We start from the raw sequence: 142,515 nt of genomic DNA, 5'->3' as shown, positions 1-142,515 counted from the left end.
CTGGTGTCACTCACAAACAGTGGTGCAGGAGGGGACCTAACACTAGAGAAGAGCAAAATGGGGAAGGTCCTGGTCTTGGTTTTGCAACAATCTCCTCATTTCAGCTTCTATTTGGCAAAACGAACCCAAACCAAGGGTCGGGGGAGGAAGGTCAGATCAGGGTTTTATTTTCTCATAACCGCCCCGAGATCATAGAGAGGTGGAGGGGTGGTTCCGGCCCATCTCAGCCTGGCCTGAACACTGCACCATGGTCTGTACACACCCTGCCTAGGAGGAGCTGGCTGCAGGGGTATAAAACCACCAGTTAAAATCCCAGATCCCAACATGTGACACATTCTGCAGTGCTGGTGATCACAGCCCCACCTACAACACAGTCTGCTCCCTCCCTTCATGGAGAGGGGCAGAGCTTAACTGTGCATCCGGCTTCCACACACACTGCATCCCCAAGTATCAGCCAGGGTCAAACACCAATGGACACCGAGCAGAGTGTGGGGCTCTCGGTACAAAGGCACAGGACAGACAGAGGCTGGGCACCCTCCTGCTCCTTCTGTCACTGAATCATCAGCAACCATCCTGCAGCCTCCCGTCATTCTGGGGCATCTCCAGTCCTCAGGACGGGAACCATAAAACAGGTGTCCCATTTCCTGTTCTGCAGAGGATCACGGCTTTCACCTTGGCCCTGGAGACACCACCGGAGTCCCCATGCCCCCCGCACAGAGCCCTGAGCACCGCCTGGGTCAGGGAACCCCTTTTTATGAATCCTGAATAAACTTCAGAAGTATTAAGCACGGTCCTCTGGAGACAGGACAGAACTGGTTTTTCAGAGACATTCTGGGAAATTCAACTAATAGCCCTTTTTATTGGCCAGTCCCTGCTCCTTCCTGAAATCAGCACAGGGAAAGTCCATCACTTCTGCCTCTCCCCCCCACAAGAGGTACCACCAGCAGCAGCCACAAATGCCATTTGTGCTGCAGAGTCCTCCAGGGTCTCTGCTCCACAGCCTGCTTGTTGCTAAAACTCCTCTTCTGCATGGGCTGTGTCAGCCTCCCTTCAATAGCTTCTGGGGGGAGTCACATCACTCTCTGACTGGCCAACCTTAGAGCCCAAGTCAGTTAACCCCTGGCCTGTGATTGCTGCTGGGGTGTAACAACCACAGGGGAGGGGAGCAGATTCCAGGTGGTGACACTTCAGCCCATAACATCACTGGGCATTTAATAGCTGTCGCCTTTGACCACAGGCAGAATTGTTGCTGGCAGATCACTGCCTCCCATGACTGACACTGGAATCAGTGTTCTGCATCTTAAGATACTGATAAGTTACTAGAGATACAATGTCCGTTTCCCCCATCAGCCTTAACACTGTCCATTTCCCAGCCTGTTACCTAGGATTAACTGCACTGTCCTACATCGCTGGGGCATTGTGAGCTCACTTGAAAAGGGAACAGAATAGGGTTTGTGACCTGGGACAAGGTTTTCTTGCTTGTATTTCACTCTTGAAATAGCAGATTTTTCCTACCCTGGTTTTGGCAGAGCACTTTGGAGGACTGAAGAATCAGAGTGGGACAGTCTGTAGCCTCAAGAGGTATTTAGGCTCTGAACTCCTGTTGAAATCACTGGGAATTAGGAGTCTAAATATCTTGGTGGATCTGGTCCAGTGACCTCACAATAGACTGAGCACCAAGCTGCAAGTGGTCCAGTGCTCAAGTGAGGCAGGAGGGAACCCTGATCTCCAGTGGAGCTGGTCAAACTTTGTTCAAAAATTTTCTGATGAAAGTTACTTTGGAAACAATGTCAGTGAGGTGTTGCATTTTAAATGAATTGCAAGAACCAAACATTTCAATTTTTTGAAAACTGAAAAGTTTAGGGAATTTTTTTTAAAAATAAAAACTAAAGATTTCTCAGAAAGTCATTTGTTCCTTTAAAAGTTTGTGGAAAATATTTAACAGTTTCTGACCAGGTCTAGCCCAAAACGTCCCTGTACAATTTTCTTTCAGGCTGTCTGCACCAATAGATTCATAAACTCATAGACTTTAAGGTCAGAAGGGACCATTATGATCATCTAGTTTGACCTCCTGCACAAAGCAGGCCACAGAATCTCACCCACCCACTTCTATAACAAACCCCTAACCTATGTCTGAGTTATTGAAGTCTTCAAATTGTGGTTTGAAGACCTCAAGCTGCAGGGAATCCTCCAGCAAGTGACCCATGCCCCATGAAAGGAAGGCGAAAAACCTCCAGGGCCTCTGCCAATCTGCCCTGGAGGAAAATTCCTTCCCGACCCCAAATATGGCGATCAGTTAAACCCTGAGCATGTGGGCAAGGCTCATCCGCCAGCACCCAGGAAAGAATTCTCTGCAGTAACTCAGATCCCATCCCATCTAACATCCCATCACAGACCACTGGGCATACTTATCTGTTGATAATCAAAGATCAATTGCCAAAATTAATTGCCAAAATTAGGCTGTCCCATCATACCATCCCTTCCATAAACTTATCAAGCTTAGTCTTAAAGCCAGATATGTCTTTTGCCCCCACTACTCCCCTTGGAAGGCTGTTCCAGAACTTCACTCCTCTAATGGTTAGAAACCTTCATCTAATTTCAAGTCTAAACTTCCTAGTGTCCAGTTTATACCCATTTGTTCTTGTGTCCACATTGGTACTAAGTTTAAATAATTCCTCTCCCTCCCTACTATTAATCCCTCTGATATATTTATAAAGAGCCAGCATATCCCCCCTCAACCTTCTTTTGGTTAGGCTAAACAAGCCAAGCTCTTTGAGTCTCCTTTCATAAGACAGGTTTTCCATTCCTCGGATCATCCTAGTAGCCCGTCTCTGAACCTGTTCCAGTTTGAATTCATCTGTCTTAAACATGGGAGACCAGAACTGCACACAGTATTCCAGAAGAGGTCTCACCAGTGCCTTATATAATGGTACTAACACCTCCTTATCTTTGCTGGAAATACCTCGCCTGATGCATCCTAAAACCGCATTAGCTTTTTTAACGGCCATATCACATTGGAGGCTCATAGTCTTCCTGTGATCAACCAATACTCCGAGGTCCTTCTCCTCCTTTGTTACTTCCAACTGATGTGTCCCAATTTATAACTAAAATTCTTATTATTAATCCCTAAATGCATGACCTTGCACTTTTCACTATTAAATTTCATCCTATTACTATTACCCCAGTTTACAAGGTCATCCAGATCTTCCTGTATGATATCCCAGTCCTTCTCTGTGTTAGCAATACCTCCCAGATTTGTGTCATCCACAAACTTTATTAGCACATTCCCGCTTTTTGTGCCAAGGTCAGTAATAAAAAGGTTAAATAAGATTGGTCCCAAAACTGATCCCTGAGGAACTCCACTAGTAACCTCCTTCCGGCCTTACAGTTCACCCTTCAGTACGACCCGTTGTAGTCTCCCCTTTAACCAGATCCTTATCCACCTTTCAATTTTCATATTGATCCCCATCTTATCCAATTTAACTAATACTTCCCCATGTGGAACCGTGTCAAATGCCTTACTGAAATCGAGGTAAATTAGATCTACTGCATTTCCTTTGTCTAAATAATCTGTTACCTTCTCAAAGAAGGAGATCAGGTTGGTTTGGCATGATCTACCTTTTGTGAAACCATGTTGTAATTTGTCCCAATTACCATTGACCTCAATGTCCTTAACTACTTTCTCCTTCAACATTTTTTCCAAGACCTTACATACTACAGATGTCAAACTAACAGGCCTATAGTTACTCGGATCACTTTTTTCCCTTTCTTAAAAATAGGAACTATGTTAGCAATTCTCCAGTCGTACGGTACAAACCCTGAGTTTACCGATTCATTAAAAATTCTTGCTAATGGGCTTGCAATTTCATGTGCCAGTTCTTTAATATTCTTGGATGAAGATTATCTGGGCCCTCCGATTTTGTCCCATTAAGCTGTTCGAGTTTGGCTTCTACCTCAGATCCAGCCACTGTAACAGAATCTAACTTGCCCAGTTCAGGAGAGTTGTTGTAGCTGTGTTGGTCCCAGGAGGAGACAGACAAGATGCGTGAGGTAATCTCTTTTACTGGATCAAGTTCTGATGGTGGAAGAGACAAGCTTTGGAGCGTCTTGTGCCCTGAGGAGCTCTCTGGCTCTTGAAAGCCAGAAAAGTTGGTTCAGTACGAGATTACCTGCCTCACCCACCTTGTCTGTTTTATGAGTAAAAAGAACAGAAGTACTTGTGGCACCTTAGAGAGTAACAAATTTATTTGAGCATAAGCTTTCATGGGCTACAGCCCACTTCTTCGGATGCATCCCACGAAAGCTCATGCTTTCCAGAAAGCCTTTGACAAGGTCCCTCACCAAAGGCTCTTACGTAAATTAAGCTGTCATGGGATAAAAGGAAAGGTCCTTTCATGGATTGAGAACTGGTTAAAGGACAGGGAACAAAGGGTAGGAATTAATGGTAAATTCTCAGAATGGAGAGGGGTAACTAGTGGTGTTCCCCAAGGGTCAGTCCTAGGACCAATCCTATTCAATTTATTCATAAATGATCTGGAGAAAGGGGTAAACAGTGAGGTGGCAAAGTTTGCAGATGATAATAAACTACTCAAGATAGTTAAGACCAAAGCAGATTGTGAAGAACTTAAAAAAGATCTCACAAAACTAAGTGATTGGGCAACAAAATGGCAAATGAAATTTAATGTGGATAAATGTAAAGTAATGCACATTGGAAAAAATAACCCCAACTATACATACAACATGATGGGGGCTAATTTAGCTACAACGAGTCAGGAAAAAGATCTTGGAGTTATCGTGGATAGTTCTCTGAAGATGTCCACGCAGTGTGCAGAGGCGGTCAAAAAAGCAAACAGGATGTTAGGAATCATTAAAAAGGGGATAGAGAATAAGACTGAGAATATATATTGCCCTTATATAAATCCATGGTACGCCCACATCTCGAATACTGTGTACAGATGTGGTCTCCTCACCTCAAAAAAGATATTCTAGCACTAGAAAAGGTTCAGAAAAGAGCAACTAAAATGATTAGGGATTTAGAAAGGGTCCCATATGAGGAAAGATTAAAGAGGCTAGGACTCTTCAGTTTGGAAAAGAGGAGACTAAGGGGGGACATGATAGAGGTATACAAAATCATGAGTGATGTTGAGAAAGTGGATAAGGAAAAGTTATTTACTTATTCCCATAATACAAGAACTAGGGGTCACCAAATGAAATTAATAGGCAGCAGGTTTAAAACAAATAAAAGGAAGTTCTTCTTCACGCAGCGCACAGTCAACTTGTGGAACTCCTTACCTGAGGAGGTTGTGAAGGCTAGGACTATAACAATGTTTAAAAGGGGACTGGATAAATTCATGGTGGCTAAGTCCATAAATGGCTATTAGCCAGGATGGGTAAGAATGGTGTCCCTAGCCTCTGTTTGTCAGAGGATGGAGATGGATGGCAGGAGAGAGATCACTTGATCATTGCCTGTTAGGTTCACTCCCTCTGGGGCACCTGGCATTGGCCACTGTCGGTAGACAGATACTGGGCTAGATGGACCTTTGGTCTGACCCGGTACGGCCTTTCTTATGTTCTTATGTTCTTATGCTCAAATAAATGTATTAGTCTCTAAGGTGCCACAAGTATTCCTGTACTTTTTGCAGATACAGACTAACACGATTGCTGCTCTGAAACCTGTTTTACGAGTGTCAGTCACCAGGGCACTGGAACTCTGGAGCTGGTAGCAGAGCTCCCAGCTCCCAGCCCAGGCAATGGGTGAGCCTGGCAGGCTGAACCGCAGATGTTACGTGGCTCATCGCCACCATCCACTGGTGAAGAGCGGAAAGAGCAGCCAACTGCTGCTCCACCAGCTGTTTACCCAATACTCCATAGACAGAAACTGCTCAGAGAAGGAACTCTGCTGCCCTCTGTCATCAAACAGGGGAAGTACAGCTAGAGAACTCAGTGCCTAAGCCAGGGGTAGGCAACCTATGGCACGGGTGCCGAAGGCAGCACACAAGCTTATTTTCAGTGGCACTCATGCTGCTTGGATCCTGGCCACTGGTCCAGAGGGCTGTGCATTTTATTTAATTTTAAATGAAGCTTCTTAAACATTTTACAAACCTTATTTACTTTACATACAACAATAGTTCAGTTATATATTATAGACTTATAGAAAGAGACCTTCTAAGAATGTTAAAATGTATGACTGGCACACGAAACCTTAAATGAGAGTGACTAAATGAAGACTTGTCACAGCACTTCTGAGAGGTTGCTTAAGCTTTCTACCTGAAACCCTCCATGACATTTTGGGTCCTCACCAGGACTATACACGAGCCCCAAGTTGGTCAGTGTAGTGAGGCGGCTGGCTCCCAGCCGCACCTGAGAGGGCCGAGCCAGAACAGCCGCCGAAGTGGGTGGAGCCACCGCCGCCTGTCTCCGCCCCCGGAAGTCAAGGGGCGGGACAGGAAGTCTAAAAGCCCGGCCCCAGCGCTCAGTTGACCGCTGGCCGCTGGAGAGGACAGACGCTGGGGCCCGAGCTCCCGCTGGGCCGAGCCTTCCCCGAGCCCGGTACCCTGAGGAGGACTGGCCGCCTTCCCCGAGCCTGGTACCCCGAGGAGGACTGGCCGAGCCTTCCCCGAGCCCGGTACCCTGAGGAGACGGGCCGAGCCTTCCCCGAGCCCGGTACCCCGAGGAGACGGGCCGAGCCTGCCCCGAGCCCGGTACCCTGAGGAGCAGCCCAACCTACCCAGTGCTCAGTACCCTGAGGAGCCCATGGTGTGGGACGCGGCAGAGGACGCTGAGGATGTACAGGTACCAATGGAGGGGGAGATTGGAAGTGGCCCGGAGGTAGCCGAACCCAGTCTGGCTGCAGCCGACCCCGAGCCAATGTCAGCGTGTTGTGGCCAGGATCCCCACTGACACAGCAGCAGACTGACTGCCGCTGTTAGGGCCCCGGGCTGGGACACAGTGGAGTGGGTGGGCCTGGGTCCCCCCCTGCCACCCCACTCACGGGTGGCATCTCCCCTCGCCCCGACGCTCAGGCGTAGGAGCCTGGACTTACCTTAGTGAACTGCTTGCTGCCCTGCCCTGACCCAGGGCCTGGACTTATATACTGTTTGTTTGCTCAGCCCCTGCCTGAGGGTCTGAGCCCAGAACTACTGCTGGTTGCCCCGGCCTGGCCTAGGGTTTGGGCTTAAATTACTGAACTGTTTACTCAGCCCCTGCCTGCGGGTCTGAGCCCTAAACTGTCGCTTGTTGCCCCCTGTAGTGAGGCGGCCTGGCTCCCAGCCGCACCTGAGAGAGCCGAGCCCCCACACCGGACCCTTACAGTCAGATAATGGACTGAACAGAGAGAACAAGACTGAGGGGAACAAGGCTCCTACCTGGTGGCAAGAACTCTGCTCAGGGGTCCTGTCACCCTCTCCACAGAGGGCTTTGCAAAGAGGGGGCACGGAGGAGACTTCCCGGCAAGAGGCAGCATTGAGGGGGATCTTGGCTGAAGCTGCAGTGGAGGGAAGTGAACTCTGGTGAGGGGCCCCGACACAGCACCCGTACAGCTGAGATCACTATAGCGGGGATAGGTGGGGGAGGGGCTCACAAGAATTGACAAGATCCTTCCCTGAGGGAAGCCTGGAAGCTGGAAGTTTCTGCTTTGGTTCTCCCCAAACTGAACTTCCTTGAAATCCCTCTCCAGTCTCCAAGGTGCCACAAGTGCTTCTGTTCTCTCCAGGGAAGTTCTCACGTGCAAGGGCCATGCAGCCAAGATCACAGCTTGACCAGCCACTGAAGATCCTGAAGGCAGCTCGGTGGGTCACTGCTCTTCCCAGCAGGGTCTCCATCTATTGTAAAGAAGCCCCACCCCATGTCCATCTGCCCATTCGTGAGGGCATTTGATGTGAAAATGGGCTCATAGCACAGTGAGGTCCCAGCACAAGTGAACCCTGCTAAGAACACTCCCACCAGCCCCACGCCCTGTCACAGGAGCGGAAAGCCGTGTACTTAGGGGGCACAGAGGGGGCATTAGTATTAGCCCCATTTTACAGATGGGAGAATCTGAGACACAGAAAGGAGAAGTGACTTGCCCAAAGCCACAGGGAGTCTAGCAGAGAGCCAGGAACGGGATCCTGGAGTCCTAACCAATAGAGAGTCCTGCCTCCCTTGATGCTTGTGTTCCTTATGCTGACGTCAGTCACCGGTTGAGACCTGGATTTCAGAGGGGACCCTCCTGCCCCAGAGCTACCATGTCCCAAGAAATAATGACTCAGTCCTGTGATGGCAGCAGCTTGTCCCCCAATATTGCATCACAGGAGATACAGCAGGGGAATGACAGCAACACAGTCTGGTCCCAGGGAGAAGCAGCAATGGTGAGTCTGAGAAACCCAGGTTAGTTACACTCAGAAACCGCATTGGCATGTGCAGGGGCAGGCGTGTGGGGAGAAAAGCAAAGGAGGAGCCACCATGGGGAATGGGAAGAAGTTCTGTGAGCAGGACAGCCACCTCCTGGCCTTTGTTCCACAGCCCTAGGATTTACTTTGGCCCAGTTGGTGACTTCACTGCAATTTCACTTCTGAAACAGACAGCACTGAACACTGCCACTGCCACCACAGTGCCACCAATGGCACCTGGTCACAGTTCTCCCAGGAGCCTTCAACAATCCCAGCCTACGGTTCTAGCCTTTGTGGTGTCAGAAAAAGCCCTTCCTACTGCAGAGCTGTCATCCTGAGCCTGCAGGCAGGCAGAAACAATAGCTCAGAGATGTGAACTGCTCAGTGCATCTTAACAGAAGTGTTAATTCTGTACCATATTGTGAATGTCTACATTAACTATTTCACTGCTGAGCATTTTAACAGCCAACCAGTGTGTTAATCTCACAAATGGGAACTAGTGAGAATTCCCCAGTTTTCATTTGCATTTTTAATACTAAACTGTGCTGGACAATCAATTAAAAATTGAGAAACAGCATAAAAACAGTAAAATGCAACAGCACAAGGGATACTGTACTGATCTTATTAATCATTGACATAATTAAAAGGAATCCCCTGTTAAAACAGCCATAGCTACTGCAAGCTCCTCAGCTTGCAGCATTTCAAAGCTCACTCCCATTTCCCCTTCAAAACATTTCACACAGAACATTGCTTGTTTGAAAAAGTTTCCATTTTTGTCAGAGTGTCCATTTAAAAATGTGTCAAACAGAAAGAACAAACAGTTTTCAACAGAGTTTTTTGTTTTTGGAAAAACTCCCAGCATCACCAGTGACTGCCTGGTGGGCCAGGGTGACTTTGACCACCACAGGATTTATTTACCGGGCGGGGGGGGGGGGGGCGGCAGAGGGAAGAGAGTGGCACGGAGGCCAGAGAATGTAGCAATTCATTTAGACAGGATTGCAGTAGTATTTATCTTCTCATCATCATCACCCCCCACTTATTGTTCCATTTCCCCACGAGTTCACCAAGCTTCCCCAACATCAGTATGTTCTTTTCGAAGGGGTGACTTGGCCAGACACTGATCTGATGCTGTCTTTAGTACAGCCCTTGCCACTCTGCTAGAACCATCTGTAGCCCTTTAGCACAGATGCCCTTTAGATGGTCGGGCTCAACGGGTAGTGATCAATGGTTCCATGTCTAGTTGGCAGCCGGTATCAAGTGGAGTGCCCCAAGGGTCGGTGCTGGGGCCGGTTTTGTTCAATATCTTCATTAACGATCTGGAGGATGGTGTGGACTGCACCCTTAGCAAGTTTGCAGATGACACTAAACTGGGAGGAGTGGTTGATACGCTGGAGGGTAGGGATAGGTTACAGAGGGACCTAGACAAATTAGAGGATTGGGCCAAAAGAAATATGATGAGGTTCAACAAGGACAAGTGCAGAGTCCTGCACTTAGGATGGAAGAATCCCATGCACTGCTACAGACTAGGGACCGAATGGCTGGGCAGCAGTTCTGCAGAAAAGGACCTAGGGGTTACGGTGGACGAAAAGCTGAATCTGAGTCAACAGTGTGCCCTTGTTGCCAAGAAGGCTAATGGCATTTTGGGTTGTATAAGTAGGGGCATTTCCAGCAGATCGAGGGATGTGATCATTCCCCTCTATTCAGCACTGGTGAGGCCTCATTTGGAGTACTGTGTCCAGTTTTGGGCCCCACACTACAAGAAGGATGTGGATAAATTGGAGAGAGTCCAGCGGAGGGCAACAAAAATGATTAGGGGGCTGGAGCACATGACTTATGAGGAGAGGCTGAGGGAACTGGGATTGTTTAGTCTGCAGAAGAGAAGAATGAGGGGGGATTTGATAGCTGCTTTCAACTACCTGAAAGGGGGTTCCAAAGAGGATGGATCTAGACTGTTCTCAGTGGTAGAAGATGACAGAACAAGGAGCAATGGTCTCAAGTTGCAGAGGGGGAGGTTTAGGTTGGACATTAGGAAAAACTTTTTCACTAGTAGGGTGGTGAAGAACTGGAATGGGTTACCTAGGGAAGTGGTGGAATCTCCTTCCTTAGAAGTTTTTAAGGTCAGGCTTGACAAAGCCCTGGCTGGGATGATTTAGTTGGGTTTGGTCCTGCTTTGAGCAGGGAGTTGGACTAGATGACCTCCTGAGGTCCCTTCCAACCCTGAGATTCTATGATTCTATGATATGGCTTTTGCTTCCAGCAGTGGAGTGAGCTGGGTCTGACATAGGCCCCAGACCTCTCCCTCCACCAGCAGCCTCTGAGAAAGTTGGTGGTTAATTGGAGCCACAGGACTATGCCCTACTTCTCATGTTCGGGGGTAGTCTATTGTCTACAGCTGCTGGGGTTGTTCGTGGGTTTGTTGCTGCCTTGCACTCAGGATAGCTCACTCGGTCACATCCAGCCAACTCTCCACAGGGGTCCTGCTGCGATATTGAGGTCAAGCCCACTGTCGAATATAGAACGCCTTGTTTATAGCCAATGGGAACATGACAGGGAAGGGAGAATCTGGTCAGGAAGACAATGGTGAATTGGTGACACAGAAACAACTAGGAGAAGAATGGGTAGAGCCTGCCTGTGAACCTTTATGGGAACAGGCAGGGAACATTACTGATCCATAACCTGATTAGGTGTGGTTGATTGTTATTTTAATGTATAGAAAACCAGCATCTGATCCACAGCTGCATCTGCACGGCCTCACCCAGCCCCCGGGCTGAGGAGATGATCAGCCATCCCGGTGAGGCGCATGATGGCTGATCCGAGCATGGGTGCAGACATGCGCAGAGCAGCTCAGGGGCTGTCAAACAGGACGTTTCAGATGCAGACAAGGCTTAGGTTAGCTCCATCCTTACATGGCACAGTCAATCCCTGAGCTCTGTCTACACGGAGAGGTCACAGCAATTCACCCGCCATGGGCGGCCACTGGTGCACTCCAGCTCACTGGAGTCAGTCGTCGTAGCACCTGACTAACGTGGAAATCCCCAGGGCAGACACAGCCTCGGGGCCTGGAGCTGCAAAGCGCCCCCCAGCTGGAAAGCAAAGCATTGCGCTTTCCCAGTGGAGCTGGGCCGGCACAGGACAGATTAAGGCAGGATCTGGGGGACCAGAGCACAGCAGTACAAAGTGGGCAGGGCAGGGCATCATTGACTCTATCTGAGAAAGACGGGGGGAGGAAGGTCAACAAATCTCTCAGAGCAGGGAGACAATGGAGGAAATGAGTCCATTAGGGGAGACAGGGGAGGGAAGGGAGAAGCGGTGGTGCACAGGGGTGAGGTGCATGGGAGTGATGGGGTCTAAGGGGAGCTAAGGTGTGGCAGAGCTGAGGGAGGGTACACCCGGCAAAGGCAGGTCTATCTGATTGGGGATTCCATACTGAGAAGGTTGGACAGGCCTGTGACCAGGGCCGATCCGGAGAACAGAAGGGTGTGCTGTCTACCGGGCGCTAAAATACAGGATGTGGACCTGCAGTTGAAAAGGATCCTAAAAGGAGCAGGTAAGAACCTGTTGATCATCCTTCATGTAGGAACGAATGACACGGCTAGATTCTCACTGGAGAGAATCAAGGGAGACTATGCCAGGCTGGGTAAGACGCTCAAGGAAATTGAGGCTCAGGTGATCTTCAGTGGGATCCTACCTGTCCCTAGGGAAGGGCGACAAAGGGGTGACAGGATTGTGATGATAAATAGTTGGCTCAGGGAGTGGTGCTATAAGGAGGGCTTTGGGATGTATGGGCACTGGGAGGCTTTCGGGGACAGAGAACTGTTCTCACGGGATGGGCTCCACCTGAGTAGGGAAGGAAATAGACTTCTAGGAGGGAGGCTGGCTCATCTGATCAAAAGAGCTTTAAACTAGACATTGGGGGGAGATGGCTGGGAGATGTCCAGGCACTCTCCATGCCAAATTTAAACATTGAGAGGGAGGACAACAGGATAAGAACGGATATAGCCAGAGGGAGGGGTTTGGACGTAAGGAAGAGGTGGGGGATGGATACTAGACCAATAGGTCATACTGGTGGTACTGTGTCCCTACCAAATTGGGTAACAAAGGTGAGAGAAGCCAAACAGCAAAAATTAGGATGTTTGTTCACCAATGCGAGAAGCCTAGGTAACAAAATGGAGGAATTGGAGCTCCTGGTCCGAGAATTGAAACCGGATATCGTAGGAATAACCGAAACATGGTGGAACGGTAGTCATGACTGGAGTACAGGTATGGAAGGGTATGTGCTGTTTAGGAAAGACCGAAACAAAGGTAAAAGTGGGGGAGTAGCATTGTATGTCAATAATGAGGTAAACTGTAATGAAATAACTAGTACTGGAATGGATAATACGGAGTCTGTTAGGGCAATGGTCACATTAGGGAAGAAAACTACTAGAGCCTCCCCTGGAATAGTGATTGGGGTGTGCTATAGACTGCCGGGATCTAGCCTGGATATGGATAGAGAACTCTTTAATGTTTTTAAGGAGGTAAATACTAATAGGAACTGTATGATCATGGGAGACTTTAACTTCCCGGATATAGATTGGGGAACAAATGCTAGTAATAATAATAGGGCTCAGCTTTTCCTAGACGTGATAGCTGATGAATTCCTTCATCAAGTAGTAGCTGAACTGACGAGGGGGGATGCCATTTTAGATTTGGTTTTGGTGAGTAGTGAGGACCTTGTTGAGGAAATGGTTGTAGGGGACAACCTTGGCTCGAGTGATCATGAGCTAATTCAGTTCAAAATAAATGGAAGGATAAACAAAATTGCATCTGAGACTAAGGTTTACGATTTCAAAAGGGCTAACTTTACTAAATTAAGGCGACTAGTTAGGGAAGTGGATTGGACTAACATATTTAGGGATCTAAAGGCGGAAGACACCTGGGATTATTTCAGGTTGAAGTTGAAGGAGCTGTCAGAGGCCTGTATCCCGAGAAAGGGAAAACGGTCCTTAGGTAGCAGTTTTAGACCGAGCTGGATGAGCAAGTGTCTCAGAGGAGTGATTAAGAAAAAACAGAAAGCGTACAAGGAGTGGAAGATGGGAGGGATCAGCAAAGAAACCTACCTTATTGAGGTCAGAGGGTGTAGGGATGCAGTGAGAAAGCCCAAAAGCCGGGTAGAGATGGACCTTGCGAAGGGAATTAAAACCAACAGTAAAAGGTTTTTTAGCCATATAAATAGGAAGAAAACCAAGAAAGAAGAAGTGGGACCGCTTAAAACTATAAACGGAGTGGAGATTAAGGATAAGCTAGGCATGGCACAATATCTAAACGAATATTTTGCCTCGGTCTTTAATGAGGCAAATGAAGGGCTTAGGAATAGTGGCAGAGTGACTGATGGGAATGAAGTGCGGGGTTGGAAATTACAGTATCCGAGGTAGAAGCCAAACTTGAACAGCTTAACGGTAGTAAATCAGGCGGCCAGGATAATCTTCATCCTAGAATATTAAAGGAATTGGCGAGTGAAATTGCAAGCCTGTTAGCGATAATTTTTAACGAATCTCTAAACTCGGGGGTTGTACCGTTTGACTGGAGATTAGCTAATATAGTTCCTATTTTCAAGAAGGGGAAAAAAAGTGACCCAGGTAACTACAGGCCTGTTAGTTTAACATCTGTAGTATGTAAAGTCATGAAAAAAATATTAGAGAGAGTAGTTACGGACCTTGAGGTCAATGGCAATTGGGACAAATTACAACATGGTTTTACGAAAGGTAGATCGTGCCAAACCAACCTGATCTTCTTCTTTGAGAAAGTAACAGATTTTTTAGACAAGGGAAATGCGGTGGATCTGATATATCTTGATTTCAGTAAGGCGTTTGATACGGTACCGCATGAAGAATTACTGGTTAAATTGGAAAAGATGGGGATCAAAATGAAAATCCAGAGGTGGATAAGGAACTGGTTAAAGGGGAGACTGCAGCGGGTCGTATTGAAAAGTGATCTGTCGGGTTGGAGGGAGGTTACCAGTGGAGTTCCTCAAGGTTCGGTTTTGGGTCCGATCTTATTCAATCTATTTATCGCTGACCTTGGAACCAAAAGTAGGAGTGGGGTGATAAAGTTTGCAGATGACACGAAGTTGGGAGGTATTGTCAATTCGGAGAAGGATCGGGATATCCTCCAGGGAGATTTGGATGACCTTGTAAACTGGAGTATTAGTAATAGGGTGAAATTCAATAGTGAGAAGTGTAAGGTTATGCATTTAGGGATGACTAACAGGAATTTTAGTTATAAGCTGGGGACGCACCAGTTGGAAGTAACGGAAGAGGAGAAGGACCTCGGAGTCCTGGTTGATCGCAGGATGACTATGAGACGGCAATGTGATGTGGCTGTTAAAAAAGCTAATGCGGTCTTGGGATGCATTAGGCAAGGTATTTCTAGTAGAGATAAGGAGGTGCTAGTCCCGTTATACAAGGCGTTGGTGAGACCTCATTTGGAGTACTGTGTGCAGTTTTGGTCTCCCATGTTTAAGAAGGATGAATTCAAACTAGAATGGGTACAAAGAAGGGCCACTAGAATGATCCGAGGAATGGAAAGCCTGTCGTATGAAAGGAGACTTGAGGAGCTCGGTTTGTTTTCCTTAACCAAAAGAAGGTTGAGAGGAGATATGATTGCTCTCTTTAAATATATCAGAGGGATAAATACCAGGGAGGGAGAGGAATTATTTCAGCTCAGTACTAATGTGGACACGAGAACAAATGGATATAAATTGGCAGTCAGGAAGTTTAGACTTGAAATTAGACGAAGGTTTCTAACCATCAGGGGAGTGAAATTCTGGAACAGCCTACCGAGGGAAACAGTGGGGGTGAAGGACCTCTCTGGCTTTAAGATTAAGCTTGATAAGTTTATGGAGGGAATGGTTTGATAGGATAACGTGACTTAGTCAATAGGTCAATAACGTGCGACCACTGGTAATTAGTACTGAGGGTCAATGTTCCAAGGCAGTGAAATCAACTTTTAGCTGGAGGAATATTTTGGTATCAGAACCCAAACATTGCTTTTACTTCCAGAACACAGTCTCATGCCTCTTGAGGTTTCCACTTTATATTTCACTATTGTGTGGTGGTTAATCAGTTCCCTTCCCACCACATATACAATCACAGAACCACAGAATATCAGGGTTGGAAGGGACCTCAAGAGGTCACCTACTCCACCCCCTGCTCAAAGCAGGACCAACCCCAGCTAAATCATCCCAGCCAGGGCTTTGTCAAGCCTGACCTTAAAAACCTCTAGGAATGGAGATTCTACCATCTCCCTAGGTAACCCATTCCAGTGCTTCACCACCCTCCTAGTTGTCTGTTACAGCTCCAGTTTGTTTCTTAAAGCTGTCCCCTTACTCCATTTTGTTCTTGTTCTCCTCTGTGGCCGCCCCCCCCCGGCTGTTAAGTTGTTTACCAGGGCCTCTGCCCTTCTCTAAGGGAGGGCCCCTTAAGTTGTCTAACCAGAGCCATTGCCCTTCTCAAAGGAATGGCCACTTATGCTAAGTGGGACCACTGCCCTGTTCAAAGGGTTAGTCCTGTTATCACCTTGTTAAAACCTGGGCTTGGTGTAGGGTGGCCACTGTCCAGAGCTGCAAGACCTATTGTGTTTTTAAGATCCTGGGCATGAGTCATACCTCTGGGCTCAGGGCTACTCCAGACATGCCTCTGTGGCTACCTGCAGTTTTTCCCTGCCTGCTCTCCTCCCTGTGAGAAGGGGAACCAATCAGAGTTACTGGTGGGAAGCTGCCAGGGTTTGCCTTTAAAAACAGACATTTTTTGAACAGACTTCAGAAAGGTTCTTGCATTGCTGCCTGGTTTGATCAACCAGGGGTTCTGGGGGTCCTTTCTCCACTCTCGTTTTATTTTTGAGCATACCCCCGTTTTTGAACCCCCCCCCCCCCACGAAGAACGAATTGCTGCCTGAGAGATCTCCTGATTATCAAGACTGTACCGAGCCTTCTGATGTGCTTGCTGTTTCTGCCTCTGCTGCTGCCTTGGGGGATGGTAAGAATCCCTCTGTGAAACTTTCTATACTTTTATTTTATTATTTTAGCTGCTGGCTCTGTCTCCCCAGCACACAGACTCAAGCTAAACCTTGGTCTGTGTTTTAAAACCTCTCTCTCAAACCCCGTGGCACTCTGCCACTAAAAGTAAGTTGGTGCTGCTGCTAAGCTCTGCTCCTGTGGGCTTTGCCGTGGACTCACGGTTTTCAGCTGTATCCACTGCTGCAGTCACACACCCCCCTCTTTGGAGCTGTGTCCTGGACACACACCACTCAGCCCTCTGGAACTATCCTTAGCATAAGGTGCACCCATTAAGTTAAGTTTAGCATTATACTTTGTAAGTTAGGCTTAGAGAATTGTTGCATTGTGTTTTAATTTGTGTAGTCTTGGTTAAGTTAGCTCATAGATAAGATTTTGCTGTGTTCTGTATAATTGTAATTGTCTGTCTTCCCACTGCAAACCCCCCCCCCAGCTTCTCTGTGTCTTTCTACCTTGTTACACTCTCTCTGCTGCTTAAGCTTGCAGCCTGTTTGTTCTGTCTCACTAAATTAAATCTCTAGCATAAAACCCCATTGGTTACTTTCTTCCTCTCTGATACCCCTCACATTCTACATTTACACCACTGTGACACATTTTTACCTAAAATTGTTTGTTATTTAACACATTTTATCCATAACTGTTAGTTGGTTATATGCTGCTGTGACACACCTTTTTACATAGAAATCGCTAGCTACCTGTTACATTTATACCTCAGTGTTAACTGATTACCCACTGTATTGTATCCTACTGTGTTGTACCCCACTATTGAAACCCCCTTACTGTTCACCAAAAGAAACCCTTCCCCAATTGTCTACCTTAACAACCCCCATACCCCTCACTATTGAATTTTCCCTGTTTTTGCATTTGCTTAATAAAGTTTATTTTGCACCCCACCCGTGTGGTAATTGCTCCCCAAGATCCCATATACCTGCTAGCAGGGACACTAGTGAAATATGTGATTGGGCAAGGCCAGATGGCTACAGTAAAGTAGTGAGGAACAGGTATGTTAGCCCCAGGCTAAACAAATCCCTGGTACCATGGTAACCAAATGGCAGTTGCTCCAGGCTAATCAAGACACCTGGGGCCAATTAAGATCCTTCTAGAAGGCAGTGGAGATAGCTACATTGATTAGGACACCTGAAGCCAATCAAGGACTGGCTGGAACTAGTTAAAAGCCTCCCAGTTAGTCAGTGAGGGGTGGGTGTCAGGAGCTATAGAAGGGAGCTGTGCTGGTGGAGGAATGAAGCAGCACAAAGCCATATCAGGTGTAAGGAAGGAGGCCTTGAGGTAATGGTGAAGGAGATATTGAGTGGGGGCTGCTGTGGGGAAGTGGCCCAGGGAATTGTGCATGTTCTATTTCCAAAAAGTCAGCTACCATAGCTACTAATTTTAGGGTCTCTGGGCTGGAGCCCAGAGTAGAGGGCGGGCCTGGGCTCCCCCCTCCCTGATTAACCATGTAGACTGGGAGACAACAGAGACACTGCGAGGGAGGGTTGCTTCTCCTCACCTCCATTGTTGGCTTGTGATGAAAATGGCTCAGTAAGCTGTGACCCTCACTTCTAGAGAGAGAAGGGCTACGTGGAGGATCACAGGGAGCCTCTGAGCCTAGCAAAAATCCACCAGGAAATGCAGGACCCACAGAGACAAGGACAGAACTTTGTCACAAATAGTTTTTCCTAATATCCAACCTAGACCTTTCCCACTCCAACTTGAGACCATTGCTCCTTGTTCTGTCATCTGCCACTGCTGAGAACAGCCGAGCTCCATCCTCCTTGGAACCCTCCTTCAGGTCGTTGATAAACAGAGGATATCAGCGCCGAAATGATCCTATATGGATGTGACAGTTTCATTTCACTGGCCATTCAGAGAACTATGTATACATAGGCTCAAGGATTGTAAGCCCAAATTTAGGGCTATTGAAATGTAGGGGATTGTGATGTTCCCCTGGTGTTATCCAGACCGGTGATCTGCTAGGTCACTCCAATCCTTGACTCTGGGAGCCAGCCTGGCTCTGCTGTGAGAACCCCCACTCCTGGGCTGTTCACACACAGCCTCTGGCATGCAAGCTGCTCCTTGGATTGTGCAACCGAATGACACTAGCCAATGTCTCTGGTATCAGACACAAACCTAGGAACCTCCCTCTTGCAGTGTCCAGTTTGCAAGCCTATAAGAGTTTGTCAATTTAACAAAGAAATTTATATGTATCAGGCTTGTTATCCCAAGGGGAGTCTCTGACACTCTTCAAACCGAACACACTGCTTCAGGTAGAACAAACAAACAGATTGATTAACTACAAAGATCGATTTTAAGTGATTATAAGTCAGCAGAACAAGTCAGATTTGGTCAAATGAAATAAAAGCAAAACTCATTCTAAGCTGATCTTAGCACTTTCAGGCCCCTTACAAACTTAGACGCTTCTCACCACAGGCCGGCTGGTTGCTCTTCAGGTACTTGGTGCGGTGTCTGTAGATGTAGGTGGAAGAGAAAGGAAGAGCCTGGCAAACGTCTCTTCCTTTATCATGTCCTTTCCTCCCTCTTGGCTTTGCCTTCCCCCCACCCCCTTCAGAGTCAGGTGAGCATTACTGAGTCTCTCCAAGCAAGGTTGAGCAATTCCCCAGGTGTGGCCTCATGTAGGTGAATCATTGCATAGTAGTTCCCTTGCTGGACAATGGCTGTTAATGGGTTGTTTGACACCCCACCTGGGCATTGGTTGCCTTCCTTTGGAGCTAATATCTGGCTGGTTCCCCAACTTACAGCATGTTTTGGTGACAACCATACTACACAATTCTCATAACTTCATATGCATTAATGATCTACATATATGGACAGAGAAATGACTTTCAGCAGATCATTACCTTTATAAAGGTAATAATTAGAGATATGCCAATCTCCTAGTACTGGAAGGGACCTTGAAAGGTCATCGAGTCCAGCCCCCTGCCTTCACTAGGAGAACCAATTTTTGCCCGAGATCCCTAAGTGGCCCTCTCAAGGATTAAACTCACAACCCTGGGTTTAACAGCCCGATGCTCAAACCACTGAGCTATCCCTTCCTCTTACAAGCTATGCTTTAGACGTAAGACCACAATTATATGAAAATGAGGAATATAGGGGACAGAGCACGCTCCCCCAAGGTATAGAATGTCACAGGGGTCATTCTTTAGTACCGGTCTGAATGGTCATTACAGGAGCTCACACACACGTGCATTCAACCACCCAGAAGAAGGCCCACATCTGTGCAGTTATGGACATAGGCCTAATCCAGCTCTGCTCTGAGCTGGCACAGCTCCCCTGGTGTCATATTGCAGCACACTCACATCTGGATAGACGCATGCTGGGTTCTGCTCCAGGGTCTGCCCCTAACCTGCTGTCTGACCTCGATTTCCCTGCCCATAGAATGTGGGTGATGCTCACCTACCTCCGCAGTCAGCGCTGACGGGAGGGAGGCACAGACCTGCAAGCCATGATTAGTAGTGCAGGCTGATGTCAGATGTCAGCATTTCCGTTTGAGATCCCTCGTCCCTCCCACAACATGTGTCTGTCCTGAGCTGCACAAGCCAGGGAGGGTGGAGAATGACCCTGGAAAGGGCAGAGTCCTTTCACTCCCTAACACTGAAAGACGTGCTGCACCAGGGAACAGCAAGGTACATGCCACAGGACATTACCCCATCGGCCGCAGGATTCCTGCAGCTCCTTCTCACTGCCCTGGCCAGGGGGCTGTGGCCCCACACCTTGCCCAGCTGGAAATCTGGAGTGCAGCTGTCGCCAGAGGTGACCTTCCCAACACATAGTGGCCAGTTCTGTGCATTGCACTGAGGAACGGAGGGAGTTAGATTATTCCAACGTCAACGAGTTTCAGCTCTTCCCCAAAGGGCAAAAGTGATGGGAGAACACAGGGCCCAGGGAAAGGCTGCCCCGGCTCCTGTCTTCTGTGGTGTAGCCCATAGGATTATTTTGCTACCTGTTATATCCTATTAATCCAGCCAGCCGTGTCAAATAATATGTTTCTCTTTCTGAATTAATCAATTTCATTCTTATATTTTATAAGTATTAATTCCTTTGAAATTAAGGATGTGTTGAGGCAGATGATATGTGTTTCCTCATAATTATACATAGAATAAGTTTTGCTGAAATGCAAGAAGCCTACCGGCCTGTAAGATCCAGTAAGATCTGCTATAGAGCAAAAAGTATAATCAGCTAAGAGTATGTCAGCATAACAGCTGGTAATCTTTGGCACAGATAAGAATGGTCCCTGAACTTTGGGGAACCAAAAGGAGGAACTATACACATCACTGAACAGGTTTATCCGGCATTTACAACCGGTTGGTAACCGCAGGATACACCACAACTCGGAGGTCACCAGGAGAGCCTAGGTTGGCAGTTTTTGAGCAGGAGGTGGGACTAATGACCTCCTGAGGTCCCTTCCGACCATGATATTCTATGATTCTATGATTGATTCTACATCATATTCACACTTATAAAAATATTTTTATAAAGCATATGGAGTGCAACATCACGGGAATTTCAGGAATGGTTTGGCCTACAGCTGCCATTATCCATCTGTCCAAAGTAGCGATGACCCTTGGGGTCAGGAAGCTGATCAGTCTCACCCCCATGTCTTTGGACAGACAAGCAGTGAACGGGTTTTGGAGGGAGCTTGTCTGTTGAGACCAGTTCTAGATGTTCCTGCTGGGAGGGCTTCTGGAATGAGGGCTACCCTGGGAACCAGAGCAGGAGAGAGTAACCCTGAAGTGCTGCTTGACCATGTACCAGGCCTGTATCCCTTTATCCGATGAAGGGAGGGACTCATCTCCTTGGTGTCCTGTCCCAAGAGCAGCTTTCCAAAAGGGGTTCCACCTGCGCAGAGGCCATCAGATTGTTGGTGATCGCTCAGTGCTTAAGGACTTTGCAAGAGCTCTGCTCTATTCTGTGTCCAGCTCCAACTGCCTGTGCCTAAGAACAAGAGCTGCACAGGGTCCTGCCCAGACTGGGACACTCAGCCCTTGACAGGACAATCAGTGTGACGCTCTGCCTTCCAGGACTGGCTACCACTGGAATATGCTTTATGCAAAAGGTCTCTTGTAAGGTACCATTACAAAGCTTATAATCTACTGAGTGTGTTCGTCCTATTTGTATGAATGTATCATTCTTGTATCTGAAACTAGGAATATAAAATATCACTCTGTGGTCCTATTGTAATTATGCAAAGTGGGGGCCATTAATGGTGGTTTAGAATCTTGACAGCTCCCATTGACTAGGACAATTGACTGTAAATGGCTCTGTTTACCTGCAAGCCTCCACTGTCTATGTCCCGGCCAGCCCTGGAAGAATGGAGGGGGTCTCACAGGACATGTGAACATGTCACATGATACTGGAATCCATCTTAAACCTGGTGCTTTTCCATTTAGACGGAGGGGTGGGGACTCAGAGAAAGACAAAGGATTTCTGCCTTGTGCCAAAGCTATAAAAGGGGGTGGAACAGAACAAAGGGGTCCGAGTCATGTGGAATCCCCTGATTTTCACCTAAAATGCCTGCTGGAGCTAACGAGGATTGTACTAGGAAGAAGTCTAGTCTGTGAAAAGAACAGGAGCACTTGTGGCACCTTAGAGACTAACCAATTTATTTGAGCATAAGCTTTCATGGGCTACAGCCCACTTCATCGGATGCATAGACTGGAACATATAGTGAGGAGACATATATACATACAGAGAGCATGAAAAGGTGGGAGGTGCCCTACCAAGTCTAAGAGGCTAATTAATTAAGATGACAATAGCTAGCGTGTCTGGCTCAACAAGCCAGGGTTCTGGAGTCCCACGCCGGCAGGGAAAATGGACTCAGAGGTAAATTCAGTGACAATCCCAAGGAGTCTCTGTGACCGAACCCGTCACAATCCCCTCCCACAGATTTCTACCTTCCCTCTCCACAACCAGCGTCTTCCAGGTGGCCTAGTCCTTGGCTAAACCAAACAGCCTGGGCCTAGGACTATTGCTGGGGATGTTGTAGACACAGGTTTGAATTGCTGCTTTGGTCAGGGCCAGGGCCTGGGCTAGTGGCTATTCTGGGGTGAGTATCTCTCCAGCTGAGGCTGTTCCACTTTGCATACAAAGCTTGACTAGTCACTGGGTAAAGGGAGCAACAATGACTCTCCAGCCCACTGCTTAGGGCCCTCACCTGGGAGGCAGGAGACCCCACTTCCAGAGCTTATTCCAGAGTTGCAGTTTGAACCTGGGTCTCTGATATCACAGAGCAGCACTCCTGAACCCTGGGCTAAAGGTTACAAGGTGGATGCTGCCTCCTCGGCCAGTCTCTGACTCTAGCCCCTCAAAAATCCTAAAAAATTAAACGTGTTGGGTCAAAATGGAGTTTTTTGATTTGCCACAAATTCTGGATTCGTTCTACCAAACCTTCCCCGCCCCCCTCCTGGAACGGCTGCCAAACTGAAAAGTCAGTTATTCGCCCGGCTCCACCTATGACACCTAACGGGAGGCACTTAAAGGCGAATCTCCTCCACGCTGCCTATTGACAGCTTCCTGGAACCCAGCAGCCGTGCAGAATGTAACTCCTGGAAGTTAACCCTGACGCTGGCTGCTTTCTCCAAATCTCCACTTTACCCCCTTCCTCCAGCGTCCCCTGCTACGTGGTGGCTACCGCTCCATCACACACAATACCAGAGCTGGGAGCACTTTCTGCCTTCTGCACCTTCCTACACTGTTGCCAGACTTCAGCCTCCCCAGAGACAATCGCTCCCCCAAACCAGGGATGTCTTTAATAGTTCTTGCTCCAGATCTAACCAGCCTATTACCTACATTCTTCAAAAGGAAAGTGTATTGACACACACTAGCCCAATCTTCCCGAGAGCTCGATTCCATGCGAAAGGGCTGAGATTCTGCAGTGCAGCAATGTCACTCTTCTTAAGTTGTGTTGGCATTTGCAGGTTGGAACTATTCTGATTTACAGCTTTGAATGGAGCTGGTATTCTCAATGCTTTGCACTCTGTAACTGCAGGCTTTGCATGTCCCGGGGATTCTCCTTCTGTACCTTGTTTACAGAGAATAACAAACGCTATTTGTCCCTAGCCTCTGTTTGCCAGAAGCTAGGAATGGGCGACGGGGGATGGATCACTTGATGATTCCCTGTTCTGTTCATTCCCTCTGGGGCACCTGGCCTTGGCCACTGTTGGAAGACAGGACACTGGGCTAGCTGGACAATTGGTCTGAGCCAGTCTGGCCGTTCTTAGGTTTTTATTATAAAACTCAATCTATGGCAGGTGCATTTGTCTCCCCTCCCCTCCGTGCTCCTAGGCCTCTCTCACCAGTGACACTTCTAGCAGCACAACCTACTCGTGCCCAGTCGCTCTCTCCTTTGACTGCCCTGAGCCAAGCACTATTTACACTATTTACCTCATTTATTGGGAGTCAGAGAGTCTGATGTGTGGAAACTTCTTTCAGGTACAGCCCAGACTGTGTGATCGTCAGCTTTGTTTTCTCTGACTCACAGAAAACTCCCAGAACAACTGCCAAGTTGGCTTTGCTGCCTGACAAGCAACACTTGCATTTCTTTCCTTCTTTCAACCCCACACGCCATGTGTATTTGATGCCACCAAATTACTGGGCATTAACACAGCCTCTCAGGACAGCCCCGTTGGTGTATATTTACTCCACTCAAAGGTACAATTCTACCCCAAACATTTTGCAAATGGAAGATGGTTAGAGTCTGGCACACAAATCTAGGTTTGATTTACATTGGCCAAGTGGCTCATAGGTTTTACTGGTCTGCACTGCAGGTTCCTCCTTCTGTCTGGTATTCATCCTTCTGGAGCCAAAGGCAATTCTTTGGAATCAGAACTGTGTGTAGCTAAGGGTGTTTTCATTTTGCTTTTGGATGGAAGTGGGCAGAGTAATTCCTGGGGAAAAACATCCCTCCAGGACTATTTCACCTGGAAGCAGGACAGAACAAAAGACTCCAACAGAGCACAGAGCAATCCTAGATGAGACAGAGACAATGGGACCTACTTGTGAAGGTTTAATGAGAGAGAAGAGAGGAAGTTGGAAAACTTGGGGAAATGTATTCACTGTCCTACCATGAACCCTTCATTCTAATGGCTGTGGGAAGCAGGGCCGGCTCCAGGTTTTCTGCCGCCCCAAGCAGGAAAAAAAAAAAAAGCCGATCGGTGGCACTTCGGCAGGAGCTCAAAGAGGAAGAGATTGACTGAGGGACCTGCCGCCGAATTCCTGCCGAAGACCCCAGACGTGCAACCCCAATAGCGAACTCAGTGCTGCCCCCTTGTATTGGCCATCCCAAGCACCTGCTTCCTTAGCTGGTGCCTGGAGCCGGCCCTGGTGGGAAGGGGGAGAAAAGGACACCCACGTATCCCATTCCTCACAAGTACAAGCCGATAGTTATCCAACCCATCCTTAAAATGAACACCCTGTAATTAGCCCAATACCAGACGGTGCGTTCCATTCTGGGAGAGTAAGACGTGCGTCTGACCAAGTGGGGATTCACCCACGAAAGCTCATGCTCCAATACGTCTGTTAGTCTATAAGGTGCCACAGGACTCTGCTGCTTTTACAGATCCAGACTAACACGGCTCCCCCTCTGATACTTGACCCCATTCTGGCAGAGAGCTCTGTTAAGTCAGCATCTGACTAGGCTCCAGTCTCCTAGAGTAATAACACCTGGTTCCTATACAGTGTTTTCCATCAGAAGATCTCCAGGTGCTGTGCAAAGGAGCTCAGTGTCCTTATTCCCATTTCACAGATTCAGCAACTGAAGCACAGGGAGAGGAAGAGGCTGTTGGAGGGCTTTCCCTTCCCCCTCTCCCTGGGTTCCAGCTGTTAGAGCACTTTCCCTTCCCCCTCTCCCTGGGTTCCAGCTGTTAGAGCACTTTCCCTTCACCCTCTCCCCGGGTTCTTGTCACACAGACAAGCAGAAGACCAGAAGGCAGAAGAGCTGGCAACGTGATGTTTATTGGGGTTAGTTCCAAGCAAACATATCCAGAGCTCTACACGCCGGCAGAGTCTGTTCCCCAGTGCTCTGCTCCCAGCTCTGACGCCGCAGAGCGTTCACCCCGCATCCCCCTTTCCGGCCCCGACGTCGCAGAGCGTTCACCCCACAACCCCCTTCCCGGCTCCGACACCGCAAAACATTCACCCCGCGCCCCCCTTCCCGGCCCCGACGCCGCAGAACCTTGCCTGTGCCCCCGTTCCCCATTCCCATTTCCCACCTCCTCCTCCTTAGCAGGCCCAAATATACCCGGGTCTTAGTCCCACCTGTTTTGTATCCCATGGTGGGGGGTGTGCGGAGGGGGTTGTGTGCTGGCCAAGGCCAGGAATTTTGGCCTTTTAGTGTTTCTTATGCCTCCCACCCCCATCTCCCCTTACCCCTCCTAACTGGTTGCTTGACCTTGGCTTCAGAAAGGAGCCAGGCAGCCTTCCAGTGTCTGCTCAGACGTTACACTCCCACCATGCCCATAACACTTTAGCGCCATCTCTTATCGTTTCCCATTGCACTAAAAGCCTCACCTGGTTGTGGGAAATGCAGCACACAGTGTCTCTGTTCATTGTTCTTAACACCTAGTAGGATAAGAGCATCAAAAAGTCAAACCCAAACTTCTATCTCAGGCTGACAAACAAGCCTATGTACTAAGAGGGACTTGCCCAAGGTCCCCCTGCAGCCTAGCCCAGGTCCCCTGAGTCCAGTCCTATGCTCTGTCCACTAGACCAGCTCAGCCATATTCCATTTGGTCCATTCGGTGGAAGGTATCGCAGCCAGTGCGCCAGGGACAGCTGCTGTGGGGCTGCTTGAGCATTTCTATCTAGCCCCACTGTGCTCTGGCCTGGTGCTTTCTCTCACTCCCGCCTTCTGGGATGATGCTTTTTAGCCGTCAACAAGACTGAAAAGGCTGGGTCCCAGTGCCAAAAGTGACTGAGACACTGGGAGCCTGGGTCTGCCCTGCGTCCCCACGGACAGCAGTGACGAAGGTGCTAAGTCACTCGGGTGAGCCGGGCACAGTCCTTCCTCTGGCAGCGTTCGGCAGAACGGGGCTGGATCACCGTGATCCTGGCTGGGGCGGGTGGGCCCAGGGGCGGCCTGCACTCTGAAGGGATTTGAGAGATGCGATTTTGGGGGCCAAGAGGCTACGTCACCCCATCTCACGGTGTCACTTAGTCTAGTCTAGTCTAGGCAGGTTCTTATCCTGCCCTCAGCTCTGAAGCATCCATGCAGCGTCCATCTGGGAATTAAGGACTGGGAGTGACATCCGCCATGTGGTGTTTGGTCTCTCTTGGGGCAAAAGCATGTGCGGTGGTATCTGGTTTTGGTAAGGTTTTATACATAGATATTCACACACGCTGCTCTGTGTTTCCAGTAGAGAAGGCAGGTCCGACGCAGGCTCCTGGTCCATGGAGCAGGAAGGGGGAGGTTTGGGATGGGTCTGAGTTTGTGGGGGAGCTCGTCCCACTGTCTGGGGCCAGCCGCCAAGTAAGTTCTGTCTCCTGCACAGCTGAGCTTTACCCTGCTGATAGAGAGTCCACTGGGCCAGAGGAGCGGAGCTGTCACCCACGGCCTCATCCCTGGGCCCAGGCCACGGAGCACCTTGAGGATAAGGGCCAAGCTTCCACCCAGCCTGTCCCACTGGCTGGACCTGGGGGTCCTAGCCATGGATCCTCCCACTCTCTGGCCTAATGACTCTTCAAGCTGTGACTCGGTGTGGGGGGAGGAACAGGGAAGGGATGCAGTGAGGTTCTGCACGCTGAGAAGGAAGTGCTGCAAGACACAGCCAAGCAGAGGGACGGATTAAGTCGTCTCTGGTCCAGAGATTGAGTGAGAGGAGAGGAGAGTGGAGGCTGGCAGCTCGCACTGGAGATGGTAGGTCTAGCACCTTCTTCTACCCGGGGACGTGGCTGGCTTCACCTGCGCAGTGTTTAGGGAGGAGTGAGGCAGGCAGAGGAGCTGCTGCTCACAAGGGAGAGCTACAAGCTGGCTCCTTAGCAACAACCCCACCCTCCGCACCAGACACCTCTGAGTGTGGGGACAGGGGACAGTGCCAGGAACAGAGACCCCAAATGGCCCCCAGAGCAGGACCCTGCACGGGCAACAGGGACAATGCCCTGAAAGTGCCCCACAGACCCCCACAGAAGGAAACTCCAGGTGGTGAGGGGGGGTTGAGTTCTGTCCTGTGCTCAACTGACCAAGATTAATTGAAATGAGACCACCCAGCTTCAACCAGCAGAGCCCCACTGCCCAGCCCTGAGCTGTCAGGGGACCCCCCCCACTGCCCAGCCCAGAGCTGTTGGGGAGCCCCCCCCACTGCCCAGCCCTGAGCTGAGGCGAGCCCCCTCATGCACCCACACCCAGCCCTGAGCTGCCCAGGGAAAAACCCCCACCACACTGCCCAGCACTGAATGGCCAAGGAGAACCTCCCCGTTCCCCAGCCCTAAGGGGTCAGGGAGAGAACCCCTCCCCTCCCCCCAGCCCAGCCCTGAGCGGATAAGGGGAGCCCCCACTCCCACTGCTGTGCAATTGGGCTTTCACCCAGTCACCTGGGCTGGGAGGCTCTCTCTCCCCCAGGCACCCATGAATATCCCCTGCACATCAGCTCCAGAGCCTGACCTGGGAAGCAGAGCTAAAGGTTAAAAACTGCATGGGGGGGGGCTCTTCCCCGCTTTCCCCTTCCTTTCTGCCGTCCCTCCAGAGCTCCTACATTAATGGCTTTACTGAATGCTGCCAATGGCTCCCTGGGCCCCCCAATTCCAGCCAGGTGGCTGGGACAGCCGGGCTTTGTGGGGTCACTGGGAAGAGAAGAGCAGCAACCCCAGCATGAGGACTGGTTGGGAAAGTGGAGATGGGCTACCAGAGATGGCCTCATTCAAAGCCTCCCTGCCAGCCAAAAAACAGCATGGAGCCTCTCCGGCCTGGGAAGCCAGCCAGCCACCCCCGGGAAGCTGAGACCCGGCTGAGAGGAGCAGCCAGCACTGCAGCCCTTGCCACACCACCACCCTAGCGTAACCGGTTCAGAGCCCCCCTCCGTTCCCCCAGATCTCTGGGCAAGGCGGGGCTCAGCCCCTGTTGGGAAGATGCCAGAGGGTTCTGCACTGTGTTTTACACCCACGCGCTGCGTCTCACAGCCCCGGTTCACAGAGCTCACGCTATGGCCCTACACACAGCTGGGTAGACATTTGGGCTGCTGCTGGATCCTGCCCTCTGAAGCCCAGAGAGAGGAGGGTCCTGCTGGCGCAGCTTGCAGCATTTCAGGTTTAGACCCATGGATGGTTCCCATTCTTTCTAATTCTAATATAACTCTATTACACCTGTATATTGCTCCGATTGACTGAGATGCTCAGCTGTTTATCTGATTTATGGACAAAAACTGCCTCCATCCTCTGAGCTGAACTCATGGCCCTGACCAACAACAAATCACACTCATACTCACGTTCTCCAGGACACTCATTAATGACCTGTTGTGGAGAAGATGTTGCTAAACTGAATCACTTGCCTAAAATTCCAACTGTTCCTTCTTCCCCTGCGGAGGCTGGCAGCTCTTGCCCTCTGAGATTCTGCATTTTATCTGCATTATAAATAGGAACTACTCAGAGATAGTGTCTGTGTCAGCCGGGTGTGTCCAACAGTGTCTGGTTCAGCTCAGTGTGTGCAATATGCCTGGCCCTGCCTGCTGGGAAGCACAGAGGGGTTTATGGACATGTTTTTCTGACCCCCAGGGCAGCGCCGGAGGACTCTGCTCCAGTCCAAGGGCTTGGGGATGTGGCTGGAATGGCGCCCGACTCCTGTGCTTTGCCGCCATTAGCTGGGGTAAGCCTTCCTGCAGCTCTGGTGGCCTGCCGCTGACCCTGCCAGGGGAGAATTCACAGACTATCCCTGGGAAAGCCCTGGGAGGGGAGTGGTGTTGTGGCACCATCAGTCACTCCTGGTCTGCCCAGGGACATTTCACTGCCAGGCCCATTGAAACAGAATTCCCACCTGGGGGTGATTATTTAGGGACCTAAATCCTATTCCTCCTAATCCCTTCTCTTGGCTTTTGGCCCCTCCTATATCCCCCAAACCAGTGGAGTCCCTAGCAAGTACCTGAGAAACAGCCCCCTGAGGCGGAGGGAGCCAGGCACTTCCACCCTAGTTACAATGGAGAGGCCTTCACATGGGCCTGCTCGGCTTCCCAAGGCCGCTCCCGGTTCCCCAGCCGGCCAGGGGCCGATGAACTCCTCTGCACAGGCATGGTCCAGGCCAGGTCTCTCCTCTGCAAGTGCCTCCCTGGGCCTGCTGACTGCACTGGGAATGTCTGTACCCCATTTCCAGCACCAGCAGCAGTGCAAGTGTTGGTGCAGACAGAGTGCAGGGGGTTGGCACCTGTCGTGGATTAGAGGGTCTGGGCCATGCCCCGGCCTTTAAACCAGGCCCTGGGAGTAACCCCTTTGGTGTGCCAGACTTACGCCACGTGACTCTATTACTGCAGGCCTGGGCCTTCGGACTCCAGCACCTGTTTCCCGCTGCGGCTCTCTGCAGCGACTCCAGCCCAGATCAGGCACCTGAGAGAGCCTGTCCCCTCTTAGGGAGCAATGCACTCAGCAGATTCAAAACTAGGTAGCTTTGAGTTGTTACCTGGAATCCAGCATCAGTATGTCCTTGGCAGCATGAGACAGCCAAGCTTCCGAGTCCATATCAGTAGGATCCATGGCTTTGCCATGCCCTGATTCTCTGGGGTCCTTCTTCACTCCCTCTGACTGTGACTGTGTGAGTCCATCTGCTCATCTCAGCAACCTTAGCAGACAGCTGCTTGCCACCTCATCCCTTCATCTCCACCTACGGCCTTTTCACTCTGATTCCCTGCAGAGGGTTGGAGGAAGTTAAGCATTAATGGCCCAGTCCTTGGCTCTTCCATTATCAATGCAGGGTCTCCAATTCCTGTGTGTAGATTCCAGCCAGTTCTTGCTAAGCTGTCTGGTTTACGCCCAGTGGGTAACACTACAAAGTGGAGACATATCCCGAGGTTTATAACAATTGTACAAAAACTCCCCACATTCCTCACAGCACCTCTCAGAAATCCTGCTCGACACTGTGACTGTACAATGGTCTCCTTCCAAGTAGCCCTTCCAGTCATGCCATCTCCGGCTGACACCCAGAGCCCAGTTCAGGTAGGAGCTCCCTGGTGCACAAGGTGATTGCTCCATACCTGGCCAGCCTGTGCTTGGAAAGCCTGGATATCACATCTCCTCCAAGAACAGGTTGCTACCCGTCTCTCCTGTGTGGATCCTCCTCTACCTGTTGCAGAGAGAGGAGAGCCCTCCCACACTCAGCTCTGCTCTCTGGGGGGTGGACAGGGAAGAGAGTTATCCTTTGCTGAGTGGAGACATTCAGACCAGAAATCAAAGCCTAAAGCCGGTTTAATTTTTGCAGTTCACCTGTTACCAGTTTTCAATCCCTGTAGTTCTTATTTCACTGAACTCTGCTAGTTAGATAGAGACTCTCAGCAGGAGATTTGTAATGTCAGGTCCAAGAATAACACATATAGGCCATTAGAACTGGACTGGCCTCTTATAGGCAGGCTGGTAGCACTGCCTAGCATTACGGCTGTCAATGCTTCCATTATAAGACCCTGTTTTCAGTTGCTTATAACTTTGCCAGGCTTGAACCATGTGGATGGACATTTTTCCACCCGCGTTGTCTGCCCCAAGCCGAACTTTCTGGAAAATTTCAACCAAAACAGTTCAGCCATGTCCAAAAAGATGTTGTTTTGTTCATGTTCAAAAAATCGGGTGAGCTTTTCTTTAAAAAGCTCTGGTGCCCCCACTTTGGAGCAGGAACTTGAAATGCGGCAGGGAGCAGGCGATTGTGTCAGGGAGATGCCTGTGAAAATCAGACCAAAATTCGGCCAAGTTATAAGCCTTTGAAAAACTGCAGTTTGTACTTGCTCGGTCGAGACTTTGATTTTAGCAGCCACATTCCCTGAAGAGCCCATCTATATTATTGGTCAGGCTCCAGCTTGGGGCTGGGCAGGATGTTCCCTGTAATTGCAGCTCTGGGCTGAGCCAGGCGCTGGAAGGGAGAGGAGAGAGGCTGTCTCTGCTGGGCTCTCAATGCTGCCCTCCGAGCTCAGGCTGCGCGGAGCAGGAAGCTGCCTTGTTTGAAGGCAGAGGGACAAGAGCCAGCCCTGCCGTGGGTGGGGATGGCAGAGGGTGTAGATTAGGAAAAGGAGTCCAGGGGGAAGACTGGGACTGGGATCCAGGGGAGTCTGGGACTGGCTGGGCAGGGAGACTGGGACTGGGATCTGGGGGAGGGAAATGTGGGGAGTGGGAGCAGGTAGGCTGGGGGAGAGTGAGGTTGGATGAGGATCTTGGGGGGGGGACTGGGACGGAGAACCAGGAGGGCAGGAGGAAGGAGGGGAGGGGGAGGGGAGACAGCTCTGCCAAGGAGCTGATGTGCAGGGGGAATGGCTGGGCAAGGACACTGGGAGAAGGGGGCCGGAGATGTCTGCTAAGACTGGATGACAAACCCAGGGAGGGAGAGTGGCCCTGTGAGCCAACAGGGATATAGATATAGAGCCAGGATGGGGTGCGGGGGAGGCGGGGACTGGCTGGGCAGGGAGCCTGGGGACAAGGAGCTTGGAGGCTGGGGGAAACAGAGACTGGCCAGGAGAGGAGAGTGGGACCGGGTGTGGAGGGATGCCTGGGGTAGGACAGGGAATCCAATCCAGAGAGGTGAGACTAGGACTTGCTGGACAATGAGACTGGTACTGAGATGAGGAGCCAGGCCTGGGGAAGAGACAGGCCTGCGACAGGGGCAGGTTAGGGGGACAGGGCGGAAGGGGCCTTGCTTAGGAGGCAGAGGCAGAAGAGTCGGTGGCCACTAGAGAACACTCCCCTCCAGAGCCTGGAATGGAACCCACAGTTCCTGAGGTCTCTGCTGTCAGCAAATATCTGTGAAATCCCCTGGCAAAATGTGTGTCTCATATCCCAATAGTGCTGGCCCATACGGAGCATGACAACCTGCTACTGCCATAGGCGGCAGGTTTGTATAATTTTTGGTGGGGCCCAAAATGGTGGTGCCCCCCCGCTCCTGCCCTGTAAGCTGATATAAAATGAAGCTACAACGCGTCAGTGCCACAAGATTACAAGGGTCAGTTAAAAGTGGAAAGTCAGAAGCAGCACTTGCCTACTTCAATATACATTTTACCATCACTGTATAAAAATGGTTCCCAATTGTCGATGCAATCTGATTAATGTAAGATCACATTACAATTAAATATTTCAATTCTCAGTCATTTTAAGACTTTGCCACACACTAGTTTGTCTGTACACCAGTTTCAGACAATCCTTTATAGCAATTTTACTCCAGGTCCTATGTGAAACCAATCAATCACTTCCTCCTCTCACCCGCATCGTTTTGTTTTAAGCTGTAATCAAAAGTGGCTTCATCTGCTTTAAAAGTCACAGAGCAGCAGCCACAAGTCTGCAGGTCTTAGGGATATTGTCCTGGTCAACTCAGTCAAAATTAATTACAGCCTAGATGGGATTATGGTGAGGGGGCACGGCACGGCCCCCTCCACTCCCCTCCCCCTCCTGAGGTGCTACAGCACCAGCAGCTTGCACTGCTGTTATGCTGTAGCCCTTAGGCGGCAGCAGCAGCAGCAGCAGCAGCAGCAAGGGAGAGAGACGCGCGCTGCGCGCTCTTTACGTTCAGGCAGGGAAGCTCCGGGCAGGGCCGGTGTGACGTTATTAATATAAATGGGAACCATATAGAACATGGGTTGCAACCAAGGTCCTGTGGTGGCACCAAATCCTAAGTAAAGGGGGTCATATAAGGTGTCTAAGACCAGGTTCTGGGTTGCTGGTTATGATTATGCTGTCTGTATGTCTGTGTATCATTTTGTAGTGTAAGTATAAGTATTGGCTCTATACTGTCTATATTTTGTATTATGCTCTGCCTCTGGGAAGTGTCCCAGACAAAGCTGATGTTAGCCCGGCATAGCTGGCTTGATGGCCCATTAAAGGGCCATCAGCTACACAATTGACCCATGGAGAGAAGGCAGACACGCCTTGTGACTCAGCAAAGTATGCAGAAACTTGTCCATGTGACTGCAAACTCCATTTTATTTTTGCTGTAAGTTTCCACCGTGAGGACAAAGGGATTCTTACACCTGGAAAAGTCTATATAAGGCTGATGCATCATCTCCATCTTGTCTTCAATCCTGCTTCTGACCTCTGGAGGGACTTTGCTACAACCTGAAGCTTTACACAAGGGACTGAACGACCCATCCCGGTGGGGGATGTATTCCAGAGACTCAATTTGAACCTGCAGTTTACTCCATCACTGCTGCAAGCCTGAACTAAGAACTTTGCCATTACTGTATGTAATTGATTCCATTTAACCAATTCTACCTCTCATCTCTACCTTTTTCCCTTTGTAAATAAACCTTTAGATTTTAGATTCTAAAGGATTGGCAACAGCGTGATTTGTGGGTAAGATCTGATGTGTATATTGACCTGGGTCTGGGGCTTGGTCCTTTGGGATTGAGAGAACCTTTTTCTTTTATTGGGGTGTTGGTTTTCATAACCATTCATCCCCAGGACGAGTGCACTGGTGGTGATGCTGGGAGACTGGAGTGTCTAAGGAAATTGCTTGCGTGACTTGTGGTTAGCCAGTGGGGTGAGACCAAAGTCCTTTTTGTCTGGCTGGTTTGGTTTGCCTTAGAGGTGGAAAAACCCCAGCCTAGGGCTGTGACTGCCCTGTTTGAGCAATTGGTCCTGATTTGGCACTCTCAGTTGGGTCCCGCCAGAATCGCTCCGTCACAGTGGCGTAGTCGTGCTTGGATCCACAGGACCAGGTCAATTAAGCTTTGGGTCAGAACCCCACGCTATCCAAATTTTAACTTTGGGATTGAGAGTTTGGTTGGTTAAAGGTCAGTGACCATGAGACAGAAAGCATCAGGAAAAGCAAGGAAACTGCAAGCCTTGAGAGACAGCCTGCAGTTTGATTATGAGCAAGAACTGGCAGAAATTCGAATGGAGAAAGAGGCTGATGAGAGAAAGAAAGAAGTTGCTAAGAGAGAAGAAAAAGCTCGTAAGAGGCGGCTGGAGCTGCTGGCTGCTGAGGAGAAAACTCGACAGATGCAACAGGAGACAGCTAGACTCCAAATCCAAGTCAAAAAAGCAATGGAAGAACAGCAGAGACTGTATCCTCTTGAAAGTCCAGTTGGTAACAATGTTGGTATGTTGTATAACTCTGAGCAGTTGTCTGGGGGTAACCAAATGTACCCCAACAATGCCACCTTTTATGTCAATACTGTTACTGTGTGTTCAGTAGGGGGTGGCCCCATAAATTGGGCCAGTGCTATGGATGGGAGTGGTAATGGAAAATTCATAGAGTGTGTAAAAGTCAATGGTAAAAGCTGTTTAGGGCAAATTATGGCTTCTAACATCACTCTTGTTAAAGCAGATCTGGTCAAAGAGGAAGATTATTTACCAAATCAGAGTGTGAATGTTGTGATCCTCTGTGAGTTTACTGTCCGTGTGCCTTTAGCCAGAATCCACCTTGAGTGGAATGGGGCTCAGCATGAAGTGATAGCTGGCGTCAGGAAGTTATTGCCTAAAGATCTTTTAATTGGGGAAAATGTTAAAGCTTTGTTCAGTCCAGGTAGCCAGTCACAGGAGAGGAATAATCTTAAACCTGTGTCTATTGTGAGCAATGATTTGCCTGAGAAGGGTTGCTCCAAATGTTTGTCTGTGCAAAAAAGCAGTGTGTCTGGGAATGAAGTTTCTGAATGTCTGTCTGATGTCTCAGAAGGAAATCTGGAGTTAGATCAAGAGCAGAAAGATCTCATTGGTGAGGAAAAGGTTTCTCAGGAGCAGATTAAAGTAAATGGTCAGGTTAAAGCCCTAACTGAGGAAGGAGAGGGTAAATTTGTAATGGGTAATGGATTGGTGGCTAGTGCAGCTTGTAGAAGTAAACCTGAAATGGGTAACTGTGATTTGCTAAAAGTAGCTCAGTGTAGTGAAAAGAGCAGCAGCTTATCTGTTGGGAGAGGCAATGTGCCTGGTAGGGAAAGTTTGGAGGAGCCTAGGCAGCCTTGTGAGCTGAGGGCTTTGTCTAATCAGCAGTTTGGGAAGGGAGGGATAGTGGAAGATGAGTGTCCATATCCCTTACCTGTTTCCTGTGTGGAGAAATGTGACAGTGAAGGGAATGTGCCTGTCTCGGTCAGGGGTATTGACTTGCCTATGAAGGGAGCTACCTCGGTCTCCAAGCAGTTGTCTGTGAACAGCCCTGTGTGCTGGGACAAGGGAAGTAAAATCCCAAGCTGTGTGTCTGGTAAAGGAGAATGTGTCTCCGGCTCTTCTGTGTCTGTGGAGCAGACAGAAGGTGCCTGTCAGCCTGTGATGGTTGAGGGTGATTCAGTTGTCTCGGAGTTGGTTGTAAATACAGCTAAAGCCCAGGAAGGGAATAGTCCTGAGTTTGTGTCTGCTGGGGAGAATGGCACTGTGACTAGGTTGCATCCAGTTAGTGTCATAGCAAGGTCCCAAAGACCAGACAGTTCTGGTGCTTGTAGTTTGCCAGTTGCTAATGTGTGGTTGGAAAAGGGTGCAGCAACTCTGTCTGATCAGGGTGATACCCTAGCCAGGGCACAAGGAGAGCATGAAGGTGATTTAAGTGTGTTACCTACTGACAGTTTGACAACTTGTAGCAAGAAGGAAAAGATTCCTAAACTTGTTCATGGCCAAGGGAAGGAGACTGCTTCTGACCTGTTATCTAGAAAGTCTGTAGGTTTGCCTAAAAGGGGATTGTGTAAAGATCTGCCTGTTGGGCCTGAAGTGAGTCTAAATGTAAGTGAGACCCAGAAAGCGGCTGTGGTTGCTCAGGGAAGTGTTCCTGTAGAGCAAGCCCTAGGTGGAGAGGGGAAGGACAGAATTTCTGTGAGGGGTGGATTGCTGCTTAGAGAAGCTCCTAGGGAAAGGAATCCTCATGGTAGCCTGGGCAAGCAGTTTACTGCAACTGAAGGGTGTAAAAGTGATTTACTCAAGGAAGTTTCAGTTCCTAACAGCCAGAAATTTTCTGTTGTGAATGGATCCACTGACTTTCCTTTTGAGAGATCCAGTGTGGGCAGCTTTGAAAAGGTCTCAGGTGGAGTAGAAGCTGTTAAGGAAGTTGAGCAGCCCTATAACCACCTGGCTGTGTGTAGCCAGCTTGTTGGGGAGACAATGGTGTTGGGACAGGAATGTCTCCATGCTGAATCTGTAAGTGAGCAGTCTGTGCTTCAGGGTCTGAGGACAGATTCAGTTACTGGTGTTTCAGAGCAGAACAGTTTTAGGGCTGAATGCTTGAGGAGGCAGGGGAGAGCAAGCCAGCTCTCACCCTCAGACTCTTTGGATTTGTGTGGTATCTCTGTAAGACAAAGTCCAGCCTTGGAATCCATAGCAGCTAAGAAGTTAAAAGCTAGTGTCTGTGTTGATGCGAATTACTTGGCTGGCAGGGAGAAGAAAGACTTGCTAATAGCTGTTAGCACAGAGGGCCCACCCCATCAGCCAGTGATCTCTGTTAAGCAAGAGAAATCAGGGTTTAATCCTGAAGGACAAGAAGGAAAGAGAAGACTGAATTTTGCAAAGGGAACCCACAGGTTAACCCTAAAAGGCCCAAACTCCAATGGTATTGAGCCAAGGGTGTGGCATGACAAACATGTTTGTAGATGGACACTTGCAATCAATTTGTTGTTATTGCTAATGCTAACTGTAACAATGTATAATGTGCCTAATCTTTTGGAAAATCCCTTAAACATGTTGAAAGGAATACATAAAAACACACTTTATGTTAAAGGGCCTTGCTATACTGATGTTTCACAGTTAATGCCTGTAAACAGTGTTGGAACTTTTCACAGGGGAAAATACATTCCAGACCTGATGGGCTGTATGAAAGGGGAAACTGAGGCACACCACCATATTGCTTTCATGGCTAAATGCCAAGAGTCCTGTACTATGAACAACATCAATATCTACATTGGTTTAATGTTAATTGGGTTCAAAACATTGGCCAAAGCTGGTATGGATAAAGTAGCTGTTTTCTTTAGCTCGTGGCAAGGTCACATGAAACATACAGGAACCATGCTGCAAAAGCTAACCAAGTTATACCGTAAGTTTGTAAAGAGATTCATTCATGTTATTGAACATGACTTTGATAAACCATTTCGGTTATACACTGGTATGGCCTCTAGCCCAACACTAGCTGTAGTGAGACAAACCCAAGGAAAGGGGGCTCTTGGGATGCAGTCAGCGATGTTTTGTCATCCCTTCCTGCATCAATTTTGCGTTGGGGGTGTGATGTTATTGATATAAATGGGAACCATATAGAACATGGGTTGCAACCAAGGTCCTGTGGTGGCACCAAATCCTAAGTAAAGGGGGTCATATAAGGTGTCTAAGACCAGGTTCTGGGTTGCTGGTTATGATTATGCTGTCTGTATGTCTGTGTATCATTTTGTAGTGTAAGTATAAGTATTGGCTCTATACTGTCTATATTTTGTATTATGCTCTGCCTCTGGGAAGTGTCCCAGACAAAGCTGATGTTAGCCCGGCATAGCTGGCTTGATGGCCCATTAAAGGGCCATCAGCTACACAATTGACCCATGGAGAGAAGGCAGACACGCCTTGTGACTCAGCAAAGTATGCAGAAACTTGTCCATGTGACTGCAAACTCCATTTTATTTTTGCTGTAAGTTTCCACCGTGAGGACAAAGGGATTCTTACACCTGGAAAAGTCTATATAAGGCTGATGCATCATCTCCATCTTGTCTTCAATCCTGCTTCTGACCTCTGGAGGGACTTTGCTACAACCTGAAGCTTTACACAAGGGACTGAACGACCCATCCCGGTGGGGGATGTATTCCAGAGACTCAATTTGAACCTGCAGTTTACTCCATCACTGCTGCAAGCCTGAACTAAGAACTTTGCCATTACTGTATGTAATTGATTCCATTTAACCAATTCTACCTCTCATCTCTACCTTTTTCCCTTTGTAAATAAACCTTTAGATTTTAGATTCTAAAGGATTGGCAACAGCGTGATTTGTGGGTAAGATCTGATGTGTATATTGACCTGGGTCTGGGGCTTGGTCCTTTGGGATTGAGAGAACCTTTTTCTTTTATTGGGGTGTTGGTTTTCATAACCATTCATCCCCAGGACGAGTGCACTGGTGGTGATGCTGGGAGACTGGAGTGTCTAAGGAAATTGCTTGCGTGACTTGTGGTTAGCCAGTGGGGTGAGACCAAAGTCCTTTTTGTCTGGCTGGTTTGGTTTGCCTTAGAGGTGGAAAAACCCCAGCCTAGGGCTGTGACTGCCCTGTTTGAGCAATTGGTCCTGATTTGGCACTCTCAGTTGGGTCCCGCCAGAATCGCTCCGTCACAGCCGGCTCTAGGTTTTTTGCTGCCCCAAGCAAAAAAAAATTTGGCTGCCCCCCTTCCCAGCCCTGGGCTCCCCCCTGCACTCCCCTGCTGCCCCAGTCCTGGGCTCTCCCCCCACTGACCCACACCCCCTGCCGCCCCAGCGCTGGGCTTCCCCCTTTCCTCCCCACCAGTGCCCTCCCCCAACCCTGCTGCTGCCCCAGCCCTGGGCTCCCCCCACCAGTGCCCCCCCCCACACCTCCTGCTGCCCCAGCCCTGGGTCACTGGTAACTCGCTCCCAGGGCGGGTCATTCAGCAGGAATTTTGGATGTGCACAAAACACAGAGAGGATTGGTTCCCATATGGTTACAGAGCTGCAGTAAAGTGGAACAATTTTCAGCTTGTGTGATTGGAAGATATCTGGATGCATATTATAAGACTGTCCTCCATAAATGAGGAAAAGTTGAGGTGCCTTTATTATTCTTTTGTTTCACTCTTTCTTTCTATGGGGAATTTGCCAATGCAATATCACTGTCTTCCTTTCAAACAAACAAAAAGGCAATGGCTGTTGAAAATAGCAATTCCAGTGCTAATAAGCATTTCTTGCTCAATTTTATCCTACTTTTTCTACAGCAAGTTACAGTGGATCAGTATATTTGATTTGGGAGAAATGAAGTAAAAGCTGCCCAAACCAAGCTTGAGCACTCCTGAATTTTGAGGTGTTCAAATCTGGAAGGCAGGTGCTGGGGGTGGGAGAGGGCTGTGGGCTCCATGGGGGAGCATGGCAGCAACTGTCTGGAGCTGCACAGAGCCAGACACGCTGGTCTGAGTGGCACAGTAAGCGGTTTGGGGGTTGGAGAAGGGGTAGGGGGTTCCGGGGGGCAGTCAAGGGACAAGGAGCAGGGGGGTTGGATGGGGCAGAGGTTCGGAGGGGCAGTCAGGGGACAGGCAGCAATTGGATAGGCATGGGAGTCCAGGGGGTTTATCAGAGGACAGGTAGGGGATGGGGTCCTGGGGGGAAGTTGGGTGGGGTCTCAGAAGGGGGCAGTTGGGGACAAGGAGAAGGGAGGCTTAGATAGGGCCATAGGGGCTGGGGTCCCAAGGGGCAGTTGTCTCGGGAGGGGGGGTAATCGGGGGACAAGGACCAGTGGTGCTTAGATAGGGGGTGGGGGTCCTGGGAGGCAGTTGGGGCAGGGGTCTGGGGAGGGGGCAATCAGCGGCCAGGGGCCGGGAGTCAGAGGACTCTGGGCTGCTGGCAGCCGCAGGGAGCCCAGAGCCCTTTAAATCCCAGCCGCCGCCACGGCTGGGATTCAAAGGGCTCTGGGCTCTCTGCCCCTGCTGGCAGCCCAGAGCCCTCTGACTCCAGGCCGCGGCTGGTATTTAAAGGGCTCTGGGCTCCCCGCGGTTGCAGGCAGCCCAGAGCCCTCTGATTCCCAGCCGCGGCTGAGATTTAAAGGGCTCTGGGCTCCCCACCACAGCGGGCAGCGCAGAGCCCTCTGACTCCCGGTTGCGGCTGGGATTTAAAAGGCTCTGGGCTCCCCGCGGTTGCAGGCAGCCCAGAGCACTCTGACTCCCCTGCGCTCCAAGCAGGGGAGAAACCTAGCTCCAAATATTGGTGGAGCAGAGCCCCTGATTTTGAATATTCCTGGGGCTTTAGCCCCAGGAGCCCATATAAGTTGGCACCCATGGCTGCTGCTATTGGTTCCTCCATTAGCTCAAGTGGCAGAGGTCTGTGCACTGGATCTCAGGATTTTAATCCTGCTGATGATCCATATTGGTGTCACTATGGTGCCACTTGATCGATCTTACAGTTTGCTTTTTAAAAAACCTAGGACGTTACAGACACACACACAGACACTCACAAAGAAACCTACTTTAAAAGAACATCGTTAACGTTTCAAAGTTAAGCACTGATACCATAGGAAATGTCAGATCCCTTCCCTCCCTGAGTGCGCAGGATGGACCTATGCTAGGGAATGAATCCAGGTTGTACAGTGAAAAAAGCTGTTGTCTGTAGGAGCCCTGCCCCACCTGTTGCAGGAGCTGGAAGGTGTGATGAATGAGGCAGGGGGTTGCAAGAAGAGAAAGGAGGGTTTCAAGAGTAAGGCTGTTGACTGCTGCCCTGGAGAATTGGATTCTATCCCTGCCTCTGCCCCAGAGTTCCCATGTGATGCTGGGCAAGTCACTAAATCAAACTTTTCCCAAGTGGCCACTGAATGTGTCTCCTCACTTTCTGGGCGCTCAAATTGATACCCTGGGGTCTGATTTGCAGAAGTGCTGAGACTCACAGCTGCAACTAAAGTCAATGGGAACAGTGCTCTCAACATAGCACTTTACAATGCTAAATACTCCAGAAAATCCGGTCCGAGGGGGTCTCAAATGCAGAGCCCTCTGCAGAGACACAATGTATATACGCGGATGCGGATATCTGTGGATATAACGCAGACATCCACGGATTTGCAGGGCTCTAGTGACAGTGAGTGAGACCCGCAGGGCCATGGCCAACGACTGGGCCAGGAACCGCAGCGGCGAAAGAAGCAGCATGTCGGGCTGCCACTGGCAGGAGCCAGCGCCCAGCCCAGGCAGCTCCTCCGGCATGGCTGTACCTCCTCCAGCCCTGCCCACCGGGGCGGGCACTAGGCTGACTGGCAGCTGTCTCTGGTCACACTAGTGTGTGCAAGCAGCGTCTCCTGACCGGGAGCCTGTCTTGCTCGTTGTCACTAGAGCCCTGCAAGTCTGCGGTATCTGCTTTAGATCCATGGATACCCGCATCTGTGGATATAACTGAGTATCCGCGCAGGGCTCTTCTCAAACGGGACACCCCAAAATTACTTTCAGCCTTAATCTCTCTGGTCCAGCTCCTCAAAGGTATTTAGGCACCTAACTTGCAATAAAGTCAATGGCGGTTAGGTGCCTAAATACCTTTGAGACCCAGTGCCTCTATGCCTCTGTTCCCATCTGTGAAATGGGGATAATACCACCCTCTCATCTCCCAGGGCTGTTGTGAGAAAAAACTCATTAATGTTTGTGAGGCACTCAGATACTGGCATGATGAGCGCTATAGAAAAGCCTTTGAGGAAATGAATAATTCTGTCTTCAGAGCAGGGTTTGTATCGTGTGCAGTAAATAAGGCTGGGGCGGGAGGGAGGGGTGGTCACACATTGACCAGTGAGGAGAAAACACACAGTTGAATAGCTCCTCATTCAGTGAGCACCGTCCATCCTCCGCACCGAGTGAGGCAGAGGACCCATGGGAAAATAGTACATTCTCATGCCATTAAAGACCACGCCATCGTGCACACGCACAAGGGGGCTGAACTCAGTTACATGGGCAACCGTAATTGTGGCATTTCCTAACGTTTGAGCGCTTGACTTTTCAACCTAAATAATGTTCTTTTACTGCAGTTCTTTTGTGTGTGATATAAGATCCCGTCTGGTGTCACCCATCGAGAGTCAGCCCATAGCTCTGTCACTGACTGTCACACAAGTGTGCCTGTTTTTACCCTTTCCAACAGTGCTCGTGACTCAGATGGAAGTGGGAGCCTGGACCTACCATTATGGTGACAAATCTGATTACTCCTGGGAGCTGGCCAGAAACTTTTGCAGGTCATTCTACACCGACCTCGTGGCAATCCAGAACCAGGGGGAAATTGCTTATCTCAACAGTATCTTACCCTACTCTAGAACATACTACTGGATTGGGCTACGAAGGATAAACAATGTCTGGACATGGGTTGGTACCAACAAGGCCCTGACGAAGGAGGCTGAGAACTGGGCTAACAGGGAACCCAACAATAAAGGGAGGAACCAAGACTGTGTGGAGATTTACATAAAGAGAGACCGTGATGCTGGAAGGTGGAACGATGAGCACTGCCAAAAGAAAAAGAAGGCTCTGTGTTACCAAGGTAACCACCCCACCACTGCCATTCTCTATGGAAGTGTGGGTCTGTCTAACACGTGTAGGGCTGGGGAGAGTTGCTGGATTGACAGCTCTGGAGAAGTAAGTCCCTAATTGTCCATAGAAGAGTGTCGATGGGCTGGCCGCCTCCCATGCCGCCTCGTGGTCTGAGGTTGCTCCGCAAGCCACTCTCACCTCACCCAGCTGGAGTCTTTCCTTACTGCCTGGAGTCTGTTCTCCCTGGCTCTCAGCCTTCTTCAGCCCTCTGGCTCGGGCTTCCTTCCAGGCCCAAACCCTGCCGGCCGGTGAAGGGTTTCCTGCAGAAGCCTCCTGGCTTGTGTCTCCCTGAGCACCCCCTTCTCTGACGCTTCCTGCCCCTTGTCCAGGGACATCAGCTGACCCCTGCTCAGCTGTGCCTACCTGCTAACTAGGGCTGGCTGGCCCCAGACCGCTAGCTCTTAAAGGGCCAGACGCACGGTTACAAAGAGGTACGGTCTGCGCAGAGGAACTTCACCCACCCACCCAGCTAGAGAACCTCAACCCTGATCTGCAGGGTCAGTCCCACCGAGTCCTGACTTCTCTACGGAGACAGCCACCAAGGGCCTGGTTAGTGCTAGCTGGTGTTAGGCATTAGGGATATTGTCCCGTGGCCGGCAGCTCAGGCCTGCACCTGCTTTGCATGTTAGCTGTTGGGTGCAACACCTGTGCCTGGGAGCACTCACTGCTCTCTGTGCCTCGCTGGCTCCTTTGGCTGGGGAGTTAAAGTCCTGCCTTCCACGTTCTCCCTCACAAATGGGCCGCGCAGACCGGAGCTGAACCTGGGCTCTGAATGAGTCTTGCTTTGATCCCTACATTCGTCTCATCACAAAGTCCCGTTGTAAATTGACATGCCAGGCGCTTGGCCCCAGGCGCACCTGTTCTGAGCCCTTGGGAGATGCAGTGGAGTCTCTTTGCGAAAGAGTTACTACCCTCCTCGGAGTGCAATCAGTGCTGGGGGGAGGGCAGGGAGGTCAAAGCACAGCCTGATCGCCAAACGTGGCACGTGCTGCCCTCTGATCAATGCCTGGGTGTGTCCCCTGCAGGCCCAGCATGCAACGCTCCATCTCAATCCAGAGGGCAGCCAACCCGTCCAGCTCAGCGCTGTCCATGGGCAATGCCTATGGGTGCAAGAGCCATGTGACAATCTGTGCAAAGCAGCCACTGCCTCCAAGCTTCCGGCAAGGTGCCAATGCCACCTGGCTGGGCAAAGCTTGGGTGCCCTGGCTGTTATCTAGCCCCCCGCCCCCAAGTGCTCTTGCAGGGCCTGAGCCAAGGCCTTTGAGAGCAGGGTTTTCCCCCAGGACTTTACCAGGCTGTGAAAGAATCCCGCAGTGAAGAAATGCAGCAGGGATGGAGTGCAGGGTCCAGGCAGTGGGGCGGGTTCTGACTGGGCTCTAAGGAGCTGTTAGGGTGGATCCTAACCCAGCTGTATCTCTGCAGCGTCTTGCCAGCGTTCCTCCTGCAGCCAGCGCGGCGAGTGCGTGGAGACCATCGGGAACTACACCTGTGATTGCTACCCTGGCTTCTCCGGGCCGGAGTGTGAACACGGTGAGGGCAGTCGAACAGGGACACTGGGGGGAGCCCCGCCGCAGGGCCTGCTACAGTCACTGCATTTACTTTCTGGAGGGTCTCCCCAGAGACGTCCTCTGGGGCGACGGCCTGGGCACCCCTCAGTGCTGCTCCTCGATTCACCAAAGAGGAGGGCTAGCCCGGCTGGAGGAGGGGCCTTTGCCGTGGCTCCCTGGCCAAGGAGGCAGAGTGGGGTGGGGGTGTAGCCTCCCAAGCGCCCGCCCGCCCTGCGGCTCTAGCACGCCCGCCCCAGCCCAGCCCAGGCAGTTTGCCTCCCTTAGGGGTAAGGCTGCCCCCCATCCCCTGTCAGCTGGAGCTGCCCAAGCAGCACAGACAGTCGCCTCTCCCTTAGGGCTGAGCAGGGTGCTTGACAAAACATGGGCATCCCTCTAGTTTAGCCCCTGAAGAGTCTAAGCCAAACCCACAACGGGTTGAGCAGAGTCAGGATGAAGTTGTTGGCTCAGTAATAGGTTATTATTTTAGCGTTTGCTTTGCAATAGCGCTTAGAGGCCTCAACCACCGTGTCGGGCCCACTGCGCCAGGCCCTGTCCACTAGAGCTGGTGGTTTCAGCTTGTGAGATGTTTCTTTATTTCAGAACTGGCTTCATTCCAAACCCAGACGGATAAGGACTGCACCAGGGCCAGGGACCCGAGGGCTTCCAGAGTCCCAGAGGCCAGTTACCAGCTGCTTGCGCAGGAGCAGAGCAGCCTGGGGAGTCACTGGCCCGGCCTCTAGGAGCCCTGGGATCTCCAGCCCGGGGCAGTCTGCATGGCGGAGTGATCCCAGAGCTGCACCCCTGGGAGCTGGTCCTGGATCTTCCAGACTTTCAGCTCCATGGCAGGGACACTGAAAGCGCCGGGAGCCCTGGCTCGGACAGGGAGCCTAGCAGACAGCAAGAGCCCCTAGAGACCTGGCTCTGCCCCGAGACTCGACTCCCGACTCCCGGAGCTGGGGCTCCTGGGACATAAGAACATAAGAACGGCCGCACTGGGTCAGACCAAGGGTCCATCTAGCCCAGTATCCTGTCTTCTGACAGTGGCCAATGCCAGGTGCCCCAGAGGGAATGAACAGAACAGGCAATCATCCAGTGATCCATCCCAAGTCACCCATTCCCAGCTTCTGGCATCCCCATCCCCGCCCATCCTGGCTAATAGCCATTGATGGACCCATCCTCCAGGCACTTATCTAGTTCTTTTTTGAACCCTGTGGCTCTTGGAACACCAGCAGAAACCTGTGTGTGTTTTGATGAAAGTGGAGTGAAATCTGTAGTCGATTTGGTGAATCAGTTCTCTTCAGCGCATTGGCATTTTCAGTCTAAGCTCAGTTTTGCAATCAGCTCTACTGTACATGGACGTAGTGACAGAGCCCTGGTGCCAAAGAATTTACACTCTAAACAGAAAAGACAGACAAAAGGGGGGAGAACGGGCAGAATTGGCCACCCTCTCTGTTGCCCTGCACTGGGCTGGTGGAGGGAAATAGGTCTCAAGAAGGTTTTGAATGTGAGGAATTTGGCAGGCATGTCAGGTGTACACAAGGTTCGGGTAAGAAGTCACATTGTTGGAGGGTTTTTTTTGCCTTCCTCTGCAGCGTGGGGCACGGGTCACTTGCTGGAGGATTCTCTGCACCTTGAGGTCTTTAAACCACAGTTTGAGGCCTTCAGTAACTCAGATATAGGTCAGGGGTTTGTTACAGGAGTGGGTGGGTGAGATTCTGTGGCCTGGGTTGTGCAGGAGGTCAGACTAGAGACAGACAATCATAATGGTCCCTTCTGACCTTAAAGTCTATGAGACTGGAGAGATTCATTTTGTACATCTGCCCTAGTCTGGTGGCACATGGAACTGTTTCTCAATGAAGGTGCCATCATCTGTGTTTCTCATTCTGCAGAAATTACCGACCTGATGGTGAATCAAACCCCAGCCAGTGTCAGTGATTTGGAAGGCTCAGAACTTACCATGAATTGTACATACAAGACAGTCAATAACCACAGCACCATGTATGTGCGATGGTATAACTATGGGACCGAGGGACTAAAGCAAGAGCTGGTGAAGGAGAGTGAGGTGATCACAGCCCTGCATTTGGCCAATGGGTTTGCCTCTCTCACTTTGAAGAACACGAATTCATCTAATACAGGAACCTACGTGTGTGAGGTGGGGATCACAGCAAGGAACCTCTCTGTGTCAGGAGCTGGAACCCAGGTGACCATCAGTAAGTATCAGCAGCCCCATACGTGCTTCCTACTATGAGATCCAGATACTATCAGCTTCCTACAGAGCGATGAGCTGAGAGCAGTGCTTAGTCTGTGCCAGGCTTGGCAATCCATAGCCCCGGCAGGGCCGCCCAGAAGGGGGGGGAAAGGGGGCAATTTGCCCTGGGCCCCGGGCTCCGCAGGGGCCCCCAAGAGAACAGCTGAGGCTCCCACCTCCGCCCCTCTCCTGGAGCCCTAGCGCATCAAGCGGTGTCCTCAGACAGCGCCGCAGCGTGTCTCCGCCGGGGCCCCTGAGCCCCGCCCCGCTCAGAGCCGCGTGGTGAGGGGGCGGGACTGGGAGGCTCCGGGCTGAGCTCAGCTGACTCTGCCGCAGGAGTAGGGAATCCTTAGCAGAGCAAGACACTAGAGACCTTGCCAGAGCCCTTACCGAGAGCAACGCTTCCCTAACTGACCCCATCTATGGTTTCCACCCTAGACTCACAAAACCTCTCCCAATTCCCCTCATCCCAAGGGGAAATGGCTTCATTAACCCTGCAGCTGGCAATCCACAGGATAAACGGGATTCCATACCTAGCCTAGGGGGATGGATCTGTTACTGGGCAGGGACTGGCTCAGTAGGGGAGGAAGGAAACCAGAACCCCTACAAGGTTTGTATCTCTTAACATAACAATAGAATAACAGGAGGATTCTGAATGTACAAATTGCCTAAAGCTCCTTGCCAGTGGTTGCCATTACAAAATCAGCATTTACCCCAGTCAGCACACAGCAGTGTTGAGATGCCAACTGCTTCCTCATGCTTGGAACTGGCACCAGATTGCAGCACTAACTAGAACCTTCAGCTCCTCCACAAAACAGTAATTCTATTGACAACTGCTGAACATCTGTATTTACACAAGCATCAGGTTCAGCTGTGTGTGTCAGTTAAATGCATTAAAAATCCCCACTCTAAATGCTCCACTGCACACACACTTCCCCCTCTTGGGAGAGGATGAGAGAGAGAATGGACCACACCTGGCAGGTGTTAGTCACTTGTTTTGATGCATGGCTGGAAGCTGCTCAAGCCCGGATTTTTAAAGGTATTTACACATTGCAGTGCTGAATGGAGCAAAGACTACGTGATTTAGCAGCCTACATTTCATTTTCAAAAGTGATTTAGTGCCTCATTGACTGCCAATGAGAGAGGCTCCTAAGTCACATAGGCCTGCTAGTGCTGAGTGGAGCAATGGTTAAATACCTTTGCAAATCTGGGCCTCAGATACTATGATGATCAGGGGCAGTAAAAGAACCGATGTAGAAAAGAGGAACAGATTCTCCGGTGCACTGAGTGTGGCTCCAGATGCCTTATGCTCTGCCCTGCCCAGTCTTTGGGGGCTGGGCATAACATAGAGCAGCTTACAGGAATCCTTGCCAGTGATTGTCTCTGGTTCTGTCTCTCAGGCAGTGCTTAATCTGTAGTGAAAGAGTTGCCAGGGCTCAAGCAGTTTTTTTTTTTACATTCATAACTGGTGCAGCAAGCCCAGGAGGGCCGGGGCTCAGGGCCGCCCAGAGGATTCCAGGGGCCCGGGGTCTTCGGCGGCAGGGGGCCCTTCCGTTCCTGGACCCGCCGCCGAAGTGCCCCGAAGACCCGCGGCGGGAGCCCCCTGCTGCCGAATTACCACCGAAGCGGGACCCGCCGCTGAAGCGCAGCCCGGTCTTCGGCGGTAATTCAGCGGACGGGGGCCCCCACTGCGGGTCTTCGGGGCACTTCGGCGGCGGGTCCCAGAACGGAAGCTCCACGCCGAGCGGAGGCAGCTGAGCTCAGCCTGGAGCTCATGGCCCCGCCCCCTCCCCACGCGGCTCTGAGCGGGGCGGGGCTCAGGCCCTGCCGGGGGTCACGCTGCGGCTGTTCAGCGAGGCGCTGAGGCTCCGGGTGAGGAGGGAGCCGGGGGTAAGAGGCAGGGGCTGGGGGGGTTGGCTAAGGGGCAGGGAGTCCTGGGGACAGTCAGGGCACAGAGAGGGGGCGGAGGTTGGGGGAGCGGTCAGGGGGCAGGGAATGGGGGGTTTGGATTGTGGGTGTTCGGGGGGTGGATAGGGTCAGGGACGCCCAGAGGGGGCGGGGCAAGCGGGCGCAGGAGCTTCTTTGTGCCCGGTCTTCGCCAGCGGGGGGTCCTTCCGCCCCAGAGTGGAAGGACCCCCCACTGGCGAATTACCACCAAAGCGGGACCCGCCGCCGATGTGCAGCTCGGTCTTCGGCAGTAATTTGGCGGCGGGGGGCCCTTCCATTCTGGGACCCGCCGCCGAAGTGCCCCGAAGACCCGCGTTGGGGGCCCCCCTCCGCTGAATTACCGCCGAAGACCGGGCTGCGCTTCAGCGGCGGGTCCCGCTTCGGTGGTAATTCGGCGGCAGGGGGCTCCCGCCGCGGGTCTTCGGGGCACTTCGGCGGCGGGTCCAGGAACAGAAGGGCCCCCCGCCGCCGAAGACCCCGGGCCCCCGGAATCCTCTGGGCGGCCCTGAGCCCCGGCCCTCCTGGGCTTGCTGCACCAGTTATGAATGTAAAAAAAAAAACTGCTTGAGCCCTGGCAACTCTTTCACTACAGATTAAGCACTGCCTGAGAGACAGAACCAGAGACAATCACTGGCAAGGATTCCTGTAAGCTGCTCTATGTTATGCCCAGCCCCCAAAGACTGGGCAGGGCAGAGCATAAGGCATCTGGAGCAACACTCGGTGCACCGGAGAATCTGTTCCTCTTTTCTACATCGGTTCTTTTACTGCCCCTGATCATCATAGTATCTGAGGCCCAGATTTGCAAAGGTATTTAACCATTGCTCCACTCAGCACTAGCAGGCCTATGTGACTTAGGAGCCTCTCTCATTGGCAGTCAATGGGGCACTAAATCACTTTTGAAAATGAAATGTAGGCTGCTAAATCACGTAGACTTTGCTCCACTCATCACTGCAATGTGTAAATACCTTTAAAAATCCGGGCTTGAGCAGCTTCCAGCCATGCATCAAAACAAGTGACTAACACCTGCCAGGTGTGGTCCATTCTCTCTCTCATCCTCTCCCAAGAGGGGGAAGTGTGTGTGCAGTGGAGCATTTAGAGTGGGGTTTTTAATGCATTTAACTGACACACACAGCTGAACCTGATGCTTGTGTAAATACAGATGTTCAGCAGTTGTCAATAGAATTACTGTTTTGTGGAGGAGCTGAAGGTTCTAGTTAGTGCTGCAATCTGGTGCCAGTTCCAAGCATGAGGAAGCAGTTGGCATCTCAACACTGCTGTGTGCTGACTGGGGTAAATGCTGATTTTGTAATGGCAACCACTGGCAAGGAGCTTTAGGCAATTTGTACATTCAGAATCCTCCTGTTATTCTATTGTTATGTTAAGAGATACAAACCTTGTAGGGGTTCTGGTTTCCTTCCTCCCCTACTGAGCCAGTCCCTGCCCAGTAACAGATCCATCCCCCTAGGCTAGGTATGGAATCCCGTTTATCCTGTGGATTGCCAGCTGCAGGGTTAATGAAGCCATTTCCCCTTGGGATGAGGGGAATTGGGAGAGGTTTTGTGAGTCTAGGGTGGAAACCATAGATGGGGTCAGTTAGGGAAGCGTTGCTCTCGGTAAGGGCTCTGGCCAGGTCTCTAGTGTCTTGCTCTGCTAAGGATTCCCTACTCCTGCGGCAGAGTCAGCGGGCTGGTTGGCCTCATGGGAAGGTTCCCCTAGGCAGAGGGCTGAACCCAGCCCGATGACCCCACAGCTCCCAGCAGCTGGCATAGGAAGAGGAACCTGCTGGCAAAAAGGGAGGCCAAGGAAACTGCCTGTGATACAGAAGGGGATGGGAAATTAAGGGAGGGGGAGAGAAATAGCTTTTATATCCTTAAACTGTCTCTGCCATCCCTTTATTAATCCATCAGCCTCTGTCCTTCCTTTAGAGGCAAATCTGCCCCTCTCTCTGTCCCTGCATCCCACACTGACAGGTTTTTCTTGATTTCAGATAAAGGGACTATGATGGGTTGGGTCACAGAAACTCCCTCAAGACTGTCACTAGATGTGCTGGGATACCACTGAGAAGAACCCCCCCCCCCCCGCCAGAAAAGGCTTCTCTCCACTCCCGTCTTGCTGAGCTGGAAGCACCAATCGGCTCCAGCACAGACCAAGAGGTTGGGCCACGCCCCCCCTGCAGTTCACAGACACTAAGATTCACTTAGCCCAGGGGTTCTCAGTAAACAGGGACTTTCCCAGCACCCAGTATTCAGTCTTTCTGGGAGCCTAAACCCCGAATAAATCTGTCTTACTCTGTATAAAGCTTATACAGGGTAAACTCATACATTGCCTGCCCTCTATAACACTGATATAGACATAGGCACAGCTGTTTGCTCCCCCAGTATTAATTACTTACTCTGGGTTAATTAATAAACAAAAGTGATTTTATTAAGTGTAAAAAGTAGGATTTAAGTGGTTTCAAGTAATAACAGACAGAACAAAGTATGTCACCAAGTAAAATAAAGCAAAACACGCAAGTCTCAGCCTAATACAGTAGGAAACTGAATACAGGTAAATCTCACCCTCAGAGATGTCCTAATAAGCTTCTTTCACAGACTAGACTCCTTCCTAGTCTGGGCCCAATACCTTTCAAACCAACACCGTGGCTTATGGCCTGGGTCCAGCAATCACTCACACCCCCGCAGTTACAGTCCTTTGTTCCAGATTCTTTCAGGCATCTCTTTGGCGCGGAGAGGCCATCTCTTGAGCCAGCTGAAGACCAAATGGAAGGGCTTCCAGGGCCTTTTATATTATCTCTCTTGTGGGCGAAAACCCCTTTGTTCTCCTGTGCAAAATCACAGCATCAAGACCGAGTTTGTAGCCCCCTGGGCAAGTCACATGTCCATGAATGATTCCGCTTTTTGCAGGCTGTTTACATCATACTTTGAACATTCCCAGGAAAGCTCAGATGTGGATTGGTGTCTCCCAAAGTCCATTGTCAGTTAAGTCTTCCTTAACTGGGCACTCACTCAGAATAGTTCTTTCTCAAGAAGCTGATCAAATGCTTCACTGATGCTACTTAGAAGAAAACACATGGAGATACAAGTACATAGCCAATATTCATAACTTCAAATACAAAAATGATACACACATACAGACAGCATAATCATAACCAGTAAGTTACAGCCTTCCTATAGACACCTTACTTGACCTCCTATGTACAAGATTTGGTGCAACTATAGGACCTCGGTTGCAACAATGATCTATACGGACACAGCTCTTGTCAATAATGTCCCAGGGAGCAATGCCTCCCATGTTGTTTTTGTCATCCGGATGGTTCCCGGGGCCCTTGTTATAATCTTGGCTGTGATTATTATTACAGAGTGCGTGATTTCAGAAAAGAGGGGTGAGTGAAATGTCTGCAGTGCAGTCACTGTGCAGAGTCAGCCACAGAGCGTTAGTTACACACGAGGTCCTTCTGCCTTTTCTTTCTGAGCAACTTCCCAGTCCCAGTGCGTTGAAATCAAAAAGTTGTTTCAGACCCGGCTGGGACTGTTTGTTCTAGTTTTGGACTTGGACTGTGGGGACTGGGACTGTTTCAGACCTGGCTGGGATTGTTGTTCTTGGTCTGTCTGTTCTAGTTTGTGTCGAATATTAAATCAGTGTATCTCAGAATTAGAAGCATGGAGTTTAGGTCTCCTTCTTGTAAATGTTCCTGAAGGCCTTTACCTCTCAGGTCTCTCTTTCACAGCACCGATGAGGTTTTCCTATCGCTGCATCTGTCCAACGTGCCCTGTTTATTGCTGGCCGGCTGGCATGCACGGAGCTAGTGCAACCACTTGGGAAAATGTGATGCGTGTCCTGCAGGCATATTCTTCAGGTTCTAACTTACCAAGTCTGATTTTTTTCCACAGCTCCTGTCAATCGGACAATATGGTGATCAGCTGTTACAGCGTACACCTGGAGATGGAGCTCTCAAACACCTGTTACCCCAGCATTCCCCACAAACACCGTGCTGACCATCTTGCCTGCCAGATTCTGCAACTGCAAATAAACCTTGAACTGAATGGAAGGGAGGGGAGGGGATACTGGATAACTGGAAGGGAGTTCACGGGTGTTCAGAATAAAAAGACTCCTCTCTGACACCCTGCTTTGAGGCAGCAGAACCTGGTGATCGCTGATGGCTTAGGCAGTCTCAGTGGCATCTGAGCCATAGGAAAATATGAGATGAACATTTATGTTACCTAAAGATTCCCCGTTGTACTACCTAGCAATCACTTTAGAGCAGGGGAGCGGAAATTATGGTCCGTGGGCCAGATCTGGCCGGCGGGATTGCCAGCCTGATCGCACAGCAGGGCTAAGGCAGGCTGTCTACCTGCCCTCGCCCCGCACCGTTCCCGGAAGCAGCTGGCACCACTTTGCTGCAGCCCGTGGGGGGTGGGGGGCAGAGGGCTCCATGCGCTGCCCTCACCTGCGGACACCGCCCCCCCTGCAGCTCCCATTGACTGGGACGGGGAACCATGGCCAGTGGGAGCTTCGTGGGTCATACCCACAGGTGAGGGCAGCACGTGGCGGAGTCACCTGCCCCACCCCACCCCCAGGAGCCGCTGCCGGACATGCTGGCTGCTTCTGGGAGCAGCACGGGGCCAGGGCAGGCAGGGAGCCTGCTTCAGCCCCGCTGCGCACTGCTGCCACCCCGGAGCCACTCGAGGTAAGTGGCACCGGGCCAGAGCCCACACCACAAACCCCTCCTGCACTCTGCACCCAGCCCCCGGCTTTGAGCCCCCTTCTGAACCCCAATCCCCACCCATGAGCCCCCTCCTGCACCCAACCCCCCTGCTCTGTGTCTCCCCTGCACCCCTCCTGCACTCCAACCCCTTTCCCTGAGCCCCTTCCTGCAAACCACACCCGCACTCCCTCCCCTACCCCAGCCCCATGCTCCAGCCCTACCTTCGTGGCCCTGCAATTCCCCCACCTAGCTGTGGCCCTCGCCTGCCCCTGCTTTAGCGGCTCATGGAACCCTTGAAGTGAAGATGCTCAGAACAGGGGCCAAAAACTCTCTTCCCTATAATTGGTTCAGCTGCTTGTCGGTCAAAGAGGCAATGGAAATATCTGCTGGGAATTGCTGTTCCGTGGGTTCAGACGGCCCCCTTGCTGAAGTCAACTAGTGTACAGTTAAGCACATGCTTAAGGGTTTGCAGGATTGAAGCCTCTATAAAGGACCATGTTTTTATAACTGGCTTTTCTTTTAATTGTTTTAAACATGCTGCTCTCTGATAGTTAGATTGTCTTACACCCGAGGTTAAGGCTATGCACTTACCAAGTGTTTTAATACAATTCTCATAACTCTGGCTATTCTTGATGTCCCTATAAATACCTGCATCCGATGAAGTAGGCTGTAGCCCACGAAAGCTTATGCTCAAATAAATTTGTTCATCTCTAAGGAGCCAAAAGTACCCCTGTTCTTTCTGCGGATACAGACTAACACGGCTGCTACTCTGAAATGTATAAATATGCACTCCTTTTTTGACTCTTCCTATGCTCTTGCCTGCACTGATTGAGTGGAGGTAATCCTGATTGGGTGGAGGTAATCCTCACAGAGAGGAGGAAGGTATAAATATATAAGACAATGGCTTCCCTAGGTCGTGTCCTCCCCATCTCAACACATGGTGGCAAGAGTGTGTGAAAGACAAAGAACCAACATTGAAGCGTAAGTGTGTGTGTGGGTGTGTAGAGGGGTGCGGAATGGGAGGTCTTGGCCGGAAAGCCTTCCAGTCAGTATGGCCTGCAGAAAGTTTTTGGGCAGAGAGATACCTTTTTGCTTTCAAATCTTATTCAGCTTGGTAAAGTTTAGGAGTTAGGATACAATCACAACCTTATCTTTTCTTTTCTAACCAGTGCTGACTTTTATGCCAATTTCACTTAAAATCTCTCTCTGGTTAATAAGCTTGTTTCATTGTTCTTCTAAACCAGGACGCTTTTGGCTGGAGTATTCGGGGGATCTGTACTCACGTTAAAGGCTGGGGCATGTTCATCACCCCTTGGTGGAACGACGGATGTTTAATGAGTTGACACCCTTCGGGGGTGTTGGGGTCCTGAACCGTACACGATGCACAGCTCTGGGGTGCAAGGCTGGGACTGAGGGAAATGCGGGTGCCGCCCTGTGTCTATTCATGACTAGCTGGGTGTAGCATTCGTGAATTCAGCTGGGCCTGACTTTGGATGCAGGTGGCTGAGAGTGAACCGAGCCTGGAGGGGTTCACTGTTCACTAGCAAAGCGCTGTCAAAGATCTCCAGGCTAGTGAGCGAAGGGGACACAGCGGTTCTACAGTCCAGCTTGGGCCCTAGGGCAGTGGTTCTCAAACTAGAGCCGCCGCTTGTTCAGGGAAAGCCCCTGGTGGGCCGGGCAGGTTTGTTTACCTGCTGCATCCACAGGTTCGGCCGATGGCGGCTCCCACTGGCCGCGGTTCACCCCTCCTGGCCAATGGGGGCTGCGGGAAGCAGCGTGGGCCGAGGGACGTGCTGGCCGCCCTTTCTGCAGAGTTCAAATTTTCCTTGAGTTTAAATTGAGTCATTTTTATTTTTTTTTCCTTTTATCCTCCCCTTCCTTTCTCCATTCTTCCCTCTTCCTTTCTGGAGTTTGTTCATGCAACAGTCATCCCCTATCTATGTAAACACCAATGCACCCTATTATCAATTATTTCTTCATCTTCAACCTAGTTCTTCTCTCTCCCCTTTCACCTCTGTCCCTTTATGCATCCAGTCTCTCTACCCCGCTCCACACACACACACACACTCTTCCATGGGGAGAACCCAGTTGAGGGTTTGGAAGGACTGGCCGCTACCAGCACCCAAGACTGAAGGTGGGATGACCTCTGGTAAACTACTTAGCATGGGGGTTGGTTCCTTTAGTGTTGTTAATGTTTTCTTTGTAATGCTTATAGGCACTTGCTTGGAAAGAGCTGTTTGGTAACTTGTAAGTGCAGGCACTACCCTGGGCATAGCTTAGTGAGAGAAAGGAGGCTGGGTTGTGGAGAATATCAAAATGTACATCAGGGGGCTTTGCAGTCATAACATGCCAGTCAAGGAGGAGTGTCTGTGAGGGGAAGACAGTCTCTTCCCAACAGTGGTGATGGCTGGGAGCTTGGAGCTTGGAGCCTAAAGCAGGTGAACCAGGGAAGGGGGAAACTGCCCTGGCACGTTCTCCTTGTGCTTTGCACAAGCACAGGACCAGATCCTTAATCTTCAAGGTTACTATGGTTATGACGGGGGCTCTGTTTCTTGGCCCAGAGCCAAGTGTGGGGGTTCAGGGTGCTGTTTAGTGGCCTGTGATATCCAGAAGGTCAGATTAGATTATCTGTGGTCCCTTCTGGCCTTCAGTTCTAGGACTACAGCTCTACATACGAGAATAAGTGTACACAGTGCTACCTATTTGACTCGATTGTTCTAACAGGTCCAGGGTGTAGGGTGGTAACTAAGCACGTGAGAGGGGCAATACACAACTTGTTTGTACGAGGGTATAAAAGAGGGGTCATAGAAGGTACATCTGGCCAAGGGGGAGTCCCACTGCTGACCGAGCTGGTGTCTATGCAGAGTCTATGGGGTGCTAGTACAAGTGCTTTGTCAACAACAAACCTGGCCAAGCGCCTTTGCCACCGAATGAGTCTTTTGTCTTTTGGGCAGTTTGACTGAGGTCTGCTGGGGCAGCTACCTGGCCAGAGCCAGGACAACGTATGGGCCCACACAGCCAATGACAGGTGTCCTTTTATCAGGGCCCCCAGGGATCATGAAAGGGTGGAGTGATGGTTCTGGTATCTCCTATCTCCAGCTAACACTGAAATCCCTGCCTGGACTCCCCTGCACAGGAGGCGCTGGCTGTCAGTCCCTGGGTGGGTCTGCAGCAATCAGCCTAGACCACAAGATGGAGGACAGCAAGGTGCCATGAAATGCAGCCAACAGGGTTAGTCCTGAGAGGGGCTGAGCACTTGCAGCTCTCACTGGTTTCAGAGGGAGATGCAGGAGCTCAGCACTGCTCAGAATTGGTCCATTGTAATGGAAGTGGAACATTCCACCGTAGGGATGGTAACCTAGAAAAACAGAGGTGGGGACAGGCAGTGGGAACTAGGGATGTAACTAGGGGCCGCAGCATTTCACACCAGGCTGTCGCCCAGAGCACATGGCTGCTGCCTGTGGGTCTGAGTACAGGGACCAGAGTGATGGAGCAGGGCCTTCTGGGACCAATTTGCTTCCATTGCTAAAGAAGGGAACGTGCGACACCGAAGGATGAAGGAAAGTATTCTTGTAAGGAGGAAGGAAACAAGGCAGGGACAAGGCTGGGCGGGGGAGGGAGGAGGTACTGATAAGGGAGGAGGGGGGGAAATGGAAGAAGTTAGTGAGAAAGAAGAACCAGGGAACTGAGGAAGGTACAGAGAAGAAAGAGGGACGGGTAATGGGTGAGGGGAGAGACATGGAAAAGGAGTTGGCAAAGAGGCTAGAAGAGAAGAGAAAGGAGAAACATGGAAGAAGTGGATGGGGGTAAGAATCTGGACCGAGTTCTTTAGCATCAGGTAGAATCCCGATTGCCTTTGTCAGGATGTAACTACTAGGGGTTAACAATGCAGGTATTTCTACAATTTAAAAAAGAAAGGGTAGAAGTGACCATAGCTGAGAGCTGGCATCAGCTTGGTTCTTACCTTTCAAGAGATTACATTGCAATTGGTCCTATTTCTGTTGATTTGAGCACTGCAGCTTGTCTGTCAGAAGTTCATATTGTACCATTTAAGTACGAAGAATGCACCTTCTCCTAGCAATGGAGTGGAAATTAACCAATCTGAGCGTTTTCAGGTGAAGGAAGTGAATCTATCCTTTGATGTCAAAGGCCAGAAGTAGTTTCAGAAGAATAAAGCAAGATACATAACCAAAGCTTCTGAGGTTACAGAAGTATTGACTTGTTCCAATCTAGAATAAGGAAACCACTTATACCTACTAGATTTTTAGCAGTACAGCTGATTGTATGGAGAGAAAGAGAGAAACCAATCCAGCAATTCATCACGCAGAAGGTGTGCATTTATACTACCTGTTACAAAATGAATCCAATGACAATTCATTTACATTTGCTGCCTGACAAAAATATGGTCTGTCAAACATTGATCTTTGCAGGAGGTCATATTTCGAGATGCAAGGATGACACATGGCTGTCGTTTACAGGAAGGAATTAGCGGATCCATCCTTTTAAGGAGGTAAGAAATACAATACACCATTCCCATAATAGTCAATGGTTCTGGTCATCCTTTCAGGTGGAAGGAAGGTAACGGAGGAAATTTTCATCTCTCTAAAGAGCATGAGAAGATGCTGTACTGAATAAAGCACTAAAAATGGGAGCTACCTGTTTAGATGAAAGGAAAGTAGTTGGAAATTCTAACCAAAGATGATGATCTTTGTTCCTTTTTCCTTCCCAGAGAAGGCCATTGGTTGTTCCTACAAGGATGTAACAGGGAAGTTATTTCAAAGAACAAGTGCAACTAACCAGAGTGTGAAGATGAACATTGAGCCTGCTCTTCCATTTGCAGAGAGGAGTTGTCCAGCTGATTCTATTTGTGCCTAATTGATCATTGTTGCTTATTTTTCAGATGTCAAGAACTAAGTGGAACTGATCATTTCTATCAAGAGGTAAGGAAGGCACCTCCTCATAGCACGGGGGCAGGAATTAAAGGCTCTGTTTCTATTTTCAGGGGAAATGAAGGTCTTACCATTCAAGGGAGGATGATAAGAGGCTGCTGAATTGAAGAAAAAAAGACAGGTAAGGATCCCTGGCCAGAGGAAAGAAAAGCATCTTTTACTTTTACTTCTAGTTCAGAAAAAGGCAAGCAGCCATTTATATGCTTCAGGTTTTAACCAGTGTAGCTGGCTGTACCGCTAAGAATCAAAGCCTTGCGGTGGAACATGATTGACAAGGAGGTGAGCACTGAAAGGTTTCTAGAAGCCTAATGATCTGGATGCTAAGGAACCTTCTCCATTGATGACTCTTCATAGCTGCTAGTGAGTAATAATAAATAAATCTGTCAAACACTGATTTCAGGTTTTGCTCTGAGATATGAACAGACCAGGTGGCCATTCCTACCAGGGAGAAGTGAGGCTCAGTGGCGTGGCTGTCCCGGGCAAGGAGGTAGGAAATACCAGTCTCCAAACATCCATGTGTACATGAAGTGGTGTGGATTTTGCTTTCAGGGAGAAAAACTGTGGATGACCTTACTTGTCATGGGGAGAGTGTCAAAAGCAGACTCGGGACAAATCTGAATCAAGTCAGCAGATCATCAGACATGGAGGTAAGCATTTAAGTTTCCCTGGTTGACAAATGAATCTGAGGCTAAAGCAACACTGGCAGACCAAATAAATAGGTCACGTTGCATCTCCAGATGGAAGGAGACCAGAGGGCTGTTGTGTTCTAGAAGGAATTAATGCAAATCCAACTAGCTGAACCAGGCATGTCAGTTGGTAAAGAAATGCACTTTTTCCCCCTCTTAACATTCAAGTGGCTATGAATAGATTCTCATACTTTCAGATGAGAGAAATGCAGCCGATTTGAACGTTGAGGGTGTGAAAACTTCAGGAAGTTGCTAGAAGATCTGGGATATCTACAGAAAGAAAACAAGCAAAACTCATCACTGCTACCAAGAGGTAAGGAACTCACCTTAGTACGGAGAAATTGATGGATCTGGTTTCCTTTCAGGTGAAAGAAATGCAGCTTGTCCGTGAGAAGTAGGAACAGTTTCTCTTGCTATCAAGAGGTAAGGAATGCACCTTCTCCTAGCAATGGAGTGGAAACTAACCAATCTGAGTGTACTTTCAGGTGAAGGAAGTGAATCTATCCTTTGCTGTCAAAGGCTACAAGCAGTTTCATAAGAGTAAAGCAAGATACATAACCAAAGCTTCTGAGGTTACAGAAGTATTGACTTGTTCCAATCAAGAATAAGAAAACCACTTATACCTACTAGATTTTTAGCAGTACAGCCGATTGTATGGAGAGAAAGAGAGAAACCAATCCAGCAATACATCAAGCAGTAGGTGTGCATTTCTACTCCCTATTACAAAATGAATCCAATGACAATTCATTTACATTTGCTGCCTGACAAAAATATGGTCTGTCAAACATTGATCTTTGCAGGAGGTCATATTTCGAGATGCAAGGATGACACATGGCTGTAGTTTATAGGAAGGAATTAGCGGATCCATCCTTTTAAGGAGAAAAGAAAAACAATACACCATTCCCATAATAGTCAATGGTTCTGGTCATCCTTTCAGGTGGAAGGAAGGTAATGGAGGAAATTTTCATCTCTCTAAAGAGCATGAGAAGTTGCTGTACTGAATAAAGCACTAAAAATGGGAGCTACCTGTTCAGATGAAAGGAAAGTAGTTGGTAATTCTAACCAAAGATGATGATCTTTGTTCCTTTTTCCCTCCCAGAGAAGGCCATTGGTTGTTCCTACAAGGATGTAACAGGGAAGTTATTTCAAAGAACAAGTGCAACTAACCAGAGTGTGAAGATGAGCATTGAGCCTGCTCTTCCATTTGCAGAGAGGAATTGTCCAGCTGATTCTATTTGTGCCTAATTGATCATTGTTGCTTATTTTTCAGATGTCAAGAACTAAGTGGAACTGATCATTTCTATCAAGAGGTAAGGAACGCACCTCCTCACAGCACAGGGGCAGGAATTAAAGGCTCTGTTTCTATTTTCAGGTGAAATGAAGGTCTTACCATTCAAGGGAGGATGATAAGAGGCTGGTGAATTGAAGAAAAAAAGACAGGTAAGGATCCCTGGCCAGAGGAAAGAAAAGCATCTTTTACTTTTACTTCCAGTTCAGAAAAAGGCAAGCAGCCATTTATACGCTTCAGGTTTTACCCAGTGTCGCTGGCTGTACCGCTAAGAATCAAAGCCTTGCGGTGGAACATGACTGACAAGTAGGTGAGCACTGAAAGGTCTCTAGGAGCCCAATGATCTGGATGCTAAGGAACCTTCTCCATTGATGACTCTTCATAGCTGGTAATGAGTAATAATAAATAAATCTGTCAAACACTGATTTCAGGTTTTGCTCTGAGATATGAACAGACCAGGTGGCCATTCCTACCAGGGAGAAGTGAGGCTCAGTGGCATGGCTGTCCCGGGCAAGGAGGTAAGAAATACCAGTCTCCAAACATCCATGTGTCCATGAAGTGGTGTGGATTTTGCTTTCAGGGAGAAGAACTGTGGATGACCTTACTTGTCATGGGGAGAGTGTCAAAAGCAGACTCAGGGCAAAGCAACATGGACTTGCCAGCTGCTTAATCCATTGAGGACTCCAGTGACAAGAAGCTGTTATTTTAAGGGGAAAATACACACACAAAAAAGCCACTTCAAATATTTCAGCTAGTCGCAAATCTGAATCAAGTCAGCAGACCATCAGACATGGAGGTAAGCATTTAAGTTTCCCTGGTTGACAAATGATTCTGAGGCTAAAGCAACACTTGCAGACCAAATAAATAGGTCACGTTGCATCTCCAGATGGAAGGAGACCAGAGGGCTGTTGTTTTCTAGAAGGAATTAATGCAAATCCAACTAGCTGAACCAGGCATGTCAGTTGGTAAAGAAATGCACTTTTTCCCCCCTCTTAACATTCAAGTGGCAATGAATAGATTCTCATACTTTCAGATGAGAGAAATGCAGCCGATTTGAATGCTGAGGGTGTGAAAACTTCAGGAAGTTGCTAGAAGATCTGGGATATCTACAGAAAGGAAACAAGCAAAACTCATCACTGCTACCAAGAGGTAAGGAACTCACCTTAGAATGGAGAAATTGATGGATCTGGTTTCCTTTCAGGTGAAAGAAATGCAGCTTGTCCGTGAGAAGTAGGAACAGTTTCTCTTGCTATCAAGAGGTAAGGAATGCACCTTCTCCTAGCAATGGAGTGGAAACTAACCAATCTGAGTGTACTTTCAGGTGAAGGAAGTGAATCTAGCCTTTGCTGTCAAAGGCTACAAGCAGTTTCATAAGAGTAAAGCAAGATACATAACCAAAGCTTCTGAGGTTACAGAAGTATTGACTTGTTCCAATCAAGAATAAGAAAACCACTTATACCTACTAGATTTTTAACAATACAGCCGATTGTATGGAGAGAAAGAGAGAAACCAATCCAGCAATTCATCACGCAGAAGGTGTGCATTTCTACTCCCTGTTACAAAATGAATCCAATGACAATTCATTTACATTTGCTGCCTGACAAAAATATGGTCTGTCAAACACTGATCTTTGCAGGAGGTCATATTTCGAGATGCAAGGATGACACATGGCTGTCGTTTACAGGAAGGAATTAGCGGATCCATCCTTTTAAGGAGGTAAGAAATACAATACACCATTCCCATAATAGTCAATGGTTCTGGTCATCCTTTCAGGTGGAAGGAAGGTAACGGAGGAAATTTTCATCTCTCTAAAGAGCATGAGAAGTTGCTGTACTGAATAAAGCACTAAAAATGGGAGCTACCTGTTCAGATGAAAGGAAAGTAGTTGGTAATTCTAACCAGAGATGATGATCTTTGTTCCTTTTTCCTTCCCAGAGAAGGCCATTGGTTGTTCCTACAAGGATGTAACAGGGAAGTTATTTCAAAGATCAAGTGCAACTAACCAGAGTGTGAAGATGAGCATTGAGCCTGCTCTTCCATTTGCAGAGAGGAGTTGTCCAGCTGATTCTATTTGTGCCTAATTGATCATTGTTGCTTATTTTTCAGATGTCAAGAACTAAGTGGAACTGATCATTTCTATCAAGAGGTAAGGAACGCACCTCCTCACAGCACGGGGGCAGGACTTAAAGGCTCTGTTTCTATTTTCAGGGGAAATGAAGGTCTTACCATTCAAGGGAGGATGATAAGAGGCTGCTGAATTGAAGGAAAAAAGACAGGTAAGGATCCCTGGCCAGAGGAAAGAAAAGCATCTTTTACTTTTACTTCTAGTTCAGAAAAAGGCAAGCAGCCATTTATACGCTTCAGGTTTTAACGAGTGTCGCTGGAAATGAATAGATCCTCATACTTTCAGATGAGAGAAATGCAGCTGATATGAATATTGAGGGTTTGAAAAGTTCAGGAAGTTGTTAGAAGATCTGGGATATCTACAGAAAGGAAACAAGCTAAACTCATCACTGCTACCAAGAGGTAAGGAACTCGCCTCATAATGGAGAAATTAATGGATATGGTTTCCCTTCAGGTGAAAGAAATGCAGCTGATCTGATCTCCTGGGGATTGTGGATTATAACTAGTCATATTACTGAAGAACAAACAAATGTATGTTGCCAGACCTGCAAAAAGTTGCCTTCCTTGTCTAGAATGGGAAAACAATCCTTTATCACCATCAAGTTTCAAACCCAGAATTCAGCAGACCACCACTGACAAGGAGGTGAACCTTTAAGATTCTCTTATTGCCAAATGTAACAGATCATGAAGCATCGTGTACATTTGTGGCCCTGTAAAACTGATCATAAGCAAACAAGTTACCTGTCAAATGCTGATCCCTACAGCCGCAGCTGTGCTTTCCAGGAACTCGTTTATGAAGCTGATTTGTCTTTTCAGGAGAAGAGTTACAGATGCTCAGGATTTGAGTACAAATTAATAGGAATGGAGCTGAACAGATCCAACACTTGAAAGGACGATTGGATCTTGTAAGGGACGAAACCATGAAAAAGACCCTTCATTCAGTAAAGCAGCAGAATTGGTTCTGAGGAGAGGTAAGAAACATTTGGAAAGTCTAACAAATGACAGGTTTCAGAATGGTAGCTCCCTTTTAGGGACATGGGTATTTGGACAATAAAACTAAGACAAGGGGCCAGATCCTCCCCTGGTGTAAATGAGCATGGCTCCATGCCAGACACTAGAAATACATAGATTTACAGCAGCTGAGGATCTGACCCAAGCCTTTAACTGTGACATGGGTTTCAGCAAAGTGCTTGGAGAGTTTACTCTGACTCCAGGCCTGCAGCTGTGGTGCAAAGCGTGGTGGATCTGAGCATTCATTGCACAGTGGGTGAGGAAATTCCAGTTACTTCTGATTTATAGAGTGTCCCATCCACAGACACAATGATCGCAGAGGCAATGGTGCCTGGTACAGAATCAGGGGTTGGGGTAGGAGAGTGGAACATGCAGGAGACACGCAGGAGCCCAGCTTCTGCACTGTGCAGCCAAGGCGCCAGTTTGGGTTCTTCTTTTAACACCTATTTGTGTAGCTGTTGAAGCCATGTGTACTTCATAGGATCAGCTCAAATGATAGGACCCATATTCATTTAGCACAAACATTTAGAAAGAGGGAGGAGAGAGAGAGAGAGAGATGAACAGTAGAAATAAAGCGTTCCTTAGTCTTGTTCACTCTTTTGTTGCTGCTAAAACCCCTGGGGAAGGGAAACCCTTCTGTTCCTCATGCTAAGAGGGAGGAGGGGTCTAGGAATAAACCTAGAGAAGGATTGTTAAGGGAGGGGAGGAGAGAAGTGGAAGGAATTAATTAAAAGAAACACCAGGGAACTGAGAAAGGGAAAGAGAAATAAAAGGGAAGACGCATGGAAGAGGAGAAGGAGAAAAGTGTCAGGGCAGAAGAGAAGGTGAAGATAAAAAAAAAGAGTGGAGAAAGACAAGAAGAGAAAGAAGGAGCACAGAAGAGGGGGTTGAGCATTTTGGGATTCAGCCCTGGCTGATGCTAAGGAAATCAGCTGATTGTCCTTGTTAAGATATGAACTAAGCAACCAGTTAGGACTATTAGGAGCTGAAAATGAGGATGCAATCCAGTCAAGCCAAGCCACAGCATTCTTAGCAACGATGTTCAAAGCACGAAGACCTCCAGGAAGTTGAGTCATTTTGCAGTCCTCTACAATACGTGTCATGGTTTGAGGCTGCCCAAACTGACATAGGGACTGTCTCTAAAAAGCCACCAAAATTCCACTGCAACACAAATTCCATGTCTGGTATGAAACCAGTTCAGAAGGCTCCATTGCCTTCCTGGTAAATCAAACCCATGTTGATGTTGAGTGGGGTCTAAGACAAGAGAATTATTTGTCACTTTCTCTGCGGATCATGAAGCATGTCATGCATCCTCTACCGTAAATCCCTCTCCCGGTAAACTTATCCACAATGGGTGACGTGAGGGCAGACGACCATCTGGTGGATTAAACAAGCCTTTAATTAATGGTAGATGTGGCATATCAAGCAATTTCATCACAAGCTTTGCTGTGCTTTCCTATCTGGGAACACTGGACGGAGTAATACTGCAGAGAACCGGTACCCATGGCAGAGGAATAGATTTAAGTGTGCCTGACATAATGCACATGGTGGAATTAAGTTGTACATCAGTCATGTTTGTGTGAGATGAGCGAGCCCACACTGGAGCTCAATACTCCGCTGCTGAGTAACAGGGTGCCAAGGCTGAAGTGAATAATGTTTGGGTGTCGGCGCCCCCTGTTGTTCTGACCAGTTTTCCAAGCAGGTTCTTCCATGTTTTGACCTTAATCATTGTCTTTGTAAGATGATCACGGTGTATGAGAGTTCTGTCGAATGTGACACCTAGATAGACAGGGTGTGGATCTTGCTTTATTCGTTGACCATTGAGAACTATGGTCAGCTTTCTGCCCACTTGTGCATGATGTAAGTGGAAGACACTCGACGCAGTCCTACTTCCATTTGGTATCAGGCACCACTGATGACAATAATTGGCCATAGCCGCCATGTTTGTGTTCTGAACACTCTCAAGTATGTCAAAGGTGTGTGACTGAGTGCTGAGGCATATGTTGTCCGCATAGACAAACTTGCGAGATCCAGCTTATGGTAGGTCATTCGAATATAAGTTGAACAGTGTTGGAGATAAAACTGATCCTTGAGGGAGGCTGATGTGTGCACATTTCCAAAAGAAATGGTGTGACTGGCCATAGCTGAGAGCTCTCTCTTTGCAAGGGATTACTTTGCAACTGATCATATTTCTTTTTTTTCCTGATTTGACCATTGCAGTGTATTGTTTATCTGAAGCTCACAAAGAGATTTGACGCAGTTAAGAAAATATGAATGGAACTGATCATATCCACCGAGAGGGGATGGATGCACCTTCTCCTAGCACAGGAGTGGAAATCAGTGAATCTGTTTCTACTTTCAGGTGAAAGAAAGGCAGTGCTTACCAGTCAAGGGAGAAAGATTCCAAGACATGGCTGAATTTAAGAATGCAGTCAGGTAGGAAATGATAAGTGCAGATGCAAGAAAAGCATCTTATGACTCCAGTTTGGGAAAAAGCCAATTCTGCATCATTTATTAAACAATGTAGCTGGTTGCACCTCTGAAAATCACAGCCAGGCAATGGAAGATCACTGACAAGGAGGTGAGCAGAGAAGAGCATGTGGAAGGCAAATGAAGCACATTTTGACTGATGGCTCTGCATAGCTAGAAAGACAAATAAAAATTCTCTGAAACATTGATGTTTGCAGGTGATCATCACTGAAGATGTGAGGAGACCAGGTGACCACCCATGCCAGGAGGAAATGAGTGAAAGCGACTGTCCTGGGGAAGAGGTAAGAAATGCCCAAGCTCAGAGCACCCACGTGGACATTAATGGACCTTATTAACTTGCAGGTAGAAGAACCGCTGCTGCTTCACTTGTCAAGGGAAGAATGTGAGAAGCAGGTGCAGACTTTGCTAACGCAATGTGCCTGGCCACCTGCTGAATCCACAGAGGGGACAGAAGAGCATTCTGCAGCTATAGTCCTGGGAATGGAGAGCAGCCCCCTGAGACAGTGCAGCCAGTTGCACTTTCCAGCTGTAAACATCCCTGCAGATCATGGGCCAAGGAGGTGAGTTTCAAGTTTCTCTTATTACCAAATGAATCTTGCGCCAAAGCAGCAGTTGCAAACCCAGTCAGGAATAAATACCAAGTATTGATCATTCCAGCAGCAGATCGTACCTCTCCTGATAGGATAGCAGAGGCTGTGGTGCTCTAGAAGGAATTAATGAAGCTGATATGTCCATGTCGATAGGTGAGAAACACCATTTCTGTACCAGTCAAGTGGAAATGAATGGATCCTCTCCTACCTTCAGATGGGAGAGGCGCATCTGAACACTGAGGATATAAAAAACTTGAGGAAGCTCCTAGAAGAGCTGTGATGGTTCTTATTGAAAGGAAAAACGTGAAATTAATCACTGCTGCCAAGAGGTAAAGAACTCACCTTCTCTTGACTTTCAAGGTTAAGTTCCGGGATCTAGTTATTCTTTCATATGAAAGAAATGAAATTCATCTTGCATGCCAGGAGAGAAATACTGCGCGAGCAACCTGACTGGCCAGGTGAGTGACCCGTTGCAAAGTGAAGAAAGCATTTTTCATTGTAGATAAGGAATAGTTCAGGAACCTATGAAATCTGTTTGGAAGATTGCAGGTGAATGTACCTCTGGTCAACTCCCCACAGCCTCGGTGAATATTTCTATATTGGTTATTTGCCAAGGGAATAAGGTTGGGGAAAGCACCATAAAAATGTAGGACACCCCAAGATTGATTATAAGTAATGCTGTGTCAAAAATTGATTGTTACAGCTGATGACACATCCCAAGATACGTGAAGAGTTGAGGACCATAGCAAACAGGGATTCCTTTTTATCAGGAGGTAAGGAATATACAGTACCTGCTTATAGCATCCCAGTGCAAATCAAAGACTTTGTTTTTTCTTTCGGAGCCTATGATATATGTCAAGAGGGGAATGCTGCCAACTAATTGAGAACAAAGCAATGTATGCAGCCAGAGCTGCTGACATGTAAGAGAAGCATCCTGTGAGTCTATTCATGGAAAAGGAGAGTAGCCACTTATCCCCAGGAAGTGTTAAACAATGCAGCTGGTTGCATCTCTCCAAACAGCCACACTCAGACCGTTCCCGGCACGGAGGTGAGCATCTAAGGTTCCATTTTGCCACCTAAATTAAATGAAAAATGATCATTTCAGTGAAGAGCCCACCAGAGACACCAAACAAATCTGTCAGATATTGATCGTTACAGCACATCGCATTTCTCCAGATGTCAGGAGAGCAGGGGGCTGTGCTTTTCAAGAAGCAATTAGGGAAGCTGATCATCCCCTTTCGTGAGGTGAGAAATACACATTCTCAGAGAGTTCAAGTGACAATAATGGATCTGGTCAGTCTTTCAGGTGGAAGAAATGCAGCTGAGCTGATCTTCCCAGACAGGAAGGCTTGGAAGTTGCAATCATGATAGCGATCCATTTTTGTTGACCAAAGAAAAAATGGAACTGGGTGCTGGCTACAGGTCGGTAACATTGGTATTTAGACATCTCAGTAAATAAGAGGCAACTGACCACAGTTGAGAGGTGAGCATTTGAACTGCTCTTCCCAGAGATTAGCTGTGCTACTGATTATATTTGTGCAGAATTGTTCATTGCACTTTCTTGTCCTTTAGAAGTGCAGGAAGAAGATTCATGAAGTGGATCATTCCTGTGACGAGGTAAGACATGCTCCATCTCATGGTAATAATCTAGAAGTCAGTGATTCTGGGTACATTTTCAGATTCTTCAGCCATTCAGAGGGGAATACGACAAAATCGATGACTGCCATTCTTGCGGAGATGTAAGGAAAGCCCCCCAAACCTGAAAATACCTTGTAATAATAAAGTATCTTTCAAATTCTGATCATTACAGCTGACTGGGCTTCAAGCTGTGGGAACAGTAGGAAGATTTATGCCAGGAAGATATACAAAAGGTAATTGTTCCTGTTGAGAGGTAAGAAATGCCTTGCAGCGTTCCTTTGGAAATAAATGGATGAGACTATACTTTCAGGTACCAGAAATGCAGCTGATCTTCCCTTTGGAGAGAAGAAATCTACAAGCAGTTGACAAACTGCACAGCTCAGCAAACTTCTGAAAAGAAATCAACTCAGTGACCGGATGGGGAGTAAGGAGAAATGGGACTTTCACCTGTAGTACAATGAAGCTAGTGGTGGATATGAAGAGAAGGGTTCTAGGATTAGCTGTTAGTGGATGAGTAATTGAGCTGTTTGTAATTTTCCAGATGATAGTGGCCCAGCTGGCCATGAAAAGTAAGAAAATGCTCCTGTTTTTACACTCTGGGTGCTGAACTATGCAGTTGGGTCTAACTCTGTCAGGTTATGGATCAGGGAAAACTGGCTGTTTTAACGGGGAAGCACTGTAGCTGTCTCTGTTAGTTAGGTTCACAGTGCATCTGCTTCTGCTGTGAATGGGGTTGAAACCCACCTGGCAAGAGAGACACAAAGGAGCTGGTTGTGAATAGAGAGAGAGGAACTGGAAGGAGAAGTTAGTGCAGGGGACGAGGAAAGCAGTGTAAGAGGTTGTGTCTGTCCGGACTGATCAGTGGAGCTGGTTGTGACTGTCACAGGTCAGCACTATCTGGTTGTGTCTGTGTGTTAATGAAGGGGCTGATTGATACCTGTCTATGGAGGAAGAGCCTGTTGGACCCACCAAGGATAAAGCCGTGCAGCTGGTCAGAGCAGCCAGTAGGGAAACGATGCTGCTGCTGGCAGAACTGGTGAAGAAATAGCATTCACCTTGACAGGGCTGTTGGGGGATTCAAATTCGGATCTGTTCACCTGCTGGGGAAGGAGAGCAGCTGGTTCTGTCTGCCAGGATGGAAGCAAGGAAGTGAGTTGTACCTTCTCAGAGGAAAGCACTGGAGACTGGCAAATAGTGGGACACAGACTGTACCTCAGGGTGTGACTGGGGCAGGATGTGTAACCATAGCGACCAGTGGGTCCTTTCCAACCCTGGTCCTTGCTCGCATGCACAGGGTCAAACTGATCACCATGGTTGGGGTCAGGAAGGAATTTTCCTCCAAGGCAGAATGGCCAGAGACCCTGGAGTTTTTTCGCCTTCCTCTGGGGCATCAAGCAGGGACCAGCCCTTAGGGCCATTTAGAAACAGACAATAAAAAACAATAGAAAGTGAAATCTGTCACCTTTCATCATTGACTCTGTGCTTCTTTAAAAAACAGCTGTTCTCCCCTCCCCCGTACACATGACCCTTCCCCATGAGCAGTGTGTCACCCTTCCCCTCCTGCAATCATTGCAGCTCTCCCCACTTGTTTCCCTTGGTTTCTCTCCCTGTATTTATTCTATTTCCTCTTCCATACCCCCTTTCCTGGGGCTATTTCCATCAGATCTTTTCTTGTTTTTGTGTTTTTCTTTTTCCTGCTGTCTTTTCTATCTTTTCTCTCCATTTACTTCCTGCAATGGGGCAGACAAGGCCAGAGGCCCCCTACTGGAGGCTTCAGGGTCCTACCACATCCATCCCAGGAAAGGAGCAGTGGAGCTAAGTCTTCTGAGCAGCCTAGAGAGACTTTACAGGATGCAGCCAATCAGGGAAAGGCTGCAGAAGGCAGCCAATCAGGGCTCAGGAGGGCCATATAAAAGGAGTTTCAGCTGCACAGTCTGTTCCTTGCAGCAGCTAGAGGAGTGTAGAGGGGCTCTTGGCTGGCTAAAGGGAATGGCTGCACCATGGACAACTCAGTGCTGGTTGGCAGTGAGGAAGAGCTATGGGGTCTGAATGTAGAAAAGCCCTGAGGTAAGGGTGAAGTATTGGTGAAGGCTGGGGCTGTGGGGAAGTGGCCCAGGGAAGTATCTGTGATGTGTGGCTGCTGTTCTTATGATCCCTGGGCTGGGACCTGGAGTAGTGGGTGGGCCTGGGACCCTCCCCTCCCATAGGCCACTGGAGAAGGGGGCTTACAGTTGAACTGTGATTGACACACACACTGACACACACCCCCGAAGGGGAACAGAACTGCTAAGAGTCCCAGCTGGGGCTAGAAGAGACCCAGTGGGTGAAAATGATTCCCTCCAGGGAGGGAGGACTTCCTGGGGGTGTGGCCTGATACTATTTGAAACCCGCAGACACACTTGACCAGGGGGTGCTCATGAGAGGTGGGTGCCCCCCTGTTATACTTTCCCTTCCCTCTTTCCCTTACTGGTCTCTGGTTGCCTCCCCTTCTGGCCCAAAGCTTCCCAATCTCCTGCCCTGCTCCCTGGCTGTTTCTAATCAGCTCCAGGTGGTAACAAAGAAGCAAAGTCTGATTCAGATACTGTAGGAAGGAGTCTTCTAAAAACATCAGCACAAACCTAGTTTTGAGAACTTCTTTACAAAGTATCACTGGTTCTCAGCATCAGCTAGTGCTAAAAGGCACTAAAGCTCATTAAAGGGGTTGGACAAATATTTTCCGTCAACGTTTTTTGGATCAAAAACTAGAGGTTTTTAAAAAGCAGAAAAAAATCTTGGACAATGTCTGCTTTCCTTCAAAATTTGTTGTGGTTTTTTTAAATGAAAAGCTGAAACTAGTCTGCCAAAACCTGAATATGGTTTGGGGTTTCAGAAGCATGTGGCCAAATATTTGCTGCTTACTGTGTTTGTTTAAAGAAACAATAAAAAAAATTCTGCTTAAAAAAATCCAAAACTTTTGAACCACCTCAGCTTGCGACCAAACGCCTGAGCCCATCCAGTCAGATTTTTCCAGGTTTCTGATACTCTGCTGGCTTCCTTGACTCATATCTGTCTCCATAACTTTGGGTTCATTTAGGTTAGAACATAAGAACAGCCGTACTGGGTCAAACCAAAGGTCCATCCAGCCCAGTATCCTGTCTACCAACAATGGCCAATGCCAGGTGCCCCAGAGGGAGTGAACCTAACAGGTAATGATCAAGTGATCTCTCTCCTGCCATCCATCTCCACCCTCTGACAAACAGAGGCTAGGGACACCATTCCTTACCCATCCTGGCTAATAGACATTAATGGACTTAACCTCCATGCATTTATCTGTTTCCTGGAGAATGGCTCCATGGGGTCCCTCACAAACTGGAGACGGTTACTGTGGGTTTGTCTTTAGTATAGCTTATGCACATACTCCACGAACCAAGCATTTGAGCTTGTTCCAGAATCTGGGATGAGCCTATATTGTGAAAACTGAAATGCTCAAAATAGCACATGCATGTGAATGGACACAGGGTGCTAAAATTAAATTAACCCAGGGGTTCTCAAACTGGGGGTCGGGACCCCTCAGGGGGTCAGGAAGTTATTACTGGGGGTTGCAAGCTGTCAGCCTCCACCTCAAACCTCACTTTGCCTCCAGCATTTATAATAGTGTTAAATTAAAAACAGATTTTATATATTTATAAGGGGGGGGGGGTCGCACTCAGGCTAGCTATGTGAAAGGGGTCACTGGTACAAAAGTTTGAGAACCACTGAATTAACCCCTCTGAAGCCTCAGGGAATGCAGGGGATGGGGGTCTCCCTTGGTAGGGTTGGGAAGGAGGTAGGTGGTGTAGGATATTGCTCTATGTGATTCCTCTTCCAGTGGCTAATATTAAATGAAGCCTACCCTCCCCTGACATGAATCTCCCTATGGCTCTGAAATTAAATACAGACTATAATCTGACATTTGAGAAGTGAAAGGGATGGGAGCCCTAATGGAAAAGCCTCAAACTGCTGAATGAGCTTTAGGGTAGGGAAGGCTGTGCCTCCCAAACAGCCTGGCTCTGCCCCCTGACTGCCCGCCCCCCTCAGAAACCCCGACCCATCCTGCTCCTTGTCCCCCCCAACCACCACCCCGGGACCCCACCCCTGCTCCCTGTCCCCTGACTGCCCTGACCTCTATCCACCCCCCCGCTGAGTCCTGACAGACCCCCACAATGCCCACGATCCAACCCCCCATTCCCTGTCCCCAGGACTGCATGCCCTTTATCCAACCCCCCCAGCCCCTTACCCCTGGCTCCCCCCATACCTATGGAGCTTCAGCGCACCGCATCCAGGAGCGTCCCTGAACAGCTGTAGCGTGGCTCCGGCGGGGCCTGAGCTCCTCCCCGCTCAGAGCCGCGTGGTGGTCAGGGGGCGGGGCTGTGAGCTCCAGGCCGAGTGGGGGGAGCTCAGGCCCCACTGGAGCTCGCAGCCCTGCCCCCTTACCACACAGCTTTGAGCGGGGAGGAGCTCAGGCCCCGCCGGAGCCACGCTACAGCTGTTCAGGGATGGTCCTGGATGCACTGAGGCTCCGGGAGAGGGGTGGAAGTGGGGTCAGACTGGGGAGGGAGCCTCAGCTGTTCTCGTGGGGGCCCCTGTAGAGCCTGGGGCCTGGAGCAAATTGCCCTACATGCCCCCCTCCCCCCGGGCAGCCCTGGGCAGATGTCATCCTTTGCCTCCCTGCTGTGCCAAGATGCATCCAAATATGGCATCCCTGATCTCCCTTGCATGCTGGGAACCAGGGCCAGTGTGCACATGGGTGGGATCCGGCTGTCTGTACAGAGTTTATAAGCCTGACTTGTCCAGAGCCACTTTACCCTCACAAATGTTGTGGAGCGAGTGCCAGGCAAAGTTCCAACTGCCTTCAGTGAGATCAAGATTTCACCCATTATGCATCCAGGTCTGAGGCTTGGAGGGACAGGAGAAAGATCTATAATTCCAGGGTGTTTGCTCAGATAGTTGAATCCATTTACCGTAGTGCCCAAAACTCCAGGAGTCAGTTTCCCCTGCCCCTGAGCTCTGCTTTTGTTCCATCTCCTTTTGGGCCGTCGTCGGTACACGAACGGGAGACTGACAAGTAGCAGCAGCTGCTCAGGCCTGGTCTACACTACGCATTTATACTGAATTTAGCAGCGTTAAACCGAATTAACCCTGCACCCGTCCACACAACAAAGCCCTTTATATCGATATAAAGGGCTCTTAAAACTGATTTCTATACTCCTCCCCGACAAGGGGAGTAGCACTGAAATCGGTATTGCCATGTCGGATTAGGGTTAGTCTGGCCGCAATTCGACGGTATTGGCCTCCAGGCAGTATCCCACAGTGCACCATTGTGACTGCTCTGGAAAGCAATCTGAACTCGGATGCACTGGCCAGGTAGACAGGAAAAGCCCCGCGAACTTTGGAATTTCATTTCCTGTTTGCCCAGCATGGAGCTCTGATCAGCACGGGTGGTGATGCAGTCCCAAATCCAAAAAGAGCCCCAGCATGGACTGTACGGGAGATACTGGATCTGATCGCTGTATGGGGAGGCAAATCTGTTCTATTAGAACTCTGTTACAGAAGAGAAATGCCAAAGCATTTGAAAAAATCTCCAGACACGGCAGGGACTCAGCACAGTGCTGCGTGACAAGCATAACGGAAAGCCAAAGAATCAAATGGACGCTCACGGAGGGAGGGAGGGGGGACTGAGGACTCCAGCTTTCCCACAGTCTCCGAAAAGCATTTGCATTCTTGGCTGAGCTCCCAATGCCTGATGAGTCAAAAACATTGTCCCAGGTGGTTCAGGGTATATGTTGTCAATGTACCCCCTCCCTCCCATCTTCCCCCCATGAAAGAAAAGGGAAAAAAATACTTTCTCGCCTTTTTTCAATGTCACCCTATGTCTACTGCATGCTGCTGGCAGACGGGGTGCTGCAGCGCTGAACAGCAGCACCCCTTCCCCTTCTTTTTCTGATGGCAGACTGTACAAAAGGCTTGAAAACAGTCCTCATCATCCCGTGAGTGCTCCTGGCTGGCCTCAGTGAGGTCGGCCGGGGGCGCCTGGGCAAAAATGGGAATGGCTCCCGGTCATTCCCAGCAGACAGTGCAAAAGGATTGAAATCCATCCTCATCATAGCAGCTGGAGGCTGAGCTCCATCAGCCTGCCCCGCTTTCGTGTCTAATGAAAGATTCTGTACTGCCTGGACTATCATAGCAGCGGGAGGCTGCCTCCCCCTCATTTTATCTCACTAAAAAGTCAGTTTCTTATTCCTGCATTCTTTATTACTTCATCACACAAATGTGGGGACACTGCCACGGTAGCCCAGGAAGGGTGGGGGAGGAGGGAAGCAACGGGGGGGGGGGGTTGTTGCAGGGGCACCCCCTAGAATGGCATGCAGCTCATCATTTCTGCGGGCTCTCTGGGGCTCTGACACGGAGCGGCTGTGCTCTCTGGTTCTTTAGTACACTTGCCCCATATTCTAGGCAGGAGTGATTCTATTTTTAGACAAAACATAAAGAAGGCAATGACCTGGGGAGTCATTCCCATTTTTGTCCATGCGCCCCCGGCCAGCCTCAGCGAGGCCAGCCAGGAGCACCCATGATAGCAGCAGACGGTACAAAGGAACTGATAACTGTCATCACCAATTGCAGACGGTGCTATAGCTGGTAACCATCTCTGCTACCTTGCAAAGGCAAATGAATGCTGCTGTGTAGCAGTGCAGTACCGCGTCTGTCAGCAGCATCCAGTACACATACGGTGACAGTGACAAAAGGCTAAACAGGCTCCATGGTTGCTATGGCGTCTGCCAGGGCAATCCAGGGAAAAAGGGCGCGAAATGATTGTCTGCCATTGCTTTCACGGAGGAAGGATTGAGTGACGACATTTACCAAGAATCACCCGCGACACTGTTTTGGGATCTCAACCCAGAATTCCAATGGGCGGGGGAGACTGCGGGAGCTATGGGATAGCTATGGGATAGCTACCCGCAGTGCAACGCTCCGGAAATCGACACCAGCCTCGGTACATGGACGCACACCACCGAATTACTGTGCTTAGTGTGGCCGCGTGCACTCGACTTTATACAATCTGTTTTACAAAACCAGTTTCTGTAAAATCGGAATAATCCCATAGTGTCTAATTAGCCCGCTCAGAGGGTATGTCTACATCGCCCTAAAGTCTATATCTAAGCTTCAGCCCTGGCTGCATCTTCACTCGGAGCATCACCTCTGAGTCAGTTTTGTCCGTCCATCAGCAGCTGCTCCTGCCCCCCTACTCTGCTCTTCCAGCTCCTGGCATCAACTGCCGCTGCAGGGTCCTAGCACCCCCCAACCGCTGGTGCCAGGGCAGGCTGACCCAGGCTGATCCAGACCTTCTGCCTCAGACGGACCCTTCCCTTTTCCGGCGGGACCCTCCACCAGCACAAGGCCCCCCACCTGCAGTCACCGCTCCTGCCCCACGCTGGGAAAGGGACAGCCCCCTCCCCCACCCCCAGTGAGGCTACAGTGAGGGGCAGCAGCAGGGGAGGAGGCACACACATGATGGCAGCCCCCCACACACCCACCACAGGGGATTCGAGGGGGCTTCCTTGACCTGAGAGGGGCCCTAGGAACACGTGCAGTGACAGTGGTGCGAGGTGAGTGTCCTCCTCTCTTTCCCCTGCTGGGGGCAGCCTGCCTGCTCCCCAAACTCACCCCCCTACCCCACCCCTCTACCCCAGCCCTGAGCCCCCTCCTGCACCATGAACCCCTCATCCCCAGCCCCACCCCAGAGCCCTCACATTTTTACACTATATAATCAGCTTACAAGGCAGGAGTGTGTGCAGGGGGGACCCGTTCTGGGCACCACCAAAAATTACAAACCTGCCACCCCTGGTGCCAACTTGCCCTAGGCATTTTCAAAACATGGTCCTGGGGGGGTGGATCCCGCTGAAGTCCCCTCTGAGGCCTGTATCCTCATCCTCCTACTCCCAATAGATTACTGCTTGAACGAAGCCTTTAGGGGAAAGTCACAAACATTTCTTCTTTTTACTTCTACTACTGTATTTGCTGATCAGAACATTAACCCAATAGGGTTTTTTTAATGTTTATTTGCATGCAGGAAATATTAGCAATTTAGCACTCAGAGCCCGTTGACGTCTGTTCTCTAACAAAGAAAAGTGCAATTGAACAAATAACGTCAATCAAGTTTCATAAAATTGCTGGATAAGGAACAAAATGGCTCCACGGTCACAGCCTAAGCTATGTCGGTAAGAGAGAGAATGCGAATGGCCAACCAGCCTTAATTACAGCGGTAATATCACTGCACCAGTGTCACTGCAAAGCAGAACCTGCGCCAGACGGACAAAGCCTGCTCTCAAGCATTCAGGCCCAGAGCCTCACAGGTTGTAGGTGCCTAACTCCCATTGATTTCTCTGGGCATTAGGTGCCTAAATACCTTTGAGGATCTGTGCTTAATGCCCTCCCGGTGCAGGGCGCTGCACGTGTAACGGGACAGGAGAACTTGAGCCTGCCTTACTGCAAGAGCTGCTCTGCAGCCGTCGAGTTCCTCCTACCCAGCTACAGCAGCAAGTTGTACACTTAGCTACGTGCTCTCCTTTCACCGGAGTGCTACACAAACATGATGTCTCTGCCCACACGCGTACGCAGCGTTGCTGTAGCCATGTGGGTCCCAGGATATCAGCGAGACAAGGCGGGCGAGGTCTTATCTTTTATTGGACTAAATTCTGTTGGTGAGAGACAAGCCTTAGAACTACACAGAGCTCCGCTTCAGCGCGTGTTCCGGGGGAACCGTCCCGCTCTCTCAGCAGTCGAAGTTGGTCCAATAAAAGACAATTGACTGGTCCCTTAGAATCTGTGCTAACTGCTCCTGCTAAACTATCAGTTTGATCCTGTATTTCGCTGTGGCACTCACAGTACCTTGCCCAGACCTGAGGAAGAGCTCGGTGCAGCTGGAAAGCTCGTCTCTCTCACCAGCAGAAGTTGGTCCATATACGACCTCGCCCACCGGTACGTGGACAAGCAGACAGTCAATGCAAAGAGCACCGCCTCCTGGCACACTCGTTTAGGATCAATACTACACACACTTCAATAAAGGTGTTTGTTCTTCACTGGCAATGAGTGCTGAGTCCAGCTCTGAACAGTCTCTGCCTCTTTAACGTGCTGTGGAATGAGGATGTTCTCAGATGTGACTATCTGCCCACACACTGCTCCATTTATACCCTGTGAACAGCAGGGGTGCTGGGACTAGGGGCGCAGGGGGCATGGCAGCACCCCCTGGCTTGAAGTGGTTTCCATCACAAATGGGGTTTACAGTTTTGTTCAATGGCTTTCAGCCTCCCCCCCACTAGACAAATTGTTCTGATGTCACTGATGACGTATGGGGGGTGGCATATGGGGTCACATGCCACCCAGATTAGCTGCTTGGTTGTACTGAGCATGCTCAGTAACATCTGCTGAAGCCACTGCCCTCACTCTCTCTCTCTTTCTCCCCCCCCCCATCCCACTGTCAGCAGTTCCAGGTCATTTCAGCGATGACGAGCGTTGATATTTGTGTAAATGTTGTCGTCATCTGTCTCTATTGGTCGTATCTTCTCTTCCGTGTAAACCTCTTCCTCCGCTTGTGTGTCTCTTTCGTGGAAGTTAAAGTTAACGTAAGTCGCATCATCAGCTGGTGGAGGAGAAGACTGCAAAGCAAGAGGAAAATAAGTGAAGACCTCTAAAGTTCATGGAACAAATGCTGCATTCTCCAGTATTTTGAGGCTTCTGGAGCTCATAAGATTCCCCCTTGCCTTGAACCTCCCAATCCCACTGCCTAGAACCAATGCTGCATTTTCTATTATCACTGAAGATCCTGTGCAATCACTAATTTATGTCCTCTTTATCTTTGCTCTAAGGCTAATTAATTCTTGATTCCCCTCTAACTTTTTAAATGTCGTACCACCCCGATCCTATTCAGGAACTAGTGCTGCATTTTCTGTTACTCTGAAGTTCTTGGAGCTGCAGTCTGTAAAAGGAGAACTGATTTCTTTATTACCTGGAGTTGATGCTCAACACCCAGTTCCCCTACGCTCGAGAGAAAAATTAAATGAGGCTCTTATGATAAGCTCTCCAACTCACCATCTCCATCTGATTCATCTCTGCCTCTGACCTGCTTTGAAGTGGTTCTGGAAAAAAAATGAAGTTGTGGCTAAGCTGGTTATTCTCTGACCTTTGGGTCACTTAAATGAAGGAGTTAGTTGTCAGTCTAGTTAGTTCATAGTGGAGCAGTATCTACATCCCACACGTTCCCACCTGAGCAGTTGCCAATAATTGGCGGCTTTGTTGGCAATCCAGCCAAGGTGGAATAGACGTGGAGACTGAATACACCTTTCATACCTTGAGGTGCTTCCTCAGGTCAGGGAGGAGACATGGAATAGTCCTATCATTGCTCAGGTGGTATCTGTGCTTTAGTATGAGACTTCAGTAACTAAGGCTGCCAGTTCACCATCACTGCTGTACGTTCACTGGCAAAAACTCCCTGAATTACTCTTTATTCGGCTAAAGGAAGGACACAAAGAAGAATCTATCGGCATCCTATGAGCTCTCCTCCTACAGAAATTGCTTACACTTATTGTCCAAGTAAATCTTACCTTTGGAGCACTGTCTGCATCTCCACAAAAGGATACCGAGCACCAGAAAGAAGAGAAGTGTCCCAGCCACAGCCCCAGGAACAATGTAAGAGCTCATTAGCTTTTGGTCATGTGCTGTTGAAAGAAACATTAATTCACTGCTGTCCTACTAGACAGGGGCTACCGAGGCAGGGCAAGTTGAGTTATTGCACCTCTATCACCACTAGTTCTAGGGAAAGACAACATAGTTTGGGTCATGCATTACCACCTCTGCAGGAGTCCTACTGGATAGGGACAGGGGAAGATGCTGTGAGCGAGGTCACTAGATCACCACCACTCAAGGAATCCTGCAGCAGAACAGCTGACGGAGAAACAGCAAACTGGAGCCTGGTCTACACTAGGCGTTTAAACCGGTTTTAGGAGCGCAAAACCGATTTAACGCCACAACCGTCCACACTAGGAGACACCATATATCGATTTTAATGGCTCTTTAAACCGGTTTCTGTACTCCTCCCTAACGAGAGGAGTAACACTAGTATCGGTATTAAAATATCGGATTAGGGTTAGTGTGGACGCTGATCGACGGCATTGGCCTCCGGGAGCTATCCCACAGTGCACCAGTGACCGCTCTGGACAGCATTCTGAACTCGGATGCACTGGCCAGGTAGACAGGAAAAGCCCCGCGAACTTTTGAAATTCATTTCCTGCTTCCCCAGCGTGGAGATCTCATCTCATCAGCACAGTTAACAATGCAGTCTCCTGAGAATCGTAAAAGAGCCCCAGCATGGACTGCACGGGAGGTACTGGATCTGATCGCTATCTGGGGAGAGGATTCAGTGCTAACAGAACTGCGTTCCAAAAGACGAAATGAAAAAGTATTTGAAAGAATTTCTAAGGCTATGACGGATAAAGGCCACAGCCGGGACTCAGTGCAGTGCAGAGTGAAAGTTAAGGAGCTCAGACAAGGCTACCAGAAAACCAAAGAAGCAAACGGAAGGTCCGGGGCAGGTCGAAAAACATGCCGCTTCTATGCTGAGCTGCATGCAATTTTAGGGGGCTGCGCCACAAGTACCCCACCCCTGATCGTGGATTCCAAGGTGGGGGTTGTAATCTCTTCCATGGCTGAGGATTATGCAGACGGGGAAGATGAAGATGAAGAAGAGGAGGAAGACCTAACAGAGAGCACACAGCACTCCGTGAGCCCCAGCAGCCAGGAGCTTTTTATCACCCTGACGGAATTACCGTCCTCCCAGCCCTCACAAGCGGAATTACCGTCCTCCCAGCCCTCACAAGCCACTATCCCAGACAATGACGCCATGGAAGGGAGCTCTGGTGAGTGTACCTTTGCAAATAGCAAACATTGTTTTTTTAACCAAGCCTTTTTTAATGATTGATTTGCCCTGAGGACTTGGGATGCATTCGCAGACAGTATAGTTACTTAGAAAAGTTTGTTAACATGTCCGGGGATTGAGAGGAAATCCTCCAGGGACATCTCGATGAAGCGCTCCTGTAGGTACTCCAGAAGCCTTTGCAGAAGGTTTCTGGGCAAGGCAGCCTTGTTCCGCCCACCGTGGTAGGACACTTTACCACGCCATGCATGTAGCAAGTAATCAGGTATCATTGCATGGCAAAGCATAGCAGCGTATGGTCCCGGTGACTGCTGGCATTCAAGAAGCATCCGTTCTTTATCTTGTTCTGTTATCCTCAGCAAAGTGATATCGTTCAGGATAACCTGTTTAAAAATCAGGAATTTAAGTAAGGGGGGTGGCCATTTTTCTACTGTGTTCGTGGAATGCATCAGCTTAAAAAAAAAACTTTCCTGCACGTAGCGAAGCGGGGGGAGGGGAAGAGTGAAATGCCGATGATCTTTTCTGTGTTTGGTCACCGGCGATCTTCCCCAAGGTACCAGACACGCAGGGGGTGGGGGGTGGGAAGGGTGTTGATTAGCAGGGAGCTAGCGTGGTATTAGCCATGCGTTGGGGGGAGGGGTAAATCACTGCAGAAACCGAAAGACAGTGGCTTACCATGGCCGCATGCAAGCTGAATTCTGATGCCTGGACCTGTGTCTGAGAGATGTGTAACTGCAGAGCTGCAGGCACTCACTATTAAGATGAAAAATGCGACCTTGTAGGGAAATCACATGTGCTAGGTGAATACTGCTTTTCACTGTGAAAGAGTATAACCATTGTTCTGTAAAATGTATCTTTCTAAATATTTATCTCCCTCATGCAGCTGCAAATTTTTCAACCATCCCTCCTCCATCCCAAAGGCTAGCATAGATAAGGCGGAGGAAAAAGAAGACGCGAGATGAGATGTTCTCAGATATTATGGAAGTTACACGCAATGAAAGAGCTCATCTGAATGAGTGGAAGGACGTGGTTTCAAATTACAGGAAAGAGGCCAGTGAACGTGAGGACAGGAGGGATGAACGTGAGGACAGGAGGGACAACTGAGATGAGAGGTGGCGGCAGGAAGACCGGCAGGAAAATCAGCGGTGGCGGCAGGAAGATCAGCGGTGGTGGGATGCAACTCTGGGGCTGCTGCGTGATCAAACTGACATGCTCCGGCGTCTTGTGGAGCTTCAGGAACGGCAGCAGGATCACAGAGTGCCGCTGCAGCCCCTGTATAACCACCCTCATCCCTCACCATGTTCCACATCCTCCTCACCCAGACGTGTAAGAACGCGTGGGGGGAGGCTCCGTGCACCCGCCCACTCCACCCCCGTGGACAGCCCAACCAGAAGGCTGTCGTTACTGTGAATTTTTTTTAATGGCCTTCTCCATCCCTCCTATCCTCCTCCCAAACCACACCCTTACTTCTCTATCTCTTTTTATAATGAATCAATAAAGAATTCATGCTTTTTAAATGAGAGTGACTTTATTTGCATAAGTAAGCTGTACTCGAAGGGGGAGGGGGAGTTGCTTACAGGGACTGAGTCAATCAAGGGGGTTGGGTGTTCATCAACAAACACAGCAGTCACACTGTACCCTGGCCATTGATGAAGCTCGTTTTCAAAGCTTCTCTGATGCGCACCGCTTCCTGGTGTGCTCTTCTAATCTCCCTGGTGTCTGGCTGTGCGTAATCAGCGGCCAGGTGATTTGCCTCAGCCTCCCACCCCGCCATAAAGGTCTCCCCCTTACTCTCACAGAGATTGTGGAGAATACAGCAAGCAGTAATAACATAGGGGACATTGGTTTGGCTGAGGTCTGAGCGAGTCAGTAATGTCCGCCAGCGCGCCTTTAAACGGCCAAATGCACATTCCACCACCATTCTGCACTTGCTCAGCCTGTAATTGAACAGATCCTGACCACTGTCCAGGCTGCCTGTGTATGGCTTCATGAGCCATGGCATCAAGGGGTAGGCTGGGTCCCCCAGGATAACGACAGGCATTTCAACATCCCCAACTGTTATTTTCTGGTCTGGGAAGTAATTTCCTTGCTGCAGCCGTTTAAACAGAGTAGTGCTTCTGAAGACGCGAGCGTCATGAATCCTCCCTGGCCATCCCACGTGGATGTTTGTGAAACGTCCCTTGTGATCTACCAGTGCTTGCAGCACCATTGAAAAGTACCCCTTCCGGTTTACGTACTGGGTGCCCTGGCGCTGCGGTGCCAAGATAGGGATATGGGTTCCATCTATCGCCCCACCACAGTTAGGGAATCCCATTGCAGCAAAGCCATCCACTATGGACTGCACGTTTCCCAGAGTCACAACCTTTCGTACAAGCAGCTTAGTGATTGCTTTGGCTACTTGCATCACAGCAGCCCCCACAGTAGATTTTCCAACTCCAAATTGATTCCCGACTGACCGGTAGCTGTCTGGCGTTGCAAGCTTCCTCAGGGCTATCGCCACTCGCTTCTCTACTGTGAGGGCTGCTCTCATCTTGGTATTATGGCGTTTCAGGGCAGGGGCAAGCAAGTCACAAAGTTCCATGAAAGTGCCCTTACGCATGCGAAAGTTTCGCAGCCACTGGGAATCGTCCCACACCTGCAACACAATGCGGTCCCACCAGTCAGTGCTTGTTTCCCGGGCCCAAAATCGGCGTTCAATGGATAGAATCTGCCCCATTACCATCAGGATCTCCAAAGCGCAGGGGCCCGTGGTTTGAGAGAATTCTGTGTCTACGTCCTCATCACTGTCATCGCCGCGCTGCCGTATCCGCCGCCTCCTCGCCTCGGATTGAAGGTCCTGGTTCACCATAGACTGCACGAGAGTGCGCGAGGTGTTTAAAACATTCACGATTGCGGTATGGAGCTGAGCAGGGTCCATGCTTGCTGTGCTATGGCGTCTGCACAGTTCACCAAGCAAAAAAAGGCACGAAACGGTTGTCTGCTGCTCAGGGAGGGAGGGGGTGAGGTTGTGCCCAGAACCACACGCGACAATGATTTTTGCCCCATCAGGCACTGGGATCTCAACCCGGAAATGCCAAGGGGCGGGGGAGGCTGCGGGAACTATGGGATAGCTACGGGATAGCTACCCACAGTGCAACGCTCCAGAAATCGACGCTAGCCTCGGACCATGGACGCACACTACCGATTTAAAGTGTTTAGTGTGGCCGCGCGCACTCGATTTTATAAAATCTGTTTTACAAAACCGGTTTATGCAAATTCGGAATAGTCCCGTAGTGTAGACGTACCCTGGGTCGCTGCTCCACCACTACTGGAAGAATAACCGACACCAACCTGGTGGATTCATTTGTCAGAAGATGGTATTTGCAATGGGCTAATCAGTTAGTATCTAGTAAGGACTAGCTTACACCCTCACCCAGAATCAAACTGGAACCTGTGCTGAGGTTCAAAAAGATTTCCCTCATTTAAAAAAAAGACAGTATTCTACAGTTACGGTCCCAAACACTGCAGCTTACAATAGTGGTGCTGCCGTGAGTGGGTTGTTAGGGCTGTCATCTAGACACGACTTGGTTTTGTCCAAGACTGAAAGCAGAATCAGCAATATACCGAGAGGCATTTCCACCCCGCTCAAAACTGGGAAATACTGGAAATCTTCTTATGAGAGAGCCTGTCATGGTGAAACTGACTGTTCAATAGGGGTGAGAAGAGCTTCTGAACCTGGAGCTGCTTCTCCAAACCGCTGAACCCTTTGTGAGTCACCCATCGCCAAGCCGCTCAGAGAATTCTGGTGGGCAGCAATGCTGTGCTGCTGAGCGAGGGACATCAGGAAAAGGGGAGAGGGTTGCAAATACTTTGATGACCCCCCCCCCCCCCAAAAAAAGATGGTCAGGATCTGGAAAGCCACCAGGAATCACTGACTTCTCACTGCAAATCTCTCCATAACATTCCCTTCTCCTTCTGTTTGCCAGCAACTCCTGTGCCATCAATATCACCCCATGTAAAGTATTAGCATCTGCTCTTCCTTTCCTAGTCCTTATTCTTCCCTAGGAAATACAGTGAAGATCTGAGAGGACAATGCTGCTATTTACCATGGATGGTCACTCTGGTTCCATTTCCACTGCCATTTTTACCAAAGTCACATCTGTAAATGGCTGGTGACTGGGGAGGTATTAAAATAAACGTCCCCCCCTCCAGTATTGTGTTCTTTTCCCAGCCTGGCCATTTAACATCCCCTGCTTCTCAGAGGTTAAAGTGATGCTTTCACTTAGTTCCATTCTTAGCTTTATGATGCCTGGCAAGGCCAGTAAACCATCCCCCCAGCCTCCCGAATGTTCACTCTGGAGAAGTTGCCTCCTGCAATATGGATCCTTATGTGAACTGGATCTGACATAAGAAGCAGCCCCAGGTTTCACCCATCCACAAATCAGACAGGAATTCATGTCTAACTACCCTGCTATCTCTCACAGATTCCAGGCATGCAGGCAGGCTTTGAACGTACCAATGGGTGTGCGTGCAACATGGGCAAGCAAACGTTTAGAGACTAATTTGAGGCCATGTGAAACATTTGGCTGTAAAGAATCTAAAATTGAAACATTGTTCCCCTTTAATACCAGCCTACACGGTTCTATCTTGCAAGGAGTTTAGTGCTTCTGGGCAGGCGTGGAGCACCCTCAGCTCCCATTGAAGGTGGAACTGACGACACTCAACACCTTCCAGGAGACGTGAGCTCTTGTTCTCACTCACTCACCCCCATTTCCCCAAGAAGATCAGGTAGGAAATTCTGGCACTTACTCTCGATGGTCACTTGGGTTCCTGTTCCATTCCCAGAGAGGTTCCTTGCTGTGATCCCCACCTCACACATGTAGGTTCCTGTATTAGATAAATCCACATTTTTCAAAGTCAGAGAGGCAAACCCATTGTCCAAATGCAGGGTTGTGATCACCTCACTCTCCTTCACCAGCTCTTTCTTTAGTCCCTCAGTCCCATAGTTATACCCTCGCACATACATGGGGCTGTGGTTATTGACTGTCTTGAATGTACAGTTAATGGCAATAAATCACTGACACTGGTTGGGGTTTGATTCACCATCAGGTCGGTAATTTCTGCAGAAAGAGAAACACAGATGATGGCACCTTCATTGAGAAACAGTTCCATGTGCCAGCAGACAAGGGCAGATGTACAAAATGAATCTCTCCAGTCCTGCTGTTTAGTTTCCCCTGCTTGTTAAGAGGTTAAACTGATGTTCTTTCGTTTGGCCCCATATCGAGCTGTATTGTGAATGTCAAGTCTTTTCTGCTCTGTTTAGTGAGCAGGTAACCCCAGAAGCTTCAGTCTAGACAAACCCCCTCCAGCAATGTGACTTCTTACCTGAACCTTGTGTACTCCTGACACGTCTGCCAAATTCCTCACATTCAAAACCTCCTTGAGACCTATTTCCCTCCACCAGCCTAACGCAGGGCAAGAGAGAGGGTGGCCAATTCTCCGTTACAGAAAAATGGAATTCATTGAAGGACGTGAAATGGGCAGTTCGGAGAAGTGATGCACTTTTGCTGGCAATGGCAGGGGAGTGAGGATCGGGGTGCAACCGTTACTCTGGGCAGGGCTGTGCTTACAGCGTAGCGAGAGAGTGTCAGCAAGTCTTTAGCACTGGTTTTACTGGTGGAAACTTCAGCAGCTCCAGGGCCAGGAGGCAGCTGAGCAGGGGGTTTGTGGATCTTCCTGGCACCCAGATGTTGGATTGAAGGGCCTAAATCCCTGTGTGGATTTAGTTCTTTAATCTCTCTGTGTCTCACTTCCCAATCTACTGTTAGTACGTCTGCCTGTTCTCCCCACTTTTGTCTGCCTTGTCTGTTTAGACGAGTGTAAATTCTTTGGCTCAGGGGCTCTTTCACTATGTCCATGTACAGTAGAGCTGATTGCAAATGTTCTGGCAAAACTTACCTTAGACTGAGAATGCCAATGCACTGAAGAGAATTAATTCACCAAATCTACTACAGATTTGACTCCACATTTGTGGATTTCCACCCCAACTTCGACAATCACCACCCAGCCATTAAACTCTCTGTGGAACACTCCCACACTAGCATCAACTTCCTGGACACCACCATCAGCTTCAACAATGGAACCCTACAGACAACCCTAGACAAGAAACCCACAGATCACCACACCTCATGTCATAAACCCAGTAACCACCCCAAACAACCAAAAAAATCTGTAATCTACAGCTCAGCACTCATATAGCACAGAATATGTTCCTAGGAGAAAGTCTGGGATACACACCTTAATGCACTCAAAACGGCAATCAATGCACTTAATGCACTCAAAACCGCAGTGCAGGGTAAAAGTAAAGGAGCTGCGGAGTGTCTATTGCAAAGCACGCGAGGGAAACCGCAGATCCGGCAGTGCCCCCACGACCTGCCGGTTTTACAAGGAGCTGGATGCGATTTATGGGGGTGACCCCTCTGTAAATCCAAGGACCACGATGGACAGTTCAGAGCCGGTAGAGGAGGGGGAGGGGGAGGGGGAGGGGGAGGGGGAGGCAGACAGTGAGGCTACTGTGGTGGGGGAAGCCAGCCCGGAGGAGGCATGCAGTCAGGAGCTCTCCTCAAGCCAGGAGGAAGCTAGCCAGTCGCAGCCCCTGGAACTTGGTGCAGAAGAATCACAGGAGCAGGTCCCAGGTAAGCAGCTTTTATTGCAATGCAAAGGTTTTGGGAGAGTAGGGGGGATGGTATGGCTGCATGCCTGCATGCCTAGACATGGAATATCCCATTGATGTGGTCTATCACGTCAAAGTAATCTGCCTCTGTAATCTCTTCAAAAGTTTCTGCAAGAGCATAGGCAATTCGCGTGACCAAGTTTAAAGGGAGAGCCATTGTGGTCCCTGTCCCATTCAGGCTAACGCGTCCGTGCCACTGTTCCAGGAGGGGTGGGGGAACCATGCTTGCACAGAGGCACGCTGCATAAGGACCCGGGCGGAATCCGCATTGTTGTAGGAGACCCTCCCTTGCTTCTTTGGTAACCCGCAGAAGGGAGATATCTTCCAGTATTAACTCCTGTGGGAAATGGAGGGAGTGTTTCAGTGCTGGTTTCCCCAACTGCATAGCGCGGCAGGCAGGAACCCCAGGAACCCCAGGGTTAACAAAGCCCCGAAACAGGCAGCCTAGCCATGAAGCAAGAAGCACCCTGCTCGAGCAGACCGCGGAAGGAAACCCCAGGGTTAATTCCTGAGGGAGATGGAGGTGCTGCGTTTAACAAAGCACCAGCACCCTGCTCGAGCACACCGCGGAAGGAAACCCCAGGGTTAATTCCTGAGGGAGATGGAGGTGCTGCATTTAACAAAGCACCAGCACCCTGCTCGAGCACACCGCGGAAGGAAACCCCAGGGTTAATTCCTGAGGGAGATGGAGGTGGTGCATTTAACAAAGCACCAGCACCCTGCTCGAGCACACCGCGGAAGGAAACCCCAGGGTTAATTCCTGAGGGAGATGGAGGTGCTGCGTTTAACAAAGCACCAGCACCCTGCTCGAGCACACCACGGAAGGAAACCCCGGGGTTAATTCCTGAGGGAGATGGAGGTGGTGCATTTAACAAAGCACCAGCACCCTGCTCGAGCACACCGCGGAAGGAAACCCCAGGGTTAATTACCATTACCATTTCTGGGAGGCTGTGAATTCTCTAGCAGTTGCTGAAATGTGTGAGGAATGCTTGTGAGACTTTAAAATAACTTCAGATTATACACAATGGAAGCTCTCTTAAAATGTATCATTTGCTGTATTTTCACAGTGACCTTGAGTAGTCCTGGGCCAGTCTTATCAGTGACTGAAAGAAAGCTGCAAAACCTGAGGAGGAAACCGAACAAGAGCAAAGAAGAACTGGTGAAGGCAGTTATGAACCAGTGTGCAACAGAGAATAAAAATGCGCAGGAATGGAGAGAAAAGATGCATCACTGGAGGCAAACAGAAAGCAGGAGAAAGGCGTTGACGCTGAAGAAAACCACGAGGCAGCTTATAAACCTCATTGCGCGCCAAACAGACTGTATGCAGTCAATGGTAGCAATGCAGGCAGAGCACTACCGTGCCAAACCCCCACCCTCCCAAACCTCTTTCCCCTATGCACCAATGTCAGCTCCAAGTCCCGTTCCCCAGCATCCAGGTTCTTACCTACACCATCACCAGCTGCCCCCGACACCTGTACGGTCACCTATGAGCCCAGAGAACTACGACCCTTACCCTCTGCACTCAACCCCCATCACCATGCAACAGTACAATCCTGAGGTGCACAGCACTCCTGGCAGTACATATGAAAAACTATGAATGTACAGTTCAACAACCAACCCCCCTGCCCGTGTACTTCCTTTTTTTAAAATAAATGATTTCTTTGATTTTGAATCAGTTTTTATTATTGCATAAAGTGAAAGATAACAAACCCCAATGAAAACACAGGTAACAAACATCAAGGAAAACACAGGCACTTAAAAGCACTGTAACCAGTGCACGTCACTCCTGGTCAAGGCAAAAAAACATTACTGTTGGCTTTCAGCCTCAAATTTCTCCCTCAAGGCATCCCTAATCCTTGTTGCCCTGTGGTGGGCGTCTCTAGTAGCCCTGCTGTCTGGCTGTGCAAATTCAGCCTCCAGGACTTGCACCTCGTTGGTCCATGCCTGGCTGAATGCTTCACCCTTCCCTTCACAAATATTATGGAGGGTACAGCACGCGGATATAACCGTAGGGATGCTGCTTTCCCCCAAGTCTAGCTTCCCATATAGACATCTCCAGCGAGCTTTTAAACGGCCAAAAGCACACTCCACAGTCATTCGGCACCGGCTCAGCCTGTAGTTGAAACGGTCCTGGCTCCTGTTCAGCTTCCCTGTATATGGTTTCATGAGCCAAGGCATTAATGGGTAAGCGGGGTCCCCAAGGATCACAATGGGCATTTCAACGTCCCTTACTGTGATCTTTCGGTCTGGGAAAAATGTACCTTCCTGCATCTTCCTGAACAGGCCACTGTTCCGAAAGATGCGTGCATCATGCACTTTTCCAGGCCAGCCTGTGTAAATATCAATGAAACGCCCACGGTGATCCACAAGCGCCTGGAGAACCATAGAGAAATACCCCTTGCGATTAATGTACTCGTAGGCTAGGTGGGGTGGTGCCAGAATAGGAATATGCGTCCCATCTATTGCCCCTCCACAGTTAGGGAAACCCATTTCTGAAAAGCCATCCACAATGTCCTGCACGTTCCCCACAGTCATGGTTCTCCTCAGCAGGATGCGATTAATGGCCCTGCAAACTTGCATCAACACGATTCCAACGGTCGACTTTCCCACCCCAAACTGGTTCCCGACCGACCGGTAGCTGTCTGGAGTTGCCAGCTTCCACATTGCAATAGCCACCCGCTTTTCCACCATCAGGGCAGCTCTCAATCTTGTGTCCTTGCGCCGCAGGGTGGGGGCGAGCTCAGCACACAGTCCCATGAAAGTGGCTTTTCTCATACGAAAGTTCTGCAGACACTGCTCGTCATCCCAGACTTCCATGACAATGTGATCCCACCACTCACTGCTTGTCTCACGAGCCCAAAAGCGGCGTTCCACGGTGCTGAGCATTTCCGTTACCGCCACAAGCAATTTCATGTCACCCGATTTAGGAAAATCGATATCATCATCGGACTCCTCACTGTCACTTTGGAGCTGAAGGAGGAATAGCTCAACTGCCAAACATGATGTGCTGGCGACAGTCAGCAGCAAATTCCTCAGCAGCTCAGGCTCCATTTCACAGCGTGCTGAACTCACAATGGCAAGAAACGTGGACGGCGAAACTGAGACTGCTGGGAAGTGAAGCGATGCACCACGGGGCGTTGGAACAGGAAGCGGAATGACCCACACACTTCCTTCCCCTTCCCACAATACTCAGCGCCAAAACGGCGCCAAAACGGGATGAGGTGCTCTGTGGGATAGCTGCCCACAATGCACCTCTCAGTACAGCGCTGGAAATGCTGCCAATGTGGCCACACTGCAGCGCTGGTAGCTGTCAGTGTGGCCACACTGCAGCGCTGGCCCTGCACAGCTGGATGACCAGCGCTGCAAACTACCAGCGCTGCAAACCGTAAGTGTAGCCATAGCCTCAGTGTAACAAACTACGTCGCTCAAACATGTGGATTTTTCACACCCCTGAGCAACGTAGTTATGGCAACATAGGTCTGTAGTGTAGACCAGACCTAAGTTTCCAGGAGCTGAAGAAGAGCTCTGTGGAAGCTTGAAAGCTTGTCTCTCTCTCTCTCTCCAACAGAAGTTGATATCATAGATTGAAGATATTCCCTCACCCACCTGCTCTCTCAAGTTGCATATAAGGGCTCATAGGCTTAGCCAATCAGAAACCTCCCCTCATCTCAAAAGTTTTTGAATATCTGGGGCTTGACCCTGCATTCCTTGTGCAGCCAAACCCCCCACAAAAATCAGTGCAATGCAGGATCAGGACCATTGTACGCACCACAGAATGTCCTCCAATTTTGCCCACAGCTCTGCCCTTTACATTTTGTGCTGCTCCATCTCCCCCAGCACCACCTGCCCCAGCTCCCTGGAACCAGGCCAGTGTCCTGAGTTCCCCCGAAGGGTTTTGTAGAACAGAGAAGGAAATGCTGGTATTTACCATTGATGGTCACTTGGGTTCCAGTCCCAGGATATGTCCCATCTTTGCTCCCAACCCCACATACGTAGGTTCCAGAATCAGTGACGTCGGCTTTCTTCACAGTGAGGGAAAGAGACCTCTTTTCTGTATCTGCTGATAATATGATTCGATCTGTTCCATTGTTCACCTTGGCTGTTACATTGTTTCTAGTTTTATTCCATTCAGCAAACCACTTGATTGAATTATTGCTTGTGTTGAATGTACACTCGATGGTGAACTCTGACCCTTCTATTGCACAGATAGAGTGGGGTCTCTGATTCACCAAAAAGACAGCAGCAGTATTTTCTGCGGCTCCTGAAACACAAATTCAGTGTCATTATTTGAAATTATTGCAACAGGAGGAAGAATGAAATCAAACAAAATTGTTTGCAAATGATCCAGTGCAGAATGTTTCCATTTCTCTACAAGGAAGCCAAGTGCATGAGCAGAAACTCTCTGCTGAAGGTCACGGCATGAAGTTCAGAGTGATGAGTGGGGAGGGCCCAGACCGGGCAGTTTGCACAGGTCCTGCTGGCACTGTTAGCCGGCCTGCCCCACTGGCTCCAGCCTGCCGTACGGGCTCCATGGGGCCTCTCCCTAAGTGCCAGCGAGAGAGCACTGGGTGGCTCCTAGGGGGCTAGAGAGAAGCCCAGATGCAGGGAATTGGGCCTGCAGGCCCCATGGTGGAGTGTCTGCTCCAGGGAGGCAAATCTCAACAGCAATGGGCCAACCAAAGACTTGGGGGGAGGGTTCAAAGAAGGGAGATAGAGATGGGAGACAGGAGACAAAAGGAAGATGGAGTGGGGAGAAGACTGAGGGAAAGAGAGATCTGGGAGTGGAAAAGAGAGGATGGGAGAGAGAAAGCGACTGTGTGCAAAGCAGGGGAGAGGGATAGAAAGATGTAGGGGCCTAAGGAAGGGGAAGTAAAATAGACAAGAAAATGTGAGGAAAGTACAAGATGGAAGGAAAAGACAATGATCATCGTTGTTGTTATTTATACTTATTCCCATTGCACCTAGAGTCCTCAGCCACTAGTCCAGCCCCGTGTGTTAGGCCCGGTACGTACTGTCAGAGCCAGTCCCTGCCCTGAGGAGCTCACTGGCTCAGAGTGGGAAAAGAAGAAGAGATGCTGTAGAGGGGGAGTTTCCTTATTCCCTAGGCACAGGGGACCCACCAGTCTATTCTCAGTAGGGGGCCTGAGATGGGCCAGACAGAAAATTGTGGGGCTGAGCCCCCCATTGCCACAAGGCTCCACTCCTTTTTGTAGCCCCTCTCCATGGCCAAGTCGGAGGCCGGTACTGGGCAGTGAAGATGTTGGCTGCTGACAGCCAGTAAGAGCTGCCCTGGCAGGGGAACCTGGCTCCAGGGCCGGCAGATCCCTCAGGGAGCAGCAACCACAGGGGTGGGGCCCAGGAGCCTGGGCTGGAGTGGGTCAGTCTGGGCTGCTGTGGGGAGCCCTGGATCTACCACCTGCCCTGGGTGCTGCGCCCTGGCGTGTGGGGATAGGGATCAGGGGCTCTTCTCAGGCACCCCAGTCCTCTGCCCAGGTGTATTTCTCCACTGCTGCTGGAGCTGGGCACCCAGTCAGCAGACTCTACTCTCCACTCTGCCTTCAGAGCTGGGCAGCTGGAGAGTGGCAGCTGCTACAACAGGGCTAAGGCAAATTTTGGGGTGGTTATAGCCCCTGCAAGCGCTGCCCCCGCCTGTGCACTAGACCACACTGCCTGCCCCCGATATTATTATTATTTATTATTAAGCAGTGCTGCTAACAAGCACAACACTCTACAGAAAAAATAGCAGGAAGATGTATTTCTGTCTTACAGAGCTGATGAAATACCTTCTATTCCATCAGTAACTAGGCAGGATGTAAACTAGCAATGTTTCGGGTAAACTTTTTTTTAATTCCGCGGGACTGGATAACTTGCACCCAAGAACATTAAAAGAATTGTCTGAGGAGCCTGCAGAACCATTTTGTTTTTAACAACTCTTGGTACAATGGGGATGTTCCAGAGAACAGGAACAAAAGCTAATGTTGTGTCAGTATTTTAAAAGGGTAAACGGGGTGACCTGGAAAACTATCAGCTGGTTAGTCTGATTTTAATCCCAGACAAACAAACCTGATATATTTTTTGATGATGAATTTGGTTGATGAAGGTAACTATCGACACGATACACTTAGGGCTTGTACACACTACCACTTATATTGGTATAACTTATGTTGCTCGAGGTGACTAAGCCACCCCCTGGAGCGATGCAAGTTACACCGACCTAAGCACCGATGTGGACAGCGCTATGTCGGGGGAAGAGCTTCTCGCACAGACACAGCTGCTGCGTCTCATGGAGGTGTATTTATTGTGCCAATGGGAGAGCGCTCTCCCGTCGGCATAGAGCATTTTCACCACACACGCTACACTGGTGCAGCAACGTCTAGTGTAGACTAACCCTTAGACTTCTCTAACACCTCTGATATTCTGATTTTGTATGGTGCTGTTTTTTAATCAACACAGAATATAGACTTGTAGGACTGGAAAGGACCTAGTCCAGTCCCCTGCACTCATGGCAGGGCTAAGTACATCTGTATTGAGTGGTATAGAATCATCGAAGCGTAGGGCTGGAAGGGACTTCAATAGAATAGGTCACCTACTCCAGTGCTCTGCCCTCAAGGCAGGACTAAGTAATAACCAGACCAGCCCTGGCAGGTGCTTGTCCAACCTGCTCTTAAAAATCTCCAGTGATGGAGATTCCACAACCTCCCTAGGCAATTTATTCCAGTGCTTAACCACCCTGACAGTTAGGAACTTTTTCCTAATATCCAACCTAAACCGCCCTTGCCGCAATTTAAGCCCATAGCTTCTTGTTCTATCCTTAGAGGTTAAGGAGAACAATTTTTCTCCCTCCTCCTTGTAACAATCTTGTATGTACTTGAAAACTGTTATGTGTCTCCCCTCAGTCTTCTCTTGTCCAAACTAAACAAACCCAATATTTTTCAATCTTCCCTCATAGGTCATGTTTTCTAGACCTTTACTCATTTTTTGTTGCTCTTCTCTGGACTTTCTTCAATTTGTTCACATCTTTCCTGAAATGTGGCACCCAGAACTGGACACAATGTTCCAGTTGAGGCCTAATCAGCTCGGAGTAGAGCAGAAGAATGACTTCTCGTGTCTTGCTTACAACACTCCTGATAATACATCCTGGAATATTTGCGCTTTTTTTTTTTGCAACAGTGTTACACTGTTGACTCAAATTTAGTTTGTAATCCACAATGCCCCCAGATCCCTTTCTGCAGTGCTCCTTCCTAGGCAGTCATTTCCCATTTTGTTTGTGTGCAACTGATTGTTTCTTCCTACATGTTCTTGCTGAATTTCATCCTGGTTTCTCCAGTTTGTCCACATCAGTTTGAATTTTGATCCTATTCTCCAAAGCATGTGCAACCCCTCCGAGCTTGGTATCATCTGCAAACTGTATAAGTGTACTCTCTATGCCATTATTTAAATCATTGTTGAACAGAACTGATTCCTGTGGGACCCCACTCGATATGGTCTTGCACCTTGACTATGAACAACTGATAATAACTACTCTCTGGGAATCTTGCATCCGACGAAGTGGGTATTCACCCACATAAGCTCATGCTCCAATGCGTCTGTTAGTCTATCAGGTGCCACAGGACTCTTTGCTGCTTTTACAGGTCCAGACTAACACGGCTACCCCTCTGATACTCTCTCGGAACGGTTTTCCAATCAGTGATGCAACCTAGTAGCTTCATCTAGGTTGTATTTTCCTGGTTTGTTTATGAGAAGGTCATGTGAGACAATATCAAAAGCCTTACTAAAGTCCAGATATTCCACATCTACTGCTTCTCCCCTATTCACAAGTCTTGCTAACCTGTCAAAAAAGCTATTAGGTTGGTTTGACATGATTTGTTCTTGACAATTCCACGCTGACTGTTACTTATCACCTTATTATCTTCTAGGTATTTGCAAATTGATTGCTTAATTATTTGCTTTATTATCTTTCTGGGAACTGAAGTTAAGCTGACTGGCCTGTAATTCCATGAGTTGTCCTTATTTCCCTTTTTATAGATGGGCACTAGATTTGCTCTTTTCCAGTCCTCTGGAATCTCTCCCCTCTTCCATGACTTTTTGAAGAGAATCGCCAATGGCTCAGCTACCTCCCCAGTCAGGTCCTTGAGTATTCTAGGATGTATTTCATCAGACCCTGGTGACTTGGAGACATCTAATTTTTCTAAGTAATTTTTAACTTGTTCTTTCCCTATTTTAGTCTCAGATCCTTCCTCATTTTCACGGGCATTCACTTTGTGAGACGTAAAATCACTACTAACCTTTTTGGTGAAAACTGAAACAAAAAAGTCGTTTAGCACTTCTGCCATTTCCACACTTTTTCTGTTACTGTTCCTTCCCCCCCCCCCCTCGCCCCATTGAATAACGGGCCTACCCTGTCCTTGGTCATCTTCATGCTTCTAATGTGATTTAGCTCAAAGAAGTTCTGGGCATGATGCAGGAATTACTAAGCGAGATTCTGTGTCCTGTGTTATGCAGAAGGTCAGTGTAGATGTTCATAATGATCCCTGCCAGGCCTTAAAATCTAAGAAAGCCAGAAACACAGGCCATTATTCTGCTGCACCTTGTGCAGTCAATTATACTGTGCAAAGTGTGTGTAAAATAAAGCAATTCTGCTTTCTTTCCTTTGCACAGGTGCAAGTGATGACACAAGATGCGGGCGGAGGAGGGAAGGGGCGGTCAAGTGCACAGTCTTAAAGAGAGACCATCCATTTTCTCTAGCATGTTAGACTCAAGGGTCTTTTCTCCTTCCATTACCAGCCTCAGCTTCTACAGGGAATCAGATGTCAAGTCCACTAAGAGACTATAAGTCATATCCAAAATATCTAGAGTTCAGAGTTTGCCTGCCATCCCTATATTCTCGAGAGATTCACTGCACAACTGTCCTCCTGCTCTGCAGATTCAGCTGTCCAGTCTTCCCTCTGAACCAGAGATACAGACTGTTTACTCAAAGAATCAACATGGAGACAGTCCTGTCCCAACACCATTGTCTCCCCAACAAGCTGGTTAAGCTTATAGGGCTGTTTAAACTCCCTAACAATTTTTATTCCATCTGAAATCTCCTCAAAGCTCCCCACCATGGATTTTTTCAAAGCAAATTCAGTGGATTCATCTTCATTTGAAACACTTTGGCCACTAGGCACCAACACACTTTCCTCAGAAGAGAGACTGTTTATTATTAACAATGGCCCATTAACAGTCCATGGAAACAATTCCTTTTTCCCCCTACTGGGCACAGCTACTGGCTTTTTACAGACTTCAAAGACTTGTTCTGTCTGCTCTACAAACAGAAAAGAGCTGGAGAAACAGTCCCCTTTAACAGACAAACGGCTTGGGATAGCCTTTCCCTTGTCCCAGCACACATGGCTGTTCAGGGACCATTGCTTGGAGATTGGGGTAGCTCCCTTCATAGGCAAGTCATTACCCTTAACATACACAGGATCATTTCCTTAACTGTCACAGTTCTCCACACTGGTAACAGGTAAGGTGTAGGGATACTCACATTCCACTAACCTGGCCTTCCCAGACTGTCCAGTTAGACAGAGTCCCAACTGGAACCTTTAGGCCCGACTGGGAGCCAAATTGATAATAGTCAGAGCAGGGACACCTACAGTTAAGGATGCCGAAAGGTTTCCATTCTAACCCTTGGCTTTTCAGTTGCTCAGAATTTTCCAAAATTTTTGCTTATTGGGCTATTGCTTATCTGTGCAAAGGGGAAATTTGGGGGAAAGATTAAGCCAAAACTAAGTTTTGATGATGAGAAATGTGAAGAAACACACTTTTCCCAGCATAAAACAAAAATTCAGTGCAATGTTTTCTTTGAAAACCCTGAAGCCAAAACACTTTGGGATAAACTGCCTCTGCAGCTGGTAGCTCCAGGGGTGATATAAAGGACCAGGGCTCCCAGCCACAGCTGGAGCCCCGGGGCCTTTAAATTTTGATTTAAAGGGCCCGGGTATTTAAAGGCCCCGCCTCTTCCGGTTGAGGCCACACCCCCTGCTGAGGACTCTGGCGTACCGGTAAGTCCTTTAAGTTACTTTCACCCCTGGGTCCAGACATTCCCAGTGCAGTCAGCAGGCCCAGGGAGGCACTTGCAGAGGAGAGACCTGGCCTGGACCATGCCTCTGCAGAGGAGTTCATCGCCCCTGGCCTGGGCGGAGCAGGAGTGACTGATGGTGCCACAACACCACTCCCCTCCCAGGGCTTTCCCAGGGATACATCTGTGAATTCTCCCCTGGCAGGGTCAGCGGCAGGCCACCAGAGCTGCCGGAAGGCTTACCCCAGTTAATGGCGGCAAAGCACAGGAGTCGGGCGCCATTCCAGCCACATCCCCAAGCCCTTGGACTGGAGCAGAGTCCTCCAGCGCTGCCCTGGGGGTCAGAAAAAAATGTCCATAAACCCCTCTGTGCTTCCCAGCAGGCAGCTCCAGGTATATTGGACACACTGAGCTGAACCAGACCCTGTTGGACACACCCGGCTGACACAGACACGATCTCTGATTAGTTCCTGTACCTGAGTCTATAGACCGGGGCTGTGAGATGCAGCGTGTGGGTGTAAAACACAGTGCAGAGCCCTCTGGCATCTTCCCAACAGGGGCTGAGCCCAGCCTTGCCCAGAGATCTGGGGGAACGGAGGGGGGCTCTGAACCGGGTACGCTAGGGTGGTGGTGTGGCAAGGGCTGCAGTGCTGGCTACTCCTCTCTACCGGGTCTCAGCTTCCCGGGGGTGGCTGGCTGGCTCCCATCTCCACTTTCCCAACCAGTCCTCATGCTGGGGTTGCTGCTCTTCTCTTCCCACTGACCCCACAAAGCCCGGCTGTCCCAGCCACCTGGCTGGAATTGGGGGGCCCAGGGAGCCATTGGCAGCATTCAGTAAAGTCATTAATGTAGGAGCTCTGGAGGGACGGCAGAAAGGAAGGGAAGGGGAAAGCGGGGAAGAACCACCCCACCCCCCATGCAGTTTTTAACCTTTAGCTCTGCTTCCCAGGTCAGGCTCTGGAGCTGATGTGCAGGGGATATTCATGGGTGTGCTGGGGGAGAGAGAGCCTCCCAGCCCAGGTGACTGGGTGAAATCCCAATTGCACAGCAGTGGGAAGGGGGGCTCTCCTTATCCGCTCAGGGCTGGGCTGGGGGTGGGGAGGGGTTCTCTCCCTGGCCCCTCAGGGCAGGGCAATGGGGGGTTTTCCTTGGTCATTCAGTGCTGGGCAGTGTGGTGGGGGGTTCTCCCTGGGCAGCTCAGGGCTGGGTGTGGGTGCATGAGGGGGCTCCCCAACAGATCAGGGCTGGGCAGTGGTGGGGCTCCCCTGACAGCTCAGGGCTGGGCAGTGGGGAGGAGGGGGCTCCCCTGACAGCTCAGGGCTGGGCAGTGGGGGGGAGGGGGCTCCCCTGACAGCTCAGGGCTGGGCAGTGGGGAGGAGAGGGCTCCCCTGACAGCTCAGGGCTGGGCAGTGGGGAGGAGGGGGCTCCCCTGACAGCTCAGGGCTGGGCAGTGGGGCTCTGCTGGTTGAAGCAGGGTGGTCTCATTTCAATTAATCTTGGTCAGTTGAGCACAGGAGAGAACTCAACCCCCCTCACCACCTGGAGTTTCCTTCTGTGGGGGTCTGTGGGGCACTGTCAGGGCATTGTCCCTGTTGCCCGTGCAGGGTCCTGCTCTGGGGGCCATTTGGGGTCTCTGTTCCTGGCACTGTCCCCTGTCCCCACACTCAGAGGTGTCTGGGGCGGAGGGTGGGGGCTGTCGCTAAGGAGCCAGCTTGTAGCTCTCCCTTGTGAGCAGCAGCTCCTCTGCCTGCCTCACTCCTCCCTAAACACTGCGCAGGTGAAGCCAGCCATGTCCCCGGGTAGAAGAAGGTGCTAGACCTACCATCTCCAGTGCGAGCTGCCAGCCTCCACTCTCCTCCCCTCTCACTCAATCTCTGTACCGGAGACGACTTAAACCGTCCCTCTGCTTGGCTGTGTCTTGCAGCACTTCCTTCTCAGCGTGCAGAACCTCACTGCATCCCTTCCCTGTTCCTCCCCCCACACCGAGTCACAGCTTGACGGGTCATTGGGCCAGAGAGAGCGTGACTGTGAAGCCTGGTGGGTAGGGACTGACCTGGGAGGTGGGAAATCCAGGGCCCAGTCCCCCTGCTCCAATGATTTGGTGTTGATCCAGCATACGACAGCTGAAACCGAGGGCTCCTCCGTCAGACTATCCCTTAGCCCAGCGGTTAGGAAACCTGTCCTGGGAGGTGGGAGACCTCTGTGCAAATCCTTTCTCCCCCGCAAGCAAATGGAGGAATTGAACCTGGCGCTTAAGTCTGGGGTTTAGCTGCCTGTGATTTTCTTGGGGTACCCAGGACTGTGAGTCACCCTCTAGCCAGAGGGAGCCTTGCTGCTCTGGCTGGGGTCAGCTCCCTAACCCCCCCAGCCCGTCAGCCACTCAAGCACTCTCCTAGGGTTAAGCCAGCACTGTCTGCCTCACAGGTGCACCCCAGTCCCCTTGAAGCAATCCCCTGTGATATCCAGCCCCGATGCTGCTACTCCCAGAAAACCCAGAGCCTCTGACCCCAAAGGAGCAACATATCCCACTTTACCAGTTTCACCTTAAATCATTGCTCCTGTGAACCACACAGCACCTGTAGTGAAACAAGAGAAGGTTTATTTAAGAGAGAAGAGAGCAGTTGAAACCAGTGGTTACAATACAAAACAAAATCTTAAAATGCAGACTAGGGCCACACTTATCAATAGTTCCCTTTCCTAGCTGGCAAAATAACCCCCCCTCGGCCCCCCCAAGTTCAGTCTGTTGCAGAATTCGCTAGTGTCACAGGAACCAGGCTCCAAATTTTCATGAAACACCCCCATTGAGCAAGATGTTTCCTCAGTGAATGGATTCAGGGGGCCTCTCCCCTTCAGTGTTATACTGAAAACGTCTTTTGTTTCTATTCCCAGGCAGGATGATCCCTTGTCTGTTGCAAGATTCCTTTTTTACTGCCAACTGGTTTCGATGGTTTGCAGTTGTCTCGGAGCTGGGAAGGGGGATGTGGGGTAAACGCTCTGCGGCGTCGGAGCAGGGAAAGGGAATCAGGGTAAAGGCTCTGCGACGTCGTTGCCGGAAAGGGGGATGCGGGGTGAACGCTCTGCAGCGTCAGAGCTGGGAGCAGAGCACTGGGGAACAGACTCTGCCGGCGTGTAGAGCTCTGGATATGTTTGCTTGGAACTAACCCCAGTAAACATCACGTTGCCAGCTCTTCTGCTTCCTGTCTGCGTGACAAGAACCCGGGGGAGGGTGAAGGGAAAGTGCTGTAACAGCTGGAACCCGGGGAGAGGGGGAAGGGAAAGTGCTCTAACAGCTGGAACCCGGGGAGAGGGGGAAGGGAAAGTGCTCTAACAGCTGGAACCCGGGGAGAGGGGGAAGGGAGAGCCCTCCAGCAGCCTCTTCCTCTCCCTGTGCTTCAGTTGCTGAATCTGTAAAATGGGAATAAGGACACTGAGCTCCTTTGCAGAGCACCTGGAGATCTTCTGATGGAAAACACTGATGGAACCAGGTGTTATTACTCTAGGAGACTGGAGCCTAGTCAGACGCTGACTTAACAGAGCTCTCTCCCAGAATGGGGTCAAGTACCAGAGGGGGAGCCGTGTTAGTCTGGATCTGTAAAAGCAGCACAGAGTCCTGTGGCACCTTAGAGACTAACAGACGTATTGGAGCATGAGCTTTCGTGGGTGAATCCCCACTTGGTCAGACGCACGTCTTACTCTCCCAGAATGGAACGCACTGTCTGATATTGGGCTAATTACAGGGTGTTCATTTTAAGGATGGGTTGGATAACGATTGGCTTGTACTTGTGAGGAATGGGATACGTGGGTGTCCTTTTCTCCCCCTTCCCACAGCCATTAGAATGAAGGGTTCATGGTAGGACAGTGAATACATTCCCCCAAGTTTTCCAATTTCCTCTCTTCTCTCTCATTAAACCTTCACAAGTAGGTCCCATTGTCTCTGTCTCATCTAGGATTGCTCTGTGCTCTGTTGGAGTCTTTTGTTCTGTCCTGCTTCCAGGTGAAATAGTCCTGAAGGGATGTTTTTCCCCAGGAATTACTCTGCCCACTTCCAACCAAAAGCAAAATAGGAACACCCTTAGCTACACACAGTTCTGATTCCGAAGAATTGCCTTTGGCTCCAGAAGGATGAATACCAGACAGAAGGAGGAACCTGCAGTGCAGACCAGTAAAAACTATGAGCCGCTTGGCCAATGTAAATCAAACCTAGATTTGTGTGCCAGACTCTAACCATCTTCCATTTGCAAAATGTTTGGGGTAGAATTGTACCTTTGAGTGGAGTAAATATACACCAGCGGGGCTGGCCTGAGAGGCTGTGTTAATGCCCAGTAATTTGGTGGCATCAAATGCACATGGAGTGTGGGATTCTATACATTAAAATAAGCATCAACCAGACCTAATTTCTCTCTGTTCTGTCCCTAACAGTTGTTGCTGAAGAAGAAGGTAGAGGTCACAGCTTTGCCTTCCAAGTTCCACCTCCACACAGAAAGCTGCTTCGCACCCTCACTCTGACCTCCCTTTGCAATAACTGAAGGCCTCTGTCACCGCAGCTACAGCCGCAGAGCGAGGGACGGCCCTGCCCCATGGAGCACACAGGAGCATTAGCCACAGCACCTGTCCAGTCACAGGGCTGGGACCTGAACCCACAGCTCCTGGGACCTAGGGCCTGAACCCAAAGACAGCCTTCCTGCTGCTCTGTGCAGCATCTCTACAGGGGCCAGAGCATCCATGCCTCCACAGTCATCCCAGGACACCTGCCTTGCATGCTGCAGGGCCCTTCTCTCCACCTAGCCAGCAGGGGCGCCATTTCCGCTTTTGGTAGGTGAGGGCAACTTGAATTGTGATTCCAGGGGCTACTTAGGCACTCTAATTCCTATATAAAAGAAAGGAAATGAAATAAATGTTGGACCCACTCAGCTCTAATACTTATGTGTTATGACATCTTGTGGCAAGTCACTTAAGGGAGACAGGTTAGGGTTAAAATTTTAATATTTCTTCTTACTTTGTTATTAACTCTGTGGAGCAAGCGACTCCATCAGGACACCTGGGCTCCATCTCAGCTCTGGGAGGGGAGTGGGGTCTAGTGGGTTACAAGTGGGGTCATGTACATCTGGGTTCTGTATAAGAACGGCCAGACTGGGTCAGACCAAGGGTCCATCTAGCCCAGTGCCCTGTCTTCCGACAGTGGCCAGTGCCAGGTGCCTCAGAGGGAATGAACAGAACAGGGAATCATCAAGTGATCCATCTCCTGTTGCCCACTCCCAGCTTCTGGCAAACAGACGCTAGGGCCATGCAGAACATGGGGTTGCATCCTTCCCACTCTGGCTAACAGCCATTGATGGACCTGTCCTCCAGGAACTTCTCTAGTTCCTTTTTGAACCTTGGTATAGTTTTGGCCTTCACAACATCCCCTGGCAAAGAGGTCCACAGGTTGACTATGAAGCAATACTTTGTTTTAAATCTGCTGCCCATTAATTTCATTGGGTGGCCCCTAGTTCCTATGTTATCTGAAGAAATAAATAACATTTCCTTATTCAATGTTCATGATTTTCAATGCCCCTAGTTGTCCCTTTTCCAGGCTGAAAAGTCCCAGTCTTTTTAATCTCTCCTCATGGGGAAGGTGTTCCATACCCCTAAGCATTTCTGTTGCCCTTTCCAAATCGAATATGTCTTTTTTGAGCTGGCGTGACCAAACGCACACAGTATTCAAGATGTGGGCAGACCATGGAGATTGAGGTAATATGGTATTTTCTGTCTTATTATCTATCCCTTTCTTAATAATTCCCAATATCTTGTTAGCTTTTTTGACTGCTGCTGCACATTGAGTGGATGTTTTGAGAGAACTATCCACAATGACTCCACGATCTCTTTCTTGAGTGGTAACAGCTAATTTAGACCCCATCGTTTTGTATTTAGAGTTGGGATTATGTTTTCCAATGTGCATTACTTTGCATTTGTCAACATTGAATTTCATCTGCCATTGTGTAGCCCAGTCACCCAGTTTTGTGAGAGCCCTTTGTAACTCTTTGAAGTCAGCTTTGGACTTAACTATCTTGAGTAGTTTTGTATCGCCTGCAAATGTTACCCCCATTTCCAGATCATTTATGAAAATGTTAATCAGCACTGGTCCCAGTACAGACCCCTGGGGGATACTACATTTATTCCTGCTGTTTGTTTCCTATCTTATCTTTTGTTATCTTATCTTATCTCCTATATATTCCTATATCTTATCTTATATATCCTATATATTCCTATATCTTATCTTATTGTTTCCTATTTGTTTGTTTCCTATCCTATTCCTACTGTTTGTTTCCTAAACTTTACCTGGAGTAGCCACCAGGAGTAGCCACCATGTTTGTGTTCCGAACACTCTCAGATATGTCAAAGGCGTGTGACTGAGTGCCGAGGCATATGTCGTCCGCATAGACAAACTTGCGAGATCCAGCAATGGTAGGTCATTCGAATATAAGTTGAACAGTGTTGGAGATAAAACTGATCCTTGCGGGAGGCTGATGTTTGTACATTTCAAAAGGAAATGGTGTGACTGGCCATAGCTGAGAGCTCTCTCCTTGCAAGGGATTACTGTGCAACTGATCATATTTTTATTTTCTCCTGATTTGACCATTGCAGTGTATTGTTTATCTGAAGCTCACAAAGAGATTTGACCCAGTCAAGAAAAAAATGAATGGAACAGATCATATCCACCGAGAGGCGATGGATGCACCTTCTCCTGGCACAGGAGTGGAAATCAGTGAATCTGTTTCTACCTTCAGGTGAAAGAAAGGCAGTGCTTACTGTGATGAAGTGGAGGATTTTCTTGTGTTTTCCTTGGTTTTCCAATAGTTTGCATGCAGAGGGAGTGTCCCTGGGTGTGACTGGTTTAATGATGTCAGGAGAGAGGAGAGGTTGTTACCTCTCAAGGGAGGAAGATTCCAAGACATGGCTGAACTTAAGAATGCAGTCAGGCAGGAAATGATAGCAGTGCAGATGCAAGAAAAGCATCTTATGACTCCAGTTTGGGAAAAAGCCAATTCTGCATCATTTATTAAACAATGTAGCTGGTTGCACCTCTGAAAATCACAGCCAGGCAATGGAAAATCACTGACAAGGAGGTGAGCAGAGAAGAGCCTCTGGAAGGCAAATGAAGCACATTTTGACTGATGGCTCTGCATAGCTAGCAAGACAAATAAAAATTCTCTGAAACATTGATGTTTGCAGGTGATCATCATTCAAGATGTGAGGAGACCAGGTGACCACCCTTGCCAGGAGGAAATGAGTGAAAGCGACTGTCCTGGGGAAGAGGTAAGAAATGCCCAGGCTCAGAGCACCCACGTGGATATTAATGGACCTTACTAACTTGCAGGTAGAAGACCTGCTGCTGCTTCACTTGTCAAGGGAAGAATGTGAGAAGCAGGTGCAGACTTTGCTAACGCAATGTGCCTGGCCTGAATCCACAGAGGGGACAGAAGAGCATTCTGTAGCTATAGTCCTGGGAATGGAGAGCAGCCCCCTGAGACAGTGCAGCCAGTTGCACTTTCCAGCTGTAAACATCCCTGCAGATCATGGGCCAAGGAGGTGAGTTTCAAGTTTCTTTTCTTACCAAATGAATCTTGTGCCAAAGCAGCAGTTGCAAAGCCAGTCAGGAATAAATACCAAATATTGATCGTTCCACCAGCAGATCGTACCTCTCCTGATAGGACAGCAGAGGCTGTGGTGCTCTAGAAGGAATTAATGAAGCTGATCTGTCCATTTCTGTACTAGTCAAGTGGAAACGAATGGATCCTCTCCTACCTTCTGATGGGAGAGGCCGGGGCAGCTCTAGGGATTTTGCCGCCGAAGCACGGCAGGCAGGCTGCCTCCGGCAGTTTGCCTGCGGAGGGTCTGAAGCCGCAGGACCAGCGGACCCTCCACAGGCAAGCCGCCGAGGGCAGCCTGCCTGCCGCCTTCGTGGCGCCGGCAGAGCGCCCCCCGCGGCTTGCCGCCCCAAGCACGTGCGTGGCCTGCTGGGGCCCGGAGCTGCCCCTGGGAGAGGCGCATCTGAACACGGAGGATATAAAAAACTTGAGGAAGCTCCTAGAAGAGCTGTGACAGTTCTTACTGAAAGGAAAAAAATGAAATTAAGCACCGCTGCCAAGAGGTAAAGAACTCACCTTCTCTTGACTTTCAAGGTTAAGTTCCTGGATCTGGTTATTCTTTCAGATGGAAGAAATGAAATTCATCTTGCATGCCAGGAGAGGAATACTCTGCGAGCAACCTGACTGGCCAGGTGAGTGACCCGTTGTGAAGTGAGGAAAGTATTTTTCCTTGTAGATAAGGAATAGTTCAAAAACCTATGAAATCTGTTTGGAAGATTGCAGGTGACTGTAGCTCTGGTCAGCTCCCCACAGCCTCAGTGAATATTTCTATATTGGTTATTTGCCAAGGGAATAAGGTTGGGGAAAGCACCATAAAACTGTAGGACACCCCAAGATTGACTATAAGTAATGCTGTGTCAAAAATTGATTGTTACAGCTGATGACACATCCCAAGATACGTGAAGAGTTGAGGACCTAGCAGACAACAGGGATTCCTCTTTATTAGGAGGTAAGGAATATACAGTACCTGTTTATAGCATCCCAGTGCAAATCAAAGACTTTGTTTTTTCTTTCGGAGCCTATGTTATATGATGTAAGAGAAGCATCCTGTGAGTCTATTCATGGAAAAGGAGAGTAGCCACTTATCCCCAGGAAGTGTTAAACAATGCAGCTGGTTGCATCTCTAGAAACACAGCCACACTCAGACCGTTCCCAGCACGGAGGTGAGCATCTAAGGTTCCATTTTGCCACCTAAATTAAATGAAAAATGATCATTTCAGTGAAGAGCCCTCCAGACACCAAACAAATCTGTCAGATATTGATCGTTACAGCACATGGCACTTCTCCAGATGTCAGGAGAGCAGGGGGCTGTGCTTTTCAAGAAGCAGTTATGGACACTGATCATCCCCTTTCGTGAGGTGAGAAATACACATTCTCAGAGAGTTCAAGTGACAATAATGGGTCTGGTCAGTCTTTCAGGTGGAAGAAATGCAGCTGAGCTGATCTTCCCAGACAGGAAGGCTTGAGAGACACAAAGGAGCTGGTTGTGAATAGAGAGAGAGGAACTGGAAGGAGAAGTTAGTGCAGGGGAAGAGGAAAGCAGTGTAAGAGGTTGTGTCTGTCCGGACTGATCAGTGGAGCTGGTTGTGACTGTCACAGGTCAGCACTATCTGGTTGTATCTGTGTGTTAATGAAGGGGCTGATTGATACCTGTCTATGGAGGAAGAGCCTGTTGGACCCACCAAGGATAAAGCAGTGCAGCTGGTCAGAGCAGCCAGTAGGGAAACGATGCTGCTGCTGACAGAACTGGTGAAGAAATAGCATTCACCTTGACAGGGCTGTTGGGGGATTCAAATTTGGATCTGTTCACCTGCTGGGGAAGGAGAGCAGCTGGTTCCGTCTGCCAGGATGGAAGCAAGGAAGTGAGTTGTACCTTCTCAGAGGAAAGCACTGGAGACTGGCAAATAGTGGGACACAGACTGTACCTCAGGGTGTGACTGGGGCAGGTGTGTAACCATAGCGACCAGTGGGTCCTTTCCCACCCTGGTCCTTGCTCACATGCACAGGGCCAAATTGATCGCCATGGTTGCGTCAGGAAGGAATTTTCCTCCAGGGCAGATTGGCCAGAGACCCTGGAGGCTTTTCGCCTTCCTCTGGGGCATCGAGCAGGGACCATTTAGAAACAGACAATAAAAAATAATAGAAAGTGAAATCTGTCACCTTTCATCATTGCCTCCTTGCTTCTTTAAAAAAATCTGTTCTCCCCCTCCCCCGTACACATGACCCTTCCCCATCTCTCTGCACACGGGACCTTCCCTCCATGAGCAGTGTGTCACCCTCCCCCACCCCCTGCAATCCCTGCAGCTCTCCCCACTTGTCTCCCTTGTTTTCTCTCCCTGTATTTATTCTATTTCCTCTTCCATCCCCCCTTTCCTGGGGCTATTTCCATCAGATCTTTTCTTGTTTTTGTGTTTTTCTTTTTTCTGCTGTCTTTTCTATCTTTTCTCTCCATTTACTTCCTGCAATGGGGTGGACTAGGCCCAGAGGGCCCCTGCTGGAGGCCTCAGGGTCCTGCCACATCCATCCCAGGAAAGGAGCAGTGGAGCTAAGTCTTCCAAGCAGCCTAGAGAGACTGTACAGGACACGACCAATCAGGGAAAGGCTGCAGAAAGCAGCCAATCAGGGCGCAGGAGGGCCATATAAAAGGAGTTTCAGCTGCAGTGTTAGTCTGTTCCTGGCTGAAGCTAGAGAAGTGTAGAGGGACTCTTGGCTGGCCAAAGGGAATGGCTGCACCATGGGCAACTCCGTGCTGGTGGTCACTGAGGAAGAGCTCCTGGCTAGCTACTGGGTCTGAATGTAGAAGGGCCCTGAGGTAAGGGTGAAGTATTGGTGAAGGCTGGGGCTGTGGGGAAGTGGCCCAGAGAAGTATCTGTGGTGTGTGGCTGCTGTTCTTAGGATCCCTGGGGTGGGACCTGGAGTAGTGGGTGGTCCTGGAGCCTCTCCCCTCCCATAGGCCACTGGGGAACTGGGCTTACAGTTGAACTGTGATTGAGACACCCCCCCCCCCAAGGGGGAACAGAATGGCTAAGAGTCCCAGCTGGGGCCAGAAGAGACCCAGTGGGTTAAAATGATTCCCTCCAGGGAGGCAGGGCTTCCTGGGGGTGTGGTCTGATACTATTTGAAATCTGCAGACACACTTGTTGAGGGGGTGCCCATGAGAGGTGGGTGCCCCCCTGTTATAATTTCCCTTCCCTCTTTCCCTTGCTGGTCTCTGGTTGCCCCCCCCCCTTTTGGCCCAAAGCTTCCCAATCTCCTGCCCTGCTCCCTGGCTGTTTCTAATCAGCTGCAGGTGGTAACAAAGAAGGAAAATCAGATTCAGATACTGTATGAAGGAGTCTTCTAAAAACCCCTGTAATAAAGGGATATTGACAAGCTCCCCATCAAGTGAAATGCCCCATGGTGCAGAGAGCTGGGCCAAGCCCTGTGCCCCAGGTGAACTTGCAAACCAGGGTTTAGCTCCCCACTGCTCACACACAGGCTGAGTTGTGCCCTGCACTGTAATGCAGAGGGGTGGCATTTCCCCTGGGTCTCTGTCACCCCCATCAGACCCTACTGCAGTCAAACCCAGCCCTGCCCCTCAGACCCACTCAGAGGAAAGCTGTGTGAATGTGCCCAGCTGTGATGGGGAAGGAGCACAGGGTAAAGTTCTAGCCCCACTGAAGTCAGTGGGGACGTTGCCATTGACTCCCATAGTGCTGGGATTTCACCCACAGCCTCGCTGATCTCAGGTCAAACAGAAGCATGGACACTCCTCTCAGTTCAATGCACATGGGGGGTGTCATAAACAGATAGTTAAGGGTTAAGGTCTGTTTTACCTGTAAAGGGTTAACATGTAGTACCTGGTGACCACCTGACCAGAGGACCAATCAGAGATAAGATTTTTTTCAAATCTCTGTGGAGGGAAGCCTTTGTCTGTGTGAGAACTGGTTTTGGATCTAACAGAAGACAGTCATGCCTCCAAGTTCTCCTGGAGTAGTTTCTACTAATTAATAGTGAGTATTAATTAGAAAGGCGAATTAGTCTTATGGTTTGATTTCTATATTTGCAATTGTGTGTTTGCTAAAGGAAATGCTTTATTCCTGTTTGCTGATATTGCTTTTACTGAGAAAAGGGGGAGAGGGGATTCTCTCCAGAGATTGATAAGGTTATACCCTATGAGTGCCCAGCTTGGATTCATAGAGATTCTGTATTTTCTTTTGTTCTCTTAATAAATTCTTTTCTTTTCTTTGGACTTGGTTAATTCCTTCCCTTGGGGAAATTCAGGGGAAGGGGAGGGGGAAGTGGGCTGCTTCCCTGTGTGTGTGAGATTCAAGGCGTTTGAATCCAGGCACCTCTGTCTCCAGAGCAGGCTGGAGAGAGGGAGGAGGGGGGGAGGTTCCTCCTCTGTGAATTGATCTGTGTTCCCAAGGGGGGAAACAGGGGTGTCCCGGCCCACGGAATTGACCGGGTGGTGGCAGCCGAAGGGGAGACCTACCCTAGGATTTTGGGGTGGGGGGAAGACATGCGGGTCCTCACTTTGAAACCGCCCAGTTTCAAGTGAGGGTAGACTCCTGACATGGTGGCAGTGGTGTTTCGGACCCAGAGAGAGAGGCTAGGCTTTTCTACCAGAGGCACTCTGAGGCAGTTTCAGGGTTAGAAGTATTTTCAGTTTTTTGCAGGGCTTTCTGTTACAAAGCCTCCTGTGGAGCGGTCCTTGCGTCCATTGTGATACGAGGTACCACTCAGGATTCCTGAGGTGGGGGGAAGTGCTCGCCAAAGTACATTCCCATCCAACAGGAAAAACAGGTTTGGGGGGGGAGACAGAAACCCTCCAGCCAGGTTTTTTTTTCTCCCTGTGTCTTTTGAAAGGATCAGAAGACAGGAGAACACAAATCCCTGAGGAATAGACCAGATTTTTCTCAGGGGTATTGTTAGCAGCAGCCTTTCAGCTGGGCTGCTGAGTACAGCAACTCAGAGCACAGGCAGTTTACAGTTTCAGCCAGGTTGGCTGGAGGCAATTTAGTTTTCCAGCAGGCTTTCTTGGAAGCATATTTTCGTTCTTGTTGCTTGGACAGGCAGCTTAAGGAAAAGGCAGTTTTGCAGCAGTTTTCTGGGTTAGGAGGAGGTTTTTTCTCTGCTGGCTATGCTGAGGAAAAACTCTTCCCTAGAGGTGTGTCCTTCCTTTGTGATATCAGGTATCACTCAGGATTCCTAAGGTGGGGGGGAAGTGCTCGACAAAGTACATTCCCATCCAACAGGGAAAACAGGTTTGGGGGGGGGAAGACAGAAACCCTCCAGCCAGATTTTTTTTCCCTGTGTCTTTTGAAATCCTCTGGAGCCAGGGAATACAAATCTCTGAGAGGATTTACACTTTTCTGCAGGTACTAAGTAGCACCAGCCGGTCAGCTGGGCTTATTAGTAAGATTGTTTTTTTTGGAAACAGATTTTCAGCTGGGTTTAGCTGAGGCATAAGGTTTCTAACAGGCTGTGTTAGAAAAGGATTTTTTTCCTTCTTCTTTTCTTTTTTCTCCTTTTTTTCTTTCTGTCTGCTTAAAAACAGCTAGGAAAGAGGTGCAAGTTTTTCTAGGAGGCTTGTTAGAAAGGACCCCCACTGTGAGGTACTTAGCAAGTGCTAGAAACAGGACAAACCAGTTTTGTTTTTTTTTGGTCTTCTCAGTACATCAGCAAACAGCAACTACACATTTGCAAATGAAAAGGTTTTGTTTCTTTTCTATTCAGTCTCTCGGGAATAGAGAGGGTTAGGAATTGGGGAAACCAATTCCCTGACTGCAAAGGGGTGTGGCCAGCACCAAAAAGCAACACCAGCAAGCCACACATAAAATTCACTGACTGCAGAGGGGTGTGGCCAGCACCACAAGGCACTGTTCTCCATCCCAAGAAATTTCCCACCTACATGGCAGGTGAGGACACTAAGGCCTTCTTCAAAAAGGTTAAAAGGACCTGCCATGGGTACAGCATCCCTGAAGACCAGTACAAGGACTGGTCAGGAAAAAGGACTTTTGCTGTCTATTACAATTATTCCATCCCCATGCTACTGGGGGAAGACTTGGCCAACCATGTGCAGCTGGCCAAGAGGGGGGGAGTGGTCACCTGCGGCCAGGCCAAACAAGCAGGCACTCCCATCCCTGTTCCTGAGCCATCCACCAGGACCCTGTCTGTGTTACCACAGACCCAGACAGAGGTGGTGGAACCGGATCTCATGCCAACAACTACAGCAGCCATAGTACATCCAGTCCCAGGACCGGAACTGGAAAAGCAACCAGCGGCAGAACCAGCGCCAGCACTGACGCCAGCGCTTGCAACTCCACCGCCAGGGGGCGCCAACGGGCCTAAACTGGCATAAGCAGCAGACAACTCTACCCAAGAGGCTCAGCCAGAGCCTGAAATATCACCTTGTGCACCAGCGGAGAGCGGTCCACAGTCAATGCAAACAACCTCATCACCTACATCGCTCCCAGAGGAACTGGTATCTCCCGCCTCAAGGGAACAGTTCCAGACTAAGCAGGAAGCCGATGACAGCCTTAAAAAAGCTTTGGGCGGCGGCACGAAGCAACCCACCGCCTCTCAGCTCTTCTACCCAATTCCAGTTTGTTGTAAAACAAGGACTTTTATATAAGGACATTCTTTCTGGTGGACACCAGGAAGGCCAGCATCCTCAAAGACAGTTGGTAGTTCCAACTAAGTACTGGGACAAGCTCTTAAGCTTGGGCCCTGACATCCCAGGGGGCATTCTGGGGTCAACAAAGCAAAAACAGGTTAAAAACATTCCTTCCACTGGGAGGGGATGGGCAAGGACGATGCCAAGTATGTCCGCTCAAATGCATACAAAGTGTTCTTCAGTGTCAAATATCTTGTTGTTTACATACTTAGTAGTATATGTAATAGTGCATGTGTTTTGTTTATCTGTTTATGTTACAGTGCTAGGAGGAAATCACCACCAGTAGTTCCCACTGTTGGCGATTTGGGGGGCGTGTCATAAACAGATAGTTAAGGGTTAAGGTCTGTTTTACCTGTAAAGGGTTAACATGTAGTACCTGGTGACCACCTGACCAGAGGACCAATCAGAGATAAGATTTTTTTCAAATCTCTGTGGAGGGAAGCCTTTGTCTGTGTGAGAACTGGTTTTGGATCTAACAGAAGACAGTCATGCCTCCAAGTTCTCCTGGAGTAGTTTCTACTAATTAATAGTGAGTATTAATTAGAAAGGCGAATTAGTCTTATGGTTTGATTTCTATATTTGCAATTGTGTGTTTGCTAAAGGAAATGCTTTATTCCTGTTTGCTGATATTGCTTTTACTGAGAAAAGGGGGAGAGGGGATTCTCTCCAGAGATTGATAAGGTTATACCCTATGAGTGCCCAGCTTGGATTCATAGAGATTCTGTATTTTCTTTTGTTCTCTTAATAAATTCTTTTCTTTTCTTTGGACTTGGTTAATTCCTTCCCTTGGGGAAATTCAGGGGAAGGGGAGGGGGAAGTGGGCTGCTTCCCTGTGTGTGTGAGATTCAAGGCGTTTGAATCCAGGCACCTCTGTCTCCAGAGCAGGCTGGAGAGAGGGAGGAGGGGGGGAGGTTCCTCCTCTGTGAATTGATCTGTGTTCCCAAGGGGGGAAACAGGGGTGTCCCGGCCCACGGAATTGACCGGGTGGTGGCAGCCGAAGGGGAGACCTACCCTAGGATTTTGGGGTGGGGGGAAGACATGCGGGTCCTCACTTTGAAACCGCCCAGTTTCAAGTGAGGGTAGACTCCTGACAGGGGGTGTTTGTGTTAACCAAGAGATGAACTGCTGTCAGAATGACCTGCAGCTGGGAATGCCGGCAAGGTCTGACTAGAGGACTGGATGGGGGAGTCAGCCCGGATCACATGACTGCAGGTGCTTGGATAGACTCTCTATGGAGGTGAATAGGGAGGCTAAGGTGCTTATCTAGGGGCAAGGTATCATGGTGGGAGGTAGCTTAGATCATGTCCAAATCCCACTTCCATTTGTCCTGCCTGCTCACTAATGTTCTCTGCCTGTTCCCATAAAGGTTCACAGGCAGGCTCTACCCATTCTTCTCTTAGTTGTTTCTGTATCACCAATTCCCCATTGTCTTCCTGCCCAGATTTTCATTTCCATACAGCCAATGGGAAAGTTATAAACAAGGGAATATTGCAGCAGGACCTCTGTGGAGAGTTGGCTGGATGTGACCGAGTGAGCATTGTATGAGTGCAAGGCAGCAAAAACCCCACCAACATCCCCAGCAGCTGTAGACAATAGACTACCCCGAACATGAGAAGTAGGGCATGGTCCTGTGGCTCCAGTTAACCACCGACCTTCTCAGAGGCTGCTGGTGGAGGGAGAGGTCTAGGGCCTATGTCAGACGCCACTCACACCACTGCTGGAAGCAAAAGCCGTGCTAAAGAGCTACAGACGGTACTAGTAGAGTGGCAGGAGCTGTACTAAAGACAGCATCAGATCAGTGTCTGGCCAAGTCACCCCTTGGAAAAGAACATGCTGACTTTGGGGAAGCTTGGTGACCTCATGAGGAAATAGGACAATAAGTACTGGGGGTGGCGGGTGGTGATGATTAAATACTACTGCGGTTCTGTCTAAAAGAATTGCTCTGTTCTCTGGTTTCCGTGCCACACTCTTCCCCCTGCCCTCCGTCCCCCCAAAAATAAATCCTGTGGTGGTCAAAGTCACCCTGGCCCACCAGGCAGTCACTGGTGATGCTGGGAATTTTTCCACACAAAAAACTCTGCGGAAAACTGTTTTTGTTCTTTCTGTTTGACACATTTTTAAGTGGACACTCTGACAAAAAGGAAACTTTTTCAAACAAGCAATATTCTGTATGAAATGTCTTGATGGGGAAATGGGAGTGAGCTTTGAAATGCTGCAAGCTGAGGAGCTTGCAGTAGCTATGGCTGTGTTTTAACAGGGGATGGCTTTAATTATGTCAATGATTAATAAGATCAGTACAGTATCCCTTGTGCTGTTGCATTTTAACTGTTTTTATGCCGTTTCTCAATTTTTTAATTGTGATTGTCCAGCACAGTTTAGTACTAAAAATGCAAACTAAAATTGGGGAATTTTCTCACTTGTGGGATAAAAACACTGGTTGGCTGTTAAAATGCTCAGCAATGAAATAGTTAATGTAGACATTCTCAATTTGGTACAGAATTAACACTTCTGTTAAGATGCACTGAGCAGTTCACATCTCTGAGCTGTTTCTGCCTGTCTGCAGGCTCAGGATGACAGCTCTGCAGTAGGAAGGGCTTCTTTACAATAGATGGAGACCCTGCTGGGAAGAGAAGTGACCCACTGAGCTGCCTTAAGGAGTCTTCAGTGGCTGGTCAAGCTGTGATCTCGGCTGCCCGGCCCTTGCACGTGAGAACTTCCCTGGAGAGAACAGAAGCACTTGTGGCACCTTGGAGACTGGAGAGGGATTTCAAGGAAGTTCAGTTTGGGGAGAACCAAAGCAGAAACTTCCAGCTTCCAGGCTTCCCTCAGGGAAGGGCCTTGTCAATTCTTGTGAGCCCTTCCCCCATCTATCCCCGCTAGAGTGATCTCAGCTGTACGGGTGCTGTGTCAGGGCCCCTCACCAGAGTTCACTTCCCTCCACTGCAGCTTCAGCCAAGATCCCCCTCAATGCTGCCTCTTGCTGGGAAGTCTCCTCCGTGCCCCCTCTTTGCAAAGCCCTCTGTGGAGAGGGTGACAGGACCCCTGAGCGGAGTTCTTGCCACCAGGTAGGAGCCTTGTTCCCCTCAGTCTTGCTCTCTCCGTTCAGTGACATTATCTGACCAACTTGGGGCTCGTGTACAGTCCTGCTGAGGACCCAAAAGGTCATGGAGGGTTTCAGGTAGAAAGCTTGGGCAGTGAGTTCTCCAGCTGTACTTCCCCTGTCCGCTGCTCTTTCCCCTCTTCACCAATGGATGGTGGCAATGAGCCATGTAACATCTGTGGTTCAGGCTGCCAGGCTCACACATTGCCTGGGCTGGTAGCTGTGAGCTCTGCTACCAGCTCCAGAGTTCCAGTACCATGGTGACTGACACTCGTAAAACACAGACAAGGTGGGTGAAGCAGGTAATCTCTTACTGAACCAGGTTTCCTGCTTTCAGGCGCCACAGAGCTCCTCAGGTCACAAGAAGCTCAAAAGCTTGTCTCTTCCACCATCAGAACTTGGTTCAGTTCTTCATTTGATAGCTGCTTTCAACTACCTGAAAGGGGGTTCCAAAGAGGATGGATCTAGGCTGTTCTCAGTGGTAGAAGATGACAGAACAAGGAGTAATGGTCTCAAGTTGCAGAGCGGGAGGTTTAGGTTGGATATTAGGAAAAACTTTTTCACTAGTAGGGTGGTGAAGAACTGGAATGGGTTACCTAGGGAGGTAGTGAATCTCCTTCCTTAGAGGTTTTTAAGGTCAGGCTTGACAAAGCCCTGGCTGGGATGATTTAGTTGGGTTTGGTCCTGCTTTGAGCAGGGGGTTGGACTAGATGACCTCCTGAGGTCCCTTCCAACCCTGAGATTCTATGATTCTATGATTCAGTAAAAGAGATTACCTCACGCATCTTCTGTGTCTCCTCCTGGGACCAACACAGCTACAACTCTCCTGAACTGGGCAAGTTAGATTCTGTTACAGTGGCTGGATTGGTGCATAGAGGCTGAAAGAAAATTGTACAGGGACTTTGGGGCTAGACCTGGTCAGAAAACATTAAATATTTTCCACAAACTTTTAAAGGAATAAATGATTTTCTGTGAATTCTTTGGGGGTTTTTATTTTAAAAGTCCCTAAAAGTTTGACCAGCTCCACTGGAGATCAGGGTTCTCTCCTGCCTCATTTGAGCACTGGACCACTTGCAGCTTGGTGCTTGGTCTATTGTGAGGTCACAGGACCAGATCCACCAAGATATTTAGACTCCTAATTCCCAGGGATTTCAACAGGAGTCCAGGGCCTAAATACCTTTTGAGGATACAGACTGTCCCACTCTGATTCTTCAGTCCTCCAAAGTGCTCTGCCAAAACCAGGGTAGGAAAAATCTGCTATTTCAAGAGTGAAATACAAGCAAGAAAAACCTTGTCCCAGGTCACAAACCCTATTCTGTTCCCTTTTCAAGTGAGCTCACAATGCCCCAGCGATGTAGGACAGTGCAGTTAATCCTAGGTAACAGGCTGGGAAATGGACAGTGTTAAGGCTGATGGGAGAAAAGGACATTGTATCTCTAGTAACTTACCAGTATCTTAAGATGCAGGAGACTGATTCCAGTGTCAGTCATGGGAGGCAGTGATCTGCCAGCAACAATTCTGCCTGTGGTCAAAGACAATGGCTATTAAATGCCCAATGACGTTATGGGCTGAAGTGTCACCACTTTGAACCTGGAAACTGCTCCCCTCCCCTGTGGTTGTTACATCCCAGCAGCAATCACAGGCCAGGGGTTAACTGACTTGGGCTCTAAGGTTGGCCAGTCGGAGAGTGATGTGACTCCCCCCCAGAAGCTATTGAAGGGAGGCTGACACAGCCCATGCAGGAGGGGAGTTTTAGCAACAAGCAGGCTGTGGAGCAGAGACCCTGGAGGACTTTGCAGCACAAATGACATTTGTGGCTGCTGCTGGTGGTACCTCTTGTGGAAGGAGAGGCAGAAGTGATGGGCTTTCCCTGTGCTAAATTCAGGAAGGAGCAGTGACTGGCCAATAAAAAGGGCTATTAGTTGAATTTCCAAAATAATGTCTCTGAAAAACCAGTTCTGTCCTGTCTCCAGAGAGGACCCTGCTTAATACGTCTGAAGTTTATTCAGGGCTCATGAAAAGGGGTTCCCTGACCCAGACGGAGCTCAGGGCTCTGTAGGGAGGAGGGTGTATGGGGACCCAGGTAGAACCTCCAGGGTCAAGGTGAAAGCCATGATCCTCTGCAGAACAGGAAATGGGACACCTGTTTTATGGTTCCCGTCCTAAGGACTGGAGATGCCCCAGAATGACTGGGGGCTCCAGGATGGGGTTACTGATGGTTCAGTGACAGAAGGAGCAGCTGTCGGCAGAACATCAGGCCACCGGGGAGGAGAGGGGTGGCCAGATCCTGATGGTCAGGAGCTTGAGGGAGAGCTAGAGACACTGTGGGGAGACCTGAAAACTCTGGAGAAGATGAAATTCTATAGACTGACTGGCATTCAGGAGTGTGGGGCACTTGGGGAACATGGCTATATGTGACCATGGAGTCGGTTCTGGATTGGCGGTGAGAGCAGTCCAGAGGGGGCCTCACACATAAGGGAAAGGCAGGTTTTTCTGAAGGGGGGTGTGTGTCACTCGGTGGCTGGCACCAGTAGGTCCCACACCCCTGTTGGACGAATGAAGGGGGCCAGGCAGCACCTGGGGCTCTCAGGGCCAGAGGGCAATTCCCGAGAGGGAGGGGCTGTGAGGAGGATAGGGTAGGAAATGGCAGGAAGCATCTGCCAGAGTCCCCTGAGATGCAGAAAGTGAGCTGAGAAACTGGCTTGATTAGTTCTAGCTTGGGACTAAAGTGTGTCAGAGCCTGGGTGTGGCAGTGAGCCCTTGGCAAGCTGGGGAGAAGCCCAGCCATGCAACGGTTCCTGCTTCCTTCTTTGGAAGGAGTCTCATGTATCCCTAGGCTGTGAGAGACGCTGCCTTCAATCTGATCTCCCCTCCCCTGCCGGGGTCTCCATCACTCCCCCGACTCATGTATCTCTGTCCCTCTGTCACTGGCCACATGGAATCAGTGGGAGCTGCGGGTGCCCAGCCTCTGTCTGTCCTGTGCCTTGGTGCCATCAGCCCCACTCTCTGGTGTCTGGTATTTGACCCTTGCTGACACCTGGGGATGCAGTGTGTGTGGAAGCCGGATGCACAGTTAAGCTCTGCCCTTCTCCATGAAGGGAGGCAGCAGACTTTTGTAGGTGGGGCTGTGATCACCAGCGCTGCAGAATGTGTCACATGTTGGGAGCTGGGGATTTAACTAGTGGTTTTATACCCCTGCAGCCAGCTCCTCCTAGGCAGGGTGTGTACAGACCGTGGTGCAGTGTTCAGGCCAGGCTGAGATGGGCCGGAACCATCCCTCCACCCCTCTCCATGATCTTGTGGGGGGAAGGGTTACAAGAAAATAAAATCTTGATCTGACCTTCCTCCCCCAACCCTTGGTTTGGGTTCGTTTTGCCAAATAGAAGGTGAAATGAGGAGATTGTTGCAAAACCAAGACAACGACCTTCCCCATTTTGTTCTTCTCTGGTGTTAGGTCCCCTCCTGCACCACTGTTTGTGAGTGACACCAGTTCAAGCTGATTGGGGAGGGGCAGGAAGTGGATGCAGACGTAACATGTTGCTGGCCCCTCTCCCTCTTCTCATCCCCTCCAGCCACGTGCTGCTAATACTGACCCTGTCCTGTGTCCCCTGGTCGTGCTCCCAGTCCCCTGAGGCAGATCATGGAGACCTGATTTCCCAGAATGCCTGCAATGAGATCTATGGACCCCATGCTGGGCAATACAGGGGGAATGAGCTCTTGCAGGCCAACCCGGCACCGCCCTGAGAGGTGCCAGACTTGGAGCGGGGGTTAGAAGAGAGGAGGGCACAGCTGGAGCAGACTGCGGAGGACACCAGGCTTCCGGCCCCCAGCGCCTGGGAAAGGGCTGGCTGAAGGCAAGAGCTTCCTGGATGCCTGATGGCCCCCTCTGGAGCGAGGGGCAGCCAGAGCGGAACCCACCCTGGGGGACTATTCGCTGCTAGCCTGTGAGCCCAGTTCAGCTGCCCAGGGAGCGGTGGCCCCACCATGCCAGTGGAACAGTTGCTCTGGGGTCACTGACCGCCCCTTTCAGAGCCGCTCTTTGAGGGGCTCTTAGGTCCGGAGCAGCGGGGCAGAGCGCTTGGATGTGGCCGACCAAAGGCCTTGGCCTGGCCCCTCAGGGCATCCTGGGAGAGGAACATGGTGACAGTGCCGCTGTGCTTCCTGCTTTCCCCTCGACCGGTGCACCTGGCCATGTCCCCTCCCCATCCCTGGGGGCCGTGCACACGGCTTTTCCCTCTCTGGGACGGTGGGCTGGTCTCTCCTGGGCTGGGTCCCTGCTGGAGTGGGAGAGCGACGTGGGGGCCATGCTGGCACGGACAGGGGAGCAGTGCACCTGGGAGGGACTCTGCCCTGCTGCGGGGCTGGGAGCACGGGCATGGCCGGGGGGCACAGGACGGGTTTATAGAAAATTCAAAAAACAAAGGGAGACAAGTTCTCTCTGATGGATTTTATTATGTCTGTTCCTAAATGGCCCTAAGGGCTGGTCCCTGCTCGATGCCCCAGAGGAAGGCGAAAAACCTCCAGGGTCTCTGGCCAATCTGCCCTGGAGGAAAATTCCTTCTTGACCCCAAACATGGCGATCGGTTTCACCCTGTGCATGCGAGCCAGGACCACAGTGGGGAAAGGACCCGCTGGTCGCTATGGTTACATACCCTGTCCCAGGCCCCTCCAGGATAGTCTGTGTCCCAGCACTAACCCATCTCCAGGGCTTTCTTCTTTACTTCCATCCCAGCAGCAACTTTTGAATATTGTGTCTTGAATATTGTCCACGCTGGCTCTTTCCTTCATCAAGCAAAACCAAAGCCACTGATGTCACTCAGAAGTGACAAGCAGGTTCACCACCTCCTAATAAAGATGAATCCCCTGACATCTGCCATCCCCCTCACATCCTCTTAGCTCCTGAGATGTGTGATCAGCTGTAACAAACCCTTTGGCACAACATAAGTTATAATCAGCACTACAAAATTGCTATGCTCATTTCTTAGACTTACCAAATGCTGCTTACCTCTCCTCAGAGCCAATCCTGTTGCTTTATTGAATGAAGGGTCATTCATATTTTGAGATCCAATCGTCCTTTCAGGTGTTGAATCTGTTCAGCTCCATTCCTATTCCTTTGTACTCAAATCCTGAGCATCTGTAACTCTCCTCCTGAAAAGACAAATCCATTTGGCAATAAGAGAATCCTAAATGCTCACCTCCTTGTCAGTGATGGTCTGCTGAATTGTGGGTTTGAAACTTGAAGGTGATAAGTGATTGTCTTCCCATTCTAGTCAAGGAAGGCAACTTTTTGCAGGTCTGGCAACATGCATTTGTTTGTTCTGCAGTAATATGACTGCTTATAATTCTCAATCCCCAGGAGATCAGATCAGCTCCATTTCTTTCACCTGAAGGGAAACCAGATCCATCAATTTCTCCATTATGAGGTGAGTTCCTTACCTCTTGGTAACAGTGACGAGTTTTGCTTGTTTCCTTTCTGTAGATATCCCAGATCTTCTAGCAACTTCCTGATGATTTCACACCCTCAACGTTCAACTCATCTGCATTTCTCTCATCTGAAAGTATGAGGATCTATTCATTTCCACTTGAATGTTAAAGAAAGGTGCTTTTTTTTTTTCTTACCAACTGATATGCCTGGTTCAGCTAGTCAGATTTGCATTAATCCCTTCTAGAACACAACAGCCCTCTGGTCTCCTTCCATCTGGAGATGCAATGTGGCCTATTTATTTGGTCTGCAAGTGTTGCTTTAGCACCAGATTCATTTAGAACCAGGGAAACTTAAATGCTTACCTCCATGTCTGTGATGTTCTGCTGACTTGATTCAGATTTGCGACTAGCTGAACTACTTGAAGTGGCTTTTTTTGTCTGTCTGTGTATTATTTCAAGGGAATAAAAAAAAAAAGCATTTTGTCACTGGAGTCCTCAATGGATTGAGCAGCTGGCAAGTCCATGTTGCTTTATCTTGTGTCTGCTTTTGACACTCTCCCCATGACAAGTAAGGTCTTCCACAGTTTTTCTCCCTGAAAGCAAAATCCACACCACTTCATATACACATGGATGTTTGGAGACTGGTATTTCTTACCTCCTTGCCCAGGACAGCCATGCCACTAAGCCTCACTTCTCCCTGGTAGGAATGGCCACCTGGTCTCTTCATATCTCAGAAGAGCAAAACCTGCAATCAATGTTTGACAGAATTATTTATTACTACTTATTGCCAGCTATGAAGAGTCATCAGTGGAGAAGGTTCCTTAGCATCCAGATCATTAGGCTTCTAGAGACCTTTCAGTGCTCACCTACTTGTCAGTCATGTTCCACCGCAAGGCTTTGATTCTTAGTGGTACAGCTAGCTACACTGGTTAAAACCTGAAGCTTATAAATGGCTGCTTGCCTTTTTCTGAACTAGAAGTAAAATGCTCTTCCCTCTGGCCAAGTATTGTTACCTGTCTGACTTCTTTTTTCTTAAATTCAGCAGCCTCTCATCTTCCCTTGAATGGTAAGACCTTCCTTTCACCTGAAAATAGAAACAGACTTTAATTCCTGCCTCCATGCTGTGAGGAGGTGCGTTCTTTACCTCTTGATAGAAATGATCAGTTCCGCTTATTTCTTGAAATCTGAAAAATAAGCAACAATGATCAATTAGGCAGAAATAGAATCAGCTGGACAACTCCTCTCTGCAAATGCAAGAACAGGCTCAATGCTCATCTTCACACTCTGGTTAGTTGCACTTGTTCTTTGAAATAACTTCCCTGTTACATCCTTGTAGGAACAAGCAATGGCCTTCTCTGGGAAGGAAAAAGGAGCAGAGATCATCATCATTGGTTAGAATTACTAACTACTTTGCTTTCATCTGAACAGGTAGCTCCCATTTTTATTGCTTTATTCAGTACAGCAACTTCTTGTGCTCTTTAGTGATGAAGATTTCATCAGTTACCTTCCTTCCACCTGAAAGGATGACCAGAACCATTGACTATTACAATACACCATTCCCATATTTCTTACCTCCTTAAAAGGATGGATCAGCTAATTCCTTCCTGTAAACTACAGCCATGTGTCATCCTTGCATCTTGAAATATGACCTTCTGCAAAGATCAATGTTTGACAGACCATATTTTTGTCAGGCAACAAATGTAAATGAATTGTCATTGGATTCATTTTGTAATAGGGAATATAAATACACACCTTCTGCGTGATGAATTGCTGGATTGGTTTCTCTCTTTCTCTCCATACAATCAGCTGTATTGTTAATCTGGTAGGTATAAGTGGTTTCCTTATTCTTGGCTAGAGCAAGTCAATACTTCTGTAACCTCTCAGAAGCTTTGGTTATGTATCTTGCTTTATTCTTATGAAACTGCTTGTAGCCTTTGACAGCAAAGGATAGATTCACTTTCTTCACCTGAAAGTACACTCAGATTGGTTAGTTTCCACTCCATTGCTAGGAGAAGGTGCATTCCTTACCTCTTGATAGGAACAGGTTCTCTTACTACTTCTGACAGACAAGCTGCAGTGATCAAATCAACAGAAATAAGAGATTACGTTGCAGTTGGACCTGAAAGGTAAAAACCAGGCTGATGCCAGCTCTCAGCTATGGCCAGTTGTAACCTTTCCTTTTTGAATTGTACAAATACCTGCATTGTTAACCCCTGGTAGTTACAACTGGCTGCTTTGAGCATATCCTGACAAAGGCAATTGCGATCCTACCTGATGCTAAAGAAACCGTCTGGGTTCTTACCCCCATCCATTTTTGTGCTTCTCCTTTCTCTTCTCTCTTTTTTTCCTCTCTTCTCCCATTCCCCTTACTTCCCTGGTGTTTCTCACTAACTTCTTTGGTTTTCTCCCCACCCACACACCCTCTCCTTATCAATACTTCATCCCTCCCTCCCCGCCTTGTTTCCTTCCTCCTTACAAGAATACTTTCCTTCATCCTTCTGTGTCTCACGTTCCGTTCTTTAGCAATGGAAGCAGGTTGGTCCCAAAGGCCCTGCTCCATCACCCTGATCCCTGTACTCAGACCCACAGGCAGCAGCCATGTGCTCTGGGCGACAGCCTGGTGTGAAATGCTGCAGCCCCTGGGGGCTGACCCAACAATCACTGCATCACAACAGAGTCACGGGTCATCACCACCTTGTCATTTGAGCAAAGTGACCTGTCTCATGCCCCTCCCTCCCCCCCCCCCCCCCGGGGAGCTGTAGGGGGAAGGCTCTTGCTGCCTCTAAACTCTCAAATGAGTCAAATTACACTCCAGGTCTGGAGTCACCAGCTGGGGCTGTTTGTGACAGTGAATTCCAGGGTCATGAATAGCTCCTTTCTCTTACACAGCCCTCACCTATAGGGTGGCCCGATATCCCTATAAAATTGAGACAATCCTGATTTTGGGGTCTTTTCTTATATAGGCTCCTATTTACCCCCCACTGGCACCCCCCGTCCGAGTCTTCACACTTGCTCTCTGGTCACCCTACTCACCTGTCTCCACCTCTCTGTCTAGGTCACCACGCCTACGGTGGAATGTTCCACTTCCATCACAATGGGCCAGTTCTGAGCAGTGCTGAGTTCCTGCATCTCCCTCTGAAACCAGTGGGAGCTGCAGGTGCGGTGACCAGATGTCCTGATTTTTATAGGGAAAGTCCTGATTGTTGGGTCTTTTTCTTATATTGGCTCCTATTACCCACCCCGCCCCACACACACACCCTGTCCTGATTTTTGTCACTTGCTGTCTGGTCACCCTAGCTGCAGGTGCCCAGCCTCTCTCAGGACTAACCCTGTTGGCTGCATTTCATGGTAGCTGGCCCTGCAGCCCTCAGTCAAACTGCCCAAAAGACAACAGACTCATTCGGTGCTTGGCCAGGTTTGTTGTTGACAAAGCACTTGTACTAGCTCTGCATAGACTCTGCATGGGCACTAGGACACGTACGCCCATGAGAATGGGCCAGCTCAGTCAGCAGCGGGACTTTCCACTGCCCCCTTGGCCAGATGTACCTTCTGTGACCCCTCTTATACCCTGATACAAACAAGTTGTGTATTGCCCCTCTCACGTGCTTAGTTACCACCCTACACCCTGGACATGTTAGTTCGAACCCTAGGAAGGGTCAGTGTGTCCCTGTACCATCTCCGGGGAGTGTATTTATTCTATAACTCTGTAGCAGGCTATTCTCGTACTACCCTTCTGGACTGTGTTTAGTGACTAGCTAGTGCCTAGTATTTATTAGGAGTGTCTCTGTTTTAGCAACACCTGCCCCATCCTTACCAAGTTCATGTACTGGACAGTGGCATTGTAAGCAGGGCCTGACTCTGGCTGATGTTTGGTTCAGGCCTCATCTAGTACCAGGCTCTGTGTTTCAGGCTCTTTCTGCTACAACCCCCATATCCAAACCACCCCAGGTTTGGCCTTGGTTTTCCCAGCAGATGAGTTTGCAAAACCAAGACCTGAACCATCTCCCCTTCTGTTCTGCTGTAGTGTTAGGGGCTCTCCAGCCTTGTTTGTGAGTGACCCCCCCGCCCCACCCCTGTAACTTGAGTTGCCTTGAACTATCTGATCTGTTGTTCACCCTGACCCCCAGGGCAGGAGCAACTCCCACGTGGAGACACTCTTGCCCTCGAGTTAGTTAGCATCAAGCCCCAACCCTGCTGGCCAGAAGCTTTCAGGAGGTTGGGTTTATAGAGTTTGCCAGTGAGCAAAGAGTCAGAGCTGCAAACTAATTCCACTGCAACAGTTTGTACTTCACTGGGTGGTTTGGGTTCAGTCTGTGACGGTGTAAGGACAATGTCTGTGAGAAGTAGAGACGTGTCCACAGGAAGTGGAGATGAAATAGTTGTTTAGCCATGTTGTAGAGGGGAGGTTAATGAGAGCTAGAAGTGAAGGGAAGGGAGAGGGACAGACAGATCTCTCAATGGTCTCAGATTATCTCACTCAGAAACATAATTCCATAAAACATAATCAGGAAAGAAGATAGAAGTTAGCAGAACACCACTTCTGCCAGTTCAGGATGTGCCCTCGTGTTCCTTATGACCGATTTATGGAAATATTGGACACTGAGATTGATGCATGGGCCATATTTATATTGTTACCAAAATCCTTCATGCAGAAAAGCCATGAGTCACTGGAAGACCTGATGACTGTTGCATGAACAAACTCCAGAAAGGAAGAGGGAAGACTGGACAAAGGAAGGGGTGGATAAAAGGAGGAAAAAATAAAAATAACTCAATTTAAACTCATAAAGAAAAGAATAAAACACACTCAGAACGGTAACAGATTTCGGTTCTAGCACTTGTGACAGGTGTCAGCCTGTAACGGTTGAACTGCAGCCAGCAGCTCTTAGCACCTTAGCTCTTCTCCCGTTCTCAGAGGCGGCTGGAGCGCAGGGAGACTAGAAAGGTGCAGAGGCTGAGCTCTGACATGGTGCTCAGTGGACTCGCCCTCTAAGTCCCTTGTTACCTGGGGCTTACAACACTGGGCAGGTAGCAAATTGCTGGCATTGCCCAGGGATGGTCCCTTGGGTTCCAGTTCCTGTCCCAGACAGGTTCCTTACTGTGGGTAGGTTCCTGTGTCAGTTGTTTGCTTTCGTCAGAGATGTGAAACCCTCTTCCAAATACTGAGCAGCTCCTTTTCCTCCAGTTCCATTATGTCTGTGCCATTCCATGTCTCTGGTGTTTGGGTTTTCCAGGGTCCTGAATCTCCACTCCCTGGTGAGATCTGACCCTTCCGAATCCCTGATCTTGGCTGGGCTCTGATTTAACATGAGGTCTGTAATGTCTGAATCCTGATGGAGACAGCAAGGAGAGGAAAGGGTGAACAGGTTTTCTTGGGAGGGAGGGGAAGTACCAGACCCTCTCCAAAGGTGGGGAGGTGGGGACAGGTGAGCTATCCATTCAAGGAGGAGAGGTTGAAATCTGAGCATTACAGGGAAGCACACTATTGTCAACCCTTGATTTAAAAAAAAATGACGAATCCACCTCCCCAAAATCATGAGATTTGTCTTCATGTTTTTGACCCTTTGCCCGGGGGGGGTGTCACATTTTCAAGCTTTCCTCTGCAACCATGAGGGCTAGAAACCATTTTTTGTAAACAAAAGCAGAGATTCACATGTAATCCTGTGACTCTAGGGACTGGGCCTCTCACTTCATCCTGTTTGAGCTCCTTCCCATTCATGGGGAGGACCAGCACTAGCTCCCGTGAGCTGCATCCCGTCCCAGCTGGCTGCAGGATGAACTCAAACAATGGTTTTAGTCAGTGTCACTTGCAGCCTGAGGTGTATGTACCTGCAAGGCTGGCATCCGTCCTTTGCACCTTAAAAGAAAAGCAGTGGCCCCCTTGATCTCTCTGCCACTGCCTTCCCTGGACGTTAGTTCAAATGCCTGTAGTTACTGATTCACACGTTGTGATTCCCTCCGGGATGCTTTACCTTTGTTCGCTGTTGGTTTCCTCACACTAAAATGGATCATTCAGACTGAAACACTCTCTGCGTTTTGAAAAAGTGACCCAGTCCCTGTGCAGGACCCAGAGCGGGAACCCGAGTGGCTCAGAGAGCCTGGGTATGTGCTAGAAACTTGCAGACAAACCATTGTTTCTGTGACAATCTCCCTCACACTCTCCCCTCTCCCTCTGTGTGTTATGGGGCATTGCAGGTACCTTCTGCAGTAGGGACAGGGGATGTTAATGTATCCCTCTGTCATCAGCCCTTTGAACTCTCCCCCCTCGGAGAGCTGCACAGATACTACTTCAAACTGGATTCTCCAGGGGCTAATAGCCAAAGGGGTTTTGGAGAAATAGCCTGGTTTTAAACTGGCTCAGGGCCTTCTTCCAGCCCATGGGCAGGACCCCGGATCCACAGACGGCCCCAGCCCCGGGGGAAGGGTTGGAAGGACAGGGGGCGTATCCAGACCTGAAGTTGTGATGAACAAGGAGATCCCTGGGGTGGGGCCAGAGCCCATGTTAGGGTTGGGGGATCGCTGGGAAGCTCATTACCACCTGTGTCGGTTCTTTCCTTGTTTTTAATGGGTTTTTCCCTGGAGTGTTTTGATTTAAGAAGAAATAGACTCCCCTAGTGTGACACCCCCTAGGCCACAAGCGGTGTCCCCGTCGCTCACTAGCCGGGAGACCTTTGACAGCGCTTTGCTAGTGAACAGTGAACCCCTCCAGGCTCTGTTCACGCTCAGCAACCAGCATCCAACGTGAGGCCCAGCTGAATCCACGAATGCTACGCCCAGCTAGTCATGAATAGACACAGGGCAGCACCCGCATATCCCTCAGTCCCAGCCTTGCACCCCAGAGCTGTGCATCGTGTACTGCTCAGGACCCCAACACCCCCGAATGGTGTCAACTCATTAAACATCCGTTGTTCCACCAAGGGGTGATGAACATGCCCCAGCCTTTAACGTGAGTACAGATCCCTCGAACACACCAGCCCAAAGCAAACTGGCCTAGATAAACAATGAAACCAGCTTATTAACCAGCGAGAGATTTTAAGTGAGAGAGGCATAAAAGTCAGCACTGGTTAGAAAAGAGAAGATTGTGGTTGTATCCTAACTCCTAAACGTTTCCAAGCTGAATAAGCTCTCTCTCCCCGAAACTTTCCGCAGGCCGTACTGACTGGGAGGCTTTCCAGCCAAGACTCCTTCCTCCCCCACCTCCTCCCACACACACTTTAGTGATGGTTCTTTGTCTTTCACACACTTCTGCCACCACGTGTTGAGATGGGGAGGCCAGGATGTGGGGAACCCATTGCCTCTCATTTTATACCCTCCTCCTTTCTGTGAGGATGACCTGCACCCCAGCAAGGGCAGGAGACAATCAGCCTGTGCTTTATGGGAGATTTGAAGCATCTTCCAGGTGAACTGTAAATCTTTTGTTCACACTGTCTTTGTATGTGAGGGAAGAGCTGCAAATCTTTTGTTTACAGTCCCTACTGCTGGCAAATGGTGGCTTCAATAGCTCATCGTTTTCTAACACCTGTGGTCAGCCCTTTGTTGACACTGGGGAGCTAGTCTGTGGGGGTTCCCCAGACTGACATGTTTCAGTAACAAACATGTAGCAAAAGTTGTACAATGCCGTAGCCAATACCGACGCTCACATTTTAACAGGACAATTATGCTCAGCACATTATGAGTTTTCAACTGATCCCTCACGAGGCACACTTTGTACAAAATACATCAGAACCCTATAAAAGTGGTGAACATGGGGTGTAGGGTCTCACACACGGGCAGTGCTGCATGGTACCTTATAAGTGCAGCAATTACACCTACTAACGTCCTCTGAAAGGAGCAGGGCTTTTTGCTGCCCCAAGCGGCGGGGGATGGGGTGTGTGGGGCGGGGCAGGGAAGTCTCAATCACAATAGGTGGCACTTGGGCAGCTCAGCTGCGCCGCTTTCTTCTTTGGCGGCAATTTGGCGGCAGGTCCTTCCCTCTGAGAGGGGCTGAGGGACCCGCTGCCGAAGAGCCCGATGTGCCGCCCCTTCCCCTTGGCCACCCCAAGCACCTGCTTGCTGAGCTGGGGCCTGAAGCCGGCCCGGAAAGGAGGCCAGCAGGTCTCCTTGGCCAGCCTGTCTGTGGTGGGAAATATAGCGAAGGCAGGAAGTTGTACAGCCTGGAACTACCCTGGTCAGAGGGGAGAGGGCTGCAGTCTCCGCCCAAGAGGTGACACTTGGGAGCTGGCAGCCTGGGAACAGGTGCCCTTGCTGGCCACTGAAGTCTAGGTGCAGTTGCCCAAACTGTGACTGAGCAGATGTTGTTGGTTGTTCTCAGGAGTAAAGTAACCCCAGGCTGAGCCCCGCTCTCTGCGCACTCCCCCAGCAGGGCTGTGTCTTGCTAATTCTTCTATGGGGATTTCTACAGGCTGATTCTATCTTCTGCAGCTTGGTTTCCTGTTGCCTTTCACACCATCCTGCGCCCACTTCCAGTTTCTCTTGGCAGGGCTCTGAACACTGTGAAATGTTGAACCCAAATCACAGGGCAGAGCAAAAACTTTTGCTGCTCAACTTCTGAAGCTTCCTTTCTTCTCGGTGGGATCCTGCATGAACCCAGCCTTCCCAAAGCTTCATGGGATCAGGCCATCCCTGTGCAGGGCCTGGATTCTCTCCCCCCACGTTACGAGTAGCCCCCATGCAACTTGTGTCCCAGGGCGTGTGGGTAAAGATGAAGCACACTGCTCACAGATACAGTGTGGGGCGGGGGGGGGGGGGGTTAATGCTATAGAAGATCAAAATGATGCACAGCCCTAGTTAAGGTTTTCGAAAGTCTCATCAGTTTAGTGTCCGTTTTGTAAACTCAGCATTGGCTGGGCTCTTCCTCCCATTTTATCTGCCCACCCAAAGCTCATGGGGGCTGGGGCTGGATGTGCTGGCTCAGGGTTTGGCCTCTCTGTCCCCAGTGCTGACGTGCTGCCTGCACTCTCCAGAAGGAGCTGGCCGCGGCAGTATGAAATCTGCAGTTATGATCACAGATCCCCTGAAGTGAGCCGCATGCTGCCGAGTCCAGGCGATAAGTTACAGGTGCCCAGACAAAGCTGGTCCCCCTCAGACAGACTAATTTTTGCTGACTGACCCGTAAAGGAAAGCGTTTGCTCTGTTGAACAAGAACAGCGCATCACCCCCGTGGGTAGATGAGCAGTGCCCCAGAATGCAAGGGGTCAAACTTGGGAAGGGAGGAAAATAACTGATTCCAGTCTCAAGTGATCAGCAGCCTTGGGCTAAGCCAGGACCCTTGTTACCCCATGGCCTGATGCATCTAAACACTGTGACAGGGTCCCTGGATGCTGCAGTGCTCAGGGGTAGCAGGTTGGAAATCCCTCAGCTGCTTCAGTCATGTTTTCCTGAATTCAGGATGAAGGGGGGAATGGGGTGATGCTTTTTTAGTGGAAACGTAAAGGCTGGAGCTCAGTTCTGCAGCAAGGCGAGGGCAGGGCCTGGAGTCTGTGACTATAGAAGCAGGGGATACACAGGGACCTGGTCATAGCCGTGGTAACCTTGGAGAATTTTTTTGTCTGGGTGGGGGAGGGGTTGAGATTAATGGGAGCAGGATCTGGCCCAATATTTGTACAGAGCACAAGTTAATACAATCCTTGTGCCATGGGACCTGGCGTCTGTGAAGCCACTTAGAATCCTAGAATATTAGGGTTGGAAGAGACCTCAGGAGGTCATCTAGTCCCACCCGCTGCTCAAAGCAGGACCAACCCCAACTAAATCATCCCAGCCAGGGCTTTGTCGAGCTGGGTCTTAAAAACCTCTAAGGAAGGAGATTCCACCCCCCCCCCCAGGTAACCCATTCCAGTGCTTCACCACCCTCCTAGTGAAATAGTGTTTCCTAATATCCAACCTAGACCTTCCCCACTACTACTTGAGACCACTGCTCCTTGTTCTGTGATCTGCCACCATTGAGAACAAGCAAGCTCCATCTTCAAACACTGAAGTAGCAGAAATCTTTCTGGTTAGGATGCAGAAAGAATGGGATGGTGAATAATAGAAAAAAAATTATAATGCTCCTATATACATCCATGCTGCAGCCTCATCTGGAATATCAGTTTCAGTCTGGATCACCTGCTCTGAAAAAGAATATTGTGGGGTTCAGAGAATAGCAATGAGGGAGATCAAAGTCATTGAAAAATTCTACTAAGAAGAGAAATGGAGAAGACTGGGATTGTTTACCTGAGAAAGGTGATTTGAACAGGAGGGGACATGTAAAATACTAACATGTCTAGAGAAGGTAGATTGGAAAGTTCTGTTCTCTCTGTCATGCAACATGAGAACAAGGGGAGATTCAACTCAATTAGAATTTGGGAAATTCAAACTGTTAAAAGGAAATATTATAACATAATGTGTGATTAAACAGTGGAACTCACTACCACAAGAAATCAGTGCGAGCACAGAAAGATTCAAAAAAGGACTGTGTATTTATAGGGACATCAAGAATAGCCAGAGTTATCGGAATTGTATTAAAACATTTTGGAAGTGCATAGCCTTAGCCTCGGGTATAAGACAATCTAACTACTAGAGCAGCATGTGTTAAACAATTAACAAAACCAGTTATAAAAACATGGTCCTTTATAGAGGCTTCAATCCTGCAAACCCTTAAGCATGTGCTTAGTTGACTTCAGCAAGGGGGAAGTCTGAACCCACGGAACAGCAATTCCCAGCAGACGTTTCCATTTCCTCTTTGACTGACAAGCAGCTGAACCAATTATAGGGAAGAGTTTTTGGCTCGTCTTCTGAGCATCTTCACCCCAAGGGTTCCACGAACCTCTAAAGTGATTGCTAGGTAGCACAATGCGGAATCTTTAGGTGACAGAAATGTTCATCTCATATTTTCCTATGGCTCAGGTGCCACTGAGACTGCCTAAGCCATCAGCGATCACCGGGTTCTGCTGCCTCAAAGAGGGGTGTCAGGGAGGAGTCTTTTTTATATGAACACCCGTGAACTCCCTTTCCAATTATCCAGCATCCCCTCCCCTCCCTTCCATTCAGTTCAAGGTTTATTTGCAGGTGCAGAATTTGACAGGCTGGATGGTCAGCACGGTGTTGGGGGAATGCCTGGGTGTCAGGTGTCTGAGAGCTCCATCTCCAGGTGTAGGCTGTAACAGCTGATCCTCATATTGTCCGACTGACAGCAGCTGTGGGGAAAAATCAGACTCAGTTAAGTTAGAAGCTAAAGAATACTCCTGCAGTACGTGCATCGCACTTGTCCAAGTGCTGCACTAGCTCCGTGCATGCCAGCCAGCCAAAAATAAACAGGGCACGTTGGACAGACACAGCGATAGGAAATGATCATCGGTGCTGTGAAAGGGAGACCTGAGAGGTAAAGGCCTTCAGGAACTGAAACTCTGTGCTTCTAATTCTGAGATGCCCGGATTTAATGTTAGACACAAACTAGAACAGACAGGCCAAGAAAACAGTCCCAGCCGGGTCTGAAACAGCTTCTCAATTTCAACGCACTGGGACAGGGAAGTTGCCCAGAAGGAAAAGGCAGAAGGACCTCGTGTGTAACTAACGCTCTGTGGCTGACTCTGCACAGTGACTGCATTGCAGACATTTCACTCACCCCTCTTTTCTGACATCACGCACTCTGTAATAATAATCACAGCCAAGGTTATAACAAGGACCCCGAGAACCATCCGGATGACGAAAACAACGTGGGAGGCATTTCTCCTTTTATCTGAAATCAAGAAAAACCTGTCAGTGTGGGATGCAGGGATCGAGAGGGGCAGATTTGCCTCTAAAGGAGGGACAGAGACTGATGGATAAATAAAGGGACGGCAGAGACAGTTTAAAGATGAAAAACTGTTTCTCCCCCGCACCTTAATATTCCATCCCCTTCTGTGTCACAGGCAGTTTCCTTGGCCTCCCTTTTTCCCAGCAGGTTCCTCTTCATTTGCCAGCTGCTGGGAGCTGTGGGGTCACTGGGCTGGGCTCAGCCCTCTGCCTAGGGGAACCCTCCCATGAGGCCAGCCAGCCCGCTGACTCTGCCGCAGGAGTAGGGAATCCCTAGCAGAGCAAGACACTAGAGACCTGGCCAGAGCCCTTACTGAGAGCAACGCTCCCCTAACTGACCCCATCTATGGTTTCCACCCTAGACTCACAAAACCTCTCCCAATTCCCGTCATCCCAAGGGGAAATGGCTTCATTAACCCTGCACCTGCCAATCCACAGGATAAACGGGACTCCATACCTAGCCTAGGGGGATGGATCTGTAACTGGGCAGGGGCTGGCTCAGTAGGGAAGGAAGGAAACCAGAAACCCTACAAGGTTTGTATCTCTTAACATAGCAATAGAATAACAGGAGGATTCTGAATGTACAAATTGTCCAATTCTCCTTGCCAGTGGTCGCCATTACAAAAATCAGCATTTACCCCAGTCAGCACACAGCAGTGTTGAGATGCCACACTGCTTTCTGATGCTTGGAACTGGCACCGGATTGCAGCACTGACTAGAACCTTCACCTCCTCCACAAAACAATAATTCTGTTAACAACTGCTGCTGTTCCCTGGGCTGCTTCCCAGGTAGTCCCTTCCCCTTCACACTTATCTCAGGGCTGAAGTTACTTACTCCTCTGGACCCTGCCAGGAACTAACCTGCTCAGGCCCAGCAGTTCCTTTTAACTGAGCCTGCTGGGCTCTGATTGGCTGCTTCCCTGCAGCCTTTCTAGGCAGCTTAGAGGACTCACCTTCACCACTCCTTTTATGGGGTCTGGTGTACACACACTCACCCCCCTTGTCTCTCTAATATCCAGGGACCCACACAGCTACAACAACACTCCATAATTTACACACAACCTATCTCTGAGATAACACTGCGTCTCCCTGTCCTAGACTAGGAAGTAGCTGTGGGGTTTCAGTTACCATGTGGGAAATGTGAGTCAGTGGCGACCACAGTGTATTATCCTGACAATGCAGATCAGAGAAGATAATGCTGCTGTTTACCATGGATCGTCACTCTGGTTCCATTCCCGTGGCCATTTTTACCGAAGTCACATCTGTAGAACCCAGAATCATTCATGCTGGCTTTAGTCAAGGTCAGAGAAGCCAGGCCCGCTGAGAAATCTAGAATTGTTGTGAGAACATGGGCAGGGCAGGGAAAGGAGGGATGTGGAGGAAAGAGAGGGAAAAGACAGGTGTGTATGTGAGGATCCAGATGGGAGGAGAGGTTTAGAAGGGGGGGGCTGTCACCAAACCCATCCCAAGAGATTAGCCAAGGGAGCTGAGTGTACTTGGAGAAAGGGAAGAAGGAAGAGGACTAAGGGTATGTTGACACGGCAAAGAAAAACCCGCAGCTTGCCCATGCCAGCCGACTCGGGCTCTCGGGGCTGAGGCTGTGGGGCGGTTTCATTGCTGTGTAGACTTCCGGGCTCGAGCTGTGGTCCAGGCTCTAGGGCCCTGCAGGGTGGGGTGGAGGGCAGTGAGGGGGAACTATAAGCCGCAGAGACTGAAGGCAACCTCATAAAAGTTCAGATCAGTTTGGATAATACTCAGATGAGCATCCAGAGTGTGAAGGAATACGCCAAATCTTTCAAGCTTTGTCCCTCTCTCCTGAGCTCGCATCTCACGTGCTCTCAAAAGGAGAAAAACCTACCATAATGTTAATGGTGTTATCTATGGTTATGGGGACGCTCAGAGAAATTTGTGGATTCCTGTGTTAGGCACTTAGATGTGGGTGAGAGGGAAACTCGAGCTCAATATAGTCATTGAGGCACATTAGAGCACAAGGGGGCGAATGGCAATGAGGAAATGAAAACTGGCTGACGTTGGAAAGATGCTGGAGGACGGTTACTGAGCCTGGAGTGCGGGATGGGATTCGGGTCCTTGGATCTCTGAGGTTTGCGCACTCTGTCAGCTGCTCCAGTAGAACAGAGGAGACAAAGGAACTGCGCATTGAGAACCTATCACCTAGCACTAATTATTGTACCCCTATCACCACTAGTTCTAGGGAAAGACAACATAGTTTGGGTCATGCATTACCACCTCTGCAGGAGTCCTGCTGGATAGGGACAGGGGAAGATGCTGTGAGCGAGGTCACTAGACCACCACCACTCAAGGAATCCCGCGGCAGAACAGCTGATGGAGAAACAACAAACTGGGTCATTGCTCCACCACTACTGGAAGAATAACTGACACCAACCTGGTGGATTCATTTGTCAGAAGATGGTATTTGCAATGGGCTAATCAGTTAGGATAAAGTAAGGACTAGCTTACACCGTCACCCAGAATCAAACTGGAACCTGTGCTGAGGTTCAACAAGATTTCCCTCATTTTAAAAAAAAAAGACAGTGTTCTACAGTTATGGTCCAAAACACTGCAGCTTACAAATGTTGTGCTGCTGTGAGTGGGTTGTTAGGGCTGTCATCTAGACACGACTTGTTTTTGTCCAAGACTGAAAGCAGAATCAACAATATACCGAGAGGCATTTCCATCCCGCTCAAAACTGGGAAATACTGGAAATCTTCTTACGAGAGAGCCTGTCATGGTGAAACTGACTGTTCAATAGGGGTGAGAAGAGCTTCTGAACCTGGACCTGCTTCTCCAAACCGCTGAACCCTTTGTGAGTCACCCATCGCCAAGCCGTTCAGAGAATTCTGGTGGGCAGCAATGCTGTGCTGCTGAGCGAGGGACATCAGGAAAAGGGGAGAGGGTTGTAAATACTTTGATGACCAAAAAAAAAAAAGTGCAGAATCTGGAAAGCCACCGGGAATCACTGACTTCTCACTGGAAATCTCTCCATAGCTTTGCCTTCTCCTTCTGTTTGCCAGCAACTCCTGTCCCATCAATATCACCCCATGTAAAGTATTAGCATCTGCTCTTCCTTTCCTAGTCCTTATTCTTCCCTAAGAAATACAGTGAAGATCTGAGAGGACAATGCTGCTATTTACCATGGATGGTCACTCTGGTTCCATTGCCACCGCCATTTTTACCAAAGTCACATCTGGAAATGGCTGTTGAGTGGGGAGGTATTAAAATAAACGTCTCCCCCTCCAGTATTTTGTGTTCTTTTCCCAGCCTGGCCATTTAACATCCCCTTCTTCTCAGAGGTTAAAGTGATGCTTTCAGTTAGATCCATTCATAGCTTTATGATGCCTGGCAAGACCTGCAAACCATCTCCCCAGCCTCCCGAATGTTCACTCTGGAGAAGTTGCCTCCTGCAATATGGATCCTTATGTGAACCGGATCTGACATAAGAAGCAGCCCCAGGTTTCACCCATCCACAAATCAGACAGGAATTCATGTCTAACTACCCTGTTATCTCTCACAAATTCCAGATTCCAGGCACAAAGGCAGGCTTTGAATGTATCAATGGGTGTGCGTGTAACATGGGCAAGCAAACGTTTAGAGACTAATTTGAGGCCATGTGAAACATTTGGCTGTAAAGAATCTAAAAGGGAAACATTGTTCCCCCTTAATACCATCCTACACGGGTTCTATCTTGCAGGGAGTTTAGTGCTTCTGGGCAGGCATGGAGCACCCTCAGCTCCCATTGACGGTGGCACTGACGACACTCAACACCTTCCAGGAGACGTGTGCTCTTGTTCTCACTCGCTCACCCCCATTTCCCCAAGAAGATCAGGTAGGAAATTCTGGCACTTACTCTCGATGGTCACTAGGGTTCCTGTTCCATTCCCAGAGAGGTTCCTTGCTGTGATCCCCACCTCACACACGTAGGTTCCTGTATTAGATGAATTCACATTCTTCAAAGTGAGAGAGGCAAACCCATTGTCCAAATGCAGGGTTGTGATCACCTCACTCTCCTTCACCAGCTCTTGCTTTAGTCCCTCGGTCCCATAGTTATACCATCGCACATACATGGGGCTGTGGTTATTGACTGTCTTGAATGTACAATTCATGGTAAGTTCTGAGCCTTCTAAAACACTGACGCTGGTTGGGGTTTGATTCACCATCAGGTCGGTAATTTCTGCAGAAAGAGAAACACAGATGATGGCACCTTCATTGAGAAACAGTTCCATGTGCCAGCAGACAAGGGCAGATATACAAAATGAATCTCTCCAGCCCTGCCGTTTAGTTTCCCCTACTTGTTAAGAGTTTAATCTGATGTTCTTTCGTTTGGCCCCATATCGAGCTGTATTGTGCATATCAAGACTTTTCTGCTCTGTTTAGTGAGCAGGTAACCCCAGAAGCTTCAGTCTAGACAAATCCCCTCCAACAATGTGACTTCTTACCCAAACCTTGTGTACTCCTGACACGCCTGCCAAATTCCTCACATTCAAAACCTCCTTAAGACCTATTTCCCTCCACCAGCCCAATGCAGGGCAAGAGAGAGGGTGGCCAATTCTCCGTTACAGAAAAATGGGATTCACTGAAGGACGTGGAATGGGCAGTTCTGAGAAGTGATGCACTTCTGCTGGCAATGGCAGGGGAGTGAGGATCAGGTGCAACCGTTATTATGGGCAGGGCTGTGCTTACAGCATAGCGAGAGAGTGTCAGCAAGTCTTTAGCGCTGGTTTTACTGCTGGAAACTTCAGCAGCTCCAGACCTAGGAGGCAGCTGAGCAGGGGTTTTGAGGATCTCAATGGCACCCAGATGTTGGATTGAAGGGCCTAAAGCCCAGTGTGGATTTAGTCCTTTAATCTCTGTCTCATTTCCCAATCTGCTGTTAGGACATCTGCCCGTTCTCCCGCCTTTTATCTGTCTTGTCTATTTAGCATGTCAGTTCTTTGGCTCAGGGGCTCTCTCACTATGTCTATGTACAGTAGACAGAGGTGTAGCGAGCGCCCTCCGTACCCTCCGACTGGAGGGGGCCCCGCAAGGAAGGGGGCCCCTAAAAGTGGCAAAAAAATGTAAGGTATAACTAGGTAAGTGACATTTATTGACGCTATTGCACAATCCATGTCGGTTTTACTGACAAAACCGTGAAGTCATTATGATACATCATAATGCTATTGGCTACATCAGTTGTCTGTCAGTCAGTTTCGAATTTTAGTTGGACCCATTCAAAGAATGTGTATTTGCGTTCATAATGGCGGTTGGCGGATAAATGTTATTAATTTAGTTGTTTAATTTTTTATCGTTTGAAACGATTCATTTCCAACGCAGAAGCGTGCTTTGTGATGTCTAAGAGAACGTATAAGAGCAGAGCTAGTAAACGAAAGGCAGCAAAAGATGCCGAGAAGGAACTTGAGAAAATTCCAAAGTTGTCAACGTATTTTGCGCTGCAATCCAACATACAGGTACAGGCACATGAAACGGACAGCGCTAGCAGCGACGAATCGTATCCAGAAGTATCCAGAAGTGCTTCAAGTGAGGTCGAAGGTGAAGCCAGTTGTTCTACCAAACAAACTGCGACAGATATTCCAGCTGCTGCCGGGAAAGAAGTATCTGAATCACTGACTGATGATCCAGGAGATTGGCCGTCTATAATATCGGACAGGCAAGTGTGTGACATTGTTGCACGTGGCCCACCGCAGCAGAATGAAAATTACGAGTTCCATTTAACGAGGAAAGACGGAGGTTCACAAGTACTCATTTCTATCGAACCATGGCAAATGGTGAGAAAATAAGACGTTCATGGTTAATGTACTCAGTTCAGAAAGATGCCATTTTTTGTTTTTGTTGTAAATTATTCGTCGGGCATAAGCTTCCAGTCATAGGAACGCATTGAGATTCACCAGCTCCCTGCGCTCAAAAATCTCCTCCCAGGTAGGTCCCGACAGCCCACAATTGAGTCGTCTGTGGGTGGTAGGAAAGTCACCTAAGCCAAAAAGTAGCAGGCACCTGGGCTTGCACCTTCCAGGCACTGATGGTGCATGAGGTGTGTTGGGTTGGACACTGGAGTAACACAAGTGTCCTCACATGCATCATGCTGGAGCACTGGGTGGGCGGAGCGGAACAAGCCCCCGACCCCGCTCCCAGATGAGAGAGCTGGAGCTAGCGGGTGACCAGACAGCAAGTGTGAAAAAGTGGGACGGGACGGGAGTGGGAGGTAATAGGAGCCTATATAAGAAAAAGACCCAAAAATCGGGACTGTCCCTATAAAATCGGGACATCTGGTCACCCTAGCTGGAGCGGGACAGTGAAGCTTGAGTGGCTAGATTATAAGGTCTTACGGGCTGGATGCAGCCCACGGGCCGTAGTTTGTCCACCCCTGGAATAGAGACACCGGATTTATGGATTATTACAACAAACTATAGCTCACTAACAAGCCCCTCCCCTGGCCCTTTTCCTCCCTCTGACTGGAGTAGTGTTAATGGGCCACTTCACCTTGAATGGTCCCCTGAGATATGCGGTACCTATTCACGCTAAACACGCTGTTCTGCCTTGTATTTAGCTGTGACGCTTTCCCAGCCCTGGAGAAGAGCTGTGTGTAAGCTCCAAAGCTTGTCTCTCTCTCTCACCAACAGAAGCTGGCCCAATACAAGATATCACCTCCCCCACCTCGTGGCATTTGTGAAACAAAGTAATGGGTCTCAGTCCAGGTCCTAGTGGCTCGTGTCTTTGTCACAAAAGCAACTGCTGCAGCGGTCGTTCATTGGCCCCTTTGCTAGCCCTCTCAGCACAGAGGTCGCGGAGGATGAGCGGCTCTACAGGCCAGGGCTGACGCACTGGCACTGATGGGGCACTATGAGGTAAGCTTGCTCTATTGCTGCCATCCTGTACGTAGCCTGTTCCCCAGCAACGGCTCCCATACAAATAAACTCCACCCACCTCGTCGCTTAACGTAGGGTTTGTACGTAGGTGCCTGTCGCCATAGAGCGTATGTCTGCAAAGCAGCTGGAAGGTGCTTCCCAGAGCGGGTAGCTCTGCAGGTGCTAGCTCCACTCCAGGTAGCGTGCTAAAAATAGCCGTGCGGCTGCGGCGGCTGATTACATACCCATGGGGTTGGGCAGCCTTGTACTTGGGTGGCTCGCCTGAGAAGGTGTTCGTGCCACTCTGACTACACAGCGGTTTTTAGCACAGTAGCTCAAGCAAAGCACCTGGCCAGCTGCTGTGTGGGCATACGCTCAGTCTCTGAGCACTTCCTGGGAGTTGGGGAAAGGTGCAAAGGAAACGCCTTGGGAGACCTTCTGTGAGTTTTCTCATAACTATTCCCCGGGCTTAGATATTAACAGGAGAGCCATAGACATGTCCCAGGTAGCCTTTCTAAGACATGGCTACTGAAAATATCGTTCTGCAAAAATAGCATCTTGCTCAATACGGGCCAAATGGTGCCGTCCTTCCGCACACTGGGGAGACTTTCTTCCTGCGAGCGAGCCCATTGACTTCACTGAGGCTACTGCCCGTCCACCGTAAGCAGGGGTTGCACAATCAAATCTTACGTTCTCCCCTGCGTGCTTTGGAGCGTCTTTGGATTGGCATGTCTTCCATGCTCCTTTTAGCTAAATTAAAATCATTGCTTCCACCCCATAACTTCCTTATGGTATTTTTTTCCTGAGTTCTCTATTCGTTCCCATGGATTAGTTAATGAATTACAGACTAGGCCACAGGGTCTTCCTTCATGCTCAGCACTAAGCGGTCTGGGCTGTGGTGCCTGGTTTCTTCCACTTCAGGGAAGTTATACAAATATTTGCCGTAGTAAGTGCAATAGAGTCATCAAACCTTCACCATCAAGGACCCGCAGTGAGTGACCCTTTGGCAAGCGAGAGGATTACTCACGGAGTTACTGCTACTCCACAGGAGCAAGGGGAGGGGAGGGCAGCGTCTGACCCTGAGCCAGTGAGGTAGGTCTGCAGTGGAATGAAAGACCCTGTGGCTGGCCTGGGTCAGCTGACTCAGGCTCGGGCTGCAGAGCTAAAAATTAGCTTGGCCTGGAGCCGGGGCTCTTGGACCTTCCCCCCTTGTGGGGCCCCAGCGCTCAGACTCCAGCGCGAGCCTGAACAGCCGCACAGCAGTTTTACAGCCTGAGCCAGCTCTGCGTACATACCCCGAGTGCATGCCCAGAGAGGAGAGTACACATTGCGAGGGGGGAGGGGATTCGCATTGGGACGGGACTCTCAACAGGGTATATCTGGTTGGTTGAGCTTTGCTCCGTAAGCACTCTGCAGCCTATAGACCCCAGTGGGTACCTCTAGGTGGGATGGTGTATGAGCAAAGATGACCATTGAATCATTATTGCGACTCCTGTTATACACTTCAGGACGAAATGCAGAGATAAAATTTCTCAATACTTTAAATGACTGCTTCATGGAGCAGCTGGTACGGGAACCCACAAGGGGAGAGGCAACTCTAGATTTAATCCTGAGTGGAGCGGAGGAGCTGGTCCAAGAGGTAACTATAGCAGGACCGCTTGGAAATAGTGACCATAATACAATAACATTCAACATCCCTGTGGTGGGAAGAACACCTCAACTGCCCAACACTGTGGCATTTAATTTCAAAAGGGGGAACTATACAAAAATGAGGGGGTTAGTTAGACAAAAGTTAAAAGGTACAGTGACTAAAGTGAAATTCCTGCAAGTTGCATGGGCCCTTTTTAAAGACACCATAATAGAGGCCCAACTTCAATGTATACCCCAAAGTAAGAAACACAGTAAAAGAACTAAAAAAGAGCCATGGCTTAACAACCATGTAAAAGAAGCAGTGAGAGATAAAAAGACTTCCTTTAAAAGGTGGAAGTCAAATCCTAGTGAGGCAAATAGAAAGGAACACAAACATTGCCAACTTAAGTGCAAGAGTGTAATAAGAAAAGCCAAAGAGGAGTTTGAAGAACGACTAGCCAAAAACTCCAAAGGTAATAACAAAATGTTTTTTAAGTACATCAGAAGCAGGAAGCCTGCTAAACAACCAGTGGGGCCCCTTGATGATCAAAATACAAAAGGAGCGCTTAAAGACGATAAAGTCATTGTGGAGAAACTAAATGGATTCTTTGCTTCAGTCTTCACGGCTGAGGATGTTAGGGAGATTCCCAAACCTGAGCTGGCTTTTGTAGGTGACAAATCTGAGGAACTGTCACAGATTGAAGTGTCACTAGAGGAGGTTTTGGAATTAATTGATAAACTCAACATTAACAAGTCACCGGGACCAGATGGCATTCACCCAAGAGTTCTGAAAGAACTCAAATGTGAAGTTGCGGAACTATTAACTAAGGTTTGTAACCTGTCCTTTAAATCGGCTTCGGTACCCAATGACTGGAAGTTAGCTAATGTAACGCCAATATTTAAAAAGGGCTCTAGGGGTGATCCCGGCAATTACAGACCGGTAAGTCTAACGTCGGTACCGGGCAAATTAGTTGAAACAATAGTTAAGAATAAAATTGTCAGACACATAGAAAACCATAAACTGTTGAGCAATAGTCAACATGGTTTCTGTAAAGGGAAATCGTGTCTTCCTAATCTATTAGAGTTCTTTGAAGGGGTCAACAAACATGTGGACAAGGGGGATCCGGTGGACATAGTGTACTTAGATTTCCAGAAAGTCTTTGACAAGGTCCCTCACCAAAGGCTCTTACGTAAATTAAGCTGTCATGGGATAAAAGGGAAGGTCCTTTCATGGATTGAGAACTGGTTAAAGGATAGGGAACAAAGGGTAGGAATTAATGGTAAATTCTCAGAATGGAGAGGGGTAACTAGTGGTGTTCCCCAGGGCTCAGTCCTAGGACCAATCCTATTCAATTTATTCATAAATGATCTGGAGAAAGGGGTAAACAGTGAGGTGGCAAAGTTTGCAGATGATACTAAACTGCTCAAGATAGTTAAGACCAAAGCAGATTGTGAAGAACTTCAAAAAGATCTCACAAAACTAAGTGATTGGGCAACAAAATGGCAAATGAAATTTAATGTGGATAAATGTAAAGTAATGCACATAGGAAAAAATAACCCCAACTATACATACAACATGATGGGGGCTAATTTAGCTACAACGAGTCAGGAAAAAGATCTTGGAGTCATCGTGGATAGTTCTCTGAAGATGTCCACGCAGTGTGCAGAGGTGGTCAAAAAAGCAAACAGGATGTTAGGAATCATTAAAAAGGGGATAGAAAATAAGACTGAGAATATATTATTGCCCTTATATAAATCCATGGTACGCCCACATCTCGAATACTGTGTACAGATGTGGTCTCCTCACCTCAAAAAAGATATTCTAGCACTAGAAAAGGTTCAGAAAAGGGCAACTAAAATGATTAGGGGTTTGGAGAGGGTCCCATACGAGGAAAGATTAAAGAGGCTAGGACTCTTCAGCTTGGAAAAGAGGAGACTAAGGGGGGATATGATAGAGGTCTATAAAATCATGAGTGATGTCGAGAAAGTGGATAAGGAAAAGTTATTTACTTATTCCTATAATACAAGAACTAGGGGTCACCAAATGAAATTAATAGGCAGCAGGTTTAAAACAAATAAAAGGAAGTTCTTCTTCACGCAGGGCACAGTCAACTTGTGGAACTCCTTGCCTGAGTAGGTTGTGAAGGCTAGGACTATAACAGTGTTTAAAAGAGAACTGGATAAATTCATGGTGGTGAAGTCCATAAATGGCTATTAGCCAGGATGGGTAAAGAATGGTGTCCCTAGCCTCTGTTCATCAGAGGATGGAGATGGATGGCAGGAGAGAGATCACTTGATCATTGCCTGTTAGGTTCACTCCCTCTGGGGCACTTGCCATTGGCCACTGTCGGCAGACAGATACTGGGCTAGATGGACCTTTGGTCTGACCCAGTACGGCCTTTCTTATGTTCTTATGTTCTTAATTGCGACAAATCTTGCGCAAAGTATGTCATGTACGGTGTCAATGGAAAAGTGATGCTTTGCAAAGTAGGATGATCCTGTTTAAATCCATGTATCGTCTTTATACCTAAAGTTATTAACGTATTTACATTTCAAATGTGTTTGTTCCTGGGTGACACCTCTCAGATAGATATACATCAAGACTAGACAGCTCTGTGTCTCATCAGGCTCATCAGGAACACTCAGCTCTCACAACGGGCTATAAAAGAAACTCATCCTGTCCAGAGAGCTCGCCCTGAGGATGCCTCAGACACCAAGTGAGCAAAGGGCCAAGCTCTGTGAGTCAGCCAACCATGTAAGGACATGTGA

General features: G+C 49.2%; 1 protein-coding gene, 2 long non-coding RNA genes and 1 pseudogene across 13 annotated transcripts; 2 read left to right on the top strand and 2 right to left on the bottom strand.

The window, feature by feature from the left end:
• Positions 1 to 27,256: 27,256 nt before the first annotated feature.
• Positions 27,257 to 52,804, top strand: LOC123349339 (P-selectin-like). Its single transcript, XM_044987314.1, has 6 exons — positions 27,257 to 27,286; positions 29,137 to 29,227; positions 42,307 to 42,696; positions 44,169 to 44,276; positions 46,183 to 46,503; positions 52,379 to 52,804. The coding sequence occupies exons 1-6, from the start codon at positions 27,284 to 27,286 to the stop codon at positions 52,402 to 52,404; spliced, it is 939 nt and encodes a 312-aa protein (XP_044843249.1). The 5' UTR covers positions 27,257 to 27,283; the 3' UTR covers positions 52,405 to 52,804.
• A 4,267-nt stretch (positions 52,805 to 57,071) lies between these two features.
• On the top strand, positions 57,072 to 69,168 carry LOC123349033. Of its 7 annotated transcripts, XR_006573331.1 has the most exons (9): positions 57,072 to 57,523; positions 57,624 to 57,703; positions 58,094 to 58,263; positions 62,695 to 62,883; positions 63,057 to 63,211; positions 65,614 to 65,687; positions 65,779 to 65,832; positions 65,939 to 66,301; positions 66,485 to 69,168. It is a non-coding gene; the product is annotated as an uncharacterized LOC123349033 (long non-coding RNA). The 7 variants fall into 7 exon arrangements; XR_006573333.1 differs by lacking the exon at positions 65,779 to 65,832; XR_006573330.1 differs by having other exon boundaries at positions 65,779 to 66,301.
• Positions 69,169 to 77,481: 8,313 nt separating this feature from the next.
• Positions 77,482 to 118,264, bottom strand: LOC123349516 (annotated as a pseudogene).
• Positions 118,265 to 118,503: 239 nt separating this feature from the next.
• Positions 118,504 to 122,582, bottom strand: LOC123349026. 5 transcript variants are annotated; one of them, XR_006573318.1, is made up of 6 exons: positions 122,529 to 122,582; positions 121,248 to 121,614; positions 121,068 to 121,147; positions 119,508 to 119,623; positions 119,077 to 119,219; positions 118,504 to 118,853 (listed from the first exon to the last, which is right to left on the bottom strand). It is a non-coding gene; the product is annotated as an uncharacterized LOC123349026 (long non-coding RNA). The 5 variants fall into 5 exon arrangements; XR_006573316.1 differs by lacking the exon at positions 122,529 to 122,582 and adding an exon at positions 121,972 to 122,200 and having other exon boundaries at positions 119,063 to 119,219; XR_006573314.1 differs by lacking the exon at positions 122,529 to 122,582 and adding an exon at positions 121,972 to 122,198.
• Between the last annotated feature and the right edge of the window lie 19,933 nt (positions 122,583 to 142,515).

Source organism: Mauremys mutica, chromosome 14 (assembly GCF_020497125.1).
Source record: "Mauremys mutica isolate MM-2020 ecotype Southern chromosome 14, ASM2049712v1, whole genome shotgun sequence".
In the NCBI taxonomy this organism is placed as follows: Eukaryota; Metazoa; Chordata; order Testudines; family Geoemydidae; genus Mauremys; species Mauremys mutica.
This window is presented reverse-complemented; position numbering and strand designations above follow the sequence as displayed.

Coding starts and splice junctions, on each gene's coding strand:
- LOC123349339 (XM_044987314.1), top strand. Junction 42,697..44,168: donor GAAGGCTCTGTGTTACCAAG/GTAACCACCCCA, acceptor GTATCTCTGCAG/CGTCTTGCCAGCGTTCCTCC. Junction 44,277..46,182: donor CGGGCCGGAGTGTGAACACG/GTGAGGGCAGTC, acceptor CTCATTCTGCAG/AAATTACCGACCTGATGGTG.